The 144,179-nt window shown below is 43.3% G+C and overlaps 1 protein-coding gene and 1 long non-coding RNA gene across 3 annotated transcripts; both read left to right on the top strand.

Annotated features, from left to right (window-relative positions):
• Positions 1-22,229: 22,229 nt before the first annotated feature.
• LOC141134645 (uncharacterized) lies at positions 22,230-29,514 on the top strand. Its single transcript, XR_012243254.1, has 3 exons — positions 22,230-22,483; positions 27,132-27,408; positions 29,073-29,514. It is a non-coding gene; the product is annotated as an uncharacterized lncRNA (long non-coding RNA).
• A 38,273-nt stretch (positions 29,515-67,787) lies between these two features.
• On the top strand, positions 67,788-139,078 carry FAM180A (family with sequence similarity 180 member A). Of its 2 annotated transcripts, XM_073621803.1 has the most exons (4): positions 67,788-68,043; positions 75,090-75,219; positions 117,840-117,940; positions 138,475-139,078. In XM_073621803.1, the coding sequence occupies exons 1-4, from the start codon at positions 68,008-68,010 to the stop codon at positions 138,820-138,822; spliced, it is 615 nt and encodes a 204-aa protein (XP_073477904.1). In that variant the 5' UTR covers positions 67,788-68,007; the 3' UTR covers positions 138,823-139,078. The 2 variants fall into 2 exon arrangements, with proteins under 2 accessions (XP_073477904.1, XP_073477905.1); XM_073621804.1 differs by lacking the exon at positions 75,090-75,219 and having other exon boundaries at positions 67,798-68,043.
• The last annotated feature ends 5,101 nt before the right edge of the window (positions 139,079-144,179 follow it).

Here is a 144,179-nt window from a genome sequence, read left to right as displayed (position 1 = left end):
ACACCAACAATGGTGCACAATTCCTGCAAATTACACCATCAATGGAGCAGCGTTCCACCCAATGACACCAAAGATGGGGCATTGTTTACTGCCACTGACGCTGGGACATTTTCTACTACCAATGGCTACAGTCTGGCCCCCTTAAAGCCTGAAGCACAGCAAAGACCCTTTGTTTAGAAATTTTGGAGGACCCATGCCCTAGAATTAACAAGCAGTTTAGCCCTACAATGCTGGTGCAACCCCACTTTAGTTTGAATTTTCAGATTCCCCAGAGTTGGCTGTTTAAAATAAAACTGACCGGAAACAAGCAAAGCTTCTCTTCAAGGCATGTGTTGCATAAATAAAACAAAAATTTACAGGGTATTCATAGTTAATATGTTGCATAGATACTTAGTGTAGGTGCTGTATAAAAATGCACTCCAATCTCTGTAGTATTTAAAAAAGCATTACATATTTTTGCATATAGCTAACATAACGGTGCAGTGACACCACTATTACCCATAACAGAAGAAGTGGTGTCACCCTCCTGTTTATGCTGTCTGTCAAGAAAAAAAAGTGGCTGTACAGAATTACAAATCCTTTGGCACCATAAGGCAGTTCACAGATGCAGAGTTCACCTGTGTATTTAGTTGTCTGTCCAGAGTTCAGCCTTAAGTTCATTTGAAAATCCTATACACTGTTGTCCTGCCTTTCCAGTATTCTGCTTTTTTTCGCTGTTCAGCAACCAAGGGATTAAGATATTAGTAGCGATCTGAAAATTCTTTGTTATTCCAGTATTGGTAACGATGCGGCTTAGCATCTGTTTCCAGGAAATCCAAGAATGCGAACATTACCCAGAAGTGCTGACATTGCTCGATGCAGACGTACAGAGATATCTGAGGGTACGGTTTACATTGCGTGCCTCAGGAGGACAAGGGGCAATGAGATCCTTCTCTCTATTCCAGGTTATAAATTGTCTGCCAGCGATACAATAACTCTCAGCTTCCTCGCTGAATTGGTCAATTATATTTTATTCCTGTGCTATTCATACTCTGATAATGGTGTCTGGTGAGCAATTTCCTGATTCCAGGATCAGGCAGAAATGTCCAACGTTGTTCCTACAAACATCCTTAATCTTCTATTGTCCCCTTCTGTTCTTGTTTTATGTGAACCATCAGGAGGATTTACACTATTCCAAAAAGAATGTTGTTGCTAAACTAGAAGTTGGCCTGCGAAGAGAGAGGTATTCTAGAGCTCCAGGTTCAACTGCACAAGGCCAATTTAAAGTAGATGCATACCCAATCACTAAAATCTCATACGATCTTAAAAAAAAAGACGATTGGGAATTGAAAAAAACAACCTAGATGGATTAAGCATTGGTCCGATGCTGCGTCTGTCCCTCTCTAGACCGAGAACTGAGCGATCAAAGGTCTCTGATTATTCAGTTCTCGGTCTTCAGTGAGCAGAGAGTCGGTGGCTGTCAGTCACCGGCTCTCTGCTCCTTCAGTACCCAGAGTTGTGCTGGGCCGTGGAGAGGGCAGGAGCGGCTGGCTCAGTCTCCCAGTGGCTCGCTGAGAGGCTGAGCCAGCTGCCAGTTCAGTCATCTGAGTGGATCCTGACATTAAAGTTGGGTTCAAACCAGAGCTTGGACTGGTTGAGTGATGTCAGCCGTTCAGTGAACTTTAGCCTGCTGTCGACTGAAAACAGGTCACAGGAGTGCAGAACTAGACTAGGAAAGACCAAACTAGAGTTTTGGCACCGCATTTACGACATATTACAAGTATCCAAAAGCAAGATCCATCTTTCCCCCTAAGTAGGCATAGTGCTTTAATACATAAAGACATATGCCCAAAAATCAAATTCCTTTGATTTAGATCACATTGGCCCCACCTCACGTGGAGGCGACTACAACAAACTGCTATTGCAGACTGAATTAAAATAAATATTTCACCTGGGGGGCCACTACAGCTCCAGGACTCAATGAGGCCTTCAATTTTAGGCCTTGTCTTCCAGGATTTGTTTTGGACAGGACGCCCTACATTGGCATGTGGACCCTTACAGTGGCCACACCGCTCCAACCTTAAGTGCAGGCGGTGCTACTTGCGCGTCGGTGGCGTGATGATGCCCGACGTAGTCCCGCCCCCCAGTGGGCGGATCTGAGCCGTGTGCCGTCTTGCCGAGGGACTCTGGGGGGACTTGGTTTGACGCAACATGCACTGGCCCAACACTAGTTGGAACGATGCGGTTCCACTAGCTAGAGTCCTCGCAGCAAAGCATGTTATCTGCCCTTCCTTTGGCCCTGAATTCTGCCATGCCTTGGAAATATATGTCCCTGCTACTCATGAGTGATTTGATCATTTTATTCTCTTCAGATGTGCTTTGTCTGAACTGTTTACAATGTAAGTAGTCCATCTTCATGACTGACAATACCTGCTGTGTTAACTTACTGTATAGTGTGATCAAGCAAACAATATTGATTTCAATTGTATATTTTTATCAATTTTCAATAAAGTCCTACTTTTTATACTTCATGTTTTGGTCTGTCTATTAAAGACCCTAAAGGGGTTCTCTCCACCGCGTCCTCGGCACCAGGTGTTTTTGCTAGGAGTGCAGAACAAAGTGCACTCCTGTGACCCACAGGAGAAGAAGGGCCAAAAGAGCTCTGTCCCTATTTCTCCTTTAACATGTTATGGTCATTTAAATAGTGAGTCACATGAAAGAAACATAACAAGTGAATCACAAATAATAATATACTGGTGAGAGAGAAGAACAATCATATAAATAGGCTAAATATAACCTATAATAATGAATTTCAAGTGAGTGTGTAAGGCTGAAAAGGTGTAGCCTCAAAATTAGTTAAAAATAGACCAATAATAGAGTGGAGGACATCCAATTAGAAGTGAGTGACACAATATAGAGCAAACCAGTATAGATATAATTGGAAAACACTCAAATATAATGTGTAACTGTCAAACCCATCTAAAGAAAAAGGGATGCATGACATAATCATGTGACATAAAAACTGAAACGTCCATGTGTAAAATCTATGCTCATTCAGATGTCACTATAATACTGTAGGTGCTCCGAGTCTTCATAGATATTTATACAGGGTTATTGGGGATGTCTCGGCATACAAGATGATATCTTCTCCAAACATAAACTCAGGCAGGTAGAAATATACAATGCCCTTACCAGAAGAGGTGGACTCACGGGCCGTCGGCGGTGAGTCAAACAGGCTTGTACCGTAAACACAGTGAGATGGATCTCTCGTTCCGGTATGTTTAGCTTGGAGAGACGGAAGAACTCAAAGGCTGATGGGTCCATAGAAGGGCTGCGTAGGACCCAAGACGGTCTGTTGAACTGGCTGCAAACATCAGCTGGATTCCACTGGATCACTGATAGTCCTCATGGTGTGATAAAGAAACAGGAAAAAAACTTCCACATAGTGTAAATGATCAGATCTTCCAACTATCCAGCAAATGTCACTTCCCCATGTGTGTTCATCGAATGCGCTGTCAATTATTGATCAATATTTTTTTCCTTAAAGATTAACTTTATTAGTTGCAAACTACACAGCACAGCAATGATCAACTGTTGACATAGGCAATCCTGGAAAGTTGGAGATCTACCTTTTGTTGGGAAGAAATGGCTGCTCCTTTCACCAGACTGATTGCAGACTGCTCCTGACTGGGAGGGGCTCATTCATTATAATCAGCTGGTGCACACCCTTTTTTTCTTTAGATCTATGCTATACGTTATTGACATTTCCAGTGACTCGTCAATCACCAGTATAGCTCCTCCTACATCCTATGAGCGCCCCACTTTGCTGTTCCATATATCTTTACAATTAGTCAGATTGTTGTGTTGGCTGCCTTTTTTATTTTTAATTTTTTTTGGGTTGGCGCAGCATTTTTTATATGTTCATTTAAATAGTATTTTTCAATCATTTTAAATCTGCAGCTTTCATCAAAATAATACCAGATGATCCTGCCATGAAGGTCCTTGTTTAGGCACCTCTTGGCATATGGTAACAATGTTCTGTCACTGTCTCACCAATGTGCTCCTGCATTGTCATCCTTTCACATGGTTTTCCAATAGAGACTACAAGTGGCCCTTTTAACACACAATGTACAGACATGGTCCACTGTTGTTACCATTGAGAAACCTTGAGATATCCTGTGGAGCCTTTGCTGGGGTACATGTAGACAGGACATAGCTGTAAAGTTGATGTAGAAGCTCAGTAGTGCTGAGATGCAACAAAGCTGTTTTATATAAAAAAAGAGTAGCAATTGTTTATGATGGCAAACTAAATGTCATCCAGTTTGGATTTAAATCGAATTGAAGATAAAGCGAAGCCCTCTTTAATGAGTACACTGCTGGAAACCCGAAAAAGAACTAGTCATCAATGAGTATTTGTAGCCATGTACATCTCCACCTTTGAAATATAAGGGTGCAGCCTTACCTTTTAGAGATGACTTGATTTGTTTTATTATTTACTATTGTCCCTCTTGTCAGAGCAAACATGTAAGGCTGTAGGACACCACGTATAGATATATAGTATACAAATCCACTTAAGGTCATAAAAAACCTTCATTTTATTTTCACATATCTGTACATTCTTCCTGAAGGTAAGAGTACAACATCCAATCTGCCATGGTGCAGACTGTCACAAAATTACTCAAAAAAAAAGTGCTCCCAACTCAATTAAATCTGAATAAGTGGCACCATCTTGGCCTCCGGAGAGGTCAGACTTTCTGAAATTTGAACCCAACATACTCTCCATGCATAGCTCTCTCCTCAATTCAACATTCTCCACATACAGCACCTCCCCCTTTGTAGTTTCTGAAGACAACACTCTCCACATACATACCTCTCCTGTATGTGTTTTCTGAACCCAATATACTCCACATGCATACCGCTCTTTTCCACTGTCTCTGAACCCAACATTCTCCACAAATATATCTCTCCTCTGAACTCAACATACTCCACATTAGACATGTGCATTCGTTTTCGTCCGAATGCATTTTCGTCCGAATTTCAGGTATTTTCGTTATCGTTTTAACAGATGATAACGAAAGTGCAGAATCCAAAAAACGAAAGATCCAACATAAACAAATGCTTTATTTTCGTTTTCGTTGCTACAACAGTTCGATATAGATAGGATATTTGACATGATGCTGACAATAACAATCTGTGTCCATCAAATCTGTGGTCGAATGTGCCTAACCTTAACTCTATTAGTCCAAGATTATTCTACATAGAGAGAAAAGATTCGACATAGAGAGAAAAGATTTGACGCAGGGGAGAAAGATTTGACGTAGGGGAGAAAAGATTCGACGTAGGGGAGAAAAGATAAATAAAAATAATGATGATGATGAATGTTATTGGCTGATTGTAACCAAAGAGGAAGAGCAGTAAAATAGCTAGAACTAAGTACACACGTACTTTGGCTTATGGTGTCTGTTGAAAGTTCTAAGAAGATTCGACGGAGCAGGTAAACTATACGGCGTCGTACAGTTTAGCTGCTCCGTCGAATCTTCTTTAAACATTCGACAGACACCATAAGCCTTCAATGACAGATTCAACCTCAATTTGGATTTTCGGACGAATGCAATTTTTAACGAAAAACGTAATAAATAAAAACGAATTTCGGGAGTAACTAAATAAATTTATTTTTCGGACGAAAACGAAATTCCGAAACAAAATATTTCAGTGTGCACATGTCTACTCCACATGCTTACCTCTTCTCTGAACCCAACATACTGCACATGCATACCTATTCCATTACCCAACATACACCAACATATTCCACATGTATACCTCTCCTATTCTTGGTCTCTGAACTCAAAATTCTCTACAATGCATAGCTCTCCCTAGAACCCAACATACTCCACATGCATACCTCTCCTCTCCTAGGCCTCTGAACCCAATATACTCTTCATGCATACCTCTCCTCTCCTTGGTCTCAGAACCCAATATACTCAACATGCATACCTCTCCTCTCCTTTGTCTCTGAACCCAATATACTCCACATGCATACCTCTCTTGTCCATGTTCTTTGCATTCAACATACACCACATGCATACCTTTCCTTACCGTGGTCTCTAAACCCAATATCCTCCACATACATACCTCTCCTCTGAATACAACATACTTCACATGCATACCTCCTCTCTTACCCAATGTACATCAACATATTCCACATGCATACCTGTCCTCTCCTTGGTCTCTGAACCAAACATACTCCACATGCATACTTGTTCTCTTCATGATCTGTGAACCCAACATACTCCACATGCATACTCGTTCTCTACATGATCTTTAAACCCAACATACTCCACATGGATACTTGTTCTCTCCGTGATCTCTGGACCCAACATACTCCACATGCATACCGCTCCTCTCCATGGTCTCTGAAAGTGACCATAATCTAGTTTTGTAATGGCTGCAACATTTGAGTGGAACTGGGTGTCCTGGTGGTGATTTGTTGCCATGACAGTCCCTGAGACACATGTGGAGTGCTTCCACTTGTCAATGAGTGACGAATGAAATATCAGTTTTGCTAGCAGACACTCTTTTTTGACAATTGGGGAGGAACTCACTGCCTCTTTCAACAGTCATGTCCTGGTGTCGCTTTTGCCTTTGTTAACAGTGTAGTGCTCAGCACTTAAAGTCGTTGTAAACCCTGTTACACCACTTGTACCTACAGGTAAGCCTATAATAAGGCTTACAATGTATATGGGAGAAAAACTGTGCTTCCAAAATAAAAGATTAATGAATGAAGATTAAAATAAGATTAAAATAAACAGCAGCAACTCAAAATGTGTGATATCATAAAAAAACAACATAAACTAGAACAGAGTCACGCGGACCAAGCAGGCCCTACAGGTGAGACTAAATGAGCACATTAACAACATTAGGAAGGGCTTTCCGAAACATTCAGTGTCAAAACATTATGCGTTAGTACACAATAAAGATCATAAGAATACCATATTTATGAGCATTGACACATACAGTCCACCATGGAGGGGTGGCTCATTAGTAAGGGGGATCTCACAGCTCAAAATGAAATGGATTTTCAAGGTTGGATGTTTTTTCCCTTTGGGCCACAATGTGAATGTAGATGTCAATGCCTTTGTAGACAATTCATAGTCAATAGACATAGGGAGTTACTTTTAGAATAATACCACCTGTAGATGAAATGTAATATTGACTAAATTTGTCTCATTGTGCAAATGTAATAGAAATATTTCTGACCAGGTTTTGGGACATATATTGTATGTATTATAATGTACAATTTTGAGGTATTATCTAGACCCCAGGAGGGTATTTATCCCACTTCAAGTCAAAAGGAATCAAAAGTTATGTTTCCATTTGCAGATGTGTATAAGTTTGTGGAACATAAAAACTATTTTGTTCATTATTTTATGATTATTTTATTTCATGATGTTTATGGTTTGGACTAAGGTACTTTTATTTTAAAATTTAAAAATTTTATATTTACAAGTATCTCTTGTGTGATTAACCATATCCCTCAGGATGTTTCTAATGTACAACTTTGTGGAGATGTACAATATGCAGTGCTTCCTGTAGAGGTCAGTAGTAGAGGATATTCTGCTTACTTCCAGGTCTAATTATGCAAGATTTTTGGACATTCTGCTCACTTCAGGGTCTAATTATGCAAGATTTTTCTTTAATGTTCGACTTTGGAAGTGAAATAGTTGCTAGAAAATCGTAAGAGAATTTTTTTTTTGGTCTCTTAAATGTTTAATTTTCATTTTTGCTCATATAAATTTAATGATAGGGAATCACATTCGTGGAGAAAATACCATAGGTGTCCAGCTTAACCTCAAAAAGAGGCTTGATATCCAATGAAGTCTATTGAAGTGAAAGTGAGGCTTGATGCCCTAATGAGTTCTCGGGTATCAGAACGAGGCTTGGTTTTGAATTTATGTATAAAAGGCGATGATGCAGTACATCGCCCGTGCCCCAGGACAAGAGCAATCTTTGACGAAACTAGTAGGGCGGACTATGTGCTGATGTCATCGCGACTTACGAGTCCTGGAAGCGCGGGTGCTTGTTTTTATACCGGCTGGTGTTTTTACTATTCTTCCATCTATGGGAAATAACTTTTTTAACCAATAAATCATTGGATTCACACGATGTGGAGCTCTCTTTATTTTCTTTGAGTGGGACATCCTTAGACACCGGAGAAAAGCGGTAAAGAGAAAGTTCGTTCGCAGGACCATAGGTCTCCAGCCGGATAACAACCTAAAGGCCCTGCCAGGGTAATCAGCCACAAGCGCTACTAGCCTTTTAAAGGTCCAGTATATCTGGTAAGCAGGCATTCCTTACTTTCAGTGGTGGTCTTATATGGTGTTCATGACACAGGGGATTGAAGGGGACTGTATTGTGTCTGAGAGTCTACATACGGACTAAAAGCATACGATTCTGACACTCCTTCCTATCACCCTGTTCTTCACATCACCCTTTATTCGACAAGGAGGATGTTTTCAGCACCAAATGTTTTATGTTGTACATTCTTTTACTTTTCTTTTCTACAATAAGAGGACTGTTTACCACCAGATATTTATGCTGCACGTTTTATTAGCATATATTTATATTATGAATATCAGTTGAGCGTGACTCTGTTCTAGCTTATAATAAGGCTTACCTGTAGGTACTGAAAATATCTCCTAAACCTGCACAGTTTAGGAGATATTCACCATATACACTTGCGCTGATGTCATCAGCGCATGCGCATTGAAGAACTGGCTTGATCGTGCCGTTTCTAAAGGGTGGGTGCCTTGAACGGCGGCTCAGGCCAATCACAGCGTCGGAGTCTGCAAACACGGAAATAACTCTGGGAGACATGTTGCCGGTCACAGCGGTGTACGGGGACTGCTGCAACAGCTTAGATCTAAGGTAAGTATTTCATAATGAGCTAGTATACGATGCATATTAGCACATTATGCCTTTGTCTTGCAGGTTGTTTTTTTTTTTGTTTTGTTTTTTATATGGGTTTACAACCACTTTAAGTGATGTGTGCTGACTGTCTGACAGCACCCCACTCACAACACACCTAAGCTTCTATTTATGTTGCCTAGTGCGTAATTCAGCCCTGACTCTAGTTGCAGGGATAGGACCAGCAGCACCAGTCTCTCTTGTGTGCTGCAAAGTGCCTGTGAGTAGGCCAGAGCTGCCCCTTTAGACGCTATTCAGACCTTGGTGTCCTGTTGTGTTATATTAATGCATGTTTTTTGCACATTGATGTGCATTGCTCATTCAAATGAAAGGTTTGGCAATGTACCAAAACATCCAAAAGAAGGAATGTGGACCATTTTTGGCAACACAGCACACCACAATGCACGATAATGCTTTACTGTGCACTGCAAAGCATTTGTGTATGAGCTGCATTGTTTAAGTACGTTAGGATGCCATTCAAAATGAATGGTACCATGATGTGCTAATGGAGATATTTTTCACGATCGCTGCTTGGCTCTCCAACATCCCAGACCATTGCCAAAAAAAAAAAATGTTTATGAAAGTGTTTCTGTAGCCAGTTTTGGAGAGAGTAATCACCGGTTAGAAGGTTTTTTTGCTCTCTGTGTCTGTGTCCCCCCTGGGAAATTCACTGTCTCAATTTGCCCTGGTGACAATTGTCTCTGTGACAGAAATTGATAAAAAGTCCAAATTTTTGTAGTTGTCACCAGGACAGGAATAGAAGGGAAACCTTTTGTGTGGACAGCCATCTAAGAGAGGATTTGCCCTCAATTTTCTCTCACTTCCTGTTGCAGCTCTGGGACAGAAATTAAATACAGTAAATTAGGTACAGTAACTAGTAAGACCCAGACAACAAAAAATGACAAGAGTTTGATGCTTTCTCTCCTTTTCCAAAACTTAAAAAAAAAAAGTTTATATAGTTTAGGCCAAAAATGCGTTTATGGTGGAATGATCAAGTCCGGAGTCTGACTCCCCCCTCCCCCAGAAAAAATTAGAAGACATCAGCAATTTTTGTAGTTTATCCAAGGACAGGACAATGTGATGAACATGACACTGAGCCCACCATAACAGTCCCTAGTCGATGAGCCAAGAACAGCCACCCTTGTAGTACATTAAGAAATGTGCTAAACTCTTGTTCTTCTAACAAACATATGGCAGACAAATCAGGCAGGCAGCAACCAGATGTGTCCAGATGTTACTTCTCTGACAGAACAGGAGATGAAGGGCCATGTCACAGATATAGACGAAAGTATAGGCGCACATCCTACAGGGACGTCATCTGCATCCTGAGTTCTGTTGATTTGATGTTGCAGATACATCATATTACATACTTTTACAGGTTCACTTTGATCTCTGTAAGATTGACTCCCAAGAAAATCCATATTATTTCCCAGCAGTGTGCCAGGTGCGACCCACAGATAATGCAGAATCCTCACTGTGCTGCCCCACCACCAGACCACCTGATTATGCTCTCTACAGTTTTCCTCATTTGCATTGGAGCTGACACTTTGATTCAAGCTCATTCATCATAGCTGATGTCAGAGTCAAACCTCATAAAGTTTAAAGTGACATAAAGCATGACTTTAATTTCAGGCCCATATAAATAAATAAATCAATTACATTCATAGATAACCTGTCAGGAGAAAAACATTTGGTGATGGCTATTGCTATAGAGTATTGAAGCCAGTGGATCAGTACGATGGCAGAAGTTAAAGTGATTTTAGACCCCAAGAACAAGCATTTAATATATTGCAGTTTACCAATCCTTAGATGTTGTGGCTGCATTTTTTTCTTTTTTTTAGTTTTTTTTCACCTGGTGATCCTGCCAGTAACATACTTCCTATACCAGGGTAATAACGCTTAGTCAATGAAAGAAGCAGTGTTGTCACCTTAGGATATAAATAAAGTATACTCCCCATCCTCATCTCCATAACATGAGAACTGAAGTGTTCCATAGTCCACAGTGACAGCTGGGAACAATAATAACTGATAAGAATCAGGCAAAGAGCACATAACGCTTTTAGGCCGGGTTCACACTGGTGCGACAAACGCTCCGACATTGGGAGCTCATGTCGCATGACGTGTGAAAATCAGTGTTTCTCTATGGGAGCCGTCTTAACTGGTCTGACACAAGTTGGTCTGACTTTGAAAATGCTCCCTGTACTACTTTGGTCCGACTTTGATCCTACTTCAGCCCATTGACTATCATTGAAGTCGGATCAAAGTCAGATCGCCGTCTTGCATGATCCGACTTTGGCATGCGACTTGTGCTCTGATAATCTTGAGGGGGAACTCCATACCAAATTTTAAATAAAAAACCGGCATGGGTTCCCCCTCCAAGAGCATGCCAGGGCTTTGGGTCTGGTATGGATTTTAAGGGCGTGGGGGTCCCCCCAGAATCCATACTAGACCCTCATCCGAGTACGCACCCCGGCCGGTCAGGAAAAGGGGTGGGGACGAGCAAGCGCCCCCCCCCCCCCCCCCCCCCCGAACCGTACCAGGCCGCATGCCCTCAACATGGCGGCCCCCCCACCCCAAAGCACCTTGTCCCAATGTTGATGAGGACAAGGGCCTCTTCCCGACAACCCTGGCTGTTGGTTGTCGGGGTCTGCGGGCGCGGGGCTTATGGGAATCAATAAATGGGCCCCCAGATCCCTGACCACCCACCTTATGTGAATGAGTATGGGGTACATTGTACCCCTACCCATTCACCTGGGGAAAAAACTGTCAATAAAAAAAAACACACCAACCAGGTTTTTAAAGTAATTTATTAGGCAGATCCAGGGGTCTTCTGACTTCGGGGGTCTCTTCCGACTTCTCTGTGCTCTCCGGCCTCTTTTCCGCGCTCTCCGGTTCTTCTCCCGCTCTCCGGAATCTTCTGCCAGGCTCCCCCACTATCTACTGCTCTTCTGCCCGCTCTGTTGCTAGCGGTGGCCCGGTCTTCTCTGTCGTCTTCTTTCCTCTTCTCTTCTTCCGATGTTGACACGACACTCTCTACCGCTGTATTGCCATGTGTGCGTTGCGCAACGACTTATATAGGCATGGGGAGTGGTCACCGGTTGATGTCATTCGGTGACCCTGCCCCTTATGACATCACCACCCCATCATGCCCCAGGCGGTGACGTCATAAGGGGCGGGGTCACATCACCCGGTGACCACGCCCCATGTCTATATAAGTCGTTGCGCACTGCGCACACGGCATTACATCGGAAGAGAGCATTGTGTCAACATCGGAAGAAGACCGGAGAGAAGAAGACAATGGTGAAGACAAGAGCAGAAGATACCGGAGAGCGGGAGAAGAACAGAAGAGCGCGGAGAAGAGGCCGGAGAGCGCGGAGAAGTCGGAAGAGACCCCCGAAGTCGGAAGAAGACCCCCAGAGCTGCCTAATACAGTACTTTAAAAACCTGCTTAGTGTGTTATTTTTTATACGATGTACCCATACTCATTCACATAGGGCGGGGGGCCGGGATCTGGGGGACCCCTTATTAAAGGGGGTTCCCGGATTCCAATAAGCCCCCTCGCCCGCAGACCCCGACAACCAACGGCCAGGGTTGTCAGGAAGAGGCCCTTGTCCTCATCAACATGGGGACAAGGTGCCTTGGGGTGGGGGGGGCGCAGTGCGCCCTCCTGCCCCAAAGCACCCACACCCCCATGTTGAGGGCATTCGGCCTGGTACGGTTCAGGAAAGGGAGGGGGGCTCGCTCGTCCCCACCCCCTTTCCTGACTGGCCGGGCTGCATGCTCGGATAAGGGTCTGGTATGGCTTTTGGGGGGACCCCCACGCCGTTTTTTCGGCTTGGGGGGTTCCCCTTAAAATCCATATCAGACTGAAGGGCCTGGTATGCTCTTGGAGGGGCAACCCATGCCGTTTTTTTATTTAAAATTCAGCGCTGAGTTCCCCCTCAAGATCATCAGAGCACAAGTCCCATGCCAAAGTTGGATCATGCAAGACGGCGATCCGACTTCAATGATAGTCAATGGGCTGAAGTAGGATCAAAGTTGGACCAAAGTAGTACAGGGAGCATTTTCAAAGTCGGACCGACTTGTGTTGGACCAGTTAAGACAGCTCCCATAGGGAAACATTGATTTTCACACGTCATGCGACATGTACTCCCAATGTCGGAGCGTTTGTCGCACCAGTGTAAACCCCGCCTCACACACATCATGCGACATATGCTTCCACATTTCTGGATAGATCAACACATATTTTGTGTTCCGCAATTACCTTCCAAGAAAACTTTTTGTCATTGCAAAAATGATGCAGCCACTTATCAAAAAGATATAACAAAACACTTACAACTCTATATTAGGCAGACCAAAAGGGAGCAAATAGGAGAATTTTATTGTTAGAGTTTACATATCCTTTAACCACTTGAGTATCAGCCTGTACTACCCCTTCCGGCCCTGGCCATTTTTCAGTGCTTAGTACTGTGATAGTTTGATGACAATTACTCAGTTACGCAACACTATATCCAAATGAATTTTACAATATTGTTTTGCGACAGATAGAACTTTTTTTTTTGTGGAATTTCATAACCATCGGGTTTTAATATATTACTATATAAAGGAAAAATACTAAACGTTTTGAAAAAATACCCTTACTTTTCGTTATAAAACATATACAAAATGCCAGGATAGAAAAAAACATCCCAATGACACCTTCAAGATAAAACTCATTTTCTGCCACAATTTTTTTTGAAATGAAGAAACATGCTGGCATTAAGATGGCTAATGTGCACTTGGCCCTTGGAAGTGGCCAGCTGAAGCCAAGTCTTCTGTTTCCTGGATGATGGAACTGTATTGCACTGAAATTGCATTATGTGCAATGAAAATATGTCTTGGACAAACCCAAAACAATCCCACAATCTTTGGTGGTCAGTGGCACTTGAAACCTCCCAAACATTGGTGGCCATTGGCACCTTAAACAGCTCAACCCCTTAACCCCCCACCCCCCTCCCTATAACAAATTCCCAATTCTTGGTGGTCAGCAGCACTTTATAACCCACTAACTTGAATGAATAGAAATTTTCCCCATGGTTCTGCCTTTCTTTTCCTATCCTACCTTCCTTACTTTGATCTGCTGCAATGTGAGCGCTAGCCAATCTTTCATTGTGAGAGGAAGGGGAACGCTGCATTTACCTTTTTAATAACTTTGATTGGTCCACAGTGATCACAAGGCACAGAGACATTCTGTGTGCACTGTGCCTCTGATCTACTTTATAAATACAGCACAATTTATAAACAGCATTCCAGAAAAAAGCATCTACCCACTGTTTTTTGTTTTTGTTTTGTTTTTTACAACACAGCTCCAGTAAGGTGGTTGAAGTGTATGTAGCGCACCCTCTAAGGAGCTGCAGTTAAACTGGGATTCCCCACCCTGCACATCCAGGCACACCAAATTTTCACAGGCACTCTTGAGACAGAAAATAATAGGGCTGCAACTAACAATTATTTTTATAATCGGTTAGTTGGCCGACTATTGTTGCAATAAATCGATTAAAAAACCTCAATGTGGTGTATAATTTAGTTATTATGTAAAGTTTAAAAAAAAAGACAATTTATTCTTGAATATCTATATGCAGTGTTAAATATAAATAACCAGCAATATGGTGAGGGAACAAATATATCTAATCTACTCTAATAGACAAAAGAGATATATATACTAACGTTGTACCGATATTGGTATCGGTATTGGTGCCGATTCTCACTCGTGCAAATGCTCCAAAAATTAAACCGATACTTTTTGAGATTCCATTGACTTGCATTAACTTCTGTTAAATGAAGTCGCAAGCGCAATGAAATCGGAGGTCCAAATCGCACTGATCTGTGGCTTTGAATTCACGCGGAAGTAGCACAGTTTCATACTCACAGAAGAACTGTTCTTCATAATTATAAAGAAATTTTTTATTGGTTACGAGATTTAAAATAGATATTGGTAATTGATATCGGGGAGTACTTAAGAAGAAGTATCAGTACTCATACTTCCTCTTCTGGGGTGCCCCGTCGGCGCTTCTTGCTCCTCCTGTCTTCAGAGTGCCCCTATAGAAAGCCACAAAGTATAATATAGAGTTCCCCTTGTTTTGTTTGTGTCTATCTAGCAAGGTTACTCTGTGGTATAAGCAAGGAAGCTGAGATTTCTGCAGTGTGTAAATGTGCTTTTACTATACAAAGATGCTGTACATACAAAACTATTACAATATTAGGAATACAATACAAGACTGACAGATATCTATAACAAGCAAAATGCCTAGCAAACTGAACAGCCTACGGTCTATAATAGTACAAATACACTTAAAGGTTACTTATCTTCTGTTACTGTATGTTTGTGATCTCCATTGGCAACGATTTTTCTGGAGCGTCAGGCACTGTTCTTCTATCATGGGTGGCTTCTGATGTTACAGAATGATGGTGAGTGTGTCCCTACTTACCCTTTTTATGTGTCAGGCTGTTTACCATAGTTATCAAACAACAGAAAACATACCTGTTTACTGTAGCTGTAGAAACAATGGACTATTGCAAACTCTCAATTGAATACAAAAATGGTATCTACGCACCATTGTCTAATCAAGCCAACACCTGACAGTAATCTAACAGTCATTTTTTAAGTTTGAGAGCTAAAAGAACCTCAGACAAGTACATTTCTTACTTGTTTACTGTAGCTATAGAGATAATAGCCTGTTAATTGAACTGTCAATTGAATACAACAATGATATTTACCCCCATTGTATGAAACAGCATTTGTTTGAGAAATCTACTCAAGCCAAAAAACTGACAATATCTCTATGACTTATCTTCTGTTACTGTATGTTCGTGATCTCCATTGGCAACGATTTTTCTGGAACGTCAGGCACTGTTCTTCTATCATGGGTGGCTTCTGATGTTACAGCATGATGGTGTGTGTGTCCCTACTTACCCCTTTTATGTGTCAGGCTGTTTACCATAGTTACCAAACAACAGAAAACATACCTGTTTACTGTAGCTGTAGAAACAATGGACTGTTGCAAACTGTCAATTGAATACAAAAATGGTATCTACACACCATTGTCTAATCAAGCCAACACCTGACAGTAATCTAACAGTCATTCTTTCAGTTTGAGAGCTGAAAGAACCTCAGACAAGTACATTTCTTAATTGTTTACCGTAGCTATAGAGACAATAACCTGTTAATTGAACTGTCAATTGAATACAACAATGATATTTACCCCCATTGTATAAAACAGCATTTGTTTGAGAAATCTACTCAAGCCAAAAAACTGACAATATCTCTATGACCAACCACTATTGTGTAATGTTATGTCCCATGTATCGTAAGTCTGATTAATAAAATTTTTTTTTTTTAAAAATCATATTGTAACAAACGCAACACACCCCTATAGCAAGGTAAAAAAAACTTCTGCCTTTAGAATCACTTTAAATCACTTCCTCACACATGCACAAGCTCTCAGGCACTTACTGACATGTATGGAGGGTGTACTGAGCTGTATGTGTGCTGCACTGTGTATACTGACATATATGGAGGGTGTACTGAGCTGTATCTGTGCTGCACTGTGTATACTGACATGTATGGAGGGTGTACTGAGTTGTAAGTGTGCTGCACTGTGTATACTGACATGTATGGAGGGTGTACTGCACTGTGTGTGTGCTGCATTGTGTATACTGACATGTATGGAGGATGTACTAAGCTGTATGTGTGCTGCACTGTGTATACTGACATGTATGGAGGGTGTACATGTATGGAGGATGTACTAAGCTGTATGTGTGCTGCACTGTGTATACTGACATATATGGAGGGTGTACTGCATTGTATTTTCTGACATGTAAACAAATAATGCATTCTGTATGCAGTTCAAATAATCGCCTGACCAACTAATAGATTATGAAAAGAGTTAACTATTTTTATAATCGATTATGTTGATTGGTTGTTTCAGCCCTAGAAAACCGTTTGTGACTTTGTTTTTGTTATTTATTGAGCGTAATAACTTGGATAGCGATGGGAAGTTATGGAATGCCCACTTAAATTTAGCAGAATTTCAGGGACATTCTTCCTATATACAATCTCTATATACAGCTTCACCCCTTCCTCCAGCACACACTTGCTTGCAGAACCCGGCTGGACCACTGTGTGAAGATCTTACAGTCACTCAGTCAGATTTATTACAATGGCCTATTACAGGCAGGAACCCGAGGCCCTTTGGTTATGTAGCAAAGAGATTACAGTGTTCAGCTTGTACTCTTCCTCCTGTGGTTACTGATCCCAGCACCACCTCTTCAGGCACTGCCAACCCACCCGGCTGCAGCTGCCCCTTTACTGACCCTCTAGGCTAACCTCTCCCCACACACTCCAGACTGACACTCACCACTGACTCTTAGGAGATCACCCAATAGTGCTAGCCTGCTCATGCTGTGGCACCCGTGCCTCCAGGAAGGGCTTCCTGCATGTGTTTTGGCAGGATCCTTCCAGCACCCAAGCCCCGGCCCAAGGTCACCCCCCAGACTAAGGGGCCCCTATGAGGGCCACCAACAGCCTCTCAGCGCTCCATCTCCATCTTCCACCTGACTGCCCCCTGCTGGCATGACTCATGCCTATTTATGAGGTGGCCTGCTACCTGCCAGCCCTTTACTGGGGATTGGCTGAGGCCCTCATAAATATTCCAAGCAGCTCCTCCTAGCGTCCACCCACTAGCTCTAGAACATTCTTCAATTTCCCAGAAAACAGGGAGAGGCACCAGAGAGGCTGCTAAGGATGAGTTATCCAGCCCTGAGCTACTGAACCCTGACCCAGATTCACAGCTCAGGCTTAGCCCTGAGCTGAATACATTTGCCTACACCAACACCCCTACTCTACAAAAAAAACTACCTTACCCCTAGCACACACTAGAGGGTGCTACATGTATGAATGGGAAAAATGAATTAAAAAAAAACAAAAACATATTTAGTACTCAAAATGTATGCAGATTTCTTGTCTCTGTCTGTTGTAGTGACAGAGCAACAGAGTGACAGGAGAGGTAAAAACTCTGTTTCTTCTTTCCAGGTACAGGATTTTTTGAGATGTTTCACTTTTGTGATAGGACTGCTTAAATAGTAAACGTTTATTGAACAATTTCAGTAAAAAACAAACTACAGAAGAAGTACAAAGATATGGAGTGTACTACAGGGTATGATACAACAAATAAACAGCACAGTCACTAAGAGGATACATCATCAACTATGCTAGTGGGTAAGGGCAGGGCTTCAGGAAACCCAGCTCTGTTAGGTGATCAGTGTGCAGGGCATGGGGTTGACTTGGATATGGGTAAGCAAGGTTGAATATCCAAACTAGTGCTGCACGATTCTGGCTAAAATGAGAATCACAATTTTTTTTGCTTAGAATAAAGATCACAATTCCCACATGATTCTTGTGGCTAACTTTACTGTTTAGTTTTTTTTTAATTCATTAAAGTATATTTTTTCCAAAAAAGTGTTTAAAAGACCACTGCGCAAATACAGTGTGAGATAAAATATTGAAACAACCACCATTTTCTTCTTTAGGATCTCTGCTAAAAAAAATATGTTTGGGGGTTCTAAGTAATTTTCTAGCAAAGAATACTGATTTTAACTTGTACGTAAGAAGGGTCAGAAAAAGGTTTAGTCTTTAAGTGGTTAAACTAACCTCATTTACAGACTAAAGTTCATTCCTTTGATCTAATAGAACTATGTTACAATGTTTCTCTTTATCTCCACCTAAGCAATGTTGTGAGAAACTTGGCAGGCTGCCTGTTTTGTTTTGTTTTTTGACAGCTGTCGGCTTGAGCAGAGAACTCTCTGCACTGAATCGAGGAAATGCTCTTTTTGGATCGGGTAGAATCGCGATCTTGATTCTTAACCATTAATCGTGCAGCTCTAATCCAAACTATCCTGCATACCAGAGGATGGAGTAAAGTAGGAATTAAACAGAGAATCATAATAATAAAACAGCAAGTATGTGGAGAAAAGGCAGAGAATGGGGTGTCGGACAAGAAAAGGGAGGGCAGGGTAGAGGAGTAACCTCTAATCTTAGTCCAAGGGGTAGTGATTAGCAATGTTACATAAGATTTCTTAAGCTGTCAGAGCTCATATAAGCCACCCAGATACTCCAGGTGGAGATGTATTTGTCATTTATCATGTAATTAAGCTGTCAGTTCCTCCATTCCCTGCAGGTGAGTGATTTTAGGAATCCATCTCTTGATGAAGGGGGGGGGGGGTTAGACCTCCAGTATTTAGGTATCAAGAGTATGTTGGCCAATTGAGGAAAAGCAGACTAGGTCTTTTTTGGTACTAGAGATTGAGCCCGAAAGTGAGGAAAGGAGAGAATTTCTGATGTCCCTGAGATGCTAAGGCTTGTCATATATTCACCTGTTCATATATTGCATAGATCTGTGTCCAAAAGAGTGAGATCAGAGGGCAGGACCAGCAAATGTGCACTATGGCCCCTCTTTTATTCATGTTGTGCCAGCAGCGGTACAAAGCATCAGGATCCTGAAGTCTTTTCCTGAGCCTAGTTGCAATACTGAGTTTATACGTCAAAATGAATGTTTTATGGAGTTCGTCTCTGGTAAAATGATGGCTCCAGTCTCTTTCCCAAGCATAGATATGATGGGGGAGACAGGTATTCTTGACAAAGACATAGAGCTTTGAAGAGTTTGAGATCTCCATGGATGGTTTCTTCTTTGTTTAGGTGGACAAAATAAGGGGACAAAAATAGCTGATGATCCTTGCATGAATCCAAATAAACTGAACAAGCTGCTATGAATACCCCATTAAAAGATAAAATAGCAAAAATAGCTTTTGCTGCAATATTGAGCTTCAGTCTAGAGTTTTCCCCTGCAGTACTTTTTTTCTAATAAAGATAGAAGTGAAATATCTGATTTTCAGGTGATTCTTTGCATATATCAGCTGCTATGCCTACTTGGCACAGCAGATATAGATATATAACATATAATTTTCGTTTATCGTTTATTTTTATTATTTTATTTTTTTAGTTTTGGGCTTGTGAGTGCTGCACTTATAGCTCACCGGTATTGATTCGAACGGGACCAAGGGACGTCTGTCTCTGATTTAGGCAGTAAACTGCCTAGCCTCACTAATAGGCCTCTCTAATCGGGACACTCGCTATAGTTGTTGGGCAGATCTCACCTAGTCTCCATGATTTGGTGAAATTTCTGCATCTTTTGTATATACTGATGCAATATCCTAGGGCTGAGATATTACCTCTATGGTGTCGCACTTTTTTGACTGCTGACCTGATACTTTAGGATACTATATCCCCCCTTCTTTTTTGGGGTTTGGATCTTGATGTTATCACCCTTTGGCCGTACATCTAGTATATACCAGGTATACTTGTGACAGTGCTCTCCCCCGTAGCGGTATATAACCGTTGATCTATCTGTTCTCCTGCAACAGTAAAGTTTATACCTATATACATACATCGATCCGATATATACACTCATCTGATTCAAGGATCGTTTTGATTGTTTAGTCCCGTGTGGTGTCCCTATACATCTGGATACAGGCCCATCAGCACCTACCCAGTACTACCCTGAGGAAGCTACTATTTAGCGAAACGCATCGATGAGCAAGTGTGGAGGCGATGTTAGATCAGACCCTTTTTATTACATAGTTATAAACGTATTGAGTATTAACTCTTATACCAAAGATTCAACCTCTGTACTTGCGTTATTGGGTATTTGTTGACCGTGTCCATATAGGGTGTTGCTTGTATGTCTCTATGTTTTTTAACCTTTTTGTAATAAAATATATAACTTTTTAATTAAGGTTTCCTCTCATTATGTGCCCACAAAGTCTGCCTGTTTTATGAGTTTTCTCAAATTACCGTATATATATATATTGGATGTTGGCATGGTGGGGGTGCTCCCTTTCTCTATCTAAAACTAAAAGAAAGTTTTGCTTTTAGTCAAAATTTAAATACATTGTAGGTGCATCAAAATAAAAGATGTGCAAAGTGACATAGTTACTCTTCTATACCCTACCCCCTGGTAGCATGCTGCAGAATAAGATCCTTGCTCTTTGTGTGGAAACAGTGGTCTCACTATAGTGGTCCGACATACACCTTGCTGAGTCAAAGCTAGAGCTTTCACATCATGAGGATGTATGAGGTTGCAAGAGGTGCAAATAAGCAACAAAAAAAGGTATACGGAATGGAGAGCTTAGTCATTTTGTTAAGGGGCTCCAATGGAGACTACAAGTGTCCATTTAAAACCCATATTACATAGGGATGGTCCATCATCGTCACATCAGGAAACCCCTCTTGGGAAATGCCATGCAGCTATTGTTGGAGTGCATGTAGACAGGAAGCAGCTGCAAGGGGCTGCAAAAGATCAGCAGCACTGAAATGAAACAAAGAATGAAAAACAAAATCTTATTTTTAAAAAATGTAAACTGTTTATGTGTAGCCACCCTGTTGTTCAGTGGTGTCTAGTAAATTTAGCTCTCCTGGGTAGTAGTTTGCCTGGGATAATTTGTCATTTTTCTCATTTGGTATCCCCGTGTTTAGGATTGCTGCAGTTCCATACTTCCGCCACTGGGTGTCACTGTCACTCAGAGCAATAGTAATAGGGAGGTGACAATCTTGTGCTATTGAGCCTTTCTGTCCTCTCTGGCTACCAATAGGAGGTTCATGCCATTGGTGCATACTGGAGAAAGCTATAAAATCTTGGGGAGTGGCCTTGTGAGCTTTCTTTCCACCGGGCTGCAGGCTGTGGAGGTACATGCAAGTGTTTGTGTTGTGTAGGCCTTGAGCCTGCATGGAGCATACCACAGAATGTTTAAGATTGCCTGCCTGGTCATGGAGGATATGGCTTTTAAGATGGAAGAGCCTGTTGTTGTTGCGGCAATTTGCTCGTAACAAGATACCACTGTGGTTCCAGTGATGTCACAGGCTTCCAGTGAATTGATAAACGAACTGCCTCCCTGTGTATATGTAGCCCCCTGGTCCTAAACTGGGGCTATGATGTAAATTTAGTTTTTGGCTGAGCTGGAAACAGTTCAGACTAATTGTACAGCTTATCTGGTCTTTCCCTAATCTCAATTAAGTTGTGCATTTCTCACTGTCGCCAATAGGTGTCACTGGTACCACAGGCCAGTATAAAAATTACAATAAGGATGAGCTATGAATAATTATTCTTTTTCCAGCCAAACCCAGTAGGAGGTTCGTAGCCGCTGGTGCATTATGGGAAAGGGTATTTATTTGGGCTGGACCATGCGCTCTTTCTCTCTTACCTCGGGCCCTCCTGGCCTTAGGATGTGCTGCTGAGGTGAGCTCTGCAAGTAGGCCCTGAAGTCTGTCTGGGGCCTACTACTCCTGGGGTGGTTCTTCAGGCTGTCTTGCCCAGCGTGGAAGAAGCTGAGCCAAGCTCACTGGAGAGAGCCATGATGAAGGCTGGTCTCTCAGGAGGACCCGGTGACTCGTTTGGAGGATGTGTTTACACCTAAATTGCGCTTACAGTGTTGCCGCGTTGGCTTAAAGGTACTGACACTGTGAAGCTGGATTTTGTTCTACAAATCTAACCCTGTTTGCAGTATTGCCGGGTCGGCTTAAAGGTTCTGGTACTGTCAAGCTGTTTTACAATATAAAATGTGTTAAATAGCTACTGGCTGCTAGGTCTGTGAGAGAGTCCTAAGGTCTGTGTGAGAGGCCTATCCAGGTATTCAAGATCTCAAAGAGAGAAGGCTGTTCTTTTTCTGGATCCAAGGAATCTGTAAGTGATCTGCATCTGGTATCTGACACCCCTAACCCTCTCTCCTATACCTCTTTTCAAGTTCTACATTAAAGCATTGAAAATATCTAAAGTGACTGGCACCCAATTTCTGTTCTAAACTCCCCATTATAGCCATGGACTCGGCCCTGGGGTAAATGCTGGCTCGCCCCCTGCCTCTAGAGGTTTCTACTTGCCCCCAGTAGACCCAAGGGGGCGCTACATATAGATGACAGGTTTCCTTTCCTCTTAAGTTCCCCTTTCCATTTTGAGAGATACATTGCACTCTCTGGTCTTGATATTTCCTCTGCACTCTCTGTCTTCTGTTAGCTGCTTGTCTTTATATTGAGCGCTCTGTCAGCAGACTGGATACAGAACAAAAACCCAGCGTTGATTTGATGTTCAACAGAAATTATGATCCAATTATTCCAGAAAATACATTTCTGTAAATTTCAAGGAATCCTCGATGATGTGGCGGTAATTATTTCTGCCACCCAGCTATTCATTTCAACCAGAGAATGTCACATGGACAGTACTGTTACCAGCTGCAGGCAAACCGCAATGTGTGGCCTATGGGTATCTGTAGCAGCCAACCAGGATTCACCTTTTGCTGAGCTGACAGCAGTAAACTGGAACCTGATTTGCTCCTATAGATTACTGAACTGCGCATCATCGGTGCACTGTGCACCTCCCTAAAGCAAAACCCTCTTATCCTTTTTTTCTAAACTCCTGCGATTTTTTGATCTGCAGTTGCCATGGTGCTGCGCATGTGAACAGTTATGACACCAGCCATTTGATGGCTTGACAGTTTATTTAAAGTGGTGTTCCAGCCTACCCCTCTAAAAATTAAAAGTCAGCAGCTACATATACTGTAGCTGCTGACTTTTAATAATAGGACACTTACCTGTCCTGGAATCCAGCGATGTTGAACAAATGTACAAAAGTTTCACTGCGATTTGCCCATTTTTGCCATTGCTTACTTGTTTTACCCACTTGCCGACTGTGCTATAGCTGAATGATTACTACAGCGTGGTCGTCCAGTTCTGGGAGGCGTCATTTGACGTCTCCTGTGATTGCGCCCACTGCAGAACGTGGACGGCACACTCTGTGATCAACGTGTCCTCCAGACACTGCTGATCACAGATTGAGGTAAAGAGCCAGTCAGCGGCTCTTTACCATGTGATCAGCTGTGTCCAATCTTGACTTGACTTCCTCTCCAACTGCAATGCCACTGCAGACAACAGGGCCGTCTTTAATATTGATTAGACACTGTGCAAAGATTTTCTTGCCCCCCCATTCCATGATTTCGCTCTCCACCTGCTCTGAGACAAACAATAAATAGCAGCTAGACTCAAAATCAGTTTGCTGAATCAGATCAGGCAGCGATTGCGATTGGTTGCCAGAGGTTACAGTGTATCATTACCGCTCACTGACTGGCTGCTAGAGGTTGCAGCACACATTATGGCTCACTGATTATTTGCTAGAGGTTGCAGCACATCACTTGTGCTTGTTGATTGGTTGCTAGAGATTACTGTACATAATTACTGCTCACTGATTGGTTGCTAGAGCTTACTGGACATCCTTGCCACTCATTAATTGGTTGCTAGAGGTTACTGCACATTATTACTGCTCACTGATTGGCTGCTAGAGGTTACTGCATATCCTTACCGCTCAATGATTGATTGCAAGAGGTTAGTGCACATCATTACCGCTCACTGATTGGTTGCTAATGGTTACAGCACATCATCTCCTCACTGCCGGAACACCCTGGACTGGGAAGTGAGGGGACCCATCAATAGACAGAAAACTCCTAGGGATCCTAGGACTCAGGGGATCAGTGGCAATGCTGGTAGAGGGGGGTGTGATCAGTGGCAATTAAGGGGGTTGATGGGATCAGTGGCAGTGGTGGGGAATGGGATTAGTTAGGATGCAGTACACTGTGTCAAATTCTGAATCTTGTAGAGCACAGCTGAAAATCTTTGACAAGTATACAGTGGGGGATTCTACACTGTCTGGCAATGTAATGGGGAATTTACAATGATGACTACCAATGTGAGGGGGGATTTGCACTGACCCCCAATGTGAGGGGGAATTTGCACTGAATATAATATAATATAATATAAAGAGGGATTTCTGCATTGACACAAATGTAATAGGAGCATTTACACCAACCACCAGTGTAAGGGGGAATGTACAGTGACCTCCATGTAAGGGGGAATTTACACTGACAACCATTGTCAAGGAGATTTGTACTGACCAAAAGTGTAAGGTGACACTTCTACACCGACCACCAATATTAGTGGGGATTTACACTGACCACCAATGTAAAGGGGGATTTACACTGACCACCAATGTAAAAGGGGATTTACACTAACCACCAGTATAAGAGCAATTCTGCACTTACCACCAAAGTAAAGGGAAATGTACACTGATCACCAGTGTAATGAAGAATTTGCACTGACCACCAATGTAATGGGGGCGTTTACATTAACAAACAATAAAGGGGGATTTCTACACTGGCCACCAATGTAAGGGAGGATTTACACTCACCACCAATTTAAATGGGGCTTCTACGTGGACCACCAATGTAAGGGAGGATTCGAAACTGACCACAAATGCAAGTTTGGATTTTTTTTGCCGATTGCCAATATAAAGAGGAGTTTCTAAACTGTCCACTAATGTAATTGGGTTTTACACTGACCTCCAATGTAATGGGGATTTACACTGACCACTAATGTAATAGGAGCATTCACAGTGACCACCAAAGTAAGTGGAACCTTCACACTGGCCACTAGTGTGAATGAAAGGATTGTACACCAGCACCAATGTAATGAGAAGATTTACACTGACCACCAATGTAACTGAGACATTTAGCCTGTGTTCACATTTATGTGTGTCAGAAATGCATGCAAAATTGCTTTTCTGACACCACAGAAACATCCTGCCCTTTAGCAGATACACAGCAGTGTGTATTGTTAATGACACCCTCACACATCTGCTGAGATGTGCGTATTCACATGCACCAAAATTCACGGTGCTGTGGCACTGTGTTATTTTGAAAAAGGGTTCCACCTCCAATTTGCTTACCTTTGCAGAAAAAGCTGATGTTGGACTTAATGACTACAGTTACAGGCAGGACTTTCAAGCTACTCCCCAGTGGGCAGCATTCAGCAGAAGTGATGGTGAATTTGACCTCAGGGGGGTATGATATACATATGAATTCCATTGCTATTTACATATCAATGCTAATGATCAGTGGCCAATTTACAAATTAATGCCGCTGCTATTTCCATATCAATGCCGTTTATTTAAATGTAAACACAGGGTCTGCAGGTGAGTCAATAGGGCAGATCTGGGCAGCATTAGTAACAGAACTTCACACTGAGATATTGGGACACAGCAGGGGACTAAAACTTCAAGGGACAAGGGAATTTAAACTGGGATAGTTGGCAAATATGAGACAGCTGCTTTGGGCTCCACAACAATGATGGCGGGGATTTGCTCTGCCTCAGAGACGGCCCTGGCGGACGACTGCCACCTTCAGAACACCTTCAGTGGAGGAAGTAGATTGCACTTGCCTACAAGCTCTCCAATCAGCAGGGAGCAAAAGGTGGGCAGGGACACTCAAATCACCCAGTAGAGCTGCACGATTCTGGCTAAAATGAGAATTCATTAAAGTGTAATTTTTCCAAAAAGAAATTGCGTTTGAAAGACCTCTGCGCTAATACAGTGTGACATAAAATATTGCAACAACCACCATTATATTCTCTAGGGTCTCTGCTAAAAAAAAAAAAAAAAAAAAAAAGGTTTGGAGGTTCTAAGTAATTTTCTAGCAAAAAAATACTGATTTTAACTTGTAAGCAGTAAGTGTCAGTAAAAGGTCTGGAACTGGCGGTTAAAATGACCTCATTTACAGACCGAAGTTCATCCCTTTAATCTAAGGCCCCTCTCACACCAGGGCGGAGACCGCCAGCTCAGCGGGGGATCGCTCCGTTGATCTCCGCTGAGACGGGGGATGACAGGTCCGTCTCTGCTCACTGAGCAGGGAGGGACCTGTCAAAGCCCTGCTGATTTCTATGGGGAGATCGGACGAAAACAGAGAGCATGTCCGTTTTCATCAGATCTCATTTGATCCGCCAGAAGGATGGCCGAACGTTTCACCATACATCTGTCTTGAGCGGATCGGATGACAGGCAGGTGTCAGCAGACATATCTCCGGACAAAAAAACAGACAGGCGGATCCGAGCAGGCGTATCGTGTTAGCCCCCCAGAGAGCATCTATGACACTTTTTATGTCATCTTTAGTATCAATTAGATATGACAGGGTATCTTGGAGTATCTGCTTTTCTGCACTGTGTACCTTCTGCACTTGTAGATTTGGACAATTGTTCTAACTTCTCTCTTTCATTATTTTTACAGGTGGGCTGATGCATAATTTCCCTGCAGTGCAGTTGATGATCTAAGACCAGTGTCATCTCTTACTTGTCCAAAATATAACTCATCCGGCAATCTAATAATAAAACCGCTGAACTGGGCTGGAGTGACTGCATTGTTAACGCAATGATAAAAAACTTTTCTTGGAAAGGGACTGTGGAAATGTTGTCAAGTGCTGCAGTACCACCTACTGTCAGAAATGCTTCAGTGATATTCCACACTGCATTGCAGAGTACCCTGGTTTGGAATATCTCTGCTGCAGGTGAGTATCGCAAGAGGGGGCTGGGCTAGTCTTGTTCACTTACCCCTTATTCCCTATATGCAGTTGGAGTCACTAACCCAAAACAAGCATGTGAACGGTGAAGTCTGAACACCTGATCTGCATATTTGTGCTGGGCCACTGACTTAGAAAGTGACAGGATCTGCATAACAGCCAAGCAACTAGCATTTTCAGGTTCGCAAGATGCCTGGCCATGGCAATTTACATATTGCAGTTTACCCTTAAGGGCACTTTCACACTGAGGTGCTGTGGCTTTGGTAGTAAAGCACCGCTATTTTTAATGGCGCTTTACTGACGTTTTAGCGGTGCTTTTCGGCCGCTAGCAGGGTGCTTTTGAACCCCGCTAGTGGCCGAAAAAGGGTTAAAAGTGTGGCAAAGCGCCACTGCAGGGGCACTTTGGCGGCGATGCCTATTGATTTTAATGGGCAGGGGCGCTTTAGGAGCGGTGTATACACCGCTCTCAAAGCGCCTCAAAGATGCTGCTTGCAGGACGTTCTGTTAGCGTCCTGCCAGCGCACCCATCCAGTGTGAAAGCACTCTGGCTTTCACACTGGAGTGACAGGAACAGGGCTTTGCAGGCGATATTTTTAGCGATATAGCGCCTGTAAAGCGCTTCAGTGTGAAAGTAGCCTAACACACCTAATCCAGTATTTAAAAGGTCAGTACAATCAAACCTGATATTTTAGCTTTTAGCTGATACTCGAGAGATAAAAGGTTAATCCACTGAGAACTCATATTCCAGTGTTTGTTAGATGACAGAGAATTAAACCCATCCAACAATTTTTTCTATCCCAAGGAGACTCTATTTGTGAGATCTCTGTGCTGAGTTCTCAGGTCTGCATACCTGCTATACCCATTATGATGAGCTATCACTGTTCTAGAACTGAGTTTCTGGCTTTGCACACCTCCTGTGCCCATTATGAGGAGAACCCATTGAGCCCGTGCTTAGTTCCAAGGTCTGCACACCTGCTGTGCCCACTAAGGGGGCTCCCACATCACTGTGCTAAGTTCCGGGTCTGCACACCTGCTGTGTTCATTATGAGGGGTTCCAACAATCCTTGCACTGAGTTCCCAGGTCTGCACACTTGCGGTGCCCATTATGAGGGGTTCGCACCACCCATATGCTGCTTGTGTCCCTGCGCACGTGCTGTGCAAATTATGAAGATCTATCTTCATCCCTGTACTGAATTCCAAGATTTGCACACCCACTGTGCCCATTATGAGGGGGTCCCGCCATCCCTGCACTGAGTTCCTGGGTCTGCACACATGCTGTGCCCATTATGAGGGGTTACCACCATCCCTTCTATTTATTTTATATAATGGAGAATGTAACAGGAGGAGCTGAAACACACAAAGGTGGTCAGGAACACCCAGAACTGCCAGGTGAATAGGAACAGAGCATGAGAATCATGGCAGAGACAGCTGACTGTTGGATGTAAAATGCCAGGCGACATATATGACTATGTCTAACCCTATTCTCTGTGATTGTCTATAGTGCATTGATATTATGGGCATATGTCACCTTACCTACTGTACTTAAAATTAAATCTAATGAAAAAGTATTGCCAGGGGCCGTCTCAGCTCACCATTTTCCACCTGTACCTGAAATTTCTATTTTTGTGGACTGACCCATTCTTGTCTTTCAGGGAATCAGATGGTGAGGTTGTTGTGACTGAATTCACAATTGTGGGAAGCACGAGGACATCTGGGATCTCATATTCTCATGCAGAAGTGGGACCCAAGGTCACTATCAAGGTCCACAAGACAAGAAGTCAGTAAGTGGCTGAACCCAACAAGTCTCCATCTAAGACTAAAACATCATAGGTGGAATTGCCTTTTCAGAAAAAAAACTTCAGATCTACAGCTTACAAAACACTGGATCTGATCAGCGATCGCACATGCGCATAGTGTGTGAGTGTGGCGTCCCGACGATCGTTTCATTACATGTGACTTAATCGCAAGCTCTGCGCATGTGCGATCGCTTCCATGGATTTTTAGAATTGTTTTGGCTTGTTTGCACTGGAGCTGTATCTTCAGTTTGAAAACGTATGTATGCAGCACTGCAGCACTTGCCAATAAACCGCTTAAGAGACAATATTACACTATTTTGAGTCTCTTGTCTCTTCACATATTTTACACACACTGTTGCTGAGGCTGTCTGATTCCCTGGTTGCTGATTACTGTCCGGTGCACCTAAAGGCTTTTGGTGAGAGACGCCGGAATACTCCTTTGAATCTTTGAATTCAAACAAGCGCTTTGTGACCCCCCTGAGTAAGGGTGATCGCTGGCTTTCTGCTAAGCCTTTTAATTAATTATGGTGATGGGTAACACGCTGCCAAGCCTCTGATCAACGCTGTCCACCTTTTATGGGATCCACTCCTCCACTGAATATTAATTTACAAAGAACTTTTTTTCCCTCATTGGATCTCCTCCATTTGTATATCTTTTGTTTCTTTTTTATTTATTTGTTCACATTGCTTTTTAATACTGTATGTTTTGAACATATATTGCACGGTTTGTACTTTATAGTATGTTATATGCTATATTAATTTCATTATTAATATTGAATATTGGTTATAGTGACATTGTATCATTGCACGTTTGCACTTTATTCATCACATGCTGGTAGGCATTGTGTAATTTAATATTCACAGTTTAATTTAGCGCTGCACTTTATATTTTGCATTTATCCTTTGTGCCCAATATCTGAAGAAAAAAAGTACCCCCTGGGTGGGACTTTAATAGATCACCAAAGTTTATTGCATAAATATACAACGATAAGACAGGTGAGTATATATGAAATATAAAAAGATGTATAACGTCTAGTAGTGCATACAACAAAGCAAAACACAAACAACAAACACAATGCAAAAGTGACACTGGTACTCTCCCATGGGTAAAATGCCCTAATACCTGACGCATTTCCGTTTTTTTTACACCTTCGTCAAGGGTACAGGATGGAGAATGGTCACATGTATTAACTCAATTGAAGCGATTCCATGTCAGGAGCTTGAAACAATTCAAAATATCAAAAGAGGCGCAGGACGCCGTTCAGAAAAATCTATTCCCACAACGGTGTGATGATGGGTGTGTGATAATAATTAGATTTCAGCTGTAGACAGTGTGTACTCTTTTAGGGCAATAAGACGGAGGCAGACCAGAGCCTTAAATAAGGCTGCTCGGTTAGCATGTACCGGCCAGTGGTCCCAGATTCCCTATGCCCTGTGAAAGCATAATTTGTGTAGAAAAACGTAGCCCCTGTGTGGCTGTGCCTGCAGAAATGTTGTGCCCAATATTTGGGTTATAGTGTTCAGCTGCTGATTATTCTCCACCTGAGCGCAGATATAATTTTTATATATGACTGTGCAATTGTCATTCAAATTGTGACAGCGCTGAAAGCTGAAAATTGGCGTGCACAGGAAGGGGGTAAAAGTGCCCAGTAGGCAAGTGGTTAAACCCTTACCTAAATTCCAGTTTAATCTGGTGCCATGACTGCTACCCTATGTTTCTTGTTTCCAAATTTCTCCTTTCACTTACAGCATCCTATGGAGTTGCCCTTGCATGTAGGGACAAGAGTTGTATTTCCCTACACTGTGTGCATCAATAGAAACACACAGCTCCAGAGCCTAGGATGTCAAGGCACTCCTTCACTCCTCCCTCTCCCCTCGACCCCCCGCCTTCCCCAAATGCACAGGCTAGCTGACGACTATACTGTCTACTATTAAATCGTTCATGTGAAGACTGGAATTTAAAAGAAGCTGTACTGGAAGAGCAGGAGCCAGCAGTATTGAAAGTTGTTATCTGCAAGTGCTGGGGTGAAAATTTTAAAAAAATAGTTTACTGGGAAATGTTTATTATTGTACTAAATGTGTTTCAAATAAAAACGCTAAGGGTTTACTACTACTTTGAAACAAACTGTAAACTAAAATTACTGTATACTGTGACCATAAATTTCCTTTAACTGGAAGATTTTCAAAACCAAGCTTTCCCTGGCTATTTCAACATTCCTTTTTGATAATATTGACATAATCTATTATTTGCTTATAGGAGAAGTATAATCTATTAGTAATGCCACCTCAGATTGAATACATCCTCCTTTTTAATTCATGAATTTAGAAAGTGAGGAACAACACTGTTTAACCCATTCATCAAATATTTTATAAATTTATCCTAGCATGAATTTTTGGTTCCATCTATTAGGCAAATAATATGACTTTTTCTTGTTTTTTTTGCATAACATATGCCTGGCCCTAAAGATATCTCTAAAGAAGGGTGAACTCACAGTTACTTTTAGTCGCAGTGCCTCTGCTTTCCCCCACGGACACTAATGCAGCGTACACACGAGCGGACTTTTCTATCAGACTTGTCCGACGGACTGAGTCCGGCGAACAATCCGATCGTGTGTGGGCTTCATCGGACCTTCAGCAGACTTTTTCTGTCGAAAGTCTGACGGACTTTAGATTTGGAACATGCTTCAAATCTTTACGTCGTAACTCCGCCGGACCCAGAAATCCGACGCTAGGGCAGCTATTGCCTACTGACTATCAACTTCCTTGTTTTAGTCCTTTGTACGTCATTACGTACGAATCCGTCGGACTTTGGTGTGATCGTGTGTAGGCAAGTCCGTTCGTTAAAAAGTCAGTCGGAAAGTCCATCGGACCAAAAGTCCGCCCGTGTGTACGCGGCTTTATGGGTTTTACCCAGAGTGTTGCAGCTACGTCACATGGCTGTTTCTTTTTTTTTAAACTTGAGTGGGATATGCTGTCACTTCTTGAGCAACATGTATATATGCTCCATGAGCTGCTGAAGTTGTTTTGCAGACAAACTTAGCTGTATCCCAGCCTGCTTCTCTGCTACACCTCAGCCTGCATCCCACTGCATCTGCAGCCTTTGCTTCTCCTCAGCTTCATTCACATATTTCACTGCACCTCCTACAGACTCAGCTGCTCCACAGTCTCTGCAGCACCCACAGCCTTACTAGTGCCATCTTCCTTTCCCGCAGTTTCTGCAACCTCCACAGTTTGAGCCTCCACTACACTAACCATCTCTGCACCCACAACTTCCAGTATCACTCCTGCCCCCAGCTGCCCAGTGCCTCATGCCTCTTACTCACTCCAATTCCCCATTACCCAGCACCAACCCTCCTGCAAATACCTGTTGAGTTATATAGGGGTATCTAACAGCTAGGCCCAAGCACCCTGGGGGTCCCTTGCAGAACACCAATAATCCTTCTAGATTCCATTTGCAGGAAAAAAACACAGGGCTGACATTTTGTGACAGAATGCTGGAGCCAAGACTTTTCCGAGGTGCCTCTGTCTTCTTCTAACCCTCTGTAAGTCTTGTCTAGCAAACTGAAATCACATCGGCCTTCAAACCTCCCTGTGGGCTCTGACTACCTTAACCATGTCTTTGCCCCGTGGATGTCCAGGCTCAGCCAAGTCCCTCCTCCTCACCTCTGCGTCTTTTGCCATCTCCTGATTAATCTTGTGATTCTAGCTGCTACAGGGCTTCCTTAAAGCGGTAGTTGACCCCTGAAAGGGAAGGTCCACTTTATGCCCTCCCCCCCTCTACTTCTACTTTTGGAACTTTTTCGGGGAAGGGGGGAGACGGGTACACATTTTTGACAGGTACCCACACCCACTTCTGGTAAGATTGCTTAGGCGAATCAACCAGAAGTTCTTCCCCCAACCCCCCCTGCCTGCAACCTTCTAGGAAATGCCATAGCTTCCAAAAGGCTGCTGGATCATTCACAAAGCACAGCGTAGCTCATGCATGCATAGTGGGAAGACGGCTGTGAAGCCGGAAGGAGTCAAAGTTGGCTTCCCACATGTCATAGCTGGGGACTGAAAACTGGTGAAGAACCAGCCAGGGTGAGGATGGCGCTGGATCCCTAGACAGGTAAGTGTCCTTTTATTAAACGTCAGCAGCTACAGTATTTGTACCTGCTGACTTTTTTTTTCAAACAGTGTGAAGATCCGTTTTAACAAGTGCAGAAACCACTCCAAACTGCAGCTTCTGAATTTCCCCACTTATTGCTCCAAGATAGCCTACATAAACTCCCCCTTATCTGCTGATGCCCTGGTCTGGGCCTCTCTCTTCTTGGAAAGAGATGATCCCCTGGTTTACGGTTTCCAAGCCACCTTTCACCCCATGTTCTGTAAGCCTGAACATGCATCCTCTACTGCTAGTCCCCCCCATCCCTTCACCAAAGAAGCATTAAATGAGCTACTAGACCCTGGAAGCTAAACTGGCCTGGACCAACAACAATGTTCTAGCTGCCACATTTTTGCAAGGACGGTCCAGTCAGCAATCCTCATCTGTTTTCTGCAACTAGGCTGAGTTCAGCTCCTGAACGGTCTGGGAGCACTTAGTTGTAATCCCTTGGGGCTTGCAAGCATCCCTACATTATGGCTTTTCAGAGACGGAATCATCGATCGACAGATTGTTGTTTGAGTCCTTTGAGTACATGCGCCTGTCAATGCCAAAGACTTTGAATGGTATTCGGTCTGTTGTCACCAGTTTGAGGAGATATCTTGCTTGTTCCTTTGAGAGGAGACTTTTATTAACCTATTTATAATTTAGAAATATCCAATTCTGTGGACTCCCATAGAGGAGACGGGACTAAAAGTAATGCAGGCAACTGTAGGAAAATAGGTTGACAAGGAGATGAAGCAGGTTCAGAGAACTTCAGTCTCTAAAAATGAGTAGCAAAGTGAAGGGAACAAACAGTGCTGGTGGTTTCAGTCTCTAAAAATGAGTAGCAAATTGAAGGGAACAAACAGAGCTGGTGGTCTTTGGATCAGAATCATTATTTCCCCCAATGATGCCCTCAAAAAGAATTGGTACAATACATAGTTTTTGCCCAGGATTGGCACAATAGCAAGCCTAATGCCGTGTACACGCAGGCGGACTTTTTGGCATCAAAGGTCCGACGGTCTTTCCGACGGACTTTCGACGGACTTCCAACGGACTTTCAAACGAACAGACTTGCCTACACACGATCACACCAAAGTCCGTCAGATTCGTACGTGATGACATACGACCAGACTAAAATAAGGAAGTTCATAGCCAGTAGCCAATAGCTGCCCTAGTGTCGGTTTTCGTCCGTCGGACTAGCATACAGACGAACGGATTTTTCGACCAGACTCGAATCCGTCGTAAAGATTTGAAACATGTTTTAAATCTAAAGTCCGTCTGATTTTCGACCGAAAAAGTCCGCTGCAGGTCCGATGAAGCCCACACACGGTCAGATTGTCAGACGGATTTGTTCCGTCAGATCAGTCTGGTTGAAAAGTCCGCCCGTGTGTACACGGCATAACTCCTTGTGAAGTTCTAACTGAAGTGCGGACCTGGGATGTGAGGTACCTGTCTACTGCAATACTTTTTTGTTTTGTAAAGATCTTGCTCTGCCTTTTCTAGAAAAAAAGAAAACTCTCCTTGGTGAATTTCAACCCGTCAAGAGAGCCCTAGGTATGAGCTACAACTTACATTTAGATATTACATATAGCAAATAAAACAGTTATAAAATAAAAGTATTAAAATACTTACTAAAAAACTGAAAGGAAAACTGAATCTAAAAGTTTCCCTTTTAGAAAAAGGGCTTCAGGTGTTTTATGTCTTCTGTTTAATGAACTATCTAGCTAAAGTGTGGATTGTGGCACTGGTGAGATACATTTCTTTGATTTAGCTGCAGAGACATGTTGATGGTTTCATAGGAATGGGAGATCAATCAGAAATGCCAAAAACTGAATAACTAGAAAGATACCAGGAGTGAAAATAATCTGCTGTAAGGCTAACAGTATAGTTAAACCAGTACTGGCAAGAAACAAATTACATTACACAGCTAGATGTCTGGTCTCTTGATTTATGATTTGGGTTGGTTTATAAGCTGTTTCAGTTATCTGATGTGCAACGTGTTTGTTACAAAAGTTTAGTTGGCAACCAAGGTCATATAAGATTGTCAATATGAGATACATGGAAACCAATGCTTATAGGCAGTATAATCTTAGGGGAGTGGTAGATGCGTGAGTCCATTCCAGACAGGAACTATATTTAAGGACATGGTAGCCCACTTTATAATTGGTCTTCGCTCACCCACCCCCCCGCCATTTGCCCCCCCCAGCCAGGCGCATGGATTAGGGGGGCTGCGCTCCTCCGCCTCATATGGACGGGCCACTGCTGGTTGTTCCACTGAGATTCTCTGGTTCTATGCAACCTCTCAGTCCTGCGCCACCATATTGATTATCAAGAGGCCCGTCGGCTCTTCCTGGTTCAGCCAGTACGTCTCCTGATGATGCAGCGGTGGCCCGCCCCCCTCCACCTTTGTGAATGAAGTGTTTTGCCTACTGGGATATGTGACATGCATATCCCAATAGACAAAGGGAGAACAGTGCATGTCATTCACCTAGACTATTGATGTGTAGAGGGGGCACACTTTTTTATTTGCATTAAAAAAAACAGCCCTAGTCAGATAGCAGAGGATAGGAGGGTTGGATAAGATGGAAGTCCTTCTTAAGGAGAACATCTGCTTTAATTCAATGAAATTAAAGCAAAGTTCATAAACATGGATTTCCCACGCAGGGGTCTTCTCCAACAAACAATAACAATAATGCTAGCCCACCTCGCTACATTTCAGTTGCTATGCTCTTTTTAGCTGTCTTCCTTACTGCATGCTCCCATAGCCTTAGTTGCAGCACCTTACTGCTCAGGCCCCACTTGGCTTGACAGGGTTTTCCTAGCACCTCAAGCTTGTTCCCTCCAGAGACTTCTGAATTCCCTCCAGCTTCCTGGACCCGCTAGCCACCTCTGCTTTTTCAGCCCCCCAGACCTGTGTAGCTGTCCCAATCCTTGGGCAAGGAATTCCCCTATAGGCAGATGCAGTCTGCTTTCTCCACTGCAGGTTGCACTCCACTGCACTGGCATTGGAGAGGGAGAGAAAGTCGAGAGGAACATGGTTGTTCTATGGGTAACTGGGGCAGCTATCCTAATGGATGCTGGAGGCCCATGTGACGCTGGTGGCCATCTTGGGCCAGCCACAATCTCTTTAAGAACCTGATTCCCAGGCTTGGGTAGAGCAGGGACAGGTCACCCATCTGTCAGGGACAGTGTTTACCGGCAGGGAGAGGTTCCAGATGAGTAGGGACAGGCCATCCTTCCTGGAAGCCTCCCTGCTTGGGCAAGGACTGGCCAGGACACATTCCGGCCCTCTAGACATATGCTGTCACCACACCTGTGAGTGCGCCCAGTCAGGGTGTTTTCCCTCCAGGGTTGTTGTGTATTGGTGGACTTCAATTTCAATACAGTTCTGTTTACTGCAATTGGACTTTGAGTGTTTACTGCCACTGCACTACACTGCACCTCCCCACAGCCTTCACAAGGGTTAAGCCTCATAAACACCGCTGAAAACTGACTGCTCAGGTCTGACCCACTGTACTAACAATCCAAAATTAGTACAGCAAACACCCCTGCTGTGCTATTGTGTCAGCCGGTGTCTATTGAACCGGCCAACATTCAGCCTGTGTGTACTAGACTTTACAGCCTCTAACAGGAACTCCCAGCTCTCCTGACAGGACTCCATATAGCTGTCAGATCTGTCTGAAAATGAATATGTGTACCTGGACAAACACACAACCTGCAGAATCAGAAAACAGGACTGAAGGCTCCATCCAGAATCTTCAAGCTCCTGGCCCTGATCTAGAACTATCAAATCCAGAGAAAACTTAAGACACAGTTTTCTCTGCTCACAGAACATCCATCTCTGCTGGCACTTCTCAAACTGACTCTTCAAGAGTCACGTGTCCTTTTTACATAGTGGCAGTGATTCTCACTGTTACAGAAGATATTTTTTTTGTATTTAAAACAGTCTTTGTTTTACAAATAAACATTTCAAAAATACATGACAAAGGATTTCCAAAGCATATACCATAACAAGACAGCATAGGTGCAGTTTGTGGCTCCATTCATCTGACTGAAACTTGTCAAGACTGCGGTACTTCTCCAATCACTGTGGTTGCAATTATGTGATAATCATGGCAACCTATTATAGTAATCACATGCATGCTAAAGGTATGCCTATGATTGCCTATGGATATGCACTATATGGTCAAAAAATTTGAGGACACCTAACCATTACTCATGAGCTTATTAAATTAAAAAAAACTATGAGCACTAAAATGTTCCCCTTGTGACTATAACAGCCTTTGCTCTTTTGAGAAGGTTTTCATATGATTTTGGAGTGTGTCTGTTGGGATTTGTGCCCATGCAGCTAAAAGAGTATTGTGAGGTCAGGTACTGATTTGGATGAGAAGATCTGGCTTGCAATCTATGTTTCAATTCAACCCAAAGATGGTCAGTAGGGTTGAGGTTAGGGCCTCTGGCAACTCAAGTTTCTTCACAACAATCTGGTCAAACAATGTGTTTGTGAAACTGGCTTTGTGCACAGAGATGCAGTGGTCCTAGAACAGAAAAGAACAGAAAAGACCCTTGCCCAAACTTTTACCCAAAAGTTTGATAGTGCATAATTGTCTAATGGGTCCTTGTATGCTGTAGCATTACCATTATCCTTCACTGGCAACACATGAACTCAACAATTGGAGGGGTATTCACTTGGACATATCGTATAACTGTGCTTCTTCCTGTGTGCACTGATTGTGCACAAAGTAAAAAGTACAGTATTAAACTATCAGAATACAATAATTTAAAAAAGTTAGAAACATATGTGTACAATAACCAGAAGCGCATTTGTTTCTCATTTTCGATCATTTGTAAAATGTATAATAAAAAACAATTATTATAAAAACATGAGCAGGGTATTTTTTTAAATCATTATACTAAATCAAAGCCTTATATGTCTTTACAAAAAATGTAAAACATATTTGGCACGCACAGAGCCATTGTGCTAGATGTGCTAGATGTGAACACAAGAACAAACGGAGCACTGGATTTGGATTTTCTAAGGGTCACTAAAAGTGTCACTGGGCCCACTGGTTCAGCAGCACTCAGCTAAGCAGGGACCACCCTCAGAAAAACAGGAAAAGACTTGAGAATCCACAAACACAAAATCCAAGGAGAGTACCCGACAAATTTCCAGCATCCAACTAATTGCATGGTAAAATTCATTCATAGAAAATAGTAAAAACCTTCGCGCCAATGGTGTCGATAGCAGATAATATATATGAATTACATATACTGGTGATACATCTAGTAAAAAAACATTCCCAACAATAAAGAAAATTTGTGGAAATATATAAACAATCAGTGTAAGCTGCTCCCCAATTTTTGAATAATCAAAAAAATAGATAATCAAAAAAAAGGAATGTAAGGAAGATAGGGGGCGCTAGATACCATATTATTCAAGTGCTCTAAATAAATAAATAAATCTCCTGCATTACCAAAAAAATGGAAATGTAAGAAAGCTAGGGGGCGCTAGATACCATACTATTCAAGTGCTTTAAATAAATAAATATCCTGCATTACCAAAAAAATGAAAAACATAATAATGACAAATCATAATTAGATTACACATTGGAGTGCCCACAATAGTGAAACAAGTATATAGTGATTGATTGTCCACATAAAAAAGTGTTTTGAAGTGGTTGAAATGATATCTTTCAATAATATCCCAATCTTGTTGCTGTAAACGAAAGGTTTTCCATCACCAAAGGAAAATAAGAAAAAGGAAAACACCTCGAAGTAGTAGATATCTGCTTACCAGATACCAATGACTCCTTTAGTTAAAAAGAGAGTCACTAGCGCTTGTGCAGGGTTGTGCCTGCTCACATGGATGGCCGGACTGTGGTTGGTATTATAGGCATGGATCGTTCCCGTCAAGCTCATTCAAGATAGGATAAGGATACATAGGAAACAAAAACAGTCTCCATAGCGTAAAACCATTTATTAAAAAAGTAAACAAATTAAAAAGCCAAATGGCCGCTTACATTGGTGGGTGCCTACCCGGCACTGGGGCTGCTTGCATGTTACATTGGTGGGTGCCTACCCGGCACTGGGGCTGCTTGCATGTACATTGGTGGGTGCCTACCCGGCACTGGGGCTGCTTGCATGTACATTGGTGGGTGCCTACCCGGCACTGGGGCTGCTTGCATGTACATTGGTGGGTGCCTACCCGGCACTGGGGCTGCTTGCATGTACATTGGTGGGTGCCTACCCGGCACTGGGGCTGCTTGCATGTACATTGGTGGGTGCCTACCCGGCACTGGGGCTGCTTGCATGTACATTGGTGGGTGCCTACCCGGCACTGGGGCTGCTTGCATGTACATTGGTGGGTGTACGCTTCCCTGAAGACGTTCACTACGAAACGTACGTCGGAGCGGTACGTGGTCACATGTCCTATCACCCAACAACATCCGGATCCTTTGGCTGCCCCCCTGTGTAAGCTGGAACGCACGCCAGCGTGGAGGAGACATGAAAGGCTTTTTCTGACTGTGAAGTCACCCTGACATGCAAGCAGCCCCAGTGCCGGGTAGGCACCCACCAATGTAAGCGGCCATTTGGCTTTTTAATTTGTTTACTTTTTTAATAAATGGTTTTACGCTATGGAGACTGTTTTTGTTTCCTATGTATCCTTATCCTATCTTGAATGAGCTTGACGGGAACGATCCATGCCTATAATACCAACCACAGTCCGGCCATCCATGTGAGCAGGCACAACCCTGCACAAGCGCTAGTGACTCTCTTTTTAACTAAAGGAGTCATTGGTATCTGGTAAGCAGATATCTACTACTTCGAGGTGTTTTCCTTTTTCTTATTTTCCTTTGGTGATGGAAAACCTTTCGTTTACAGCAACAAGATTGGGATATTATTGAAAGATATCATTTCAACCACTTCAAAACACTTTTTTATGTGGACAATCAATCACTATATACTTGTTTCACTATTGTGGGCACTCCAATGTGTAATCTAATTATGATTTGTCATTATTATGTTTTTCATTTTTTTGGTAATGCAGGATATTTATTTATTTAAAGCACTTGAATAGTATGGTATCTAGCGCCCCCTAGCTTTCTTACATTTCCATTTTTTTGGTAATGCAGGAGATTTATTTATTTATTTAGAGCACTTGAATAATATGGTATCTAGCGCCCCCTATCTTCCTTAAAATTCATTCATAGCAGAATAGAGCCAATGTGTTTTGGGGGACAAACACACTCCCCCTTTCTGGGCTTAAGAATTCTCACTGTACTTAAATGGACTCACTGTGATTTACTGATTAAAAAGTTTCAGGAGGGCTGGTCTCGCCAGTGTTAGTGAATGCGGCAAAAGGCTTTTGGACATTCATTGGGTGCTCTCATTTGGATTGTATGTATGCATGGGCGGCCGCATGGGGGGGCAAGGCCCCCCCAGAGCGATCAGCCAGGAGCCAGAAGCGATCAGCCGACAGCCAGTTTACTGTAATGAGGATCGGGCAGCCGGATGACACAGAGCGGGGATCTTCCACAGAGACGCGGCTTGTTTATGAATAGCCACCACTGTCAAACAAAGTCCCACCTCTTGGACCGGCATGGGACCAGTGTGCTGTCTATTAGAGTAGCCAGTCTAGGACACATCTGCACATATGGGGAATTATAGGCTGCATTGATGGATACTGATATGCTGCACTGATGGCCAAGTATGAGCAATGATAGATTGCACTGATGGGCAATGATATGCTGCACTAATGGGCAATGATACGCTGCACTGATGGGCACTGATACGCTGCACTGATGGGTAAGGATACACTGCACTGATGGGCAATGATACACTGCACCGATCGTCACTGATACACTGCACTGATGGGCAATAATATGCTGCACTGATGGTCAATGATACACTGCACTGGTGGGCACTTATGGGCTGCACTGGTGGGCACTGATAGGCTGCACTGGTGGGCACTGATAGGCTGCACTGATAGGCAATTATTTGCTGCACTGATGGGCAATCATACGCTTCACTAATGGGCAATATAATGCTGTACTGATGGGCACTGATACGGTGCAATGATAAGCTATGGTGGGCTGCACTTATGGGCACTTGTAGGCTGCACTGATGGGACTGTACTGATGGGTACTGATAGGCTGCACTGATGGGCCTGTACTGATGGGCGCTGCTCGGCTGCACTGATGGGCACTGATGAGGCTACACTGATGGGGACTAATAGGCTGCACTGATGGGCACTGATATGCTTTATGTTAATATTGTTAAAGTTGTTGTTAATATTTATTTTGGAACTTAATTCTGCATAAAACATTAACAGTGTAATTTTTATGAGATAATTTACGAGGGCATGTTTAGGGGTGGGACAGGGTTGGGGTTAAAAACAGATTAGAAATTGCTAATCAGACAATGGCAGCTTGAGCCTTCTATTAAGCTTTTGCATCAGGTTTCTCAAACCTTTGCATGCCTGCGGTTTACATGATGACTAAGCTCCTCCCCTTCATGACATTGTCAAAAAGGGTCTGAGCATGGGTGACCTTAAAATTATGCCATCCCCGCCCCCTGAAAAAAGTTCTGCGGACACCCATGTATGGATGTGCTAGATTTGGTCTGGGCATTTAGGCTTCAATGATTTCTGGTCATGAATAGGTTAAACTAGATGGAAACTGATTTTTTTTCCCTCTTTTTTTTTCTGGTTGATGAATATTTGCCAAGAGGAGGTGCACCACACCACACCACTGTGCATTAATATGTTTCTGGTTTGTGACAACTAGTGCATATTGCTTTTCACAATGAACCCTTCAGGAGCTGCTGGGTTTTAAAACGGGTCCTCTTAGCCTTCCTGCCCTGGAACTGCCCCTAGACAGTAACCAATCCACTAGCGGTGACTGACAGATGACAGAATTTAAGGCCTTCAGTCTTCTTTTGCAAAATGAATTGGCTAAAACATCAAGGGAGAGAGGGTTAGGGGTACAGGAAACCCAAAAAAAAAGAAAAAATTCCTGCTGCTTAACAGTATCCTCTAGTATCTTGTTGCCTCTCTCACAGGCTAATATTGATTTGGTAGGCCAGACTGACAGCTACCTTTAAGGAGGAAGTAAACCCTGATGGGTTTTACTTCCTCTTTTTCCCCTGCAAAGTAAAAGCATAATGGGCTAGTACTAGCTCATTATGTGCCACTTACGTGAAAACGAAGCCCGCGATGCCAGCAATGTCCCCACTGGTGGCTGCATCCATCTTCACCCCTCTTCCTTTCCGGGGGCCATGGACTCCGGCTCTGTGACAGGCCCGAGTCGCGTGACGTCACTCCCGGCATGCGCCCGGGAGCCACCAGTCACGGCACGAGCCCCTTAGAAATGGCACACTCGTGCCCTTTCTTCAGTGCATATGTGCTGATGACGTTGGTGAAACCGTATATGGTAAATATCTCCTAAACTGTGCAGGTTTAGGAGATATTTCCAGTACCTACAGGTAAGCCTTATTATAGGCTTACCTGTTTGTAAACAAACCAGAAAGAATACCCTCTAGTGGTACTTTAAAGGGCAGTGACTCCGAAAAGAGCGTATATAGATTAATTTAAAAAGTATTGTTTTTATTAATACAAACATCTACAAGACACAGCATAAGTTGTGTCAAACAAGATACAAAAATAGATAGAAAATGTATAGCATATTGTTCATCATGAAATTAAAACCACTAATTTAATTCACTTCTGTACTAGTGTATAGAGTGATAACCAACGCGTTTCAAGGTCAGGCATTTGTTCCTCTTCCTCAGGAGCAAGTGGTGAAAGTATTTATGATATCTGCACTTTATGAAGCAGAAAAAAGAAAAATGAACAACAGATCTCTACATGCAACTAATTGTACAAAAATAGAAAGATATATGAGAATAGATATATATAACAAACAGTCATTGTATAGGGTAAATCTAGCATCTACTAACTATGTGGAAGCAGGTGTCTTGATGTGTATCATCAAGACTTTGAAAACAAAGAACGTCCCGCAATGCCCAGAAGGCTGGAGATGAGAGCGGCCACCCCAAATGACAACAAAAAAGGGGGGGCAAAGAGATGGAAACTCGAACCGGTAGGTGAACCCACACCACAGGTCAAGATACCAGGGATCTGGCAATAAACATAAAATACAAATACGTATGTTGATAGAGATCATTAAAACAAATTATTTAGCTCTAAATCTATTAATTATGTTAATTTGTTTAACCCTATCAGTGAGTGTACAAGGTCAGTCAGTGCTCAGTCCCTGGGCACAATAAGGAAAGAGGGAGACCATAAATTAACCTCTCACATAGTGCTCCTCACCAGGCGAGATGGTCTGGACTTATATCCTCACTATGCAAAACCTGGGAGGCAAAGACCCTTCTAGAAGGTCCCCTCAAGCACTTCCTCAGCTCTCTTCACTTGAATAAACTTCAGTGATTAACCAAGGCAGAATAAATATTCATAACTGCCATACATTGTAACTACTAGAGAATACTCATCAGCTAGCAGGTAAAAGCAATCAATGTTCTGAGATTAGGGAAACCAAACAAGTTTAGAAAATGTCAACAAAACTCAGGGTGGCTACAGCCTAGCTGCAAACATTACATGTAGAGAGGGATACTCCACCTTAAGGCAGGGTCCCTACTTTTTTTTTTATTGTCAATCAGGTGACATAATAATAATAAAGGCATGCCATTTTGACCAATTCAGCTCTCAGTTTTGAAGAAAAACTAAAATAAATGGTGGAAAGGCCAAGTTTTACTTGTTTGGCCAAGGTGGAATCAGCCAGCTGGTCACATTTTGGCTTGCCTCTAACATCATGACAGTGTGAAGACACCAAATATTTTGAAAATACAAATTAATTTAAAATACAATTATTTATCTCTGAAAGTGGGGACAATGCAGGATTCAGAAGAACACACGGCCACAACATCTTGGTTTACACTAAAGCCATTCAGTTTTCAGGTCTCTCTGTCCATGTCATCTTGTTTGTGTTGCAGATTTTGGTCCAAATAATTGCTGTTGTTTAGTATTATTAATCAACAGAATAAATTAAAGATAAATCTATTCTTTTGACACAAGCTTAAAAGCATATTGGTAGAATAAATGGCATTGGGCAGACACAGTTTACTTCTTGTCACACCTAGGCTTTACATGGTCATTTATTTTGCAATATGCAATTTAACCACTTGCTTGCTGGGCACTTAAACCCCCCTCCTGCCCAGACCAATTTTCCGCTTTCAGCGCTGTCACACTTCGAATGACAATTGCGCGGTCATGCTGCACTGTACTCAAACTAAATTTTTATCATTTTTTCACACAAATGGAGCTTTCTTTTGGTGGTATTTAATCACCACTGGGGTTTTTATTTTTTGCTAAACAAACAAAAAAAGACAAAAATTTTTGAAGAAAAAAACCCATGATTAATAGTTTGTTATAAAATTTTGCAAACGGGTAATTTTTCTCCTTCATTGATGTTCGCTGATGAGGCTGCACTGATGGGCAATGATGGGCTGCACTGATGGGCACAGATAAGGCGACACTGATAGGCACAGAAAAGACAACACTGATGGGCACTGATAAGATGGCAATGATTGGCACTAATAAGACGGCACTGATAGGCACAGTTAAGACGACACTGATGGACACTGATAAGGCACTGTGTGGCACTGGTGGGTGGCACTGATGGGTGGCACTGATGTCACTAATGGGCACAGATAGGTGGCACTAATGGGCACTTGTATGTGGCACTGATGGGCACTGGTAGGTGTCACTGATGGGCACTAGTAGGTGGCACTGATGGGCACTGGTAGGTGGCACTGGTAGGTGATATTGATAGGCAGCACTAGTGATGACACACTGTGGGCACTGATGGGTGGCACTGTGGGCACTGATAAGTGGCACTGTGGGCACTGATGGGTGGCACTGTGGGCATTGGTAGGTGGCGCTGGTGGGCACTAGTAGGTGGAGCTGGTGGTCCTGTCATAGGGTGACAACGCTCACTCATATTTTATCTATGGAGGAGCAGCATTGTCACCCTAGGACAGGAAATTATGACTACAAAACGCATGCCCTTCTTTTCTCTATAGCATGTATTGAAGTGTCCTCTAGTTCATGGAGGTGAGTTGGGCTGGACTGATAAGACTTGAGATAACACTGCAGAGTACACAGGACACAGGATAGCACTGGATTTCTGGCAAAAACAAAAAGTATTGTTTCACTTATTTTACAGATATAACAAAATGCTTTCAATGAGATAACAGACCAAAAGGAAGACATTTAGAGATGTTCGTGGTTAGGGTTTATACGCACTTTAAACTTTACTTCATCTGTTTATCAGTAGAACGATATTCATTACAGGATGGGTTTAGATATAAAAAGAACATTGTATCAAAAAGTAATGAAATATAAAAAGGAAAAGATAAAAAGGAGTCGCACCTATTTGTCTACATATTGAAAAGGGGAGACATCATTAATTTCCACCCTTCTTAATAGGCTGTTTTTTGTCACCATAGATGTGCTAAAAAATAATTTTGCAGTGTTCTTTAGTACTTTTCATGGTCTCCTATTTTTTTCCACGAGAGGGAGCAGTCATCTAAAACTCAGCTGAAAGACCCATGCATTTTCCATCATTGCCAATTACGGAGTGATAATATATCTATGCAAGCCTTGGGATGTCAGCCTGAGAAGGGAAGAACAGACAATGAAGTGGATTTTCTCTGCCTTTGGAAACTTTTTTGTTCCACACTTGTCACGCTGGTTGGGTCTCTTCCCAGAACAAAAAAAAAAAGTTTTAATGATTCTTCTATAGCCATTTCTTATCCACAGCCTAAGACAGAGGATGTTTGCAATTCTCACTTTCTGAACTTTTCCTGACAACATCCAATTTTCATTTGTCTGTGATCCATTCTCTGTACTCTACCTTGTATAAAAAGAAGTATGGGATTTTTTGGGGGGGAATCATACTTACTTAGGTAGCTATAAGACTGAAAAACGAGCGACCAAACACTGCTGATCGCTCGGTTCTCAGAGCTCCATGAGCAGAGAGCCAGTGACTGTCAGTCATCAACTCTCTGCTCTGCCCCCCCCCCGCTCACTGGAACGTTGGACTGTGGGGGGGGGGGGCGGGAGCAGCTGGCTCAGGCTCTCAAAGGCTCATTGAGAGGCTGAGCCAGGTGCCAGTCCAGGCATGTGGGCCGATCCTGACCATATGGTCCTGATCTTTCCTGAGCCTGGACCAGCTCTGTGACGTCAACCAGCTTCAGCCCACTGTCTACCAAAAACAGGTCACAGGAGTACAAAACGAACTGCACTCCTGTGATGCACAGAGGAAGTACAGCCTTACGAGCTTTGGCTGCACTTCTCCTTTAACAGTCAACAAATTTTTCGGGTTGGTCCTCCCATAACTAGTCTGCACACCTGCTGTTCCCATTAGGAGGCACTGACCCTGTTGGAGTTTTATTTATTTTATATTATGGAGAATACTTCAGGTGATTATAGCTGTATATTATGGAGAATGTAACAGAAGGAGCTGAAACACATTCAGATAGTGGGAATACCAAAAACTTCCAGGGGTATAGGAACACAGACAATAATGGCAGGGCGCTCTCACTGTTGGAGATTTATAAGAACTTGTCCATTATTTCTGATGTATATAACAAACCAGCTGGCAGTTAAGTGAAATTTTTAACAAATTGAGGATTTTTTCCCCTAAAAGTACCTAAAGAAATAGTATGAGGGTGGGACCACATTACTGTCATATGATCAGTCTTTGGAGCAATCATTAAAAAAGAGAAGAGCAGAAAAGAGTATGTTTCTATCCTGAGCAGACAGCTGTGGTTGGTGGCCTAATTTCTGGGAAACAGTAAAAATAATCTCTGGAAATCAATCCCAGGTGATCAGATTTTTGTGGCATCAGTCAGCTAAGGGAACTTTTAAATGGCTTGGATGATGATCATCTTATCTCTATGTGATTTCCTAAATCTAGAGTATAAAGTTACACCTTTAATAGATTAAATGTTAAATGTGAAAATAACTTTCTGCGTTATCCTTATATATATAAAACACCTATTAGGCCCCTTTCACACGGGACGGATCCGTGTTGATCCGCCCCGTGAACATCCGCTGCTCAGCGGGGATCGCTCCGTTTTTCCCCAGCTGAGCAGGCAGATGACAGGGCGGGACCCGCACACTGTGCAGGGACCACCCTGTCAGATCTCCGCTCTCTCCTATGGGGGATCGGAGGAACACGGACCGTCTGTCCGTGTTCATCCGATCCGCTCTGTAGACGGATAGAAAAATAGGATTTTCTTCCGTCTGCAGAATCGGACGAGAGCGGAGCCGGACGACATCGGGTGTTTGCGGATGTACATCCGCTGACACCCGCTATCCCATAGGGATGCATGTATGTCCGTATTTCATCCGAAAACGGATGGATGAAATACGGACATACGGTCCGCATGTGTGAAAGGGGCCTTACTCAACTCTACATACTATAGGAAGCAGCTAGCATCACTATGCATCGAACCACCTGTTCAAAATGCAATAAATATATAGTCACAAAAAAGTGCAATGCTCTCCTTCAATAAAGTGCATTTAAATTATAGTGCATAAATAAATATATGAAAACAGAGTAAAATAAATTTATGTGAGTCCATATTTTCTTTTAAATACATATACAGTCCATCAATAAATTATTCAATGTCCATGAAAAAAAGTGCAGTCCCATACACCAACAGCTCTTCGGTAATTGATCACCACAGTGCCCTTCACCCCACCTATGGGTGTCTTCTCACCTGCTTGAATGGACCTCACTAATTAAAGGAGGTCTATATGTGCTTTGTAGTGTTATAAGTGGTACTGCTCCCACTGGCTGTACACTCCAAATCCGTGGCTCTCAGCAGCATTCATCGTGGCGTCAATCATATAGGAGGAAGGAGGAAAGAACCATACTGCAAATCGCTAATAAAAAGTATTTATTTCCATATAAAAATCCACTCACATTTCAGAAGTAAAAAACAAGCACAATACAATCCTCAGCATACACAGCTCCACCTAGTCCCAGCATGATTATGTCACCTCCCACCTCAAGCGTAGCGCCCAATAGGCTTTTTCTAACGTTCAGGCTGGGTTCAGGCAGGGAGCTCAGCTCCATAGAAGGCATTGAGAAAGGAAAAGAAGTTCCAGGAGTCACACATCACACAAAATTATCATGCAAAGAGTGGAAGCAGCCTCAGCCTAGACTTCGTCCAGGCCACACAACCAACATGTTTCAAGTAAGGGCGGGGCAAAACATATCAGGGTGTGACCCGGACGGAGTCTAGGCTGAGGCTTCTTCCCCTCTTTACATGATGGTTTTGTGTGATGTGTGGCTCCTGGAACTTCTTTTTCTTCCTCATTGACCTTTAATAGAATTTCCTTGGATAACGCAATCTAGTGGGGGTAAGGTTATCTTATACTAGAGATGAGTAAAAAATAGAAAATTTGGCCAGCGGAACAGTGATCGACTGTTTTGCTTACGTATATCTAGCAAGGTTACTTTGTGGTATAAGCAAGCAAGCTGAGACCTCTGCAGTGTGTAAATGTGCTATTACTATACAAAGATGCTGTAAATACAAAACTATTACAATATTAGGAATACAATACAAGACTAACAGATATCTATAACAAGTAAAATGCCTAGCAAATAAACAGCCTATGGTCTATAACAGTAGAAATACACTTAATACAGTACAAGACTGACAGATATTTATAACAAGCAAAATGCCTAGCAAATAAACAGCCTATGGTTTGTAACAGTAGAAATACATCTAAAAGTTACTTAGCTCCAGTTACTGTGTTCATGATCTCTGCTGCTCCTGGGGAACAGGCACCTGCTTATTCACTGATTACAGATTCAAGTGTCCTTTGGTGTTAATCCATGTTGAGTGGGTTTCACTATCAGTCTCTACTGCTCCTTTTATTTGGGCTTTTGTTTACCAGTTTGTTGACAATCGTTACAAAACAACCAACTTCCAACTGTCAACAGTTCCCATTGTTACCAAGGCATTCGTTTGAGAAACATCCTCAGACAAACCTGATCTCTGTTAGACTAGCAATCAGACTAGTTTTTTTTATCACAGTCTTATAGAAAAATCATATATTTTATATCAAACACAACACATTCCGTCCTTGATTTTTCTCTCAGTCTAGACACAAAAAATCTCTTCATTACTAACAACTCATTCTACACATTAATTTCCTTGAATGCAACCCCCTCCCATATTTATGTCACTGAGAAGGTGTTTCAGTCTTTGGCTAAATGTTCATTAGAAAGTCCATTCTAAAGTTCTTTAGAAACAAGTCCAGGCTTGTAATACACCAAAGGCCTTGCTCTCCAAAGCTCTTGTGGTCTTCTGTCATTCTTTCCATCATGTAATCACTTTTCTGTAGTCTTCCTTTGGATCAAATCGGAGACGGCCTGTGGAGTGGAAAACAAAGTGGATTATCTGTTCATTCTAATAATACATAAACAGTAGATCCTGGCTCTTCAGCTACAATCTCTCCTCTAAATGGCTTCTTGCCTGGATATCTGACCAATACTTTGCCACCTGCCTGTATGCACTTCTGACCCTCCCAAAGAACATCAATAGGGAGGAGAGGAAATATACTGATATTTCCCAGAAGATCACTGCTGTTTATTTTGGAAGGTTTGATGTAATGTATCCTCACTTTCCACTCTTGATGAGAAGTATCCACTAACCAGCCACTGTCTTGAAGCTAATCTGCCAATGCAAATATAACTTCAAACCTTCTTGCCAGATTCCCTCTCATTCCTAGATATGTTTCAGCTTCAGATACGTCGATCTTGGTTTCTATGTCATGGGAAGCAGTAACATGGTATCTGTTAAGCCCTGTTCTTTCAGAAACCTTACATAAATACTGAACTCTGCACTCTAGCTGTGGTATCTGTGCCCCAGTCCCTACCATCCTCTCATATGGTGTGCTTTTGGCTATTGGCCTAGAATTTAACAACATGACTGCCTGTATGAGGACCCAATCCCACCCCCTTAGTGTATGTGTGGGTGTAAGTTTGCATATCTGGTCCTTCAATAGCCCTTTCTTTCAATCAAACCAGCTGCCTGTGGATGGTATGGGATGTGGCACAACCAGTACACTCCAGAATCTTTGGGCCACTGACGTACTGTTGATCCAGTGAAGTGTGAGCGTTTATCACTTTGGACTTGTTTGGGACAACTATAAGCAATGACAAGTTTCTGGAGCAGTTGAAGAGTTGCGGCTTGATCTGCACATTTGCAGGGATGAACAAGCATAAGTCCTGAATAGGTGTCCACTGCAGTGCAACAATATTTCAGTCCATTGTGTCCCCGGGGCAGGGGACTGATGAAGTCAATCTGCCAGATCTCTGCAGGCCTCTCACCCCTCTTAATCGACCCGGTGGAGTACTTTTGCAATGGTCATTGTCGCACTTCTCCACAAATTGTACAATTCCCTATTACAGTCTTTATCATGTCCATGGATATAGGCAATCCTCTCTGCTGTGCCCATTCATATGTTGCTTTCTGCCCCAAATATCCAGATTGCTTGCAGGCCCAGTTGACCAAGTTCATCAAGACAGGATCAATTGGCACAACTGCATTCACTTTGGCAATTTCATCTGCCACTCTGTTATAGTTCTCAAAGTCTGGGACTAGGGGCACATGTGCATCAACATGCCCCACTTTTATGGTGCGGGAGTGAGCTTCCTTCCAGATGTAGTCCCAGACTTCCTTGCCTCCCCCACACCACCTTTCCATGAATCATCCATTCAATGGACTTCCATGTGGGCATCCAAGTTGTCAGTCCTTTAAAAACTGCCCAGCTGTCAGTGTAGATAGTGACATGGAAAGAAGGATCCTCCTGAAGAGTCATCACTACAGCTTTCAACTCTGCATACTGACTGGACCCTCTGATTCCGGTCTCCTGCAGGACTGTGTCTGTACTTGGGTTGTAGGCAGCTTCTGTCCATTTATGTCCAGACTAGGCGACTATGGCTGAACCATCAGTGAACCACGCTGACTCTTTCATGTCTTCCGACAGAGACTCAAAGGGTGGAGCCTCTTGAATGAGGCATGACTGCAGCACAGGAATTTCTTCTTCTGGCTGGGTGCTGGTAAAAGTAACTAGCCCTGCCAACTGTTTTGAAATGTCTCTGACTTCCATTTCATCAATGTCTGGTCCTGGGCTACAGCTGCCCTAGTGGTCAGTCCATTATCTCTCACTCATCCTGCTATTGGTAATGCAGTATTTATGGTGTACTTTCCTGTAATGGTCTCTACATGTTGAAGTGCTGTGTAGGCCCCAAACAGGTACTTCTCTAGGGGCGTGTATCTCTTCTGTGCTCCCATCAGTTGTTTGGACCAAAATCCAATGGGTATTGCTCTCAGTCCTTTCTTTTCATTTGGCTGCCATAGACTCCAAGATATGGTACCATTCTGCTCCACTACATCCAGCTGAAATGGTACTTCTTGTCTCACGGGTCCTAATCTCTGATGCTGCAAAATAGCTTCTTTAGCAACCAGGAATGCGGTCCACTGCTCTGATCCCCAGGAGAACTCAGTCTTTTTTCTGGCGATATTATATATAGGCCTCAGAATCAGTCCAAGATGTGGGATGAATGATCTCCAGAACCCCACAACTCCAATGAACTTCTTTGCCTCCTCTTTGGTAGCAGGGGGCGATAGTGCCTGGATAGTTTGCACAACTGTCTCTGAAATTTTCCTCTGCAGCCCAGTCCACATCATTCCCAGGAATTTCACTTCTGTGGCAGGTCCTTGAACTTTGTCTTTGTTGATAGCCCACCCTCTTTTCTCCATGTGCTGCATCAGCAGGTGCAGTGCTTCAGTTACATCTTCTTTTGTTCCAGAGATCATGATGTCATCAATGTAGTGAAACACAGCGACTTTCAAACTCAGGATACTTAAATCTCGGGCAATCAGTTCATGACAAATTGTTGGAGAATGAACACAGTCTTCAGGAAGTAAGGTGAAAGTGTACTGGCAGTCGTCCCACACCATAGCAAACTAGATTTGACACCATGGGTCTATCAAAATCGAAAAGAAAGCATTAGCCAGGTCTATCACAGCATGATATTCTCCTGCCTCTTTAGCAATTTTCTCAACAATTGAGATCATATCAGGTACAGCTCACTTCAATGGAGGAGCCACTTTGTTTAGACCTCTGTAATCCACAGTCATTCTATATGTCCCATCAGGATTCTTTACTGGGAACATCGGAGACGAGAAAGGACTTAAGGATCCCTACTCTCGACAGTTCTTGAATAGTCTCCCCAATTTCTTTGTGGCCTCTAGGCATGTGCAATTCGTTTCGTTCCGAATTCGTTTTTTAACGAATTTCGACAAATTCGTTAATTCGGGAATATCCGAATTAACGAAAACCCATTTAACGAATGTTTTCCGAATATTTGTAAATTCGATAAAGTTGGACATTCGTAAATTCGGGCATTCGTACATTCGTACATTCGCAATTTACAAATGTACATTCGTACATTTGTACATTAGTAAATTAGTGAATTTGTAAATTTGTAAATTCAGAAATCTGAAATAATAGTTAACTAATAATAACTTAACTATTAGTAATTACTAGTAATTTTTAAATTATAGGTATTGTAATTTCCTTTCAAATTTGGCTGTTAGTGAACGTAACACATACAAATTTATCCAAAGTTATGAATGATCCGAAAAAACGGAATGGAACGTAATGAATTAATAATAATAAATAACAATAATAATAATAACGTTTTATTATTATTTATTATTAATTTGTTCCGTTCCATTTGTTTAGATGCAGCATTTGTTTTGGATAATTTGTAACTTCGGATAAATTCGTATTTATTACGTTCACTGACAGTCAAATTTGAAAGGAAATTACAATACCTATAATTTATTAGTTAGTTACTATTTCAGATTTTAGAATTTTCGGGTTTTTGGATTTTCAAACTTAGAATTTACAAATTTCCGAATTTTCTAATTTACAAATGTACGATTTTACGAATGTATGAATTTACGAATGTACAAATGTAAAATGTACGAATGTACGAATGAACGAATGTACGAATGAACGAATGTTCGAATTTACGAATGTATGAATGAACGCATTTACGAATTTACGAATGAACGAGTTTACGAATCGTGATCATAACGAATGACCCGAAAAACGAAAAAAATAATAAACTAATGAAACGAAAACGAAAATGAATGAATTTTTTGGCTGTGCACATGTCTAGTGGCCTCCAGGAAATCTGTATTGCTTGAGACAGACTGGCTACTCTGGTGGAGGAATGTAGATAGGGGTCCATTTCACATGACCGCTGACCACAGCCTTCACCACCCTATCCAGATACGCTTTATCAGAATACTTGAATCTGAATGTACCCCTTTCAGTCTGAATTCACTGACCTTGAAGTACATCCATCCCAAGAATATTTTCGGTAACTCTGATACCAAAACATTTGTCATAAACCCTATTCCCTTGCCAATAGCCAATTTCACCCGTATCCTAACTACTGGTGTGGTTTGCCCTCCCAAACATTCTACATAAATCAATTCTCCTTTGTGATGGGAAGGATTTCCTTGGAAAAGTGTAACTTCAGCTCTAGTATCAACTAAAGCCATCAGATGTTTAGGAGAAGAAGACTTCCCCCACCATACAGTGACAGGTGCATATGGGCGTCTGTCTCCAGCTGTCACTGCCCTCACTGCTATTACAGCAGACTCACCTTCCCTTCATAAAGGATAAGGAACCTCCCAATCCCCTTTTCTGATTTTCTCTAACTCCTTCTCAGGATAAAGGGATTTGGGTTTGGGTTCATATTCAGTTTTGGGAATTGGTTTGGGGCTAACAGGACTGGTCTGTTCTGTTTTCTCTAAATCTAGGTTGATGTTATCTTCACTAGAAGTAGTGTTTCTAACCCTGACAGTTTTCCCTACTAAATGGTTCCACCTCTTCAGCATTTCTGCAGTAGAAATCCCATCTAACTCATCTTTAGGTACTCCTGCCTCCCACATTTCTTTCCTAGAAATAACTAGCCTGGTTTTCTCTTCACTTCCTGTCTTCTCTACCCCATTCCCTTTCTTCACTGTTCTTTTCTGCTTGTAGTCTTCCTATATAACCTTGACCTTATCTACTGCCCTGACAGGTTTTGTTTTAGTCTCCTCTAGCTTCCCCAACTGGCTTAAGAGGGTAGTGGTTTCATGAATCTTGCTGTTTAATCCCAGGCCTCCCAACAAGGACAATAATGGAGCCCTGAGGTTAAATGGCGCAGACTTCATCACCTTAGAGCGCAGAGCAGACGTAAAGGGTTCCATATCTGGACCCAGCCATTCTGGAAATGTATCTAATCCTGTTATACAACCAATCTCGCATAATCTGGAAATACCTTCTTCTATTGATTTCCAGGAGTAGGTATTTTCCAGGTCAGTAGAACTAGCGTATACTTGGACTATGCCACCTCTCACAAGGTCTAACAGTGAAAAATTCACACTAAACTATCTGGCTTTTCACATTGCCTGACAAAATTGTGGATCATGGGTTAACACTCCCAAAGCCGCTGCTTCCTTACCTGACAAAACAACACTGTCCACCCCTTCATCTCACAAGCGTAGGAGCCAACTAAATAGGTGCTCGCCTGACCTTTCTTTGTATTGTTTTGCCAGCTCGTGAGGTTCAGTTTGTGTAAATTCCCGTACTTCTTCAAATTCAACATATCTGGGGTTGCGATAATGCAACTCCCCATCTGCCATATCCTATCTATCATGTTGCCTTTTCCTATACTTAGTAATGAGAGGTCTGGCACACTTTTTCTTTCCCATTGGATAATCATCAGCAGAAACATCAAACTCTATCTCCTCATCCTCACTATCCTTGAGGAGAGCACATCCTCACAATCCCAGTTTTGGGATGTGACAATGGCACGTACCCTGGCTTTACTAACAGGTTCATGGCACTTCCTTTTCCTTAAGGCATTAATTGATTTGGTCAGGAGGGCTGCACCCCACTATTTCAAATCAAGCAGCAAGCAACTGCTAGCTGATCACCCCAAATCAGCTTCAAAGTAGAAGCATACTTTACAAATTATTTAGCAAGAGGCTCCCACTCATTGTCTCTGGCCCAGATAGATAAGTTGTACACTTCCCTCTAGCCACCAGAACCCTCTGCAGCCTTGTTTTTCCTAAACAGCTTATGCAGCATTTTACCTAGCACAAGCTACACAACACACCACAGAAAAACAGGTCTGCTTCAGTTGAATTATAGCACAGATCGTGGCACAGGCCCCCAAATTGTTTTCCTTGCGTCTATCTAGCAAGGTTACTTTGTGGTATAATGTGCTTTTACTATACAAAGATGCTGTACACTCAAAACTATTACAATAGCAATAACCTAGCAAATAAACAGCCTATGGTCTATAACAGTAAAAATACACTTAATACAGCACAAGACTGACAGATATCTATAACAAGCAAAATGCCTAGGAAATAAACAGCCTATGGTCTGTAACAGTAGAAATACACTTAAAAGTTACTTAGCTCCAGTTACTGTGTTCATGATCTCTGTTGTTCATGGAGAACAGGCACCTTCTTGTTGGCTGATTACAGATTCGAGTGTCCTTCAGTGTTAATCCATGTTGAGTGGGCTTCACTATCAGTCTCTACTGCTCCTTTTATTTGGGCTTTTGTTTACCAGTTTGTTGACAATGGTTACAAAACAACCAAACTTCCAACTGTCAAAAGTTCACATTGTTACCAAGGCATTCGTTTGAGAAACATCCTCAGACAAACCTTATCTCTATTAGAATAGCAGTCAGACTAGTTTTTATCACAGTCTTAGAGCCCTTGCACACTGGGGCGGGGGGCGGCGTCGGCGGTAAAACGCCGCTATTATTAGCGGCGTTTTACCGTCGGTATGCGGCCGCTAGCGGGGCGGTTTTACCCCCCGCTAGCGGCCGAGAAAGGGTTAAATACCACCGCAAAGCGCCTCTGCAGAGGCGCATTGCCGGCGGTATAGCCGCGCCGTCCCATTGATTTCAATGGGCAGGAGCGGTAAAGGAGCGGTATACACACCGCTCCTTCACCGCTCCGAAAATGCTGCTGGCAGGACTTTTTTTACCGTCCTGCCAGCGCATCGCTCCAGTGTGCAAGCCCTCGGGGCTTTCACACTGGATACACAGCAGCGGCACTTTCGGGGCGGTTTGCAGGCGCTATTATTAGCGCAATAGCGCCTGCAAACCGCCCCAGTGTGCAAGGGCTCTTATAGAATCTTATATCAAACGCAACACATCGACAAAGGATATCCTCTATTTAATAGAGAGCATACAGTCATCCCACAAACAAGAAGCCCACATCTCAAGTAATCTCCAAATAGTATTCTGCAATTACTTCCAAAGGGGGTTCTGTCTGAAACACAGGCTTCCTGCTCACTCTGCAAGCTAGGCGTGGGTCGTTGGACTACTTTACCAGTTCACAAACCTAATTTAACCAGGTGATTTAGTGTTGAGGGTTGGGTGGTATGATTGGCAGACCATAGGTGGGGTCAGAAGAATTTTTATTTGGTCAGTTTTAAAGGGCATTGCATTTCTAGTAGAAGAAAACATGTACTAATCATCATCTTATATGTTTTTTTGGTTAAGGGTCTCAGGTGCATCTCTAAAGGAAAACAAGTTAAACATGGTCATTCTGTCATGTTCCAGGAGGATTAGTGCTCTATGTGGTTTGTTTGGAATTGTTTGGAACTCCCTTTAAGATATCTACAAACATCAATGTACATTTTTCTGGTTGTACCCCAACAGATCAAGTTTTCAGGATCTCCTGCACTTTACACAAGTGCTTGGTTTAGTATTTATGACAGCTGTTTTATCTAAGGGAAACATTGCCTGTTGGGAGTATTTGAAGACTGAGGTTTGGAACAACTGGTGTAGGGGTAGGGGTTTAGAGGGATAGTTGAAAGCCCATGGCAATATGGCCTGCACTAGACAGAAAACTACAGGCTGGACAAAAGTGTACCTTATCTACTCTAACCTACATTCCCCATGTTACAAGCCCTTTTCTTTGAATACACCATGCATTACATCACATAAGTAGAAACTTCAGACCTGGCAATAAATGGGTAATGGTACCTTTACTGAAGGTAGGCATTACACAAGAACCTTTCTTATCAAGCAGCTTCTCACATGAATTCTTGTACAAGGAACTTTAAGGCCCATAATGTAATCATACCTGAACAACAGCAGGGCGTCCTCAGTGTCAATTATTGGCACATAATCCACAAGATGTAGCACAAAGTCTATATAGTCCATGTTTGGCAAAGATCCTTAACACCCTATTCACACTGAATGCGACTTTGAAATCACACTACTTCAGCGCATTTTTAAAAACGTGGTCAGTGTGATTTCATGTGCGGCTTGCCGACATCTGTGCAACTTCATGCACAGATGTCTATGCAAGTCACACATGAAATCGCAACAGTGCAGGAACCTTTTTCAAATTGGTGCAAGTCAAAGTCACACCCCTTGGAAGGGTCCTATAGGCACAAATAGGGTATGACTTGTCATGCGATTTTAAACTCAAAGTGCATGACATGTCGCACCAGTGTGAATGGGGGCTTAAGGCAGTAAGTCCAAGATTGGAAGTGAAGAATCCTCAGGCTCCCAGTCCCTCAGGGAGCCCCGAGGCTCACCCCAGATGGTGGTGCTGTCTGGCAGCATAACAGCCTACATCTTGACAGTATTTCCAGCAACTTTCTTCTGGGGCACTGAAAAACCCTTTTTTTGTGGATCTGTAGAAAATTGGGGGAAAATCTAGCCAATCAACTCTTCAGATCTACCACACATCAACACTGTAACAATTTCACAGGAAAGGCAGCAGACTTGACCCAGATAACGGAAGAGCATGAGTCAGCACAGAGAAAATAATTAACCCTTCTGTAGTCACCTGCCTACAAGGAGACCTCTCAAGGTTACACCCAGAGGGCACTTGGTTTCATATGGGACATTCATTACACATATGGTTCATCATAACTCTAACATAAGCTCCACTTTGACAGTTCTTTCTCATATCTCGAAGACCACTCCGGTACTTAGGTAACCAGTGTTAACCAAAGTCCCAGTGTTTCATGCATAGTTGCCAGCAGTTCCGAAATGCCCAAGACAATCCCGAAATTCTAACAGATGTCCCACTCAGAGCTTGTCCCAGGCAGAATCTCGAAAATTGAGCTCTGCCACAGACAACTGAGACTCTAGGGTGATGAAAGAGAGATCTCTCAACCCTACCTCCTCACAGGGGGGCTAGGATGAAACAGCACAGGGGGGCCAGGAGGAAACAGTATACCATAGGCGGGGGGGCCAGGAGAGAACAGGATAGGGGGACCAGGAGAGAACAGTATAGCACAGGAGGAGAGCCAGGAGGAAATTGGAGGTTGACTTGGATGGGCTATGTAACCCACCTGATTCCCACCTGCCTTCCTCTCTCGTTCCTCACGAGTGATGTCTCACACAGGCACCTGGGGAGGACAGGAGGGGGCGGCTGGGATCTGCACACAACAGTGATGCAAGTTATTTATCTCTGTGCTCTGCAGCCAGGCAGCTATGAGAGGATGCAATTTACCATTTGTCTGCTTGCAATGAGCAGGTAGTTCGAGGCAGAACCCCTGGGGACCTCTCGCAGAACCCTGTTTGAGAAATACTGATGTAAGTCATCTCAAACTCTATTTAACCACACCCCCTTTAAGCCACCCCCCCCCCCCCCCGCTTCGCACGCCGCATTTTTATTTCTCTTCCTTCTTATAGAACCACACCTATAATAAAAGAAAGCCCCACCCTTGAAGTAATGCTTCTCCTACAGTAGCTTTCTGGACACAAAAAAAAGGGTGTCCCTAAAAACGTTTTTTGAAATGTTGGCAACTAGGTTTTATGCAGTGCTGAATGTTTGGGATTGTGCCAGATAGTGTGTGAAATCGAATTCGGAGGAAATGAAGGAGCATGTGAAAAGTACTGGCTATAAGTGTTTGTGAGAAGGTGACTAGCGTGGAAGGGAGAAAAAGGTCATTAGCACAGCAGAGGCTGCTTTTGGGATGGAATTTGAAAAATAGCAAGGAAATGTGTTGTAGCAAACATTCACACCTCAGCCTTTTGTAGCTTGAAGCTCCAAAACGCTGGAGGAGAAAAAATCAATTATTCTCTATGGAGATGGTTCACATCTCCACTCCAAGTTGCCTAAAGCCAAACGCCTGAATCTCAAAAAAGTTTTGTAGCTTTTTTTGTAGCTTGAATCGGGCAGATTTGAGCGTTTTTGGTGTGTTTGTATTCCCATAGAAATAAATAGAAACGCGCCATGCATGCGTTTTTTGTGCCTTTTGTCACGCGTTTGTGCGTGATTGTTTGCTCAAATTAAAAATCATAAAACATAAAATAGAAACAATATATGAATAAATAAATGTAAACTACATTCACAAATACCTAAAAGTCATCATAAATAAATAAAATAGATGAATAATATGTAATAATACATAAATAAATTATAATTAACCCATAACCTTAAAAAAATATTAAATAAATTATTATAAATTGTATATTAATAATAATAATAATAATAAATAAACACCCAAACCCGAACAAAAAAAAATTATTAATATTATTAATAATAATAACAATAGTAATTTATTTATTTTGTGCTAGGGTTTATAAAAACATGCAAAAATCGTGCACATAAAAACGCACGAAAAAACACTGGAAAAACGCTCAAAGACGCTACTTTCAGGTGTGAATGCAGCCGTAGAGGGCTTTGTAGTTTGGAGGTATAGGTCAAAATCAAAATCTGGAAGCAACAGGCAGCCGGAGGATGGACTGTCACAGAGGAGCAGCATTTGTGGAGCTAAATCATTTAAAACATGGGGTGGGTGCTGCTTCACCGTGGATGGCTTAGCTTGGATTGCTGCATGATACAAAAGCTAAATAATTGTCCATCGTTTCCTCTAAAAAATTACTTTTTTAATATGATGTTTATACATTTAAAAGTACATTATTTTGAACAGGAAGTAAAAATATATTCACAGGAAAAAATTATAAAGACCTGAGTTTAAATGTCTTGACAAGCAGGATAAACAGATGCTATAATGTATACAAAGTATAGTTTAATGATATATGTGCTAAACATATGACCCCGCTGCATCAAAATTGGCTCTTGTATTGTATATACACAGAGCTTCTGTTGTTGCAGATTTCAGCAAGTCATCACAGCATATAATCCAGCGCCATAAACAGTCAGAGAAAGTGCTAAACACATTTTTATAAGCTTACATATACATAGATAGGTGGGGGTATGTGTGTTGAGGACCTTAAAAGAAAAGTATAGTGTATTTCAGGGCGCACATTCATTGAGTCATGTGACTTTCACATTTTTACTCTTCCATAATGCTGTTCTTGTATTAAATATTGCAGTTTGCAGGTTAACTACTAGAAAGAGCAAACGCTCATGGGTTGATTTACTAAAAGCAAATTGACTGCACTCTGCAAGTGCAGTTGCTCCAGAGCTTAGTAAATGAGGTAAAGTTTCACTTTGTAAAGAATACCCAATCACACCCAAGAAAAACAGCATTGTTGCTTGCACATGATTGGATGATGGAAATTAGCAGAGCTTCTGCTTATTTACTAAGCTCTGGAGCAGCTGCACAGCTGAACAATTGAGTATAAAAACTTGAAGCATATATGTCATTTTTGTTTTTTTACATTTGAACCACTTTAAAAGATCAATAGGAAGCCTTGGGAGAAAGGAATAGTTGCCAACATTGCAAAAAAAATATGTGGGACACTTTTTTGGCTGCAGGCGGAGCCGTATAATAATTAGGGGGCGGGGCATGCGTTTGTAGGCATGGCTTAGCAATAAAAACCCTGCGTTGCAGCGAAAAATGGGCGTGGTTTATGTGAAATAGTGGGCGTAGCTCAAAGGGGTGTGGTTAGAGTCTGAGATGAATAAGGGATGGAGAGGGAAAGGCGGAGAGAGGAATGAAGGGACAGCAGCCCCAGATCCTACACAACAATAGAAATATGTGTATTCTAGAAAGTTTAACAATCAGCAGATAAAGATACTCTAAACACTTGGTGTTAGCGCTTCAATCATCCCGGCACCATGATTGTTATGGTGTCAGGATGACTGAAGCGCATTATTTCTATTATTACATTGTAATATAAAATTAAATCATTCAACTAACCATAATGCCGAATCAGTGGGATCCCTGAGCGTGTCACCTGCCACATCGCCTGCCACCAGCAGAGTCCATCCTTGCATCAGGTGCCCCCAGCAGAGTCCATCCTTGCATCAGGTGCCCCCAGCAGAGTCCGTCCTTGCATCAGGTGCCCCCAGCAGAGTTTGTCCTTGCATCAGGTGTCCCCAGCAGAGTCTGTACTTGCATCAGGTGTCCCCAGCAGAGTCTGTCCTCGTATCAGGTGCCCCCGGCAGAGTCCCTCCTTGCATCAGGTGCCCCCAGCAGAGTCCGTCCTTGCATCAGGTGCCCCCAGCAGAGTCAGTGCAGACCCCCTCGATCAGTGCAGACCCCCTCAGTGCAGACCCCCTCAGTGCAGACCCCCCTCCATCAGTGCAGACCCCCTCAGTGCAGACCCCCTCCATCAGTGCAGACCCCCCTCCATTAATGCAGACCCCCCTCCATCAATGCAGACCCCCCTCAGTGCAGACCCCCTCAGAGCAGACCCCCCTCCATCAGTGCAGACCCCCCTCCATCAGTGCAGACCCCCTCCATCAGTGCAGACCCCCTCAGAGCAGACCCCCTCCATCAGTGCAGACCCCCTCAGAGCAGACCCCCCTCCATCAGTGCAGACCCCCTCAGAACAGACCCCCCTCCATCAGTGCAGACCCCCTCAGCAGACCCCCCTCCATCAGTGCAGACCCCCTCAGAGCAGACCTCACTCCATCAGTGCAGACCCCCTCAGAGCAGACCCCCCTCCATCAGTGCAGACCCCCTCAGAGCAGACCCCCCTCCATCAGTGCAGACCCCCCTCCATCAGTGCAGACCCCCCTCCATCAGTGCAGACCCCCTCCATCAGTGCAGACCCCCTCAGAGCAGACCCCCTCCATCAGTGCAGACCCCCCTCCATCAGTGCAGACCCCCTCAGAGCAGATCCCCCTCCATCAGTGCAGACCCCCTCAGAGCAAACCCCCCTCCATCAGTGTAGACGCCCTCAGCAGACCCCCCTCCATCAGTGCAGACCCCCTCTGAGCAGACCCCCCTCAGTGCAGACCCCCCTCCATCAGTGCAGACCCCCTCAGAGCAGACCCCCCTCAGTGCAGACCCCCCTCAGTGCAGACCCCCTCAGCAGACCCCCCTCCATCAGTGGAGACCCCCTCATAGCAGACCCCCCTCAGTGCAGACCCCTCTCAGTGCAGACTCCCTCAGCAGACCTCCCTCCATCAGTGCAGACCCTCCCCTCCCATAACACCCCCCAGGCCCCAGCAGTGAGCACATACAGCGGCCGCCGGCGCCATGTGTTCAGTGGAGAGGGGAGGGGCCGATCCATGCAAGAGGAGAAGCCGATTCATTGGCTGCACGGATCGAGCCCCCTTCCCCTCTCTACTGAACACAAGGGGGAGCGATCTAGCGGCGGCGGCACCGACGGCCATTTTCCTGAAGCTAGCTTCCAAAAAATGTAAATTGCAAACATTCCCGATTTTCCCAGGGCAAATCCCGATTCGGGACAGCCTCCGATCGGAACAAGGGTCCCAAAATCAGGATTGTCCCGGGAAAATCGGGACTGTTGGCAACTATGGAAAGGCCAAATTCCGTTTTGTACTGGAAAAGTCAATATTTGCATATACTGTAACTTCATCTCCCTATTTTCAGGATCTACTGGTCATTTTGCCATTCGGATTTTAAAGCAGGTAACCTCTGATAAGGCATTTTTTCATTACATGTTCTGTTTGAATTAACCAAGTTCGCTTTAAAGCAATAAAGGGGAAAGACAGAAATTGTTAGTGTGAATCTTAGCTTGACAAGCGACTTCTGCAAAATGTATTTTTCCAGTTACAAGTGGATCCCGGGTGTTCGGATGGAGAGGACATTCCACGTCCATGTTCTGTAAGAGGACATTTTGCTTCCATCAGCAGAAACCCTTGTGTGGTTATTGTTAAGTCTCCTACATCCCATAATGCACTTCTCTGAAGCCTATCTCATGGCACAGTGACAAGACTACTGCAGTTAGCACTGAGCAGGGGTCATCGTGACTGATGGAAAGCATTCTGCAGATATTCAGCCTCCAGTTTTTGGAATTCCGCAGAAGCAGTGGCTCCAAACAGCAGCCAGATAAACCAGCAAAACTTTCCGGGAAAGAAACCTTCTTAAGCAATGAAGTTATGGGAAGAATTTCCTGCATTCTCTAAGCTCATTTCAAGTCTTTCTTCCATCCAATTCAAAATAAAATACAGCAAACTGTGTTTTATGTCTTGGAGACAGTCAAGCTTATATAATGAAGTTGACAGCAGAGCGCTTACTCATTGTGTCCAATTGGCGATCACTTTTATTGCCCTGTCTGACAGGCAATACATACAAAAGTGTCCTTTGCACAGCTTTTTAACAGTTTTGCTGGAATGGATGAATACAAAACAACAGAAGGCCTGAAACAGGACTGGGACAAGGGGTGGGCAGTAGGAGCAGCTGCCCAGGGCGTGGTGGGGATTTTGGGGGTTGTAGTAGAATGAGGGATTTGTACTAGGTGAGTGGATGTATGCTAGGAAGGGGGATTGAGGGGGGGGGATTTGTGCTAGTAGGAGTGATTGAAGGGATTTGTGCTTGGAGGGGTAAGGAAATTTTTGGGGGAGGATAAGTGCTAGGAGAGAGGATTTGGGGAGATTTGTGCTGGGGGGGGGGGAGTTTATACTCAGAGGGGAAATTTGAGGGGTAAAGGATTAGTGCTAAGAGGGGGGAGTTGGGGAGGGAGAGGATTTGAGCTGGGAGGGGTGATTTATATTGGAAGAGGGGGAATTATTTTTTTTGGGGGGGTGGAATTTTGGCTTACAACTTGAATTTATGCTTAGGGGGTAAGTGGGAAGTGTTCCCTGTATATCAGACTGGATTATGGCCAGATATGGGATACTGGAGCAAGTGGGGATAAGGCCACGGCAAACAAAAGAAAATATGTTGCCAGCGCATACCAATCTTCTTGTACTAAAACCGCTTATATTTGCATATGTTTTGCATGTTTAAAATCAGATTAAAAGATTACGAACCCCCAGGGGTCCAGTCATCACTCCATTACTTTGTCTGATGGAGAGACCCATGTCGGTTCTGAAACATTGCACTCTGTTTGCCGACATGCTGAATATATGCAAATATAAGCAGTTTTACTGCAAGATTGAGGAATGATACAGAAAATGTCACTCTCCGCATGCACCCGGGAGGAGGTACATTATTCCAGCACCTTAGAGACGCTGTGGAATGGTGTGGTACTCTATAAAAAACTTGCAAGGGCACAGAAGAAAGGGTTTAAGATACATTCAAAATATCTTCTGTTACAAAAAAAACAACAAGACAAGTTTTGTATTTCATAACCGCCCAGCCTCACATTAGCCTCCTAAATACACTAAAGTGCACCACGCACCGCCTTCTACAGGTGCCTACTTACCTCCTCCAAAGCTAAACATCTCCTGCGTTGTCTTCAGGGTGACCATTAAACATCTAAAGCTGGGCTGATAGCAATTGCATACTAAGGTCCTAGACTTGAATTGGCTATACCCGTACTGAAGGAGCAACGTCCAGTTCTAGGCTATGAGATATTGGTGCGCTGGCAGCCCGAGCACCAATTTTTTACTGGCCAGACTGTGAAAAATGAGAGGCCACTACCTTTTGAAGATGTTTGGCTTATTTACACCAGATGCAGTTATGCAGTATGAACCCCAATGCAAGAAAAATGAATGCGTTTCAATGAGTTTGGTTAACACCATTGCAGTGCTTTCATGTGTGTTTAAAAAAAAGACAGCATGCTGGATTTTTTTCACACAGAAAACATACCTGCATTTAAACACGCACGAGGGGATCCCGCCCCATTTTGATGCCAGCGACTGAGCATGCCCCTGGCCGACAGCGTCACAAGGGGGCAGGATCACCAGAAACTGTCTAGTGTCTTTTTTTCCACTACACCTTTATTTTGGTAAATGAGTAGGGGTACTATGTACCCCTACTCATTCACATGGGGGGGGCAGGATCTAGTAGCCCCCTTGTTAAAGGGAGCTTCCAGATTTCAAAAAGGCATCAACATGGGGACAAGGTGCATTCAGGAGCCCCCCTGCCCCAAAGCCCCCCCGCATGTTGAGGGCATGTGGCCAGGTATGGTTCAGAAGGGGGGGGGTGCCCGCTCATCCCCACCCTTTTCTGACCTGCCAGGCTGTATGCTCGGATAAGGGTCTGGTATGGATATTGTGGGGGGACCAATAGAAAAAAATGGGGCCTAAGTTCCCTTCAAATTCCAAAGGGCCTGGTATGGATTGGGGGGACTCCACGCGTTTTCTTTTCTGATTTTTTAATTGCTGATAATCTTTTTTTTACTTTCAGCTGTCAGCGGGGAACCCCGCTGACAGCTGATGACTCATCGGTTGTTAAGGACGCGGCGGCCGCCTGCTCATTAACCATAAGGTTGTTTACTGGTTGTTCAGGATACCGGTTCCTTGAATACAGCATGCCGGAACCACTACTTATTTATCGCATGCAAGTTATTTTTTTTGTGAATTGACTTATACTCCTGTTTTATGCGGTATTTACCCAACGTTTTTGCTTTATGCGGTAAATACCCCCAAAAGCAGTAGTGAATTGACATTTTCAGGATCTCATGCGGTATTTGGCAAAACACCTAAATGCCGCATGCAATCTGGTTCTGTGAATGGAGCCCATTGTCTTTAATGTCACTGTTGTGAATTTAAAGATGCATTTCTCCATAATGTCTATACCTACAAAGGTCAGTGAAGGTTGTTCTATTATTGCTTGTTTAGAATATGTACATAACCTATTGTTATTGTCATTAGCATGATGATGGGGAAGAGTAGGAACCAGGGAAGGCAAAATATAAGCAGATTAAACTTAAGCTTTATGTTATGGAGAGTATGAAATATTAGAAGTTTTGTCACTTTGGCAATTTTTATGTCCTTTTTTATCCCTTGGACTGAAATGCCCTGTACACACGATAGGATTTTCTGATGGAAAATGTGTGATAGGACCGTGTTGTCGGAAATTCCGACCGTGTGTAGGCTCCATCACACATTTTCCATAGGGATTTCCGACACACAAAGTTTGAGAGCAGGCTATAAAATTTTCCGACAACAAAATCCGTTGTCGGAAATTCCGATCGTGTGTACACAAATCCGACGCACAAAGTGCCACGCATGCTCAGAATAAATTAAGAGACGAAAGCAATTGGCTACTGCCCCGTTTATAGTCCCGACGTACGTGTTTTACCTCACTGCGCTCAGAATGATCGGATTTTCCGGCAACTTTGTGCGACCGTGTGTATGCTAGACAAGTTTGAGCAAACATCCATCGGAAAAAATCCATGGATTTTGTTGTCGGAATGTCCGATCAATGTCCGACCGTGTGTACAGGGCATAAGGCTTCATGTTACACTAGCCTACACAGGCAGCTCCTAAACTTGAGTTAAGGAGCCTTTGGCGTTTTTCGCCAAAGCTCCTAAACGCAATTGCATAAAGGCCTATGTGTCTATGTACACATAGGCTTTTAGCAGAAATTAGGAGCTGCCACATTTAGGTGAGCTTCGACCTCCCTTTCCTGAACACGGAAGAATCGGCACATTACCATAGACTTGAATGGAAGAAGTTGACAAGCCTCAACTCCTCCCAGACTCGACATGTAGATCATTTATACTGCACATCTACGCAAAGTGACACAAACGTTATGTTTTTCAAATGTGAATAGCTCTGTCCATTATCCATATTATCCATTGCAGACTACTTTACTAGACTTTCGAGGAGCGGCAAAAACGCACCTCAAATGCCTGTTTCTAATGCCAGTGTGAATTGCTTCTGTTTTCTCAGTGGAGAGGTTTACTATCACTTTGGGATTAATTGACTAAAGAGGTAGCAATTGTTCTCTTAGGAAAGTGAATGTTCACTGAGCTTAGTGAATAAGATGAAGCTGCGTTTACTTCAATCAACCAATCATTTGCAAAGAAAAAGAATATCTTCTGGACTGTTTGACCTTTTCTGTAATCCCATGTAAGGAATGACCCTGGACTTCAAACGAGTTTCATATCAGGTAATAACATATGAAGCCCACAGGACCGATTACAGCACAGACAGCAACATAGAGAATGGGATAATGTTTGGGTTCTTCAGGCGGTCGAGCTCTCACGTGCCACATTCCTGACTCTTTCCAGATGTGTAAGACTGGAAAAAAAATCAGCCAGCCATAAGTCAATGTACTAGAGGTTTCAGAGAGCACAGAAGCAACTACTGGGAGGATCAGCAGCTGTAGCCAGGAGAACAGGTCCTTCTGAATACAACCACACATCCCTCTGAAGAAGATCGCACAACCTACAGGGGCCACAGAGACCATGTATCTTCTACCCTGCCTACTACTGCTCTTCTACAACTATGTGGAAGCCAACTTCACCAGCAAGTGGCAACGAGGTAAAAATATAATATATATAGATTTTTTTTTCATGTGTGTATATATATATATATATATATATATATATATATATATATATTTTTTTTTTTTTTTTTTTTTTTCATTTGTGTCTTTGTATGTGTTATATAGTGTGTGTGTGTGTGTGTGTGTGTAGTGTGTGTATGCTTGTCATAGTGTCCATTTTACACTTTTATTTGTTTTTGTATATAAAATGACTCTTTCACTAAAAGAAGAAGAAAAATCAGCCTATAGCAATACATTAGTAATATTTATCAATCCTGCCCTCACACCTGGAAGAATTGGAAATTCCACCTGTGCATGTAGCTCTGATCTGAGTCACGCATGGCGGGCTTGATAAGTATTGTTATCTGTGGTTTTTTTAAGATGTTAATTTTTTTAAATTTTTTTTATTTTTTATTTATTTTTAGGGGCAGGCTTGCATTAAAAATGTTATAAAATCGAAAGTTAAGAGAAAAAATATATACCATACTTATTTATTCAATTTCTTGTTAAAAAAAAAATCTATACCATACTTACCGGTATTTATTCAAACATTGCAATATGTGCATACAGAGATGTCAAGTAATATGGAGCGATGCTTGTAGGTACAGAAAACTTTTATGTGCACTGTTTTTAATCCCTTGAAATACAGAAGCACAAAGAGACTGTACAGTAAAAAACGTTCCAAAAAAGAAATTCCACTTCCACATATTGATTTTTCTGGTGACGTCGGTCTGTTGGTGATGGAGGCTTTATTTCAATTTAAGTTTCATGGGGGTTTTTTTTTTTTTATTTCGTTTTTAGTTTTTTTTTTTTTTTTCTTAAGAGGAGCAAATGATCAGCTGGAAATTAAATAGTTCTGAAAGGAAATGTGAGGATAGGAATATGAGAGAACCATGGTTGGCTTGTTTATAAAGGTATGGGCTCCAGTTCTATAATCTCGATGCTGGCTCTAGTCCTACATAGCCACTGATTAAAAGCAAAAATGCAAGCCAAATGTTAACACAGTAATAAACCCAAAACATTTATTATATTGCAGCTTACCAATTCTTAGATGTGATGGCTGCATTCATTTTCTTTTTTAGGCTTTCTCTTCTATTTTTGATCTGGTGATCCAGACAGTAAGTCTGTTGTTTTTCAAATGATTAAGCTCTCTTGCAGTTACAGGGATGAGACAAACCATTTACCACTGACAGGGGTGCTTAGAATAATCAGCTGTTATTTATGAATGGAGCACCTTTATTTGTAACTGCTTATAAAGTGTTAGCTGGAGTTTGGCTTCAATTTGGTAGTGTATCTAAAGGTGGCCATACATGGATCGCAATTTGGCCTGTTCAGCAGGGACTGGACAAATTTAGATCCATGTATGGGCACCCTGGTTGTACAGAAGTCAATTGGTAAACAAGCCTTTCAGGTTTTTCCCGATTGATCAGTGTCGCTGGCTATAACTAGCAGCATTGATCATTGTATTCTGACTGTGGGGAAGGCTTCTCACTGTAAGAATGAAATAGCACAGTGAGAGGATTCCTCCATCCCACACATTCAATCAGATCAAATGGGGGAAATCTCTAATAAATAAGAAGAATTCCTTTTTTTAGACAGCTGTCACTGGAAAAGGTGTCCACAGTGCAGTGGTACTGAAATGTATAGTTATTCCTGCGCTACCATGTAAACGAAGGGCAATGAACGTTGAACTGCTGCAAGCACCGAATATAGGTCAAACTCAGCCCATACAGCAATAGAAATAGAGTATGTAAAAACTGGTGCTGCGCTGTTCTTTTTAAAAAAAAAACAAAAAAACAAACAAAACAAAACTATGCTGCTAGAGGTAGTAGTACAAAGGTAAATAAACATGTAAAATGATATAAATATATAAAAAAACAGAAACAATCAATATAGCGCACTTCTATACCCAGTAGGTGCAGTGTGATATTCCACAATAATCGATACTTATCACATCTGGCCTTAAGTCTTTATTGAATGATTTTCTTGTACTTTGCACTTTGCTATTACCACCGATTATTGTGGACTATCACACTGCACCTATTGGGTATAGAAGTGCTCTATATTGATTGTACTTATTCTTATATTGTTTCTGGTTTTTTATATATTTATATAATTTTACGTGTTCATTTACCTTTGTACTACTACCTCTAGCAGCATAGTTTTTTTTTTTCTTTTTAAAGAACAGCGCAGCACCAATGTTCACAGTGCAGTGGTGGCCCGTCCATTAGGGGAGACCGGGTGCTGCCCCCTCTATACTCGCCATCACCTGTCTGATTAAAGGATAGATTTATGCATAGCATAGGGGGTGACCGCTGCGGCCACCCCCTATTCAGGCATACGGCCCCTTTCAGGGTGCCTGAATTACAGCGGCGGGGGTATTTTCAAAATAGGCTTCAAAATAGGGTGGCTTGTGGCGCAGAGCATTGCCCCATGAACCCACCCAGGTGTTACAACAGCGAATGAATATTCGCTGTTTTAACACTGATTCTCAATCCGGCCAATCAGAAGCGGGTGTGAGACCTGTTTTCTGATTGGCCAAAAAGAGAAGACTCCAGATTGGCCGCTGAGAAGGAGGGAGGAAACGGAAGCCGCCGTTGCCCTGGAGAGCTGGGGAACAGGAGGCCACAATGGGGTAAGTGCGACGGAAAATGCCCCCATATCTCCTGTTCCGGTCTCAGCTGTAAAATGTTGAATTTCCCATCACTTTTTATGTCACTGACAATGGTCACAGGATAACTAGAGGTGGTGAATCTCCCCAGAGAGGACACAAACAGCACAAAATAAACAGAGATTTTAACTTTTACTTTATTCAAAACTAAAAAAATTGGGGTTTATAGTCCCTTTGACTGATTTATTTATTTTATTACAGTATATAGCGCCATTAATTTACATATGTATTATACATTCACATCAGTCCCTGCCCTCATGGAGCTCATAATCTAAAGCCCCTAACTCACATTCATACACATACTAGGAGCCAATTAACCTACCAGCATGTCTGTGGAGTGTGGGAGGAAATCAGAGTACCCGCAGGAAACCCATGCAAGCACAGGGAGAACATGCAAACTCCATGAACCGATGACCCCAGTGTTGCCAGGTGGAAGTGCTAACCACTCAGCCACTGTGCAGCCCAACCTAGAGCTGAAGTTTATTCTGCTTACATTTTACCTGGTTGACCTGGTTTCTCCTAATCAATGCGATAATGACATTTTAAAATAAAACCTTCCTGTTTTCATTTCATAATGTATTTCTTACCCAGTGGGATCATCACTGGGTCTCTGTGCTCCTCTATGCATTGCAAGCAGAACATGGCTAATGGGAGGTGCATCAGTACTCCTCTCAAGAGCCCTTAGCCCTGATGCAAGCTGTGAGCTGGCTCTTGAGAGAAGTTATTCAAATATTAAAGTGTCTTGATGAGTGGATGTTAGTCTGGAGTCATGGGCTTTCTTAGACAGGTGTATTTGCTTTCAGCCTGTCCTAGGTAATGTCCACATATGATGCTGAGATAATGAAAGGGGTGGCCCAAGGACAGTCAGACTGGGGTAAAAAGAAATGAGCTCTATCTGACTTGCTGCAGCTTCTAATGCACATTGTGAGAAGCTCACAGTGTGCAGTGAAAGCAGAGTAAGCAATTTCAGTACAGGAGAGGGGCCTGGAGTTCAGCTTTTAGGAATAGTCACAAGTTTATAGATTGTATTATTCTTATATCAATAAGTTTTTATTGAGTATTTCAAGAAATGGGTACAGAAAGGAAAAAGAAAAATGGGGAAATGGAGGGAAAAGGGTTGTACAACATAAATAAAAAAAAAAAGGGTAGTAAGTGATATACATCTCATAGTGATATACAATCAGAAGATACAATTGTACAAAAGGATAAATAGGTACAGTACTGGACCTACTGGTTCTGTTAATACGGTATAATCACCTCGAGTATCATTTAATTCATAGCTTATAAGGCCATATAGACCAGGATTTGTCAAAAGTCACAAGATTGTATTATTCTAAACTGATATTATGTTTCTTATAAATAGATACAGTTATAATTTAAACTCAATCTTTAATACATCACTTTACAATCCCTTCAGACAAATGCATTAGGTAATTAATGCAGCTTTTCTCTAAGCCTCTCTTGGCTTAGAACACATGATAGATAGAATGATAGAACACACGAGGGACGCCATGCATTCACTTCTTAGTTTTGGATCGTATCGGAACGATGACTGAACAGTCAGACCCATACAGGTCACATGGTTTAATCCTCTCCTCCTTGTCCAGCTGGCAGCTCCACGCGGCTTCCTTTGACCATAGCTTCCTAGACGTTCAATCCACTCAGTATCATATGACAGTATTCACGGGACTTGGACTCCTGAAATGTGTTTAATGGCAGAACATCCTTAGAATTTGGACAGAACTGCTGATTACAATCACGTTTTAACAAGACAGAGTAGGGAGCTAACCCATAAGTCAAAGCAATTGAGAAGCATTTTCAACAGGGGTGGGAAAAAGACCAGGGGCTTCAGCCCGAAGGTAAATTTGATAACCCCTCCCACATTTTACAGTAAGTCCAGCCCAAGCTCCAACCATCGACCACCCTCACCCCTATCCAATGTGGGCTGGGCTGTGGCCTGTTCCAGTGCTGTCATCACACTGAGTGACATCACACTGAGTCTGGGCTGAGGGCTCACTTGAGCTGGCTGTGGAGTGTGTGCTGCTGCTGTGGCCTGTTGCTGTGCTGTCCTGCGGGCGGCGGACCGCAGCCCAGCAGATGCGGAGGAGGGGGCTTTAACACAGACCCGGAAGGGGGGCGTGACCGGAAGCCGACCTAGATGGCTGCCTGATCTCCTTGCTCTCCAAGCCCACAGCATGAAAGGCACTTCTGGGGACGATCCACTACAGCCTTATGGGCAAACCGAGAACCACTCATTCCTCTAAGCCCAGGGGCGCTTCACAGCCTCCTCCGGGAGCTTCCATGGACCTCCGTGCCTTCTTCCTCCAGCCTCAGAGCGGAGAGGACAATATGGCGCCGGACACTTCCGCGCCCTGTCGCCGGAGCTCCGCACAGAGCCCACCGCCTGCTCCTGCCCAGCACCAGACCTCCACAGGCCCCCGCTGGAAGCTACGGTCCCCATGGAATCAGCCCTGCTTACCCGGAGCGGTGAGTCCCTCTATTTGCCCGGACTCTCCACACACACAGCCACGTGGGCCGCAGTCCGCCATGCTGCCCATCACCACACAGCACTACACACAGTGCTCCGCAGCGTTCCCACGATTGCTGCAGACGGCCTCGGATCCCTCTATACTGGGGTCGGATCCTGCATCCCTGGCATTATCGGATCTCTCCCAGGACTACCCGGCCTTGCCAGGGCCTGCACATCCTCCCGATGGAGTACATCAAGAGGCTGGGAATGATCATGTTAGCTCCTGGGCCATGGTGGTCGCTTCTCCCCCTCCCAAGGCACAGAGACTGTCCCGATCCAGGGACCCCAGTGCTTCCAGGCAACATCCAGCCGTAACAACCTCTTATGCACAGAAGGCCTGTACCCCGGCCCATCCCCCCGCAGAGACATGCACTGTGAGGCCTCCCACCACTACAACCACTACAGGCCTTGATGTGGTCTGACCCCTGGGACCCCCCAACAACCGGATCACACCTTCTATCTGAGCAGGTATTTTAAGCCCACACACTCCACCGCCTGGCCCATCATCACCCCGTCAGGAGTATGATCCCGTACAGGTACCCCCTTTGCCCCCTCAATGGCACACATATCTGCAAGCCATGCCCACTAAAGAGGACTTTCGGCAGTTAATAGAGGATGTGAAATCCACCTGTCGCACAGAAATTCAAGTGCTCCAGACTGGCCTTAAACACCTGGCAGATAGAGTGGAAATGGCTGAGGAAGAAATCCAGGAAACCAAATTGGCCGTTTACAGAACCCAACTCCAGGGGGCAGATCACCGTTCACTGCTTAGAGATATGCAAAGGCACGTAGAAGATCTGGACAATAGGGGGCGCCGAAACAACATTCGCGTGAGAGGTATTCCAGAACTAGAAGGCACCGAGGACTTGCAATCAACTCTGCAAACCGCCTTCGATAATCTACTTGGTGAGCCACCCACAAAACATATAGAAATGGATAGAGCCCATCGAGCTCTGCAACCTAAAGGAGCCACCTCAAAACCGAGAGATGTCATCTGCAGAATTAGCTCCTACCCCCTTAAAGAAGAAATTATGAGGCAGGCTCGCCTTGCACGCAAAGTGACTTTTGATGGAGTACAGATACAAATATATCCTGACCTTTCTTGGATCACCCTGCAAAAACGCAGACTCCTCCAACCCTCCAACCTCTGCTACAAATATTGCAGGCAGATGCAATCCCCTACCGTTGGGGCTTCCCTTTCAGCCTCACCGCAAAACACCAAGGCAAATCTGCCATACTGAGATACCCAGAGGATCTCCGCACTTTCTGCGACATCTTGGAAATTCAAATCCCACAACTGCCGGACTGGGATATATTGGCCAAAACACCAACACCACCCACAATCTGGCAGAAAGTGCCCACCGCCAATCAACCCCGGTACCCAGATGCATCCCGCAAGCCCGCCAAGCATAAGAGCCACTGAGCCGCATCTGCATCTACAAATCACCACAGGACTTGAGCATTTAGGCTCAGCAGTTATACCAGCCTAGGACAATTTTGACTATTATAATTCTAGCTTAGAGTCCCCCAAGTTGCCCCTACGTCAACTTCTAGTTAATCAATAAGGGCATGTTTCGGATGAGCTCTGAGAGTGTTGGCATTTAATCCATCACCTGCCACCCCCTCTTATTTTATAGTTTAGAGCTATGTATAGTTTATTTGTTTTCTTTAACCAGCTGCGGGCTCCCTGGTGCCCTTTCTCGGCCAGCCCACTTGGGGTGGTGGTGGAGGGGCATTTGGTAGTCCGTTTTAACCTAGGCTTGTTGGCCTTTCAAGGTTTAATGATGATGTATGTTTTTCATTGTCACCTTGTGCTAACTGCATCCTTCTCTCTTTTCCAGCCCTTTTTCTTTCTCTTTCCCCCTTGTCATCATCAAGTATGCACAGTACTATGCATAGAATACCCTGGTCTCCTCTCAGAGAGGGCCTGCTCCTGGTCCTTAGCCTCAGAACCCAGTACGTCTCCATCAGGTAAGCACACATTCCCACACCCATACTTAACATTATGGCCAAGATCCTATCCTTAAATGTACATGGCCTAAACTCCAATAAAAAAAGACATTTGGTGCTAAGGGAATTCAGACAGTCAGGAGCTGATATTGTAATGGTCCAAGAGACCCACTTTGATAAAGGGAGCTAAATACTTTCCCCAGATCTTTTTCTCATCAGGTACCCATAAAAAAGCTGGAGTGGCTATACTTATTAAGCGGGGATCCCCCTTCACTTGCTTGACCCAGCATTGTGATCCTCATGGCCACTTTATTATATTACAGGGACTATGGCAAACACAAGAGATTACACTTTATATGCACCAAATGCTAAACAACACAACTTTTTATCCAGGGTATATGCCCGTATTTTTAGATCAAACCCTAGGGTTCTGGTGGTGGGGGGAGATTTCAATCTCACTCAATCAGCATCTGCGGATCATCATGTGGTGGGCCCCCGGGCGTCTTCACCTCGGGTCCTTAGGGACTCGAGACTATTCCGACAAATCTCTAGACGATATGCGCTCTTTGATGCGTGGAGGGCTCTCCACCCAGGCGATCGGCAGTACACATTCTATTCCACCCCTCACTGTACACACTCCCATATTGACTACTTTTTTTGTTAATAACCATACACTCAGACTAACGCGCACAGCTCAAATATTTCCTATTTCCTGGTCAGACCATGCCTCTATCTTACTTACGCTAGAATTAGGCACCCCCATCCGTAGGCCCTATAATTGGAGACTAAACACATTCCTTCTCCAACACCAACCTGCTCAAATAGAATTAAACTCCACCCTCAAACACTACTTTATAGAGAACACCGCCCCAGAAGTCTCTCTCCCAACGCTCGGGGAAGCCCATAAGGCAGTCCTTCGGGGTAAATGTATGGCACTGTCCTCAGCACTGAAGAAAGACGCACTAGCTGCGGAAGCAAATGTGGAACAAGAACTTAGGGTGCTTGAACGCAAGCTCCAAATTACCCCCACAATACCCCTCCTCAAAAAGATAATCAATCTACGTACAACCCTCAAGGACCTCGCTCTAGGCCGCATAGAAAAGGCATTGACCAGACTGAAACAAATGTTCTACGACAAAGGAAATAAAGCACATTTCCTTCTAGCTAATAAGTTACACGAACACTCCCACATTCAAACGCCACATCAGATTAAAGACAAATCGGGCCGTTTGCTATCCCATCCTACGGAGATTGCCCATACCTTTGCAGACTTCTATAAAGACCTTTGCAACAACCCGGACATAACCAGCAACCCCCCTCTTTGGACTTATCCCAAAGTATGCGACAATACTTGGAACAAAGTGGAATCCCTCATCTCCAACCATCTGACCTGTTGTCACTTAATGCGCAGATCACTGATGAGGAAATAGAATTGACTATTAAATCTCTACCGTCTCACAAAGCCACGGGCCCAGATGGATTTCCCTATGAATACTATAAAACATTTCTTCCACTACTGCTCCCACATATACGCAAACTATTTAACGCCTTTCTTCGGGATACCCCCATCCCTCCAGACATGCAGCGCTCCTTTATCACTCCTTTATAATTCCTAAGCCGGACAAGGGTCCTTCCCTATGCGCTAATTATAGACCCATCGCCTTACTAAATTCTGACCTTAAAATTTTCACTAAACTACTCTCCAGTCATCTGAACATGATTCTTCCCTCTCTAGTCCATAAAGACCAAGTGGGTTTTGTCCCACTTCGGCAAGCAGGCGACAACACCAGAAAGGTGATAGACTTAGTGGGGGTGGCGAACAGAGAAAACTCGGCATCCTTGCTACTTAGCCTGGACGCTGAGAAAGCTTTTGATCGCTTGGGGTGGCTTTTTCTGTTCGCCACGCTACGCCATATGGGATTCCGGGGACCATTTCTGCAGGCGATCAGACATCTCTACTCCAGTCCCTCCTCTCAAGTTAGGACCCCCTTTGCACTCTCCACATCTTTTTCTGTGACAAATGGCACCAGACAGGGGTGCCCACTTTCACCCCAGTTATTCGTGCTCTGTGTCGAACCCCTAGCCGCCTCTATCCGCAACAACCCAGATATACGAGGAATTTTGGTTAGAGGTAAGGAGTTTAAAATCCCCCTTTTTGCCGATGACATTATTCTTACACTGACCCGGCCCCATATTACCCTTCTGATCCTACATGCAGAACTAGACCGTTTCCGTGCCCTCTCGGGATATAAAATCAATGCGTCAAAGTCAGAAGCATTGCCTATTAATATCCCCGAAGCAGAGGTCTCACTTTTAAAAATCAACTTTCCCTACAAATGGAAAACGACCGCCCTGAAGTATTTGGGAACCCACATCACCTCAAAATTTACCACTTTGTACCAAGAAAACTTCCCCCCACTTTTTTGCTCAATTAAATCCTTATTGCGCAAATGGAAAAAAAAACATATCTCCCTTCTAGGACGAATCGCTTCAATTAAAATGACCATCCTCCCGAAACTCCTATATCCCTTTCAAACGTTGCCCATCCCAGTCCCATACAAACACCTGAAAAAGCTTCAATCAGATTTATTCCAATATATCTGGAACTACAAAAGGCATAGGATACCGAGACCGGTGTTGATGGCGTTGCGTTATGAGGGGGGCCACGTATTCCCTAATATTATCAAGTACTATGAAGCAGCACAACTGCGAGCAGTTGCCTCGTGGTTCACCCACAAATCATACAGTAAGTGGACAGAAATTGAAAAATTATGGATAGCCCCAATACACCCAAATAATCTACTGTGGAGTGCGAATGCGGAAGTAGCCCTGACCGTCTGCTGGGCTCCATGTCCCAACTGAGGCGGATATGGCGTACACTAGCTCAATCTCATGGGTTGTCCTCAGAAAAATCACTACTGACCTCTTTTATCTGTAATCCCAACGTGCCAGATAGCCTCACACACTGGTTGTCACATCCCTGGACATCTCGGAACCTATTTCATTTTGGGAACCTAGTGAACCCCAGGACACGTAAACTATTATCATTTTCTGACCTACAGACCAAATTTGAACTACCAAGACAGGCATTCTACGGGTACTTGAAAATCCGACACTACGCACTCACTATAGCTCCTAACCTGCAATTTTCTCCCCCATCCCCATTTGAAACTATAATCCTAGCAGGTAATGCACAGAAGGGCCTCATATTGGGTATATATAAGATTCTAAATGCTATTTCCCTAGAAGAGCAGGGCAAACATTCCTATATGATAAAATGGTAGAAGGTCCTCAATGAAGAAATCCCTATAATACAATGGCAGGCGATATGGTCCCAGGTAGCAAAGAGTTCAATGTGCACACTATATAAAGAAAATTCCTATAAAATCCTCCTATTTTGGTACATGACCCCGGACGTGCTCCACGCTATTTTCCCTGCTAGTTCAGATAGGTGCTGAAGATGCCAGGGAGCGAGGGGCACCTTCCTACACATTTATTGGAGTTGCCCATTACTCGCCCCAAACTGGACCATGGTTCAGCAGTCACTAACCCACCTCCTGGAGATGCAAGTCCAGGCAACCCCAAAATTCTTTCTGTTAGACTTATCACCACTAAAATTCCCTACTCCGTATAAGAAATTAGTGTGTCATGTACTCGAAGCAGCACGCTGCCTTAAAGCCCTACACTGGAAACGTTGCACTCCACCTTCTCTTGAAGATCTTTACTCTAGAATTAAAGATGTTGAACTGATGGAGAAAATGACGGCTAGAATGCAGGACAGGTTGGAGGCACATAACAGTGTCTGGGAGCTTTGGCGTCTCCGGGTAGACCCACCATGATCAGGTAATAATCTCACCCAGATGACTTCTTTACCCTCTTTACCCCTTTCTCTTCTTATTACCCCCCTCTATATCTTTATATTACATACTCTTGTGACTCTTATAGTCACGGACAATAAGTTACAGTTTAACAATTGAATCAACGATGCATACCTGCCAAAAGGATTGCTAAAAGTTAGATGTTACAACACTTTTGGTACTTAGCATTATCTCAGTATTTATTTTTTTGTTTACAAACTTTTTTTATTTGGTACAAAGAAATAGTACAAAAAGCTTATTGACTTATGCCGTAAAATTTACAATCAAAGTAATTTCTACAAAACGAATAACAAAATATATTGAGTGGTTCTTGAATGGAGTATATATTCATATATAAATATAAATATTCCTATTATACCTTAAACTCTATATGAATATAATACTCTTCAGTGAACTTCAGTATTTAGTAGAATTATTCAGGGTTAAAGAAGAGATTAGCATGGTTAAACCATGGGTCCCATTTTTTTGTGTATAGCTGGTTAGTATTTTGTAGTGTGTGGAATATTTTTTCCATTAGATTAATATTGTTAATTCTGGTTTTCAAATGTGAAAGAGGAACTGTGGGGGATTTCCAATAGTATGCTATCAACCAGTGTATAGCAACACATATTGTGTGGATCAATCTCGTATTATGTATGGAAAGACCGATGATAGGGGAAAAAAGGAGACAGTTATAGATTGTGAGGTTTATATTACTATTTGAAATTTTGGAGGCAAATTTTTCCAGTTGTTTCCATATCTGAGTAACTCTATCACATTCCCAGAAGATATGAGAAAAGGATCCTGTTGAATTGCAACCTCTGAAACATGTATGAGGGGTGTCAGGGAAAAAAGTATGAATTTTAATTGGAGTATAATACCACCTTGTAAAAAGTTTGATTGCAGTTTCTTTGATCGTGATTGATCTTGTGCATTTGTGTAAGTTCATGATACATTTGTCCCAATTTTCCATTGTAAATGAGAAATCACATTCTTGTTCCCACTTAAGCATGTAGGGAAGTTTGGATTGTTCTGTGTTATTGACTAGATTAGAGTAGATTTCAGATATCAGACCTGTTCTCCTAGGTGTTTTTAGACAAATGTTTTCAAAAAATGATGGTGGGAGTGAGTTTACTGTTTGGAAATATGTACTAAAAAAATGTCTAATTTGGAGAAATGTATTAAACTCTGTATTGGGGATCTGATGTCTAGATTTCAATGATGAGAATGAAGTGAAGTTGTTGTTTTCTAAAAAATTAAAGAGGGATATTAGGTTATTATTTGTCCACCATGAAAAGTCTCCTCTTTCATTTGAGGTAAGGGGGAATTTTGGGTCACTGATAAAAGATGCAAGTGGAGGTGTGTTAGAGGTTAAGTTATATTTTTTGCTATGTAGTTTCCATAATTGATATGAATGTGAGACTAATTGATTAAGGTTGTCTAGGATGTGAGTTGATACTTTATTACCCCATAATATACTTGAGATAGAATATGGTTGGATGGAGTCTTTTTCAAATCTAACCCAAGGAACTTTGGGGTTGGGAATGTGCCATTGTGCTATTTGTGACCATCTGGCGGCTAGGTAGTAAAGCCAGAAGTCTGGGAGACCTAGACCACCGTTTTTCTGTGGATTGTGTAATACTGATCTAGATAGACGTGGACGGGAGTCTGACCAGATAAATGTATTGATTTCTGTTTGGAATTTAGTAATAGTTACTTTATTTAATCTGATTGGGAGAGCTCTAAATAGGTATATTATTTTTGGTAAGATTGTCATCTTAATTGCTGTGATTCATCCCAGAAAAGATATTTTAAAAGATTTCCATAATTTGAGCATCAATTTCATTTTTTGTATTAATGGGGTGTAGTTTTTTAAGGAGAGGTCATTAATATTTGGTGTAAGAAATATACCAAGATAAGGGAGAGAATCCATTGACCATGAAAAGTTGAATGAGGAACGTAAGGAGTCTAAGTGGGATGATGGGATGTTAATTGGCATACCTATAGATTTGGTGACATTCACTGTTAGGCCAGATAGTAAGGCGAAAGTTTTGAGAGTATGTAGTAAATTTAGTTAAGCAATATTGGGTTGTGTGAGGAATAATACCATATCATCCGCATACATACTCACTTTATAGGTATTATTGTTAGAATTATAACCTTTTATGTCTGGGTTGTGAAGTATTGCTGTAGCTAAGGGTTCTAGCGCTAATGCGAATAATAAGGGAGATAGGGGACAACCCTGTCTTGTTCCTCTGCCTAGTCTGAAAAAGTCTGAATTACAGCCTGGTAATCTAATCCTAGTGGATGGGTTATGATTATCTCAGTATTTCTGAGTAAATGTTTGACAACAGAAATGTATATGACAATTTATACTTGTGATTTTTTTTCTGCTTCTTTATACTGTATCGCAAACACGAATAATAATGATAAAATGTTATTTGAAAAAAAAAAAAAACCCAAACCCGGAAGCCGGAACCGGAACAGGATGGAGGCCACATTAAAGCTGCTGTAACCGGCCCCCCTCCCCCCCAATAAATTATTCTTTTGGTTTCTGCCATTCTCGTTCTGGGAACTGCCTGGTGAGTGAGCAGTGATGTGTGCAAACTGCATACTATAGCCCCAGGGCCAGACTGGGAATAAAAAACAGCCCTGGAAATAATTTAATGAAATGCATTATGCATTATTTATTATTATTATTAAACAGGATTTATATAGCGGCAACAGTTTACGTAGCGCTTTACAACATGAGGGCAGACAGTACACTTACAATACAAATCAATACAGGAGGAATCAGAGGGCCCTGCTCGTTAGAGTTTACAATCTAGAAGGGATTATTATACCAGCCCAACAGCATAACCCCATTATTTTCTTGTTCATAAAAGGGAAAAAGCTTTTTCACCTCCCTTCCTGCCCAGGCCAATTTTGAATTTTCAGCGCTGTAACATTTTGAATGACAGTTACGCGGTCATGTAACACTGTACCCAAATTAATTTTTTCCCCACAAATAGAGCTTTCTTTTGGTGGTATTTGATCACCTCTGTGGTTTTTATTTTTTGCACTATAAACAAAAGAAAAGCGACAAGTTTGAAAAAAACACAATATTTTTTACTTTTTGCTATAATAAATATCCAAATTTTTTTTTTAAACTGATTTTTTCCTCAGTTTAGGCCGATATGTATTCTTCTACATTATTTTGGTAAAAAAAAAAACGCAAAAAGCGGATATTGATTGGTTTGCACAAAAGTTATAGCGCCTACAAAATAGGGGATAGATTTATGGCATTTTTATTATTATTATTCTTTTTTACTAGTAATGGCGGCGATCTGTGATTTTTATCATGACTGTGACATTGCGGCGGACATATCGGACACTTTTGACACTATTGTGGGACCATTCACATTTATACAGCGATCAGTGCTATAAAAATGTCATTGGCAGGGAAGGAGTTAACACTAGGAGGCGATCAAGGGGTTGAATGTGTTACCTAGGGAGTGATTCTAACTGTAGGGGGATGGGACTGACTTGGGGAGGAGACCGATCGGTGTTCCTATATACTAGGAAAACACGATCTGTCTCCTCTCCCCTGACAAGATGTGGATCTGTGTGTTTACACACACAGATCCACGGTCCTGCTCTGGAACGAGCGATCACGAGTGCCCAGCGGACATCGCGGCCGCCGGGCACACTCATTAGCTCCTTGGTGACACGGCGACGCGCGCTCGCCCCCTATACCACCGGGAAGTCGAGGATGTCATATGACCGGAGATCCCATCTGCGGATGTCATATGACAATGGGCAGGTAGGGAAGTGGTTAAAGCACATTTAAATCGTGTATTATACTCACCAGTGCCCATCAGCGCAACCTCACCAGTAGGTGTATGGGGTAAATCCGCGCAATGAATTGAATGTTTTAGTTATGGATATGGCTGCTGCCTCTACACATACAATACCACCTAAGTGGAAAGTATTAAAAAATGGTAAAAAAACAGGAGTAGTATGGCGCTGCCCTTATGGAGACAAAATTTTTTTTTTTTTTTCTTTCTTTGTAGTGAATGTATTGCTTAGTATCCTTATAGAATTGCTTCTAAAACCTGTATATGTTCAAAAATTGAATAAAACTGACTGGTGGTGAATATTTCTATTCAAAATGAAAATACAACAACTGGTGCTCCAATTGTTCAACAAAGGTGCATTGTGCCCTTTAAGTTAAGTAATAAAGTAGTTGTGGATATAGATGTAATATCATCTAGGTGGAAAGTGTTAAAAAAAAAAAAAAAAAAAAAAAAAAAAAAGGAAAACAGGAATAGTATGGCGCTGCCCTTATGGAGACAAAAAAAAAAAACAAACCTCTCTTTAAAATGACTTTATAATTCCTAAAATGTGTGTGCCAAAAATGAATAAATATGTGACTGGTGCCAAGTCCTTACTGTTAAAGGTACAATTGCAACATAAGGTGCTTCAATTATTCAACAAAAGTGCATAGTGCAGCATCACTAAAGTGACCAGTGTTAAATCATACAAATCCATACAACATTGTGCAAAATATCCATCATAAATAGTGACTCTTGTGCTGTGACCTGTATTGGTTGGATAGGAAAAGTTCCGTTTATGAAAAAAACAAGTTCTTTTTGGAGTATTTTGTAGTGTTCAATCTTTGAGGGTCAAATATCTGTAGGAAAGCTTCTTATCCAGGTGCTGGTTTCTTTAATTAGTGCCTTGTCTGCATGCTCTGACAATGCTTGCACTCACCGGATTCTCCTTTCCCCTGCAGGGATATGCGCGGTCACAGTGTCTGCCACTGTGCAGCAATCAAGTATATCCCCCAAACTTTACTTGCGTATTGTGGTGTAGTAATTACATGTAAAGGAAAGAAGGTATGCCCATCGCGTAAAACCATAGGAGAACTTTTATTAAAACTTAATAGACAAATGTACTCACATTTCAAATGAACAAATCAAGCATGCCAAAAGTTAGCGAATTCCCTTTGTTAGAGGTGCTGCAAGACGTTCGTAACCCGCCCTACGCACGTTTCGTCGTCAGACTTCTACTGGGGCCCCGTTTTTTTCATAAACGGAACTTTTCCTATCCAACCAATACTGGTCACAGCACAAGAGTCACTATTTATGATGGATATTTTGCACAATGTTGTATTGATTGTATTGTTGTATTTGTATGATTTAACACTGGTCACTTTAGTGATGCTGCACTATGCACTTTTGTTGAATAATTGAAGCACCTTATGTTGCAATTGTACCTTTAACAGTAAGGACTTGGCACCAGTCACATATTTATTCATTTTTGGCACACACACTTTAGGAATTATAAAGTCATTTTAAAGAGAGGTTTGTTTTGGTTTTTTTTGGTTTTTTTTGTTTGTTTTTTTTTGTCTCCATAAGGGCAGCGCCATACTATTCCTGTTTTCCTTTTTTTTTTTTTTTTTTAACACTTTCCACCTAGATGATATTACATCTATATCCACAACTACTTTATTACTTAACTTAAAGGGCACAATGCACCTTTGTTGAACAATTGGAGCACCAGTTGTTGTATTTTCATTTTGAATAGAAATATTCACCACCAGTCAGTTTTATTCAATTTTTGAACATATACAGGTTTTAGAAGCAATTCTATAAGGATACTAGGCAATACATTCACTACAAAGAAAGAAAAAAAAAAATTTTTGTCTCCATAAGGGCAGCGCCATACTACTCCTGCAACCTCACCAGTGCCCATCAGCGCAGCCTCATCAGTGACTATCAGTGCAGCCTCACCAGTGCCCATCAATGCAGCCTCACCAGTACCCATCAATGCAGCCTCACCAGTACCCATCAGCTCAGCCTTATCAGTGCCCATCAGTGCAGCCTCATTAGTGCCCATTAATGCAGCCTCACCAGTGCCCATCAGCTCAGCCTCATCAGTGCCCATCAGTGGAGCCTTATCAGTACCCATCAATGCAACCTGATCAGTGCCCATCAAAACAGCCTCACCAGTGCCTATCAGTGCAGTCTCATCAGTGCCCATCAATGCAGCCCGATCAGTGCCCATCAATGCAGCATCACCAGTACAGCCTGATCAGTGCCCATCAGTGCAGCCTGATCAGTGCCCATCAGTGCAGCCTCACCAGTGCCCATCAATGCAGCCTGATCAGTGCCCATCAATACAGCCAGATCAATCCCCATCAATGCAGCCTCACCAGCGCCCATCAGTGCAGCCTCATCAGTACCCATCAATGCAGCCTCATCAGTGCCCATCAATGCAGCCCGATCAGTGCCCATCAATGCAGCCTCACCAGTGCCCATCAATGCAGCCTCACCAGTGCCCATCAATGCAGCCTGATCAGTGCCCATCAATACAACCGGATAAATGCCCATCAATGCAGCCTCACCAGTGCCCATCAGTGCAGCCTTATCAGTGCCCATCAATGCAGTCTGATCAGTGTCCATCAATGCAGCGTCACAGTACCCAACAGTGTAGCCTGATCAGTGCCTATCAATGCAGCCTCACCAGTGCCCATCAGTGCAGCCTCACCAGTGCCCATCAATGCACCCTCACCAGTGCCCATCAATGCAGCCTGATCAGTGCCCATCAATGCAGCCTCACCAATACCCATCAATACAGCCTCACCACTGCCTATCAATTCAGCCTCACCACTGCCCATCAACGCAGCCTCAACAGTGCCCATCAATGCAGCCTGATCAGTGCTCATCCTATCAGCTCAGCTTTCAGTGCCCATCAACGCAGCCTTGCCAGTGCTCATCAACACAGCCTTGCCAGTGCATGGGGAGAGAGGAAATCCCCTGGTTTACACAGAGCGGGGATCTCCCGCTTACCCAGCATGACCGTTGTCACACTAAGTCCCGCCTCCTGGCCCGGCTCCTATGATGGACGTCACACTTCCTGGCATTGGACCAGTGTGACATCCATCATGGGAGCTGGTCCAGGAGGCAGGACTTCATATGTCACTTGGCCGCGCCGGGTAAGCGGGAGATGGAGGAGATCCCAGCTTTGTGTAAACCGGTGGCGCTTGCCCCCCCTTCCTTCAGACTCGGAGCCTGGCGTGCACCACCCGCCCAGGATCGGCCCTGCAAAGCGGCCCCAGGGCAGGCAGCCAATAACCCGGAGTTGCTGGACAACCCCAGGCCTTGGGATTCGGGGCTAATAATTATCATTGGCAAGACAAGACCTGGGGTTTTTTGGGGACCTACTCGGGGCTATAGCCCAGGTCAGCTCCCTCCCAATGCCACTGATCTTCAAGCTGAACGCTGGGAAAACTAAAGTCCTCCCTTGCAGTGAGGCTGTGCCCATACTACAAGAGTAAGCTTTCCATTTATGACTACTGGGACCAGGTACAGCAGTGTTAGCCCCCTGTCACACAGGGGTACCAATTGGGTCTGCTTATCAGCTTTTTAGGCATACCCGATCGGACCATCCATTGCCCTCTATGGAGCCGCAGGTGTCAACGGACATGTGTCTGTTGACACCTGCTGATATCCAATCCGATCCAGTGCGCCAAAAACAAAAGGATGGGAGATTCATTCCCCATCCATCTGGCGGAACAGAACAGATGACAGTCGGGTGTAAATGAACAGGTGGTCCGTTTACATACGAGTGCCCATAGAGGATAGCGGTCTGTGTCTGTGTCCGCTCTGCATAAGCGGAGTGAATATGACAAGTCATCCGCCTGCCTAATGGGGATCAGTGGAAAGATTCCCCGCTAAGGAGGCAGACTTCTGGCGGAGTCCACCCCATGTGAAAAGGGCCTTACTCGTGATCCTCCGCTCCCGCAGGCATCCTGCACTTCAGTGGGCTAAGGTTCTCTGGCATCATCAAGACAAATGCAGGAACTATAACCCTACATTGGATGTGAGGACACTGAAAGACAGTCCACCACCAGCGCAGAGGGAAGCACCTTCTGTGGAGGGAGCTGAGGATCAGAAGAATAAAGCTTTTTCCCCAGAAAGAGAAGTTAATCCTTGCTGTGGAGCTGCAGACCTTTTATTTTTCCGGAGTGTGACTTTAAAGTGGAGCTACGGTCAAAATAAAAAATTACAAATATGATGCAGTCTGCATTAATAATGCAGTTTTTATTTTCAGAGTCCCTTCTATAAAATAGTTTTATTACTTGTTGATCCTGCCAGTAGAACTATTGATTTTCCATTTGTTTTACCAAGGTGACAGCACAGTATGTTCTGCAGTGAATTTGCACAGCAGTGTTGTCACCCTGTGGACAGGGTAGTCTAAGATGGACATGCAGTTTTAAATGGGCTTTCAGTATGGAAGAGTGAGATTAAATTTAAATGAATCAAGAGTAGTACTTTTGATAGATGCTAAAGAATTAAACCACCTGACGGTCTCTTCTATCTCTCGGGGACTCTAGTGGTGAGATCTCTGCACGGGGTTCCTGGGTCTGCATACCTGTTGTTCTCATGATGGGGCACCCACCACCCCTGTGATGATTTCCTGGGTCTGCACACCGCTATGCTCATTACAAGGGGTTCCCAGGTCTGTACATATGCTGTGTCTATCATGAGGGGCTTCCGGCATCCCTAAGATCTCAACACTGAAGTTCCCAAGAAAAATAAGGAGCTGGCTTGGTTTTAGACAACTGAGCTATATCTAAAATAGCAGAATCAATTTTGGGTGGACTTCCCAAAGCAGCTGGCCAGTCTGTTTTCATCTGCATTAGTAGAAATGTAAAATTTTAGGCAGAAACTGCAAACATATTTTCCTAATACAATACATTCCTTTATATAATAATGAAAGTATGTCCTGGCCAGAAGCCTGCTTGATTATTACCCAAAGGAAGTTTTGTAAAGAATCAAGAAACTTCCACAAATTTCTGGGCTTGGAGCAGGACACGGCAAAGGCACCAAATTCCTCCTCATGTACATTATGCTTTGTCTAGTTTCATCCTGGGACATACACTATATGGCCAAAGATTTTTGGACACCTCTCTGAATTATTGTACAACAGTATACAAAGACATTTTAGACAATTGTACTCTTCCAACCTTCTAAGAACAATTTGGGGAAGGCCTTTTCGGTTCCAGCATTACTGTGCCCCATAAACAAAGCCGCCAACTACATAAAGACATGGTTTGATGAGTTTGGAGTGGAGGAACTCAAGTGTCCTGCACAGAGCCATGAACTCAACCCCACTGAACCCTCTTAGGAGGAACTGGAATGCCGATTTTGAATCAGGTCTTTTCATCCAACATCAGTACCCATAGCTCCCAACTGTCACTTATTTGAGACTGTCACTCTTCTGAGACCAAATCCCTCTGTCCCTCATTCAGCCTCAGTTGTCCCTTATTTTGTACATCTCTATACAAAATGTACTATTTTCCAAAAGTGTTATGCTGTACTAATTTATTTTCTTCAACCTCTATATTACTGCATTTGTTATTTTGAAAAGCCAATATAAAGGAACATATAAAAAACAGAGGTCAGAAAAATACTTGTATGGTTCAGCCAATCTTAGATTTTTGTGGTCTGTGGTCGTGACAGGAACGTGTCCTTTGCATACTGTATTCTGAAAGGTGTTCCTCTTTATCATTTCAGAAAGTTGGGACTATGCAGTACCTGACCTAGCTGGCAAGTCCCTGCAGTAGTAGAGCTATTGCAACTACTTCTCTAACAGCCCAGGGATCAAGGGAATATCCAATAGCCTCTTGGGGATCAGGAAGGGTTTTTTCCCCTGCTGGAGCAAATTGGATCATGCTTTGCTGGGGTTTTTGCCTTCCTCTGGATCAACTGTGGATATAGGATTGTGTATATGGGATTGTATGATTGATATATATATATATGTGTTTTTTTGTTTTGTTTTTTTTTCATTTTATGAGTTGGACTGGATGGACTTTTTTCAACCTGACTACCTAAGTAACTGTAACTATGTAGCCCGTATCACCTGCCTTCCCTTCATTTATCCCTGCAGCTTCTGTCACATTCTTCCAGAAATGTCAGATGCCTGTGTCCCCCACAACCTGCTGTGGCACTGCCCTCTGACCCTATCCTATTGCTATAAATTTTAGTGACATAGGAGTTGGTGGATAAAACAACAGCACGTAGCAGGAGAAAGCAGGCATCTGTCAATCCCGGACATGTCAAATGCTGACCATTCTAAGATTTCAGAGCTGGAAAGGAGAGAGGGTCTTCTTTTGCATGGACTCACCAGTTTCCTTTTTTTAAGCGGCTTGTAGGGCGGGTTGCCTACGGTTCAGATTCAGAATACTTTATTACTCCCAAAGGGAAATACTCAAAACTTACTTTATTAATTAGACAGTGGCTGGCCTAGGTTGGGGCAGGGGTTAATGTTGTACACTGCTGTTCCTGGGCTTTTTGGGTCCAGCCTATCAGCCCTGTATTACAAAAAGGGGGAAAGCCAGCTTCCGAGAGTCCTGCTGAAGGAGAAATGCTGTGAACACTGCAAAGACCAGAGGAGGACTGCAGTAACTTGCAGGTCTGGAGATCTACCAGCTTTGGAGCAAACCAAGCATGGACTGCTACATTGTGGAGTTATATCTGGGCTGCCTAATAGAGATAGAGAAGTTTGTTTGCAAATCCTCATGTTTAACTGTATCGCCAAAGTGTTTGAGTAAAGTTGTATCAACTGTTCTAAGCCTATTCTGAAATAATTTAAAGTGGTGCATGATGGTTCCTGGTGTATGAAAGAACTAGGGTCAGTAAAGTACACATGGGATATGAAACAAAGCCGCTATAAAAGGTCTACTCAGCAAACAGGAGGAGTGAAGCAGTTGCTACGAGCAACCATGAACTAGTGCAAGGTACATTGCAGCCAGTCATGAAGTGTAGTACTTGATGCAGGTGACAGGTCCTCCAGTAGCGAGGGGATCAGTGATCTGGCTCCCTTCCCAGCGGTTGGTTTCTCAAAGCAACCAGGATTGGACTCGTGTTAAGGAGACCCATAGCCTGGCCATATGGTATGGGAAGAAAGGTGTTAAAAAGTGCACGTATGAGGTCTAAGCTAAGTGCACTGTGGAACCCTGTCCCTGGGAGTGAGGGGATAGAGGTATGCTGGACTGGAGGAGAGGGCACGGGCTCTGCGGTGTCTCTCCAAAATGTATTATCTACTGTACTAAGCTAAAGTGTGTAGTGACACGGAACAGTATTTTTACAGAGAAACTCTGTGTAACTGATGTCGGCACACTGTACAAGGTTCATCTCTAAGCCGGGGAACCGCCATAATGTTTGGCTTTCATATGAACGCGGTCCCCACCTGGCCCCAGGCTTTGATGAGTGCGCTCCGCGTGAAAGGTACCCCCACGTGCAGGGTGAGTTGGCCCCACCCACAGGCTGACAGGGTCACTTTAGAAGAAAGGCACTGATGTAATTCATCTATGTACTCTGTAAAGTGCAGTAAATATTTCAGCACTAGATCATTAGGGGAATAAATTAATAAACTCCCTCAGCTCATATCTTCTGTTTGCTACCAGATATACAAAGCTTAAAAACAAAGTCAAAGTTGTTTAAAATTTGTCGGCCCTTTTAACACACATGGGACTAAATTCTTACAGGTGCCCATGTGGATCGTATCCCTTTCATGTTCCCTGATCAAAGCCTTGCAGCATCAGGAAAAGGTTTTAAAAAGCCGTCATGAGTTACTAGGTCTAACCTATAATCCTGTGTGCCGCATACATCTGCTGACCAGTCCAGCACAGACGTAGTTAAATTATGTTTGACTGGGCATCTGAAAAGTTCTTGGCCATACATATGTGGTAATAATTAGAGCTATCGCTCTCTCTTTCTCTCTCTGTATCTCTCTCTGTATCTCTCTCTCTCTCTCTCTCTGTATCTCTCTCTCTCTCTATATATTTATTCTATATATGTGTAGAACATCACAACTTGATATTAGAAAGTTCTAACTTTCAGTGCAGATCTATGATACATGTAGTAACAATTACTTTAACACATTTCCAGGATAACTTGGCTTCCATAGAGATGAGTAGATGTGTGCAAGTTTTTATTACACAACATTGCTTTTTAAAAGTTACATTTTTTATAACACTATATTGTGATTTGTTAAACTTTATGCTATGTGGACAAAAATACTTTTTCACAGCATTGTATGTCAGCCAGTCAATGAAGTCTGTGTCCTTCGTCAGGCACTTCGCAGCGAAGACAGACCAGAGCCTCCAGCCGAGGCAGCAGAAGCCCTTGGGTTGTCTGGTACAAGGAAGAGATTGCCATTCTGGGGAAGGATGCCACCACCAAAAGAAAATTTTCAGCCATTGAAAAGGCACAAAAAAGACAAAAGGAATGGGAGACTGTAAAAAAACAAGCTACCACCCCTGTGCCTCTCCCTGCAGTATGGGAGACAAAAAGAATTTACAGGAAGGACTTTAAGCCCTACCAAAACAATACGGGGGATGTGGATGGGTTCTTTCAGGACTTTGAACATCAATGTGAACTACTGGGGGTCTCGCCCGCAGACTGGACCCGCCTTGTACTAGGACTGCTGGAGGGGGGGGCGCTGAGGCTTATCGAATGATGGACCCTCTCAAGAAACGTAGCTATGGGGACCTAAAACGGGCAGTACTGGACTATTGCACTGTATCGCCAGAGGCGTATCGGGCCCAGTTCCGGACTACCCCTCGGGTCCCCGAGACCTTCTTCAAAATGTTTGTGCACAGGCTGTCCGTAGAATGCCGCCGATGGCTGAAAGGGGAGAAAGCTACCTCTCCTGAGGGGATCATACAGGCTGTCCTGAAGGAACAATTCTTTTTCAAGTGCCCCCTGAGCTCCAACAGTGGGTGCGGGTGCAAAAACCTGCCACCCTAGAGGAAGCTGCAGCCTTAGCGGATGAGGCCCTCTTGTTCAACACACAATGGCGGAAGCCCCCCGCCGAGGAACCCCGAGATCCCAGGGTGTCCAGCCCCACCTCTGAGCCCTACATGCCTCCCCATCATCGGATGAACCCCCATGCAGCACCAACCTCTCGGGTCCCGCTACCACACCACCCGATCCCCCCACAGCGGACCGCAAGACCCACCTTGGAAAGGCGCTGTTTTGGCTGTGGGCAGCCTGGTCACTATCAGGCCAGCTGCCTTGCCAGAACCAAGAATCTCGGACCTAGCCCTGGAAAACGGATTATTATACCGAATTGTAGAAATTCGGACCCCAGACCATTACCAAGCAGCTGATAGTGCCCCAGTAGTTCCGGGCCCAACTGCTACCCCTGGCCCACGACATTCCCATGGCGGGGCATCAAGGGACGTTATGGACAGAAAAACAGTTATCCCAGGCCTTCTATTGGCCCGGGATGTCCCAAGCGGTAGCCCACTATTGCCCCCCTGCAACCCTTGCCAATCATTGAGGAGCCATTCCAGCGGATAGCTATCGACATCCTGGGACCCTTGGCTCGCCCCAGAAAAACTGGAAAGTGGTACATCCTGACCATGGTGGACCATGCTACCCATTATACCGAAGCAGTGGCCCTCTCCAACATTACAGTTTCCAAAGTCGCAGTAGCCCTAGTTACGGCCCTAACTGGGCTTTCCAGCCGAAACTCTGTCAGACCAAGGTACACAGTTTATATCCGATTTGATTCAGTCCTGTGGAGACCTGTGGAGTGAGGGCCATCCGGACCACCCCCTATCACCCCCAAACCAACGGACTGTGTGAGCGTTTCAACAGGACCCTGAAGGCCATGCTACGTGCCTTTATCAACCATTAACCAGGCTGGGAACGGTACCCCCCCCACCTTCTCTTCGCCTACCGGGAGGTCCCGCAGGAATCTACTGGGTTTTCCCTGTTTGAGCTGCTGTATGGGAGGAATGTCCTAGGCCCCCTGACCCTGCTGAAAGAATACTGGGAGGGCCAATTACAGGATACGGGGGTTCCTGTGGTCACCTACATCCTAAAACAGCTTGAACAAATGGGCCAACGTGCTGGGCTCATGGCGGACCATCTCAAGGCTGCCCAAACTCACCAAAAGACGTGGTATGACTGCAAAGCTCGAACCCGCGAATTTGCCGAGAGCCAACAGGTCCTCATGATAGTTCCAAATCCCCAAAACAAATTACAATCTACATGGGAGGGACCCTTTCGAATCATCAAGAAGTTAAATGAGACCAACTATGTTCTCATGCTGGATGATCGGGGAAGTGGCAAAAGACCATGCACATCAACATGATCAAGGAATACCATGACAGAAACCTTCCGTCCTGGTGGTATGCCACCTACCCTCTGAGGAAGATGACAAAGTCGTGCTTGATCTCCTGGAGGTAGCACGCCACTCAGCTGATGTACACCAGGTACCCTTGGGCCCCCAGCTCAGCCAGGAACAGAAGGTCGGCCTGGAAGGACGACCCTCACCACTCATCATGTGTAAAACCTTCCAAACCCGACCCATCCAACAAGCCCCTTACCGAGTTCCAGAAGCCGTCCGGAACACCATAAAACAAGAACTGAACGAAATGTTGGACCTGGGAATTATCCAACCCTCCCAGAGCCCCTGGGCCTCACCTGTTGTTCTTGTACCCAAGAAAGATGGCACCATTTAATTTTTTGTAGACTACCGACACCATTAGTGATGCCTACCCGATGCCCCGTATAGATGACCTGCTGGACCATCTGGCTGGGGCCCGCTATGTCACTACGCTGGACTTGAGCAAGGGTTACTGGCAAATCCCCTTAACCAGGGAAGGGAGGGAACGTTCCGTCTGCATCACCCCCTCCTTTGGGACGAAAAAACAAACACTCATGCAGCGAAAGGCAGCAAGGTGTAAACAAGGAGGGTGGGACTTTATATGAGGCTCGTGGTGACAAAATGAACAATATGGTGGGAAATAAAAATAGTTTAATATTGCATGAGAACATGTTTGACATACATAGAATTGCACATACATGAAGATGCACCCATAGCTAGGCGCCACAATCCCCACCGGCAAAAGCTAGTAATAACATGTTTACAATCATGTACATTAATGGTAAACTTAAAGGGTCCACCAGTGTTCATAAGTTGTATGGACGTTAAAAAGATAACAACTGCACGGTCAATAGTTCTTGAGTCCTTATGAGGTAGAAAAATCAATACTTTCATATCATGATAGATATATAACTTGTTCACAACATCAATTAGCTCGACGCGTTTCTCGGCTTCAAACCGCTTTTCATGTGAATTATCTGCAATAAAAATGATATGCGTAGGTACTCTATATCAAGGGTGGGGGAATATTGGTAAAATTCCCCCCAAGAAACCTGGGTAGGACATAAAAACTTACGAAAGTATGTGCACCGAACACATGATGTCCAGGCCAGCAGGCCAGCCGAAAGATCAGTAACGGGACCTGAGAGGGCGCGTCCAAAAACAGCAACCACCACAGGCAGCGGTCCCGGCAGACCAGTGCTCCCCGGGCTCACCTGATGTGAAAGTAAAAATTGTGATAAGTGACCTCAAACTATGTAGGGGAGGAATACATATGAATGAATTATAAAATAATGTGGTGAAAAACATAAATATGCGAGTGAGGGTGGACTGGAGGGGAAAGTGAAGAGTAATAGGGTAAAGGGATAAATGGTGGTCAACCGGGGGTGAGGATGAAGGACCATGGTAAAAGGTCATCACCAAGACGCCCGATGTAAGGGAGGAAAGATGAGGTTAAGGGAAAGGCTGTGAAGTGTACCTAAGTGGGGGGGGGGAAGATGAACCAGTCCGGCCAAGGGTGTGGAGCCTATCTGACAGAAAGCCCAAAGAGTCCCGGAGCACACCGAGACGGCTGCCGGTAAATACGCGCCGTCACGGACCCACCCCCTGCGCCACACCACACGAGTGCAGAGGGGAGGGGCATCCGGACCTCGGCGCCCGGGCAGGGGAGGGGAGGGGCTGTTGACGTGGGTGGCCTGCCAGACCGCCCTTGACCAGCTGGAAGAGGCCCTCTCCCACGACCTCGTCCTGGTAGCTCCAAACTACAAGCGAAGGTTCATTGTACAGAGGGATACCTCCACATATGGGCTGGGGGTTGTCCTCAGCCAGGTAAATGAGGAGGGGGAGGAGCTTGTAGTTTGGAGCTACCAGGAGGAGGTTGTGGGAGAGGGCCTCTTTCAGCTGGTCAAGGGCAGTCTGGCAGGCCAGGGTCCACGTCACCACCCTGGACATAGTCTTCTTGGTCAGGTCCATCAGTGGCTTGTTAATTGTTGTTAATTGTTGCCCAGCAGCCGGCGCCGAAACAGCCCCTCCCACCACTCACACAGATGGACAGCAAGCCGCCGGAGGGACCGCGTCAAAGGACGCCGCACATCTGGCGTGCATGTGTGACGTCGATGCGCAGTGGCGGCGTAGCCACCCCCAGGCGTCGATGACGGGCGGGGGGGAGAAGGGCCCCAGTGTGCCTCGTGACTCCCGCACCGAGAAATCACGGGCAGCCATGGAGCCAGGACCATCTAGTGGCCAGTGCATCTTGTAGTAATAATCATGGTATAAATAATACCAAACACACTGAAACGTAATCCAGGGTATAAAGCATGAAAGGTTAAACAATTATGCAGATTAATAAAGGGAAAATAACTATTGAGCCAGTAAGGCTGATTGCAGAATGAGGTTACAACAATATAAAGGTAGATGTCACCATGAGCTTCCATCCCTAATGCATATGAAAAAGAAGGGGGGAATTTGGGAGATTGGGACTTTAAATGAGGACACGGCTGGGTAAAGCCATGTGCCTCCATCTTCTTTGAGATGAAGAATGGCCCTGCCACCTTCCAGCGCACGGTGGATCAGTTGCTGTAGGGCTGCCAAGACTTTGCCTGTGCCTACCTTGATGACATTGCCATCTTCAGTGAAACATGGGAAGACCACCTCCAGCATGTGGGCACCGTCCTAGACCTAATTACAGGGGCCAACCTCATTATCCGGCCTGATAAGTGCCAGATGTGACTGGCCGAGGTTCAATACTTGGGACACCGGGTGGGGAGTGGCAGACTGTGCCCCGAACAAGCTAAAATCAAAGCCATTAGGGACTGGCCCACTCCTTAGAATAAAAAACAGGTTATAGCCCTCTTAGGCACTGATAACTATTATCGCAAATTCTTCCCCATTTCAGTACAATTGACAAGCCACTGACGGACCTGACCAAGAAGACTATGTCCAGGGTGGTGACGTGGACCCTGGCCTGCCAGACCGCCCTTGACCAGCTGGAAGAGGCCCTCTCCCACGACCTCGTCCTGGTAGCTCCAAACTACAAGCGAAGGCTCATTGTACAGAGGGATACCTCCACATATGGGCTGGGGGTTGTCCTCAGCCAGGTAAATGAGGAGGGGGAGGAGCTTGTAGTTTGGAGCTACCAGGACGAGGTTGTGGGAGAGGGCCTCTTTCAGCTGGTCAAGGGCAGTCTGGCAGGCCAGGGTCCACGTCACCACCCTGGACATAGTCTTCCTGGTCAGGTCCATCAGTGGCTTGTTAATTGTCTTCCTTAGCAAAAGTTGCTGGACAGGGAGGTGGCCTATGCCACCATAAAAAAGGAGTGCCTGGCTATAGTATGGGCCTTGAAAAAACTGCAACCCTATTTGTATGGCAGGGAGTTCACCATTCTCACAAACTACAACCCCCTCATCTGGCTGAATCGGGGGTCAGGGGATAACGGCCACCTGCTAAGGTGGAGTTTGGCCTTACAACCGTACAACTTCACTATTCAGTACCGAAGGGGGAGCCAACACCAAAATGCAGATGGGCTCTCGTGTCAACAAGATTCCCAGTAAAGCCCAGCAACCCACAAGTGCCTCTAGGGTAGCCTGTTGGGGTTCCCCTTTTGGCACTTGTAAAGTGGAGGGGAGAGGGGTTGTCACAGGGACCCTTCTTCCCCTGATTACCCCAGCACCAGTCCCTCCCTGCTGATAAGACTGTTTACTGATGAGAAGTTTGAATACACCTGACCTGTGTGTCTATTGATATTGGACAGTTTACCCCACCCTGAATCCAAGGGTGGGGGGGAGTGTCCCTTAGTTGTAAATCTGTGGATACAAGTGTTTGAATAAAGAGTCTGATGTTTTTCACCCTACACTGAGTTATGGCTAATGACTAGGTGGGCTAATGGGTCTTGGATCGTGTGATACCGGACAGAGGAAGCATTTACAGCGGACATTGTCCTGTTACAGACACCCTAGAGATACCAGACCAGGGATCTGGCAGTACAGCGCGCATGCTGTGACCTGAAGTAAACCTTATTAAGTTGACTGGGCAGAATGTACTTAGATCTTTTGAATAAAAGAGAGACTGTCGATCTTGAGTTCCAGAACACATTATCGTTCATTTCTCAAAGGAAAACTACAATGTAATTTCAGTAAGTATGTATGTTGAAGTAGTTTGCTTTTTAAAGCCCAATTCTCAGGTCACCACATCTGCTGTTCCTATTATACGTTTCCACCATCCCTGTGCTGAGTTCCTGGGTCTGTACACCTGCTGTTCCCATTTTGAGGGGTTACAACCATTCCTTTGCTGAGCCCCTGAGTCTGACCTGACTACCGTGCCTATTATGAGGAATTCCCACCATTCATGTGCTGAGCTCCTGGGTCTGCAACCCTGCTGTGCCCATTATGAGGAACTCCCACCATCCCTGTCATGGGTTCCCGGATGGGCTCAGACCACCCCTGCGCTAAGTTTCCGAGTCTGAACACCAGCTGAGCCCATTATGAGAGGCTCTGACCATCCTTGCACTGAGCTTCTTGGTCTGCGCACCTTCTGTGCCCAATATGTGGGATTTCCACCATCCCTGTGCTGAATTCCCAGGTCTGCACATGTGCTGGGTCCATTAGATATTTCTATATGGGGTTGACTTAGCCCACTAGACTCCACCTATAACGAAAAAAATCACTTTGGGGTGACATGACCCTTTCACCTTTATGCCTCTGGATTAAGCCAGCAGACATAGAACACATTGTCAACAAAAATCAAGCCATGCATTGCCTGCAAAGAATATCTTCATTTGTGGAAAGTAAGACTTCGGACAGGTAAGGGTTATTGACTATAGTATTGGGTAAACTGGTACTAAAATGCAGTGCGGAGCTAAGCCTGGCACACAGCACACAATGACCCCTTTCAGCCTGTTCCCCTCCACCCACTAGCACACTGACCAGCTTCTGTTCAGTGCCCAAGACACACCTAGCCCTGTGCCAGCTGTGTGTGGAGGTATTTTTAACACACTGGCAGTGATGAGGGCTCCCAGGGAGACGTATGGAAAACTGACATCTGCCAGTTTCTTTTTTAGAAATACCCATTTCAATTCCTCTGAGCAACGAGTAATAAATTCCAATAGGGTAATGATTCTGCAACTTTTCCCGAGAGCTTGGGCTATGATTAAACCAAAAGTGAGCCTAAAATAAAAATTGTTTAGTGTCAGAGGATCTTCAATATTCCTGTCTATAAATAAGTGACAAAATCTGCACTGTGCTTAAAAATAATAAAAGTAAGAGGCGGCTAGCACCAAAGGCAGTATAGTGGGCATTAAATAAGCTTATGTATCAAGTGCAGCGCCAGCAAATTTAAAGTGACAATTTAATCACAGTCCCACAAAGTCCAATATACATCTGTGCATAAACAAGAACAAGCTAGTGTAACCACTCCAATAAGTTCAGGTGCAGTATTCAAAACCGTATCCAAGTAACAGTCTACCACCTTCAGATAAAAATAAGGAACTCACCAGAAGTAATGGCTACCGTTACAGCAGCATGTGCGCCAGGGACGTGAGGTTAGTGGCTGGTGAGGCGATGGCTAGTATCAGAGCCAGATACACACAGGTTACATATTCACAAGTTACATATTCAATTCTCATTATGTAGGCGATTGCAGTTCTATTAGTTATACTCTTTTAACAAACAAATGTGAACGTTAGAGTGAGAGCAATAATTCTAGCACTAGACCTCCTCTGTAACCCTAAACATGTAACCTGTAAAAATAAAATTTAGCCCGTCGCCTATAGAGATTTTTAAGTACTGAAGTTTGGCGCCATTCCACAAGTGTGAGCAATTTTAAAGTGTGACATGTTGCGTATCTATTTACTCGGAATAACATCATCTTTCACATCATACTAAAAAATCGGTGCTAGTGTTTTTTTAATTTTTTATTCATGAAACAGTTTTAATCCAAAAACACGTTTAAAAAAATTGCTGCGCAAATACCATGTGACATAAAAAGTTGCAATGACCATCATTTTATTCCCTAGGGTGTCTGCTGGAAAATATATATAATGTTTGGGGGTTTTGAGTAATTTTCTAGCAAAAAAATTATGATTTTTACATGTAGGAGAGAAGTGTCAGAATTGGCTTGGGTGGCAAGTGGTTAATTACCATATGTCAGTAATATACAAATAAATATTATATATTGTTTTTAAGGTAATTTACTATATTTTAAAAATCTGTACTCAAGCAGGTGGCTTAACGGACAAATTACTGAAGTTTGTAACTATAAACCAGTAATTTCACAGTAAATAGATAAATAATAAATTATTATGTTTTAAAATATAGAATAATGATATATTATTTAGCGTGATTAAAAAAGTACCTTTTCAGCAGCAGATTCTCCCTCTTAACTGTATGATAAAAACATGGGATAATGGGTAAACCTTATACCCATAAACCCGTGTTTTTTCCTTGCAGTTAAGAGGGCTGGGCTGGAAGGGAGCATGTGTCTTTTAGACACATGCCCCCTTCTATGACACTGCAGAGAGAGGAGAGCCTCCACAGCAGCATTTTTATTGGACAGTTTGGACCAATGGTGCTTTACCAATGGTCCAAGGCTCCAAGCTGTCCACTGAGCTCAGTGCCTCTGACAACAAGTCAGAGGCAATGTGAGCTCATCCACTCAGTCTGCTGCAAACACTGTGTGCCAGCTTGTATTTTAACTAGCCGCTCTGTATGTAGCTTCTGACAGGCTGCGCAAGTAGCCTCACATATCTGGAACCATAGGTGCTAAGAGCCCCACATTTGACCAGTGGTGGGGTAGGACTTTGGCTACCTACCCCCTCCCAAATTTGGGGTCTCTGTGACCCCAGGTCGCCGAGCTATGACCCTTGAAGCTCGATCTTTTTTTTTTATGTTCATGGCATCCCCTGACTGCATGTCCCTGATGTGTGCCTTTAAACATACATAGAAATCCTCCTGTAACCATGGCAACATTGCATCTCCACTGGTACCTTGAAGCGGACTCCCACTAAGGATAAATAAAGATCACCAGGAGCCCAGATGGATTTTCCATAGTGTAGTATGTTTAATTTCAAGTAATATCCACATAAAGCAATAAAAGCACAAATAAAAAAACTCACATAGGTAGCCGTTGGCGACCCTGAATCGCTCAGCAGGGAGACGTCAGCACCAAATATCCCACGGGCGTTACTTTACTTTGCGGTAGCCATTACTTCTGGTGAGTTTGCATTTTATCTAAAGGTGGTTGACTGTTACTTGGACACAGTTTTGCACCTGTACTTATTGGAGAGGTTACACCAGCTTATTCTTATTTATGCACAGATTTATCTTGGACTTTGTGGGACTTTGTTTTTGAATTATCAATACAGTACTGTGATTTATTTGTCATATTCCTGTCTACAATTAATTCAATCTTAAAGAGGACCTGCCATTAATTTACAAGTCTTCATTATTTAATATTTGACAGGATTTTAAAAAGCCAACCGTTTGTGTGGCACTTTACAAAATAAAGGTAGACAGTACAGTTATAATACAATTCAATACAGAAGGGTTGGGAGGGCCTATGGGAGCTTACAATCATTAAAGTGGTGTTCCGGCCGAAATTATACTTTTTAAATAAAAATACCCCTATAATACACAAGCTTAATGTATTCTAGTAAAGTTAGTCTGTAAACTAAGGTCTGTTTTGTTAGTTTATAGCAGTAGTTTGTTATTTTATAAACTTACAGCAGGCTGTGGCCATCTTAAGTGTGGGCATCTGAAGCCAGACTGTATTTCTTCCTGCATCTCATCCTTGCAGATCTTGCACATGCTCAGTGCAGCACAAGCAGTGTAATAGGTTTCAGGTCAGGTTTCCATAGCAACGGCAGTGTCAGAGGAAGTTGCCGCCCCTTCCCAGAAGGCATTGCAAACAGGAAATGATGCGATGGGCCACGGCCAGAGAGGAGGAAGTGAAAAATGAATACAGCAGATATACAGTAGGTGCTGAGAAAAAAATTAAAAAATATCCAATTTGTTTACAGTGCACAGTTTAGTGAGGGATGCTGAAGAGTTGTAAAAGTGGGTGGAACTACTCATATTTTCTGACATCACAGCAACAGTATCCTTTTTTGTTAAATGCTCCACCTTTTACCAATAGAAATCCATCCTTGGACTCCAATGACTTTGCCTAGGCTAAGATGATGTCATCAGTCTGCTGCAGGCAGGAGGAAGCTTTTCTCCAGCCTCCTTACTCCATAGATCAGACTGCAACATTGTAACATTTTACCCCAAGCCACCTAGCCATGCAGTGAGGAACCCCCCCCCCCTTTTTTTCCTACCAGCTCTGCACTCCGAGTTCCCTTCAGCCTCCACCAATGAGAGCTGAGGATTGGGGCACCAATAGAAGACGTTACCTGCACTAAAAAAAAGGGTATCTATGGACAGAGTAGAGGTGTGTAAAAAAAGATAAAACCAAGGGCTGCACAGGGGTAAGTTTTAAGGCAAAATTTACACTTGCTTGGAGATGGCTTTTAGGGCTCATTTACACTTGTGTCGCCCTCTAAAGGGCAATCTGCTTATGGAGGCGTTTGATAGGTGTTTAAAATGAAATACGTTGCCTCTTCACTGCCTCTTTTAATCCTACAAAGAGCGTACATGATTGCAGGGCATTGCAGCTCAGTTCTATTTACTCGAATGGGTCACCCTTGGCGGCGGTACTGCCAGCCGAATATGACAAAGAGTATCATTTTCTATTATCTATCTATAATGCCGTTATTCCACCACTTGCCCAAGGTCCATAAGGGGTTAAATCCCCTTACAGGACAACCTATTGTCGTCGGCATAGGTTCACTCAATGAGCGCTTGGGCGAATGGGTGGACTCTCAGCTGCAGCCTTTAACCATAAGCCTGCCAGGTTACCTAAGGAATACAAAGCAACTTCTTGATAAACTTCAGGACTTCCAATGGAAAGACAATTATAGGTGGGTTAGTTGTGATGTAACTAGTTTATATTCCAGTATCCCACACCACCTAGGTCTCCAAGCAGTTGCCTGGTTTCTAAAAAGGTCAGGTAGGTTCTCTTTGTTACTCCAGGAATTTATTTTACAAGCCCTAGAGTACTTGTTAACACACAATTTTTTCATGTTTGACGGGGGCTATTATCTCTAGCGATGCGGGGCCTCCATGGGGGTGAAATTTTTGCCCTCATTAGCCAACCTATTCAGTGGTTGGTGGGAGAGGTCTTGCATCTTTGGACACGATAGCCCCTGCCGCTTGGATACAGTGTTTTTCTGTCGCTTTATTGACGACCTCCTGTTCAACACATCTGATGAGAATGCTGATCTTAACACCTGGCTCTCATACTTTAACGACAATACTTTAAATCTGAGATTTACGGGTCAAGACTATAGAATTCCTGGACGTGAGATTAACAGGAATGGGGGGTCAGTGAGCACCAGCCTTTACAGAAAACCCACTGCGGGTAATGCCTTAGAGCTGATTCTGCACACCCCAGTCACACCATCAGGGGTGTACCATATGGACAATTCCTCAGGTTAAAACGTTTATGCAGTACACCAGAAAATTTCCAAATAGAAGCCAATGATATGGCCCAAAGGTTCAAAGATCGAGGATATTCAGACACATTAGTCAATAGAGCACTGACTACTGCCAGTGCTATTCCTAGACATTTACTCTTAAAAGATAAACCTGACAAAAAGAATAAACGCAAATTAACTATATCTCCAAGTAACAGTCCAGTTTTCTCAACGCCATACAGTTCAGAATTTACCAAAATAAAGGGTATAGTCACTCAATACCTTCCAGTTCTATTCAATGACCCTGTTTATAGCAAAATTCTTTCTGGAGGGATCAAGGTGGTCTCCCGCAGAGCACCCACCTTGGGTGGCTTTCTTTCACCCAGTCTATTTTTGACTGGTCAGTCAAGGTCGAATTGGTTAAGCTTCAAAGGGAACTTCAAATGTGGTAAAAGAGGATGTAATTATTGTTGCCATATTAAAAAAGGCAAACATATTCAGTCTTGTGCTAATGGCAGAATCATCTCCTCTTTTATCAACTGTAATACCCAATTTTTGGTACGTATGATTACCTGTGAAACCTGTCAGATCCAATACGTAGGTCGCACTAAACGCCGTCTTAGGGATCGGCTGTATGACCATTTACATGACATTGAGAAGGATAGGCTAACTAACGTAACCAAGCATTGGATTTTTGTACATCATAAAGACGTATCAAGCCTCTCCATTCAGGGTATCGAAAGGATTGTTACTCCTGTTAGAGGAGGAGATAGGTTCCAGTTACTATGTAAATGTGAAGTACACTGGATATTCTCTTTGAACACTAGAGTTCCGTCATGCCTGAATTTTGAATGGGATGTTTCCCACTATTATGACTAACCTGTGCTTGTCGCATTTCTTTGTTTTTTGGAATATATACATCTCCCCACCGCTATTTTGCTCATCTCCTTATTCAACCTAGTGTTCATACCTGTTTGGTTCCACGGACCATCTTTTCACTTCCTCTCTCAGCATTGGCACTTCCAAGCTATCATTAGTTTCACTAGACCAATTGCTCAGGTAGACACAACATTCTTTCGATTTAAATATCGCTGTGTCTATGGACACAGCTTGTTAGACGTTGTCTATTAGGTTGCTTGTTAATTGTTACCGTCCATGTTCATACATATTTACACATAGGCTAGTTGCACAGCTTATTACAATTTCATACATTCTTGGGCAGTCTCCAGTTTTTCCTTTACTCTATATATACAGCAATTCATGAGAGTTCTAGTTATGGGGCACGGGTGGGTATGATCACCAAACATGCTCTCCGCACACCCATTTCCCCTTATTTAATTTGGTTTAGGACAGTTATTCCCCATACACTTCAAATTATTAACCTTTTAACAACATATTTGTAACAGTATTTTGGGTTTTGCAGTCTATAACTGCCCTATAAGCACAGTTCTGATCCTTGTGCAAAATGCTTCTATATGTTGACTTGCCAATTTTTAAAACATTTTCTTATTTCACTGTATTATTTTTTACATGTCAGATCATTAATATCCTGCATTGAATGCTTGCTTATTTTGACACATTTGTTTTTTCCTTAGACTATGGGCCATATTGTTGCGGATAATTGGGATCAGGTGCTACATACTAGGACCATCCTTTCTTATCTTTCCCTATTTTTCCATACAGATATATATGTTTATCTCCTTTCGGCCACTGATATCTCGGTACTTGTTGTTTAGTTTACTCTGCCCCCTCTTCACTAATGCATATTAATATACAAATAATAGTTATTTTAATTTAACTAAATATCGGGGTAGCCATACATTTTATATATTTTATTACTATCATAGGACTCTCCTTTTCTTTTTCGATGGCCTTACACACATAGACCGATATCATCTCGCCATTCTGTACATGCTTTTGGGCCCAATTTCTACGGTGATGCACGCATTCATGCAGGTCGATCTTACATTACGGACATATCTTTCATGACATATATCCATTTCCATTGTTATTATACTTTACACTTCGCACTTACTTTTTTATTCACCTTTTTCTCTCCCCCTCTTTTTCTTGGGGTTGAGGTCTCCTATTTTCACGTATCGTTATTATATTATTATTGTCTCTGGGCTCATTGGGCCCTTAGGACATCACATTTTCTACTTTTGTTTCTACACAAAACCATTTTACAATTTCCGGTTTCTATACATGCGTATATTTTATATATTTTTTATATATTTTGGTCATTATCATTCATTTATCATTATATTATTTGTACTTTTTCACTCCAGTTTTTCTATTAGACTCAAATAATATACACAGAGATGTCCCCTTTTGCATAAGGGTCTCATTCAACTCTAGTCGTGGTTTTTTACTTCACTTGCTTCATATTAGTTTATCTTACAATATTAATCTAATTCACATCTAATTTTGACTAAAGTCTTTCATTTCAGTTTATTTCATCCATTTTTTATTTACTTTTTTCTTTTTATCTTGTTGCTTATACACCACACAACCATGGGAGTTCCCACTTTAATACCTATTACTTAGCAACACGTGCGGAGATCTAATATGGTTGGTTCTCAGCTGTTTTGAGTTCTTGTATTATCACACGGTCACATGTTTACAACATAGAGTATATATGTGGTTCTCATTTCCATGGTTGTTAGCTATGAATAAGCACGTAGTGTAAGTGTGAAACGCGTCAGCTGTTGTCCTGTACCACTCTGCCGTGGTGTCTTGTGTACTTCATGATCCTGATTCACGATTAAAGGCATTTGAAATTTCTTTCGGAGTGCGGCTGTCCAGACTTCTTCGTCCATTTCTATCTGCACAGGCATTAGCCAACACCTGGGGCTCTTTCTTCTCTGGAGGCAAAGGATTCATTTATTTCGGTTTGGATCTACCTGAGCGGTGGAGTCTTTTTTGTCTTATCATCATTTTAGTTGTGGCCTCACATCAAAGCATCTTAGCCAGAGCCCGAGTACATCCCTCTCCGAATGTGTCTCAACTGTCAGTTTTTACTGACCCCCCCCCCCCCCCCCCACCACAGTTGTAAACTAGGTTTAAGCTTAAACATTACAATAATATTACAGTTCCCCTTACTTACCTATTGTACAGAGGAGCCTTCTGGTATATGTATTAGCAATTTTAAGCTCAAAGGAAAAGTAAAGTTAAAATAGTAGCAACAATAAAAATGAAAAAATCCACTATTAGCATTCACAAATTATATATTAAATTATATATAATTATATTAACTAGGATTTGCTCTGTAGTCAGTATATATAGTTACATAGTTATATACTGTAGTGAGTCTGGTTGAAAAAAGTCCATCCAGTTCAACCAATAGAAGGGGGAAAAATGTATACAATTCTATATACACAATCCTATTGGATCCAGTTGGTCCAGAGGAAGGCAAAAACACCAATAAAGCTTGATCCAATTTGCTCCAGCAGGGGGAAAAATCCTTCCTGATCCCCAAAAGGCAATTAGATATTCCCTTGATCAACTTTACCTATAAATATTAGTATCCAGTTATATTATGTGCATTTAGGAGAAAATCCAAACAATCTACTGAGCTAGCCAGAACCAGCTCTTGAGGGAGTCTATTCCACATTTTCACAGCTCTTACTGTAAAGAAGCCTTTTGGTTATTTGGAGATTAAATCTCTTTTCATCCAGACGTAAAGAGTGCCCCCATATGTTTAAAAGTTCCCATATAATACAATGCATTTTGTCCTTAGCGGTTTAGTCAAAGTTTTCTTTTAAAAATGCTCTTGCTATGGGCACAAGATGAGAATACAATTCATATTTTCCTGGATTTCCATATCCAGGATTTTTTTTTACCTCCAATAATTCATCATTGGCTTTTGGAGGGAACGCCCTGCACGTCCTCTGGTCTCGTGCTAGATTGCTTAAACAAAGCATTATATACACAGCCCGTCATCACCTACACTAATACACAGCGCCAACATACACAATCTGAAATCCGCTGGAATGTTTCATGCAGATGTAGACATACATTCCATGACGCAAGTCAGAATCTTTTTATAAAGACATCTATATTGGCATATAATGTGCATTTTATTCTCTCTTAAATATCTTGGCTTTGAAAATCATTCCTAAGCTTCAGAAGGTTGATCCACATAAAGAGAAGAATGAAACTTAGTGCTATAATAGTGATATGGAGTTCACTGTACTGCAAATCTCTGGCTTTAACCATGGCGGAAGCTAAAACCATATTTATTTATATAAAAGGTAATATTTTTTAATAAATTAAATCAGTACTAAATGTTCAGCAGCTGTGCCTGCATAGTTCTTCTCCCATCTAATGATGAGGCTTTGATCAAGTGACGTGAGAAGGGTACCCACAGAACTTTTTTTTAAAGCACAGGTATAAGTCTTGTTTAAAGCTGCGATCCAGACAGGTATAAAAGACACAAATTAATGCAGCTCCGTATTTAATAATATATCATTTCTTTTTAAGCAAGCATTGTAAATACCTGAAGTTGATGTCGGCACCAGCGAGGGGCAGAGGTTATGTAAGTTAGGTTCCACTTTGTTTTGTTTGCTTTATCAGCTGCCACTTGGTACTGAGTGGTGCTGCTAAGCTCGTCATGGAAGTGTATGTAAATCCTAATTACCTACTCTTATTTACTCCCCTTTGGTCTGTTTAATGAACATTTGAAAACGATTTTTATATCTGTTCAAGAAGTGCAAAAAGAAAAAAATACCCGATGATCCTGACAGAAATCTTTCCAGCTGACAACTTCCAGTACACTCTGTCAATGCTGCGCTCGTATCAGTTACATTGTTCCAGCCATCTCTATTGGCTATACTAGACCATGTTATGTAAAAGGGGAGAGAGGGAGAAGTTCTGTAGTCCTGTTCTAATGTGTCAACGCTGCTCCCAGGGCTGTGTTTTGGCCTAGGCCAACAAGGCCTAGGCCTAGGGCGGCACTTTGCGGGGGGCGGCGAAAAGGGCCGCCCCCCCGCATGAGAGGAAGCCCCCCCACCCGTCTTGCCGATTCCCGGCTCCCGCTGTCGCCTCCCGCACACATGCAGCCCAAGGCAGCCGGCTTTCTGTAGCGGCGCCGCGGTGTATGGGCGTGCTTGGCAGAGGGTGGGGGCGTGTACCTCACGCCCCCCCACTCTCTGCCAAGCACGCCCATACACCGCGGCGCCGCTACAGAAAGCCGGCCGCCGTGGGCTGCATGTGTGCGGGAGGCGGCATCCGGGAATCGGCAAGACAGGTGGGGGGGGGGGTGTTTCTCATGCGGGGGGGGCGGCGTGTGTCACTCGCTCCTCTATAATCAGCAGGTGACAGGTGGAGCCTTAAGCTCCGCCTACCCTCCCCTGCAGTGAATCTTCTCCTCGGCCCTGGGGCGGGATCTGGCTGTGACGTCAGATAGAGGAGAGAGAGGAGCACGAGGGAAACCCCCAGGACAGCAGGTATAATGATTAAATAAATTATATCAGTGTTATGGGCACTGGCAGTGGCAGCATTTGATGGGCACAGTGTTAGCATTTGATGGGCACAGTGGCTACGTTTGATGGGCACAGTGTTAGCATTTGATGGGCACAGTGGCTACGTTTGATGGGCACAGTGTTAGCATTTGATGGGCACAGTGTTAGCATTTGATGGGCACAGTGGCTACGTTTGATGGGCACAGTGGCTGCAATTGATGGGCACAGTGGCTACATTTGATGGGCACAGTGGCATTTGATGGGCACAGTGTTAGCATTTGATGGGCACAGTGTTAGCATTTGATGGGCACAGTGGCTACGTTTGATGGGCACAATGGCTGCGTTTGATGACACAATGGCTACATTTGATGGCACAGTGGATGCGTTTGATGGGCACAGTGGATGCGTTTGATGGGCACAATGGCTGCGTTTGATGACACAATGGCTACATTTGATGGCACAGTGGATGCGTTTGATGGGCACAGTGGATGCGTTTGATGGGCACAGTGGCTGCGTTTGATGGGCACAGTGGCTGCAATTGATGGGCACAGTGTTAGCATTTGATGGGCACAGTGTTAGCATTTGATGGGCACAGTGTTAGCATTTGATGGGCACAGTGGCTACGTTTCATGGGCACAGTGGCTACGTTTGATGGGCACAGTGGCTGCGTTTGATGGCACAATGGCTGCGTTTGATGGCACAATGGCTACATTTGATGGCACAGTGGATGCGTTTGATGGGCACAGTGGATGCGTTTGATGGGCACAGTGGCTGCGTTTGGGCACAGTGGCTGCGTTTGATGGGGCACAGTGGCTGCAATTGATGGGCACAGTGGCTGCAATTGATGGGCACAGTGGCTGCAATTGATGGGCACAGTGGCTGCATTTGGCACAGTGGCTGCGTTTGATAGCACAGTGGCAGCATTTGATGGGTACAGTGGCTGCGTTTGAGGGCACAGTGGCTGCGTTTGATGGGCACAGTGGCTGCGTTTGATGGGCACAGTGGCTGCGTTTGATGGGCACAGTGGCTGCATTTGATGGGGCACAGTGGCTGCATTTGATGGCACAGTGGCTGCATTTGATGGGGCACAGTGAGGCTGCAATTGATGGGCACAGTGAGACCCCCCCCCCCCCCCCCCCATGATAGCAATAAAACTCAGCAGCTACAAATACTGTAGCTGCTGACTTTTAATATTAGGACACTTACCTGTCCCAGGGTCCAGCGATGTCGACACCTCAGCCGATTTTCGGATTGGCTCTCGGGTTTTACCACTATCATTCATGGTAAGGGAAACCGACCGGTTCCCTACTGCACATGTGCGAAGCGCGTTGCACTTTCTGAATGGCCCAGTGGAGGAAGGAGGAGGGGGGGCAAACTTCAGAGGGGACAGCACAGGCTCCCGGAAGTGGGGAAGGGTACCTGTCAGAAACAGGTACCCGTTCCCCCCTGAAAGGTGCCAAATAAGCCTAAAGAGGAAGGGGCTTGGTTTACAGATGATAGGGTGGGTCTTAAACAGGAAGGGGTGTGGCCTCGACAGGATGGGGTGGGTCGTATTTAAATTAGGGGGGTGCATGCGTTTAGTCAGGCCTAGGGCAGCACAAAACCTAAATACACCACTGGCTGCTCCTCCATAGATATAGTAGGATGAGTGAGTGTAGTCACCCTAAGACAGGAAGTGTGTTACTGGCAGGATCACCAGCTGAAATTAAAGGGACAAAAAGTCTGTAGAAGGACAACTACTTGAGCCATCACATCCAAGAACTGGTAAACTGCAATATATAACATTTGTGGCCTTGAATTTAGGAGAGGGGGGTTATCAGGTGCACTGAACAGAAAACAGTCCAAGTTGTATTAGGGCCCGAGGCACATGAAAAATGTCTGTAAAGTCCAGTTGTGTGAAAATGCAGGACTCTGTGGCTGTTGCTCTTAGATTTAGTAATGCTTGAACATGTATTCCAAACTCTGTCTCCTGCTATGTTTTTTTACAACTGTATTCCCTTTAATGTATAGAAACCAATGGTATTTCAATGGTTTAGGTACATAACTTTCTATTTTTGTACAGTTAGGCAACCCTTTTTTTTTATAGAGTGGATAACAGTGGCGACCCCTCCATACAGGGCGCAGGGCCCCCCCTGTTCCCCTATTCCATGCGTCTGGCCTCCCAATCTACATGTGGGGTGCCGAACGCATGGATTCCAATGTTTTTTTTTTCTAGACACATGAGATTAGAGCCAGAGGCTCTAATAGGCATCAAAAAAGGGTGGGCTCGGGAGCAGTGCCCACCCAGTTGTGTAACAATCGCAAATTAATATTCGCTATTGTCTTCCTGATTCTCCTTCCGGCCAGTCACGAAGTGATTGTCCTGAGGCCCATCCCCTGATTGGCTGAGAGGAGAAAGGATCCTATTGGCCGCCGAGGAGGAGGAGGGAGGAGACGCGGGGAAGCCACCATGAAGCACCAGGAGGAGGAGACGCAGGGTGAAGCCACTGCCCGCCGTCCAGAGAAAGCAATGCCCGCGAACTAGGTAGGGTAAGTGCAGGGCTGGTGACTGACTGACCGGTCGCTGGTGACCGCCCCCCCCCCAAAAAAAATATACCACCAGACACCACTGGTGGGTATTAAATATCCTGCAGATTTATTTTTATTTTTTCGCTTGTCCGTTAACCATTGTGAGTTGTATGAAATTCTAGATTGTGTGGTTGTCACTGGAACAAGAATAGAGGGTAAATCTTCTAAGGGAGACAACTGTTTTAGTGACTATTGTCTATTATTATTATTCAGAATTTATATTGTGTGCAGAGGTAATAGAAAAAAAGGTCAAGGGTGTTGTCATCCGTGTGAGTAGAAGCAAGTATCCATTCCTTCTGGACAAAAGGAGGTTGGACGGATAAGTTTAAAAGTAGCAGGAGTGTTAATATTAACTGGGATGTTGAACTCAATGAGAATGATTGTGGGGATTTCAGAAGAGAGAAAGTAGGGTAGCCAAGCAAAGAAGTCATTAGGGCAGGTTAATATCACTCCAGGGGGGCGGTAAATCGCAGCAATTGTTAAAGTGATTGTAAAGAAAAAAAAATGATTAAAAAAAAAATAACAAACATGTTATACTTACCTGCTCTGTGCAGTGGTTTTGTACAGAGCAGCCCCAATCCCCCTCTTCTCGGGTCCTCCGCCAGTGCTCAGCCCTGCCCCCCCGCTGGCTGTGAATGATTGCAGCGGGAGCCAATGGCTCCTGCTGCTGCATCTCAGCCAATTACTAGGAAGAGACCTGGGAGGGCCTCGTGTACATTGCTGGATCGAGATCGGGCTTAGGTAAGTATTAGGGGGGCTGAGGGGAGAGCTGCACACTGAAGGTTTTTTACCTTCATGCATAGAATGCATGAAGGTAAAAAAACTTCAGTCTTTACAACCAATTAAGAAGCTGGAGCAAATAGACATATACAATGAGCCTCAAATGATGAGAGTGACAGAGAGGGAGGTGGGTGAAGTACCTGAAAGGTGCTATGTGGGGATGGAAGGATTCCCACTCCACCTTCCTTCCATCCACTGGGTCTGAGGAGTGTGTCCAGAGGAGGCCACAATGGGAGAGGGAAGCAGGAGCAGTGTCGGATTCATGAAGCTAGGTTTCAGTAACAGCAAGTAGATTAAAGGAGTTAGTGATATAGAGTCTGTGGACAGAGGTGAGTTTGTTACAGACAGAGCGGGCATTCCAAAGGGTATAAGAGAAGGGGAGGCTGGTTTTGGGAAGAAGAGGGATAGAAACTAAATTGTGTGGATTGCAGGTGCTACCAGAAGGCATGGGATGATGGGAGTGTTGAGCAAAGTTAAATGATAGAGGCCCAGGGTTTAGGGATATAGCTTCAGAGGTTAGGAGAAGCAGAATGGTGAGGGAGGTAATATGGTAGTGTGATTTATATGAAGGGACGTGCTCCAGTGTCCTGGAGGTTTTATTAGCATCTGGATTTAGAATTAGCAGGAGTTGGTGAGTGCAGTAATAAGGAGAGGGCAGAAGTAAGGGTGAGATATATATATATATAGATATAGATATAGATCTATATCTATATATATATATATAGATATAGATCTATATCTATATCTATATCTATCTATATATGTAGATATAGATATATAGATATATATATATGTATATATATATATATATATATATATATATATCTATATATAAATAAAAGCTGTGGGGTGGAGAAGAGGGATTACAGGTCTAAGAGGAGAATTCCCCCACTTTGAAAATATTTTCCCTCACTTCCAGTTGTGTCTCTAGAACAGGAAATGAATGATATTTTCAACAACAGGACACAACCATAAACATAATGGAGTTTAAATATTCCTTATATTATTTAAATTTAAAAAAGTATAATTAGATATGCTTTAAAGTGGATGTAAACCCTTTTTTTTTTTTAAATTAAGGTTTGCGTCTTGTACAGTATAGGATTTCATGTCATCTGTGCCACAAAGAGTTAATCCAGCTCTGAGCAGTCCTCTTATCTTTTTTTCAGTGAGATAAAAACTGACACATAGAGAAATAGGAGTAATTTCTTCCCCCTTGCTGTGAGTGACAGGTAATTTACATATCTCATGCAGGAGCCTAAGGCTCCATTCACACTAGCGCGTTTTTTGATGCATTTTGCATTTTGCAGAAATGCACGGGAATTTTTTAACATGGGTTCCTATGGAACATGTTCACATCAATGCCTTTTTGTTTCTCTGCATTTTTGGAAAGGGTCAGGGACTTTTTTTCATGCAAAATGCAGCGTTTTGCATGTAATAGAATTCAATGGACAAGCATCAAAAACGCAAGTGCAGCGTTTTTGCAGCGTTTTTGCAGCGTTTTTGATGCGTTTTTGCCGTTTTTTTTTTTTTATTTATTTTAAATTTTTTTTTTAGACTGTAAAAAAAAACTGTAAAAAAAAAAAAAAAAAAAAAAAAAAAGCAAAACGCAAATCGCGGCAAAAACGCCGCAAAAACGCCGCAAAAACGCTGCTCAAAAACGTGGCAAGCATGAAAAAAAAACCTCCAAAAACGCTCAAAAGCAACATGCATAGGTGTGAATCGAGCCTTAGAGAGGCATTCTGTGTACTTCAGATCCCCTCCTCTCTTCTCCAGCTCTCCCAGGATTGGCTGCTCCACACCTCAGCATGATTGGGCATGCTGAAGTCATGTGGTCACTTTTCTGGGTTTTGACTGGATGTTAGTGATCATAGCAGAAGTTCAGTGTAAGAAATACACAGGAGAAAATGCATGTTGACAAGGGGAGTGTAGAGGTGGGCGGGGAGCCTACTGACATCATGACCCCACCCACGAGCTCCGAGCTGCAGTTTTTCGGATCTTATAAGAGACAGAGGGGAGACATTTGACAGTTGAGGATACATGCAGGAGGCATGTATATCCTTATAGATAACCACTATGGCAGTGGTTTGGAAAGGATGAGAGCGGCTTTACAATCACTTCAAATTTAATTTGCTGTTTAACATTGCCCATTTCTCATGATCTTTCCAAAAAAATTGTCCTGCCGTGTTGTCATAATTCTATGTAATTCTGTTTCATCAGCATAAAGCAATGTTTTGTCCAATGTTTTGTCCACAGTTCGGATAATTCATTAACTGTTAAAAAAGGGGACACCCTACAGTTCAGCTGGCCTTGTGTATATATTACATAAACAATATTATATACACAGGCCATCGTCACTTCCTTATATCTCATCAACTGCACCAAAAAAAAAAAAACACAATCGCAAATGCACTTGCATGGTGCTGTTTCACATGTGTGCAGATGTAACATACTGAAGACACACATTCCATAAAAGGAGCCAGGATTTTTTGTACAGACTTGTACAGTATGTTGGAATACGCTCCCTCCATTCCACACACATGCTTTTTATTCTTCCAAGTTTCAGAGGATTTTTGTAGATAAAGAGAAGAATGGAACTCAATCCGCTAATAATAATCATTGTCATGCAGATCTCTGACTTTACCCATGACTATATTGAGAATTTGTTCTTTAAAAGCCAATTATTATTATTATTGAATTAAAGGAACAATGAGCATATTTCACAAACTGGCTATATCAATTTAATATTTTTCAAGTATATATATGTAAATGCTCCAAATGAACAGAAATGGGTAGGTATAAAATAAAATTGGGAAAATGGTGTAAGATAAAACTCACTTCTTTTTTGCCAGTAATAGGATAGAAGTCATCACTTTTTAGTCTGTTAATTTTCAGCTAACAATTTATATTGTACAGGAAAGTCATTACCATTATCATGATATGTTATATTGTACAGTAGCTTAATCATTACTCTCTACATTTAAAGCCCAACTCTGGGTTGCTTTAAAACCTACCCATGCTGTGAAGTCACCCCCCTGCGCTGCATGGATTAATGCTTATTTGGCTGGGGGGGAGGGGGGGGGGAATTTCTCTCTCCTCAGCTGACTGGTCTCATGTAAACCCTAACTGAGTTAACTAACTAAAGTACTGTGCATTGTAAACAATTGCAGAACAGTGAATTAGTGGTTAGCACTTCTGTCTTGCAGCACTGGAGTCTTTGGTTTGAATCCTGGTTTAGAACACTATCTGCACAGCATTTGCATTTCCCTCTGTGCCTTCATGGGTTTCCTCACATTTTCCAAAGACGTGCTGGTAGGTTAACTGGCTGCTGTCTCAAATTAGTCCTAGTATGTGCTGTATGTACAGTTGTGCTCATAAGTTTACATACTCTGGCAGAATTTATGATTTCTTGCCCATTTTTTAGAGAATATGAATGATAACACAAAAACTTTTCTTTCACTCATGGTTAGTGTTTGGCTGAAGCCATTTATTATCAATCAACTGTGTTTACTCTTTTTAAATCATAATGGCAAAGAAACTACCCAAATGACCCTGATCAAAAGTTTACATACCCTGGTGACTTTGGCTTGATAACATGCACACAAGTTTACACAAAGAGGTTGGAATGGCTATTAAAGGTAACCATCCTCACCTGTGATCTGTTTGCTTGTTGTAATTAGTGTGTGTATAAAAGGTCATCGAGTTTCTGGACTCCTGACAGACCTTTGCATCTTTCATCCAGTGCTCCACTGACGTTTCTGGATTCTGAGTCATGGGGTAAGGCAAAAGAATTGTCAACGGATCTGCGGGAAAAGGTAGTTGAATTGTATAAAACAGGAAACGATTTTTAAAAAGATATCCAAGGAATTGAAAATGCCAATCAGCAGTGTTCAAACTCTAATCAAGAAGTGGAAAATGAGGGGTTCTGTTGAAAACAAACCACGGTCAGGTAGACCAACTAAAATTTCAGCCACAACTGTCAGGAAAATTGTTTGGAATACAACGAAAAACCCACAAATAACTTCTGGTGAAATACAGGACTCTCTGAAAACGTGTGGTGTGGCTGTTTCAAGATGCACAATAAGGAGGCACTTGAAGAAAGATGGGCTGCATGATCGAGTCGCCAGAAGAAAGCCATTACTACGCAAATGCCACAAAGTATCCCACTTACAATACGCCAAACAGCACAGAGACAAGCCTCAAACCTTCTGGCGCATAGTCATTTGGAGTGATGAGACCAAAATTGGCCACAACTATAAACGCTACATTTGGAGAGGAGTCAACAAGGCCCATGAAGAAAGGTACACCATTCCTACTGTGAAACACAGAGGTGGATCAATTATGTTTGGGGGCTGTGTGAGCTACAAAGGCACAGAAAATTTGGTCAAAATTGATGGCAAGATGAATGCAGTATGTTAACAAAAAATACTCGAGGAACATTTGCATTCATCAGCCAGGAAGCTGCGCATGGGACGTACTTGGACATTCCAACATGACAATGATCCAAAACACAAGGCCAAGTTGACCTGTCATTGGCTACAGCAGAATAAAGTGAAGGTTCTGGAGTGGTCATCTCAGTCTCCTGACCTCAATATCATTGAGCCACTCTGGGGAGATCTCAAATGTGCAGTTCATGCAAGACAGCCCAAGAATTTACAGGAACTTGAGGCTTTTTGCCAAGAGGAATGGGGAGCTTTACCATCTGAGAAGATAAAGAGCCTCATCCACAAATACCACAAAAGACTTCAAGCTGTCATTGATGTTAAAGGGGGTAAGAACTGGAGTATGTAAACTTTTGATCAGGGTTATTTGGCTAGTTTGTTGCCATTATGATTTAAAAAGAGTAAACATAATTGATTGATAATAAATGACTTCAGCCAAACACTAACCATGAGTGAAAGAAAAGTTTTTCAGTTTTTATGCAGCCATAGCACAGTGTTACTGCATCCAGAGGTGCATATTCGGTCATGTGAATGTAGTCTTATATTACAATATATTACATGTTACCAATAATGAGGTGTGGTGAATACATTTGTTTTCTTTTTAGGATTTTTCCCTCTGCATTCATCTGGTGATCTGGCCAGTAACACACTTCCTGTATTAGAGATCCCCACACTGGATGAAGGAGAACAGGGGTCTTTGGACAGCAGCATTGTCAGTCTGGGGGAGAACCAAAGTGAAAGATGGACTAGCAGATTTAGATACACTAACAAATTAAAGCCAAACTCCAGCTCACAATTTAATTTCAGTAACATTTTTCTTCTTTTGGGATAAAAGTTTTTACATGAATAAATAAAATCTGATCATTGTAAGCACCCCTCCCAGTGGTAAATGGTTTGTCTCAACCCTCTAACTGCTACATTTGTAGTAGAGTTTGTTTTGTAGAAAAACAACAGACTTACTGTCTAGATGTAAATAAGGGGCAGAAAGCCTAAAGGGTAACTCCACTTTTGTGGGGGAAAACAATAGCAAATAAAGAAAAATAATATAGCGCATATAATTGTGAAACTAATCATATTGCAATTGAATGTTATTAGAAATTACCTTTCCTTTACACTCTGCAGCCACTGTATTTTCTGAGAATGCAATGCAATATGGCTACATGGAGTTGTTCTGCACAGAGTGTGTACTGACCACTTCCCAGAAACATAATTTCCTGTTTGTGTGATTGGTTCACCAATTTTCTAGAAGTTTGCCTAAGATATAAGCCAGATTTCAGGCATCCCCTGCAACAAAAATGGCATTTTTGGAGAGATACTTTCAATATGAGCACGTCTAAAGGGATACAGGCCCAGCAGATTTCCTCATTAGTGCCCTGCAGCTGCACACCTGACAGTTAATTATGAAACCACTCCCATTAGACCCACTCAGTACAGAGGCACAGACCAACACACAGGGATATCTTCAGAATAACAAAAGGTAGGAATCTGCAACAAAGGTTGTTATAATCCTTGCAATGTACATAGAGCACCCAGAAAGGGATTTTTTTTTCTCAACAAAAGTGGAGTTACGCTTTAAACAAGAAAACAAATGCAGCCATCACATCTAAGAATTGGTAAGCTGCAATATAAAAAGTGCTTTTGGGTTTAATGCCATTTTAAGCTCTTTGAGGACTGGTGGACTTTGATGGACTGATGTGAAAGAACAGTATAAAGGAAGTTCTAATTTTTTCCAACTCTATCCAATATAGAAAAAAACATTTTGGCTTGACATAACGTTCTTTTCTCTTTACATTTGGCTTTCAATCGTGTTACTTATGAAGTGTGTACTATATTCACCCCACTACCTGCTCTCTTGTATTTTTAGTGGTGTTTTTTCCATCCGCCCATCGGGTGCGGCGCTCCTCGCCTGAATTCCTGGACCCGGTTCTTCAGAAATCTGTGCCTGAGGTGGAGTTGCTTTATGAGGTCAGTGGAAAATGTATACATCATTTCCAGGATGAACCAAGACAAGAGACTTGTTCTTATATACAGAGCTGAAATTGTGCTAATTAAGATTTACATTCTTTTCTCCAAAACACTTACAGCCATTTCATCTTTTGCTACTAAAATACTATAAATACATATTTAACAAGTGGGCTGATGTTAAAGCTCAAATCTACTTTACATTTTTTATTTTTAAATAAGTTACTCAGTGATTCCAAAAAATAAAAAAATGCAACTCTGTCTGCAATGCTCACCTCCTCTCCAGCACTGCCCTACACAGACTCACCCGCTCTGTGATTCAGCACTGGCCCTCTTTACTCACCTCCTCTTCAACATTGCCCCCCATAGACTCACCCGCTCTGTGATCCAGTACTGTTCCTCTTTACTCACCTCCTCTCCAGCACTGCTCCCCACAGACTCACCCGCTCTGTGTTCCAGCACTGGTGCTCTTTACTCACCTCCTCTCCAGGATTGCCCTCCACAGACTCACCCGCTCTGTAATCCAGCACTGGTCCTCTTTACTCACCTCTTCTCCAGCACTGCTCCCCACAGACTCACCCGCTCTGTGATCCAGCACTGGTCCTCTTTACTCACCTCCTCTCCAGCACTGCTCCCCACAGACTCACCCACTCTGTGATCCAGCATGGGTGCTCTTTACTCACCTCCTCTCCAGGATTGCCCTCCACAGACTCACCCGCTCTGTGTTCCAGCACTGGTGCTCTTTACTCACCTCCTCTCCAGCATTGCCCTCCACAAACTCACCCGCTCTATGTTCCAGCACGGGTGCTCTTTACTCACCTCCTCTTCATCACTGCCCCCCACAGACTCACCCGCTCTATGATCCAGCACTGGTGCTCTTTACTCACCTCCTCTGCAGCACTGCTCCCCACAGACTCACCTGCTCTGTGATCCAGCACTGGTGCTCTTTACTCACCTCCTCTTCAGCACTGTCCCCCACAGACTCACCCACTCTATGATCTAGCATTGGTGCTCTTTACTCACCTCCTCTCCAGCACTACTGCCCAGACTCACAGACTCACCTGATCTGTTATCCAGCACTGGTGCTCTTTACTCAATTCCTCTTCAGCACTGCCCCCCACAGACTCACCCGCTCTATGATCCAGCATTGGTGCTATTTACTCACCTCCTCTCCAGCACTACCGCCCACAGACACTCTGTGATCCAGCACGGGTCTTCTTTTTCACCTCCTCTCCAGCACTGCCCCCCACGGACTCACCCGCTTTGTGATCCAGTGGTGCTCTTTACTCACCTCCTCTCCAGCACTGCCCTCCACAGACACACCACTGTGATCCAGCATTGGTCCTCTTCCAGGTTAAATGAGGCCCAACATCAGAGTTATGAACAACCTGAAACACATGAATGACTTCAGCTCAGCGCACATGAGCCACTGATTGAGCACCACTCAACGAAAGACTTCAGATGGCTATCAACATTTAAAACACATACTTTCCATCCAAAAAAGTCCAGTGCTGCCTCCCTTGCCCCCAAAGTCTCTGCAGCTTTTTTTCCTGCACCGCCATCTTGGATTCCAAAGTTGCCTTTCATTTCTTGATCACTTACAGATGCCACCATTGCTGAAGTGATGCTCTGCATATGTGAGTGTTCAGGAAGACTGTCCAGAAGCCTCCCAGTGGGTACATCATCCTCGCCTAAGTGAGAAGTGAGAAAGTGGAAGCCAGCAACCAGCAAAAGAAAGCTACTACTGTTTTGGGTTTTTTTTTTTTTTTGCTTTTTTTTATATGCGAAGGTCCGCTTGAAGCAGAAATTGTTGTAGAAAGCTGTAGCTGTATAATGATTTTTGCAGTGTTTTTGCAATAATGTTTTTCAGCGTTTTTATCAGTTAGAGCGTTTTAAAAACTCCTCTTAAAACCCAGTAGCTCTGGGGGATTTTTTCCAGCCAGAAAACGCCCCTGCCAAAAAAGGCTGATAACAGTCTATGTGTACATATACACATAGGATAACATGCTGGGGAGTTTACAGGCTGTAGAAAAAAACAGCTGAAAGCAAAAACAGCAGCTGTAAAAACATCCATTGTGCATGAGGCCTTATACTGACCATACAAGTAAGAAATTATATTCAGTTTGATTGTTTTTTTATAAAATTATTCATTACTTATCAATACTGCCTTTACTTTTTTCTATGCAATCCCTTTAGGCTCCATGCACAATAGTGTTTTTTAAGCTCCTAGAAGCTATTAGGAGCAGTTTATCTCTGCTTCTAGAAGCTAATAGTGTTATCCTATGTGTCCATGCACACTATATTAAGCTGGAAGCGTTTTTCAAGCTTCGGTGTTTAGGAGCAGAAAAAAAATCGTTTTTGTAGAGTTTGTTGGAGCATTTTTCCAGCGGAAAAAATGCTAAATGCTACTAAACGCTACAGCTTTTTTCAAGCGTTTTTCTTTTCTTCATGTACTGTAAAAACTGCTAAAAAAAACGCAAATTCCCCTAAAGCTTCTAAAAACTACTAAAATGCTACTACAAGCCGGCACAAAAAAATGCTATTAGCATTTTTTATCCAGCATTTTTACTAGCGTTTTTTGAGCTTATAAAAAACACTAGTGTGCATGGAGCCTGTCACAACAACCCCGTTGCACCCCGCTTGAGTGCTCCCATCAGCATACAGCCTCCTCCAGTTTGAACATCAGATATCAGATGTTACATATATTGTAGCTAAGAACCAGGCGGGACTAGCTCAGTTACACAGCTTGAACATGGAATGATTTATTGGACAAGTATGCAGCCTTTATACACTTAAAAAGTATGTCATTCCCCACAGACAGAGGTGCATGAAGAGCTGAAACAAGGGTTTCCCAACCTCTCTAGGGGGTTCTGGGTTCCATGGGCCCCCCACCCAAAGTGACTCCCATCACATCTCTCCCCTTTTGGCAGCAGACTAACAAAGGAGGAGACCCCAGATGGGTTGACTCTGAAGTTAGTCCATAGTTTCAGTCACCCAATGCCTGTACCCACAACAAATTGTTCCAAAAAGAGCATTACTCACTCAGTCAACCTCTGCCTCTCTTGTAGAACATACCCGCTGCTGGGAGGAAATGTGGACTCCTCTGGAGTCCCTTTAGCCACTGGAGAGAAGACAGGGTGGCTGGGCTCACTCCATCATGCTGTTGGGGATCTGGGCCAACTGCCCAGCATCCCTGGGATATACAAGTGGAGACTGAAGTCCCATCCACTTTCACAGGAAATCCATCCTCTGTTAGTTGAGGGCAGAGGCCAGCAGCACTCTGCCCTGTTGCCAGCCCTTCTGCTGGGGACCCCACATCATCTGCTCCAGCTAACTGTTGGGGAGGGAGGCCAACTGCCCCAGCTTTCTGGAACTCTGCAGTTGTTGCTGGTGCTGGGCAGAGGTTGGTAGCATGCCTTGTTGCCAGCACTTCTGATGGGTTTCTGTTAGTGGAGACCACAGGGCCATCCACCAACACCAGATAAAGCTGCAGTTGTGAGGTGCTGATTGCATTCTCTCCTTGGATCCTGATTTGCTGCTCTGGATTGACCGCCACCTCCTCACCCTGAGCCTCCATAACTGCCGCAGGTATGGGGCAGAGGTCTTGGACCCTCTGTCCGGTTGCCAGCGCTTCAGCTGGGTTGATTTCATCATTTTGGGGAGTTGTCTGCTGCTGGAACTCCCTTTCTATGGTATTGTCTCCCAGGTGCACGAATCCTTGTTGGGGAGGGGGAATGGCTGTTTCCCCTCCCTGCATCTCTGAAATCCACCGGGGAAGAGGAACCACCACCTTCTCACCTTGGGCCCCTGAAACTGCCATGGGTGTGGAGCAGGGGTCCGCAGTACACTGTCCTGCTGCCAGCACTTCCGCTGGGGGTTCACTAAGTGGCTCCTGCTCTACAGAAAAGTCTATTAAATCCCCAGTTTCTGGAATTGCCGAAAGTCGAGGTCATGGGCTGGTGGCCCTTGGGCCCAGTGCCAACACTTTGGCAGGTGACTCATCATCTATAACATCCTCTGATGAAAAGTCAAGTAAATCCATGCTTTCTGTGATCCATGTCTGGAGAATGAGGACAGCTTCCTCTTCTCCCAAGTCCTTGGACTGCCGTTGGACAGACGCATTTCTCCATCCAAGCTCATCCTGTGCAGAAACAGGTTCGTCAAGGTCAGTAAACACTTGCTTCATCTGCCATAAGACCTCCACTTCCATAGCTGCAGGCGGAGATGAGCAAAGCACACTGTTACTTTGCCCCATTGCTGACACTTCAGCCAAGAGTTTGAGACTGTTGTCTGGTACTTCTGGATAGTCCCAGGCAAAAGGAGCCCAACTGTGCAGAGTCTAGCAGCCATCTGTAGGCGATCTCCAGCTCCCATTCCTGCAACAGCCAGAAACTCTATATCTTCCAGTGCACTTTCCGAGACATTCACTATCTCTTCTCTGAAATCCATGATTTCGTCCAAACGCCACTCCAAATTGCTCCCAAAGTTAGAGTCCCCTCACAGCTTCACGTACAACAGTCCCAGGCTGCCATAGCTAAAGCCTTCCATTGAGCTGTCATCCGCTATCCAAGGGCATGCTTGCGATACATGCCATCGGAGGGCTCTGTAGCTCTCATCCAACCGCATCTCTGCCCAGACCAGCCTGCTTAACTTAGCTGTCTGCTCCTTGTGCGTTTTTTCTCCCAAAACAGCACTCGCAATCCATACTGCGACCAGTACCTTTCCTGGATGAAGGGGATAATTTTACCCTGGTGGCACTGCTCACAGGCTAGTGTTTCCTGCCAGAGTTTGCAGCGGATAGAATTATACCATCCCAGCAGGACCTGCTCTGATACTGGTCCCCTGTGCTGTATCTGCATCTCTCACAACCTCCTTCCAAATGACTCCTCCATAGTGGCTGGTATCTGTATCTCTCCTCTTCTGCTATCTGGACCTTGGATCTCGGGGGAGGTTTGGATGTCCCAGACTGCAGGAAGCATCCCACTGCTTACCACCACTGTCATGGAACCCCGTCGCACCCTGCTTGAGTGCTTCCGTCAGCATACAGCCTCCTCCAGTCTCAACATCAGATATCAGATATTACAAACAGAGTATTGGTAACTGTAAGCGCAAACACACAAGTCCATATATAACGGGAGATAATAAAGGGCTAAGCAACTTAGTCCATAGGGGACAGGCTAGAAGTTCAAGGGTTAAGTGGTAACCGGTAATGTAATGGTTAAAGTAGGCTGGTAGGCTAGGCGGCTGCTGTTTCCTCAGAGAGCTGGCTTTGTGATGGATGAGAGAGGGGTAGAGAAGGAAGCGCCACCTGAGTGTAGTATTAACAAATGATGTTTAATGACACCAGGTAAAAACACACTTACAGGATAAAAACATATAAAAGGCTCATCTGTATAGGTATGTGGTCCTCGGTGTTCCCCAGGGATGCTGGGCTGCAGAAGGTGGATTACCAGCCGGGAGCTCCTTGCTCCTTCTGTGGCCATCAGGAAGAGACTAGGGGCCGGCGTGGAGCGCACGTGAAGCGTGCATGACGTCACAGGTCGTCCGTCTGCTTCCCGGTTCGGTCCAGGGATCGTCCAGGGAAGAGGGCTAGCAGAGAGGTTGAGAGAAGGCTACGCGCTCGGAGCCACTGCTCCTTCAATTGAAGCGTGCATGACGTCACAGGTCGTCCGTCTGCTTCCGGGTTCGGTATCCAGGGGAGGGATCTTCCAGGGAGGAGGGCTAGCAGAGAGGTTGAGAGAAGGCTACGCGCTCGGAGCCACTGCTCCTTCGCAGTGGCTCCAAGCGCGTAGCCTTCTCTCAACCTCTCTGCTAGCCCTCCTCCCTGGACGATCCCTCCCCTGGATACCGAACCCGGAAGCAGATGGACGACCTGTGACGTCATGCACGCTTCACGCTTCAATTGTAGGAGCAGTGGCTCCGAGCGCGTAGCCTTCTCTCAACCTCTCTGCTAGCCCTCCTCCCTGGACGATCCCTCCCCTGGATACCGAACCCGGAAGCAGACGGACGACCTGTGACGTCATGCACGCTTCACGCTTCAATTGTAGGAGCAGTGGCTCCGAGCGCGTAGCCTTCTCTCAACCTCTCTGCTAGCCCTCCTCCCTGGACGATCCCTCCCCTGGATACCGAACCCGGAAGCAGACGGACGACCTGTGACGTCATGCACGCTTCACGTGCGCTCCACTCTGGCCCCTAGTCTCTTCCTGATGGCCACAGAAGGAGCTCCCGGCTGGTAATCCACCTTCTGCAGCCCAGCATCCCTGCAGCGTCACCACCACAGGATCAGAGGGAACACCGAGGACCACATACCTATACAGATGAGCCTTTTATATGTTTTTATCCTGTAAGTGTGTTTTTACCTGGTGTCATTAAACATCATTTGTTAATACTACACTCAGGTGGTACTTCCTTCTCTACCCCTCTATCAGATATTACAGCCCATTTATTGTAACTAAGAACCAGGTTAGACTAGCTCAGTTACACAGCTTGAACATAGAATGATTTATTGGACAAGTATACAGCCTTTTTATACACTTCAAAAGTATGTCAGTCCCCACATACACAATAACCCAAATATTTATCCAAAACATCACACAATGGTTTAGCTTAGCTCAGGTAGGGCTGACCCATAGCTAATCCCATCACAGAGGATATATAATTCCACCTGGGTGACTTAGATGTCACATTGCAGACCAGCCTTGCCGACTTCAAGCTAACTACAGACAATACACATTATCATAAGTATAAACAGCAAACCTTCAAACAATAGCAGAAGACCGAATTACAATGAACAATACAAGCAGTGATCCCCCCCCCTCCTCAGCCTAGTAGGCAACAGACTATAGCAGGAGTAGACTGTTCGGCACCTACACAGTTCTAGAGGCCTGTGACCACCTCTTTCAATTAACACGTCGAGTTCAGAATCAAACAAACCAGGAATAGTCATAATATATCCTGGGAGATATTGTAGATAAATATTACTGTTCCATTTTAAGTAACCATCTTCTCATTGTCCATTAACCAGTTGCTGATGTACGTCAGCAGAATCGTACGGGCAGGGATATGGGCGTACTTGTATGTCCCTGCCTCCCTGCAGCCGGGGGGCCGGTGGTCCCCCCCCCCCGGTGCCTATCTGGTCGAAATCGTTACAGGAGCGATCCTGATGAATGAAAAGCTTCCTCTGCTTCTGTAATGTAAACAGAAGCAGAGGAAGTGATGTCATCTCTCCTCGTGTCGGTCTTTTCGTTCCAGCGCCGAGGAGAGAAGACATCAAGTAAGTGTGCACCAACACTACACTAACAGTAGAACACATAGGCACACAAATCACCCCCCAATCACCCTCGATCATCCCCTGTCACAGTGACACCAATAGCAGTTTTTTTTTTTTTTTACTGATTACTGCATTGGTGTCATTTGTGACTGTTATAAGTGGTAGGGCAGTTAGTGTTAGGCCCCTTTAGGTCTAGGGTACCCCCCTAACCCCCCCAATAAAGGTTTAACCCCTTGATCACCCCCAAGTTAACCCCTTCTTCACTTGTCTCCAGTGTCACTAAGCAATCTTTTTTCTGATTGCCGTATTAGTGTCACAGGTGACGCTAGTTAGCCAGGTAAGTATATAGGTTCACCGTCAGCTTTTTATAGCGTCAGGTACCCCCATATACTACCTAATAAAAGTTTTAACCCCCTGATTGCCCCCTAATTAACCCTTTCACCAGTAATCACCGTATAACTGTTACGGGTGACGTTGGTTAGTTAGTTTGTTTTTTATACCCACCGTTTATTACCCAATAAAGGTTTATCCCCTGATCGCCCGGCGGGTGATATAAGTTTAGTGTCAGATAGGGTCTGCGTCACCCCAGGTAGCGTCAGATTAGTGCCAGTACCGCTAACACCCACGCACGCAGCATACACCTCCCTTAGTGGTATAGTATCTGAACAGATCGATATCTGATCTGATCAGATCTATACTAGCGTCCCTAGCAGTTTAGGGTTGCCAAAAATGCAGTGTTAGCGGGATCAGCCCAGATACCTGCTAGCACCTGCGTTTTGCCCCTCTGCCCAGCCCAGCCCAGCCCACCCAAGTGCAGTATCAACTGATCACTGTCACTTACAAAACACTAAACACACATAACTGCAGTGTTCGCAGAGTCAGGCCTGATCCCTGCGATAGCTAACAGTTTTTTTGCCATTTTTTTGATTCCCGTCTTAGGCTGGGGGAGAGAGCCTGCTTGAAGTGTAATAATTTGCTCGCTATGAAGTGGAGGGATAATAAGAATGTTTTCGTTCTTAACTCCCTTCATGCAGACACGACAGTCCAAATTACTACGGCGACTGGTGTTGTGGAGAAACCCCTCTGTGTCCACGAATATAACCAAAATATGGGAGGGGTGGACCTCAACGACCGAACGTTGTTAGCGCCAAACCTAGTTGCCCGTAAGGCCAGACGCTGGTATAAAAAAGTGTCTGTATACTTATTTCAATTGGCTTTGCTGAACGTTCTTGTGCTATACAGTGCTTCAGGACGGACTGGATCCTTCCTTAAATTCCAGGAAGAGATTGTCAGAGCCCTTCTGTTTCCAGATGGTGTTCCACCTCACCTTCCCAATCCAAATGCAGTAAGCCGGCTGCATGAAAGGCATTTTCCGTATGCCCTCCCGAGTACCCCTACCCAACGAGCCCCCCAAAGAAAATGTTGTGTCTGTAGAAAGTGCGGCTATAGGGGTGACACCCGCTATTTTTGTCCCTCCTGTCCTGACAATCCTGGTCTTTGCCTTGGTGAATGTTTTGAACGCTACCATACACTAGTTGAGTATTAGCGTAGGGTACAGCATTGCACAGACTAGGACACACTTTCACAGGGTCTCCCAAGATGCCATTGCATTTTGAGAGACCCGAACCACTACAGTTACAGTTACAAATAAAAGTGTAAAAAAAGAAAGTACAAAATAAAAAAAAACAAAAAAAATATAAAATAAAAAAAACAAAAATAGTTGTCCTTTTTTTGTTCTCTCTCTCTCTTCTCTCTCTATTGTTCTGCTCTTTTTTACTGTATTCTATTCTGCAATGTTTTATTGTGTTTTATTGTTAACCATTTTTTTGTTTTCAGGTACGCCATTCAGCTGCAGCGCGGATTTATTTATTTTGACAGCAACAGCGTTTGCTCCCATGATACATAAAGCTGTGACTCCAGCGCTGTCGGAGGTGATTTCACCACCACAGTTAAAAAAAGAGCATATATGCCGAAGCATGGGGGCAGCATGAGTGGAGGAGCGATTTGGTCCTAACTTTTGGGGCGGATGCCCCCATGTTTCGCCATATATATATTTTAGGCACAGGTTGGGTTAAAAAATGTTTTATTTTTTACTATGTATTTTTTGTATTTGCTTTGCAGGTATGGTAAGTCTTACTGTTATACTGTAATGTTACTTTGTTTTATTGTTAACCATCATTTGCTTAGCAGGTACACTATTCGGCTGTGGCGCGGATTTATTTATCTTGACAGCAACAGCGTTTGCTCCCACGATACATAAAGCCGCAACTCCAGTGCTGTAGGAGGTGATTCACCACCACAATTAAAAACAAAATGGTGCATGTATGCCCATCATTAGAAGTGGGTGGATGAAGAGAGGTATTCTAATGGTGGGCATACCCACCGATCAATCTCTTTTTTTCGTTCAGCCCACAGGCTGCATGAAAAAAAAGATTACAATATATGCCCAACAAGGACCAGCAACGTACTGGTATGTTGCTGGACTTTGAGTGGTTATACCAGAATGATGCCTGTGGGTATTCTTTTCAGCCAGCGGTCGGCTTTCATGTAAAAGCAATCCTAGCGGCTAATTAGCCTCTAGATTGCTTTTACAAGCAGTGGGAGGGAATGCCCCCCACCGTCTTCCATTGTTTTCTCTGGCTCTCCTGTCCCAACAGGGAACCTGAGAATGCAGCCGGTGGTTCCGCCAGCTGACCATAGAGCTGATCAGAGACCAGAATGGCTCCAATCATCTCTATGGCCTAAGAAACCGGAAGCTACGAGGATTTCATGACTTAGATTTTGCCAGATATAAACAGGGAAATTGGGAAAGCATTTTTTCACACCGATCTTGGTGTGGTCAGATGCTTTGAGAGCAGAGGAGAGATCTAGGGTCTAATAGACCCCAATTTTTTCAAAAAGGAGTACCTGTCACTACCTATTGCTATCATAGGGATATTTACATTCCCTGAGATAACAATAAAAATGATTAAAAAAATCTAAATGAAAGGAACAGTTTAATATTAAAATAAAAAAGCAAAATAAATAATTAAAAAAAAAAAAAAGCACCCCTGTCCCCCCCTGCTCTCGCGCAAAGGCGAACGCAAGTGTCGGTCTGGTGTCATATCTAAACAGCAATTGCACCATGCATGTGAGGTATCACCTTGAAGGTCAGATCGAGGGCAGTAATTTTAGTAGTAGACCTCCTCCGTAAATCTAAAGTGGTAACCTGTAAAGGCGTTTAAAGGCTTTAAAAATGTATGTAGTTTGACGCCGCTGTACGTTTGTGCGCAATTTTAAAGCATGTTGTGTTTGGTATCCATGTACTCGGCCTAAGATAACCTTTTTTATTTCATCAAACATTTGGGCAATATAGTGTGTTTTAGTGCATTAAAATTAAAAAAAGGGTGTTTTTTCCAAAAAAAAAAAAAATGTGTTTGAAAAATCGCTGCGCAAATACTGTGTGAAAAAAAAATGAAACACCCACCATTTTAATCTGTAGGGCCTTTGCTTTAAAAAAATATATAATGTTTGGAGGCTCAAAGTAATTTTCTTGCAAAAAAAAAAATGTTTTGTAAACAAAAAATGTCAGAAAGGGCTTTGTCTTCAAGTGGTTAGAAGAGTGGGTGATGTGTGACATAAGCTTCTAAATGTTGTGCATAAAATGCCAGGACAGTTCAACCCCCCCTCAATGACCCCATTTTGGAAAGTAGACACCCCAAGCTATTTGCTGAGAGGCATGTCCAGTCCATGGAATATTTTATATTTTGACACAAGTTGAGGGAAAAAGACTTTTTTTTTTTTTTTTTTTGCACAAAGTTGTCACTAAATGATATATTGCTCAAACATGCCATGGGAATATGTGAAAGTACACCCCAAAATACATTCTGTTGCTTCTCCTGAGTATGCGGATACTTTTTGGGAGCCTAGCCGCGTACGGGACCCTGAAAACCAAGCATCACCTTCAGGCTTTCTAAGGGTGTAAATTTTTTATTTCATTCCTCACTGCCTATCACAGTTTCGGAGGCCATGGAATGCCCAGATGGCACAACCCCCCCCCCCCCCCCCAAATAACCCCATTTTGCAAAGTAGACACCCCAAGCTATTTGCTGAGAGGTATGGTGAGTATTTTGCAGATATCGCTTTTTGTCACAAAGTTTTGAAAATTGAAAAAAGAAAAAAAATACATTTTTCTTTTCTTTCTTCATTTTCAAAAACAAATGAGAGCTGCAAAATACTCACAATGCCTCTCAGCAAATAACTTGGGGTGTCTACTTTCCAAAATGGGGTCATTTGGGGGGGTTTTGTGCTATCTGGGCATTTTATGGTCTTCAAAACTGTGATAGGTAGTGAGGAGGGAAATCAAAAATTTATGCCCTTAGAAATCCTGAAGGCGGTGCTTGGTTTTCGGGGCTCAGTACGCGGCTAGGCTCCCAAAAAGTCCCACACATGTGGTATCCCCGTACTCAGGAGAATTAACAGAATGTATTTTGAGGTGTAATTCCACATATAAACCATGGCATGTGTGAGCAATATATCATTTAGTGACAACTTTTTGTAAAAGATTTTTTTTATTTTTTTTTTGTCATTATTATTATCAATCACTTGGGACAAAAAAATAAAATATTCAATGGGCTCAACATGCCTCTTAGCAATTTCCTTAGGGTGTCTACTTGCCAAAATGGGGTCATTTGGGGGGGGGGGGGTTGTACTGCCCTTCCATTTTAGCACTTCAAGAAATGAGAGGTCAGTCATAAACTAAAAGCTGCGTAAATTCTAGAAAATGTACCCTAGTTTGTAGACGCTATAACTTTTGCGCAAACCAATAAATATATGCTTATTGACATTTTTTTACCAAAGACATGTGGCTGTATACATTTTGGCCTAAATGTAGGACTAAAATTGAGTTTATTGGATTTTTCTTATAAAAAAAAGTAGAAAATATCATTTTTTTTCAAAATTTTCTGTCTTTTTCAGTTTATATCGCAAAAAATAAAAATCGCAGAGGCAATCAAATCCCATCAAAAGAAAGTTCTATTTGTGGGGAAAAAAAAGACGCAGATTTCGTTTGGGTACAACATTGCATGACTGCGCAATTACCAGTTAAAGCAGCGCAGTGCAAAATTGTGAAAAGTCCTCTGGTCTTTGACCAGCCAAATGGTCCGGGGCTGAAGTGGTTAAACAGCTGTCCATCATTTTTCTGTCACCCTGTGTCTCTAATAGACACAGGGTGACTTAGACAAAGGAGGTGCATGAGGAGCTGAAACAAGGGTTTCCCAACCTCTCCAAGGGATTCTGGGTTTCATGGCCCCCCCGACCAAAGTGACTCCCGTCACAGAGCCTTAAACAATGATTGACCCACTTACATTTAAAGTAAAATCATTAGAGCTTGTATACATGGGTTACTGTCAAGCGCTGGCTTTTACCTTCAAACACAGTGAAACAACACTTGCATACTTTCCCACAATGAAAATGCATCTCCAATAGGACTTGCTTGGTTCAGAGACTTCAAGGCAACACAAAGCAGGCCACATGCAGCCTCAGAACTGTCATCAACCCCAGTGGTCACCAACCAGTAGTCTGTGGACCACTGATGGTCCATGAGTGTAGAATATGTATGTGTTGTATTTACATAGCTGTATGAGGACCTGGGGGGTGGGAACAGGAAGTAGGAAGAAATAGGTTTTACATGTGTCTCTCTGCTGGCTGGAATAAACAAGCTCTTCACAAGATTCATCTGAGTATTCATCATTGCTTCTACAAAATCTACATGGTAACAGAAGTGGAATTGCTGAAACATCCTGGCTCAGAACGTGGCATAAAACCCCTAATCTTTGATAATGACATTGCTAACAACTGGCATTGTGTATATAAGGCATGCTAGTGGTCTGCAGGATTAAAAATTGTGAGTTTAGTGGTCCATGAGGTCCAAAAGGTTGGCAACCACTGATCTACACTGTATTATTGAAGTGAATGGGAATGTACTGATGCTAGTTTCAAATTAATGTCAATTAATGCTAGTGAAAACAAGCCCTTAAGTTGACCATAGATGACTCTTTTTGATAAACCAGCCAACAGGCTGATTGAAATTGTATTGTGACAGTGGGACTCCTCCTCTTGGACTTCTACCCGCAGGCTCCGACTTTTTTTTAATTGGATAGAGATCTGAGAATCTTCTACTGTGGCAGTTCATAGATCTCAATAGAGTATAAGTGTAGTTATGTTATCATACTTGTAGTTCACTGATAATTCTTCCAGTCTTCTAATCGAAGGTCCAAACCTCTGTACAGACCTGCAGCTGGAGGAATAGTCCACAGTAGGCTGTGCATTGTACCAACAAATCTCTGACTGGTGTTGTAATACATTGCAGGCTGCAATGCAAAAAGAAATACATAAATGAACATTAAAATTTTTTTAACAATGTAAGTGCATTTATTATTTTTTTGCAAAAAAAAAGTACAATACAGAAGAGGTTAAAAGCCTGAGTTTTCAGGTACAGAAATTACTTTGTAGTAGACATTCATATATGTAGCCTAAGTGCACCACCCGTTGGTAAGTAAATGAATAACAGCAACTAGAACTAATTTTTTTTTTAATTGTAGCATTCTACTGCAGCCATGTGAACACTATAGTCATCCAATTGTATAGATAATATAGGGAAGCTTGCCTGCTGGTCTCTGTATTTTCAAAAAAGAGTAGGCAGAGGTCAAGTGACCAAAACGCCATCCACCTTTATTTTGTTTTCATCTTATTTATGTTTTTTTTATATTGTATGGTTACCTCACCTTGCTCATCAGACCTATTCATTGTAAATTCTTATTAAAGCCCAGTTAAAACCTCACACACATTTTTTCTCTTTATAGTTCTCCCCATGTATGCATCTCAGCCCAACTTTGGGCTGCCATTGTTTTTTTTTCTGTTTTTTGTTTTTTTATTTAGGTCCCCAAGAGAAGCAGCAGAATGTAAAAATTTTTTGTTTCATTACTCATGTTAGTGTGAACTGTACTTCTGTTGTTTTTTGCAACAAGATGTCCTCAGTCCTCCAGGTTAAATGATGCATAGTCCTGAACCTGAAAGACTGACAACATGTGAGTGCAGGGTGTCATGGACCCACCCCCTCAGGGAGTGTCCCCATGGTGCCTTGAACTCAAGAGCATCATTGAGGACCACCCAGCAAAGATCCATAGAGGAATAGAAGTAAGTATAGTGGAAAAAAGCATAAAATAAACAAGCGAGGCATAAGGATGTTTGGGGGGGGGGCAAAACACAGGTTTTGAAATTCCTTTACCCTTAGCGGAAATGCTGGTTTCCGCCCTCCAACTCTTTGCTCATTGCAGGCAGAGCTGAGTACCAGCCGCGCCCCTTAGCACACCCCTTAGCATAAGTGTTCTAACATAGAGCTGTAATGCAGAGAAATAGGAGAGGCGTGTCTGACCAGGTCTGTTAGATTACAGAGTGCACTGCACAGCAAGGTCAAACACTGGTCCCTACTGAACTGTGAAGTCATATTTATACACTCAGCACAATGGTTTTACAGGAAAGTGGATGTAAATCAGTGGCGGCCTGTCCATTAGGGACGCACAGGTGCTGCCCCCTCTATCCATGCATCCGGCCCCCTGATCTACATACAGGGTGCCGGACCATGGATTCCAATAGGGAAGTGTTTCTTTCTTTTAAGCACGTGATTAGAGCCAGAGTCTCTAATAGGCTTCAAAAAAGGTTGGGCTCGGGATGCAGAGCATTGCACTCCGAGCCCACCCAGTTGTGTGAGAATAGCAGCCGCCGGTCGCCGGGGAGGGGTTGTTTTCCGCCACCCCCAACCCCCCACGCAAAAAAAAAAAAAAAAAAAAAAAAAAGCCGCCACTGATGTCAATTATAGAAATCAATGTTGTATTTCTGTATCTGTGGATTGAATTTAGCCTTTAAGGAACAACTGTATTAAACAATAAACTTACAATGGTGGTGGACAGGGAGGTAGACTAGACAATGAAACTGGCTATCCTTTAGTACAGGTGCATCTCAAAAAATTTAAATATCATCATACAGTTAATTTATTTCAGTAATTCAATTCAAAAAGTGAAACTCATATATTATTTAGATTCATTACACACAGAGTGATATATTTCAAGCATTACTTTCTTTTAATTTTTATGATTATGGCTTACAGCTAGTGAAAACCCAAAATATTGTATCAGAAAATTTGAATATTGTGAAAAAGTTCAGTATCGTAGACTCATGGTGTCACACTCTAAGCAGCTATATAATCTAAAACACCTGTAAAGGTTTCCTGAGTCTTTAAATAGTCCCTCAGTCTGGTTCAGTAGGTTACACAATCATGGGGAAGACTGTTGACTTGACAGTTGTCCAAAAGCCAGTCATTGACACCCTCTACAAGGAGGGTAAGTCACAAAAGGTCATTGCTAAGGAAGCTGGCTGTTCACAGAGTAATGTATTTAAGCATATTAATGGACAGTTGAGCGAAAGGAAAAGGCGTGGTAGAAAAAAGTGCACAAGCAACAAGGATAACAGCAGCCTTGAGAGGATTGTGAAGCAAAGGCTATTCAAGAATTTTTGGGAGATTCACAGGGAGTGGACTACGGCTGGTGTCAGTGCTTCAAGAGCCACACACAGACGTATCCAGGACATGTGCTACAACTATCGTATTCCTTGTGTCAAGCCACTTCTGAATCAGAGACAACGTCAGAAGCGTCAGAAAAAGGACTGGACTGTTGCTCAGTGGTTCAAAGTCCTCTTTGCATTTTATTTGGAAAGGAAAGTCCCAGAGTCTGGAGGAAGAGTGGAGAGGCACAAAATCCAAGTTGCATTAGGTCCAGTGTGAAGTTTCCATAGTCCGTTATGATTTGGGGAGCCATGTCATCTGCTGGTGTTGGGCCACTGTGTTTTATCAAGTCCAAAGTCAGCGCAGCCCTCTACCAGGAAATTCTAGAGCACTTCATGCTTCCCTCTGCTGACCAGCTTTATGGAGATGCTGATTTAATTTTCCAGCAGGACTTGGCATCTGCCCACACTGCCAAAAGTACCACTACCTGGTTTAATGATCATGGTATCACTGTGCTTGATTGGCCAGCAAACTCACCTGATCTAAACCCCATAGAGAATCTGTGGGGTATTGTCAAGAGGAAGATGAGAGACACCAGACCCAACAATGCAGACAAGCTGAAGCTGAATTAAAGCAACCTGGGCTTCCATAACACCTCAGCAGTGACAGGCTGATCGTCTCCATGCCACGCCGCATTGATGCTATAATTCATGCAAAAAGAGCCCCGACCAAGTGCATACAATACTGTACATGTACATACTTTTCAGTAAGCCAACATTTCTGTATTAAAAATCCTTTTTTTATTAGTCTTTTGTAATAATCTAATTTTCTGAGATACTGAATTTTGGGTTTTCACTAGCTGTAAGCCGTATTCATTAAAATTAAAAGAAAGAAATGCTTGAAATATATCACTCTGTGTGTAACACATCTATATAATATATGAGTTTCACTTTTTGAATTGAATTACTGAAATAAATTAACACAGTGTCAGAGCCCGCAAACCCGGAAGTAGCTCCGGGAAAGATGTGGGCCGTGTCAGCGGCCATGCAGGGCATCGTTCTAAGGTGCAGTTGCTCCAGAGCTTAGTAAATGAGGTAATGCTTCACTTTACAAAGAAAACCCAATCATGTGCAAGGAAAGTTAAAAAAATAGCATTTTTGCTTGCACATGATTGGATGATGGCAGTCAGCATAGTTTCTGCTCATTTACTAAGCAATGGAGCAACTGCTCTTGCAAAGTCTTTTTGCCTTTAGTAAACTCTTTATCATATTAAATCATTGCCTCTGCATTGATTATTACTGGTTTTAGCACTAACCTAAATTATTAAGTGAGAGCATAGGTATAAGCAGCCTGTTGAATTAGTGTGTGCACCCTAAAGCTCAAACACATGTGTGTGTCTACATATATATGACCCCGGCACATCGATCTCCATGCCAGAAAGTGCGGAAGCACTTCTCTTATGACAGAGCCAGTAAGAGGGAGATCTTTCCCATCTTCCTGCTGACACACGGAGCGATAATGAGCAATAATGCTAATGTGCATGGGGTGATTAGGGTGTGCCCAGGCACATCTTGCACACCCTGTGCACATGCCTATGAGTGAGAGAGAGAGAGCAGAGTTCAGGAGTAAGCGACATAAAAAGAGCAGAGTTCAGAAGTACGCTAGGTAGAGAGTGCAGAGTTCAGAGGTGTGCTGTTTACAGAGTGCAGAGTTCAGGGGTGTGCTGTGTACAGTGTGCAGGGCTGAGGAGTGCACTATGCACAATGTGCAGCACAAGCTGTCCAGACTTCACTTTCACTTCTCCTTCTTGACTCTGCACCACTTTCCCCCATCCCCTATTTCTGCACACATCTCCCTCCTCAGCCCTCATCTTTCTTCCCCCTACAAACTTCCTCGCATCTCACCTACCTGGCCTGCCTCTGCTTTGCCTTGCAGAGAGATCTTTGGTCAACCTTTCGATCCTGCCGTGCCCTGTTGTGAGTGCATGCAGGGATCTGCGAGTGCCACAAATCGCAGAGAGCAACGGTGTCCTTGTAAATGCGGAAGGCTTCTGTCTTTACCAATGATAGCCGGGAGCGGAGGGAGAGGGTCACATGACATGGCCTGCATACCTCCCAACTTTCTGAGATGGAAATAAGGGACACCTGTTACCAAACGTATGTAGGCATAGGACACGCCCACTGCCACGCCTCCCTTAATAGAGAGTTGTAAAAAAAAAAAAAAAAAAGATTGGTTGAACCCAGAAGTGTTTTTTTACCACTGCTATTCCTTTATATAGGCTTTTGAAATGCATTAATGCAGCAAATTAGAAATTGGATAAAAGGTTTAGCACTGTAAAACACTTTTATTAGATAAATAGTGCTTTTTCTGTACAATTATATAGATCAGACCAAAATGAGGGACAAATGAGGAGGAAAGAGGGACAGAGGGACTTTGTTCCAAATCAGGGACAGTCCCTCGAAATTAGGGACAGTTGGGAGCTATTGGCCTGGCTGGCCACATGCGGCCCATGGGCATTTTGTTTGACATATATGAATTAGATAATCTCTGCTCTCTCGTCCTATTACCATGCCCCTCATTAGTACATCAGCTCTACATTACAACAGATTGGCTATTTGTGCCGTTTCTCCCTGTCACAGTCTTAGTTTTGCTGTACAGTGGAACGCAGAAGACTGACAAAAAGTCAAATTCAGGTACTTACACTGTTTGTATTTAAAAAAAGAAATGCAATGATGTATTACAAACTGCAATGATTTGTTTATTTCATACAGTGCCTTAAAAATGTATTCACACCCCTTGAAATTTTCTACATTTTGTCATGTTACACCCAAAAACGTAAATGTATTTTATTGGGATTTTATGTGATAGACCAACACAAAATGGCACATAATTGTGAAGTGGAAGGAAAATGATAAATGTTTTTTAAATTTGTTTACAAATAAATATTTGAAAAGTGTGGCGTGAATTTATGTTCAGCTCCTCTGAGACAATATTTTGTAGAACCACCTTTTGCTGCAATTACAGCTACAAGTCTTTTTGGGGATGTCTCTACCAGCTTTGTACAACTAGAGAGTGAAATTTTTGCTCATTCTTTTTTGCAAAATTGCTCAAGCTCTGTCAGATTGGATGGAGAGCATCTGTGAACAGCAATTTTCAAGTCTTGCCACAGATTCTCAATTTGATTTAGGTCTGGACTTTGACTGGGCCATTCTAACACTTGAATATGCTTTGATCGAAACCATTCCATTGTAGCTCTGGCTGTATGTTTAGGGTCGTTGTCCTGCTGGAAGGTGAACCTCCGCCCCAGTCTCAAGTCTTTTGCAGACTCTAACAGGTTTTCTTCTAAGATTGCCCTGTATTTGGCTCCATCCATCTTCCCATCAACTCTAACCAGCTTCCCTGTCCCTGCTGAGGAAAAGAATCCCCACAACATGATGCTGCCACCACTATTTTTTACAGTGGGAATGGTGTGTTCAGGGTGATGTGTAGTCTTAGTTTTCCGTCACACATAGCGTTTTGCTTTTAGGCCAAAAAGTTCAATTTTGGTCTCATCTGACCAGAGCACCTTCTTCCACATGTTTGCTGTGTTCCCCACATGGCTTCTCGCAAACTGCAAACGGGAATTCTTATGGTTTTCTTTCAATAATAGCTTTCTTCTTGCCACTTTTCTATAAAGGCCTGATTTGTGGAGTGCACGACTAATAGTTGTCAGGTGGACAGATTCTCCCACCTGAGCTGTGGCTCTCTGTAGCTTCTCCAGAGTCACTATGGGCCTCTTGGTTGCTTCTCTGATTAATGCTATCCTTGCCCAGCCTGTCAGTTTAGGTAAACGCCCATGTCTTAGTAGGTTTGCAGTGGTGCCATACTCTTTCCATTTTCAAATGATGGATTGGACAGTGCTCCGTGAGATGTTCAAAGCTTGGGATATTTTTTTATAACCTAACCTTGCTTTAAACTTCTCCACAACTTTATCCCTGACCTATCTGGTGTGTTCCTTGGCCTTCATGATGCTGTTTGTTCACTAAGGTTCTCTAAAAAACCTCTGAGGGCTTCTCAGAACAGCTGCATTTATACTGAGATTAAATTACACACAGATGAACTCTAATTAGGTGACTTCTGAAAGCAATTGGTTCCACTAGATTTTTGTTCGGGGGTTGAATACAAATGCACACCACGCATAAAGGGGGCTGAATACAAATGCATGCCACCTTTTTTAGATATTTATTTGTAAAAAATGTTGAAAGCCATTTATAATTTTCCTTCCACTTCACAATTATGTGCCACTTTGTGTTGGTCTATCACATAAAATCATAATAAAATACATTTATGTTGTTGATTGTAACATGACAAAATGTGGAAAATTTCAAGGGGTATGAATACTTTTTCAAGGCCCTGTATCTGACTAAACTTTAAAGTTTTTTACTTAAAAGGTGTGTGTAAACCCTAAAAATGTATGTTTTTACTTTCCCCTTTTGCTATGTTAAATACACCAAAAAAGCATTATGTTATATCTGTTCAATTTCTTCAGAAACAGTGTTTCTGCTGCTTCTGGATCATCAAAAAGTGATAATTTTTTATTATTATTCCACAAATTTCCATTTTTTTGGGGGGGGGGGGGAACAAGGGGAAAAAAAGTTTTTCCAGAAATGTTACACCTCTATTTAAGACACCCACTTACAATTACAAAACAGCAAACGTATATCTTTTTTTTTCTCTTCATTCATTCAGTTCCTGTCCACTGGAGTTCAGATTGATCCGGACAGCAGACTGACCCTCCGTGACCCAGAGCTGTCTTCTATGCGAAAAGCCGCCACCTTCGATGTTTTGTGCAATGATGTCATCCCCAAGGCCATCTCAGATATCCGGAGGTTGGGAGACCAGTTGTCCAGAGTCCCTGGGCCATTGAAGAAGGAGGACTTTGAGAGGACAGCGTTAACCATGGCTTACACAGCCTTAAAAACTTCAAAGTTGGAGAACGAGAACCAGAGGAGAGTATGGATGGAAACCCTTACCAAGCTCTTTGTGGCACTAAGAAGAGACTTGATGGCCCTGTACCAAAAAGATGGTCGACAATGACCAATGGCCTTGCCAAACTCTCTACAATCCCTGCATGTGATACCCTGCCAATATAACCGTGAATATAATTTATTTACTTACTGAAACTCTAGAAATTAAAGGGGTTGTCTATCTCAGGAGGCTTTAAACAATCCCTCCATTCTCCGACTTTCAACTTATCTATCTGCTGGATACCCTTTCTTTGTGTAATAAAGGAGTTTGGGTGTGTTAAAAGTGCACTTACCTAAATAAAAAAATAAAAAATACTTTAATTTAACTGGATAAATTCTATGTTTCAAAAGTAATTTGAAAAAAAATGTGTAAACCCTAAGCAGAGATATTTGGGAGGAAGAAATAAGGAAACAAAGACTTGTTTTCCAGTGAAGAATTGGTGCAAAGTGCAACAAAGACAAATATAAGTAACAAATAGCATCCATACAGACGTCAGTCTACTGAAGTCACATTACAGTTTGCAGTTTGCATTACTGTGTTAAAAAGTCCATCAATACCCACTGTACATGGAGGGGGGCAGCTTTGTAGCTACACAGACTATCTGAGACAATTGTTACATAATTGCAGCAGAAATGCCTTTATTCTTTAGGCCCGGGTGTCCAACCTGCAGCCTAGCAGCCATAGGTGGCCCTCTGTTACTTATCGTGCAGCACTCTGTGCTCCTGCAGACAGTAGTCCGTGTTACTTAAGTGCTTAGTCAAGCCTGTGAAATATTCTTCAGTCTGGCTTCTAGTAGTTAAATAATTTGGATTATTTCTTTCTAGGGGTGCAACGGATCGTCATTGATCCGTGATCCGTACGGATCAACCTCCGCGGATCGGGACACCCGCGATCCGCGGAGCGCTCTGTGGCCTCGGCCATAGGAAAGGCAGCGGCTTCGGCCTAGCTCCGGAGCGGCGGCCATCTTGGTACACCCGGCGGCCGTTTACCACGCGATCGCTCCGTCAAACGGACGGAGCGATCACTTGTAACAAACCAGCGTCATGTCATGACGCCGGTTCCTCTCTCCCCTCTGTGTACTGATCTGTACAGTGGAGGGGAAAGTTCGGATGTACTCTGCAATGCCCTGCCAATACTCTGCAATACCCTGCCAATACTCTGCAATACCCTGCCAATACTCTGCAATGACCTGCAATACTCTGCCATACCCTGCCACTACTCTGCAATGCCCTGCCAATACTCTGCAATGCCCTGACATTACTCTGCAATGCCCTGCAATACTCTGCCATACCCTGACAATACTCTGCAATGCCCAGCAATACTCTGCAATGCCCTGCCAATACTCTGCAATACCCTGACAATACTCTTCCATGCCCTGACAATACACTGCAATGCCCTGACAATACTCTTCCATACCCTGCCAATACTCTGCAATGCCCTGACAATACTCTTCCATACCCTGCCAATACTCTGCAATGCCCTGACAATACTCTGCAATGCCCTGACAATACTCTTCCATACCCTGCCAATACTCTGCAATGCCCTGACAATACTCTTCCATACCCTGCCAATACTCTGCAATACTCTGCCAATACTCTGCCATACCCTGCCAATACTCTTCCATACCCTGCCATACCCTACCATACCCTGCCAATACTCTGCCATACCCTGCCAATACTCTGCCATACCCTGCCAATACTCTGCCAATACTCTGCCAATACTCTGCCAATATAACCACCAATACCCTGCAATACTCTGCCATACCCTGCTAATATATTATTACAGTGGGGGAGATTGTGGATATTACAGTGGGGGAGATTTTTTTTTGTTGATCCGAAAATGATCCGAACCGTGACTCCTGATCCGAGGAACGATCCGAACCGTGAGTTTTTTGATCCGTTGCACCCCTATTTCTTTCACACCTTTTCTTTGCTGTCCATCCTTTTTTGTTTTAATTTTTAATTTTTTTTGTCTGATCTTTTATGGATCTTGCTGAGAGGAATATAAAATATGCCACAAGTAATTTGTAAGAGGGCTGTAGGGAACACAAATATGGAAGTATTGATTTGTAAAGGGGTTGTTGTAATAGCAATGATTTGTAGCAGTCTTATGTAAAGTGCCTGAAGCATGTCCACCATCTCCAACAACTCCTATTGCTTGTCCATAGTCTGTTACCATCTCCTGTTGGATGTCTGCAGTCCTTGACAGCTTTCTGTAGCATTAAATTCACTGAATATTGTGTGCAACCCTTTGGTTATATCAGGGGCTGAACATGAGGCCCCTGTATCAAGTAACCACCACTGGTTTAGGCCTTAGTGTTTTTAAGAAGTAGATTTAGGATGTCCGCAGTGCTAAAATTACCATTGTTCAATCCAGACAGTTATAAATAAATGTAAGTGTAATGTATGTAAAACCAATTAAAACATACTGTATGTTTAGCCAAAATGTTTTATTTTATAGTTTATGCTAAAGTAGGAAAAGGGTAAAATACCATCAAGTTATTTTCTGTTCTCTGTGCCCAGTTGGAGAAATTGCCTATTAATTTAAGGCATCTATTACTGGAACAAGATTTCCTCATTGTGAGATTTTCCCCTCTATTTCTGTTTCTGTTCTATGGACAATGCAAAATTATGATTTTTTTTTCTCATTCTCAGTTATGAGGACAATGGTAACCAGGACAAATACAGATGGCGAATCTACACAAGGGGATACCATAAATATTTGTCAGGGGTTCTGATCCTCTCCTACTCTATCCAAAATGACAAAAAGTGGTGCCCATAAATGCACTTTAATAATAATGCAACTGGAACTCAATTGGGAAGTAGCAAAGTTAATAGCTATCCATGACCCAAACTATGGCATGAAACTTTTGGCCTGCCATACTGCAATGCCCAACTTGATAACTGCCAGTATGAGCCCTTTGGCCCAACCCATACTCTTTTATTTGTTTGTGTGGAATCTGGCTAGAGTCACAACCACCTTTTAAAGCAGGGGTCCACCTATCTATCGTTTTTTTTTTTTGGAGTTCATTCACAAACTTTTCTTCTCATGATTATCTACTCACATGTTCTGTGTAATAAGTCCGCCTGTGTCCGATTTCGTTGTAAAGAATAACTTATAAAATTCACTGAAGGCGGTTTCCATCTTCATTGTGGGCATTTGAAGCCCACAAGCATGTATTTCCTGGATGCGGTGAATACTGTGCTCCCAGCATTCACCGAGATGTTGTGATGATGCTGTTGCACAATGCATGCTGGGAAGCCTGAGACTAGCTCCCAGGGGACTGTGGGAGGTCTGGGAGAGGCTAGAAACACGCCTACTCCCATGGGAGGAAAACCAGGAAGTGCTAAGAAGATTAGAAAAAAAAAAGGTAATTATGGCGATTTAAATATTTTTACACAGCATGTCAGCATCTAGGCAAGGAAGAGAATGCATAGAGATAATGTTCAAAATTTGGGTGGAACCCCGCTTTAAATGCCCCTTTCAGCTGCAGTGTGAACAAGCCATTAAAACAACAGACATTTGAATAATAAATAATAAATCACCAGATTCTCAGAAGTGCATTTAAACGGTTCAGTGCTCTAATCTTCTGTCATCGCAAAAAAAGAATAATCGAGTGGTACATTCAAAAAATGTCTTCCCAACATCCCAATAGCCATAATACAAAAAACAAAAATCCCAAGGAGACTTTAACAGCAAAATCATAAGTATTATTTTAAAAGGTGAATGCCAGTCTTTATTACAAGTATAATAAAATGAATCCACAATCTCAAGAAATATAAGAGTTCAACATAATACAATGCATAATCAGGGATACTCTTCTTGTTTGAGATACACCAAAAAAAACTGCCAACAACCATTTAACTTGGTCAAGTTGGGTATGATAATCGGGACGAGACCCGACGCATATTGGAAAAGAGTTCCTTCTTCAAGGGAAGAAAGGGGTATACCAGATGTATAATGCAATCATAGCGGTAAGTGCATTATATATAGTATGAAAAATACATAACAGGTTTGTTAACATGATAAACTAATCCAGAGTCATAATCTACAAGATAAAAAAGGATCAAATAAAACCAAAGATCAGTCAACCTGACTGGTGTTTGCTGGCCCAACAAGCCGTTCACAGGGGAGGGCCATCCCATGGTCGACCACGCACACACAGGGGCTGAGCATGTGACAGCAGTATACTAAGATAACACAAAAAAAGTTTTAAAAAAAAGGAATTGGGACCCCAATACAGGCAGTCCCTGGGTTACAAGCAAGATAGGGTCTGTAGGTTTGTTCTTAAGTCAAATTTGTTTGTAAGTTGGAACAGATACATTTTTTAAGTGTAGCTCCAGCCAAAACAATAATTTTTAAGTTTTTTGGATAGCATAGGGAAGGGTTAACACCCCTGTAACATTTGTTTTGCTGTCTGTGCCCCTGTTTCACCTCACTTTCTGTCATTATGACACTCTGTCACTTTGACAATTGGATTTTGAAAATTTTGGGTTGTTGTGGAAACAAGGATTGGTGATAAAGCTTCAGTGGAGATACCTTTTTCCCATAATAACTCTTACAGGAGTGAATTTCTCTTCCTAGAGGTAAATTTCTTCTCACTTCCTGTTATCTCCCTCCGTTTGTAAGTAGGAGTCGTTTGTAAGTCAAATGTTTGTAACCCAAGTGTGACGAACGCGGGTGTCAGATCCCTGCCCTCCTCGCTAACTCGCGACAAAGGACCGGCCAACCTCACACCACGCTGTCACTTACGTAACAATGCCACTCTCAGCTGCGCCCAGCACAAAGATTTTCCAGCTTGCGGGACCACAATCTAGGTGCGAGCAGCCTAAGAGTGATTGTCACTGGGCTAATTACACAATTAACCCTTTAACTGCCACCACCCCCGTTTTAAAAGACCGAGCCGGGGGAGACTCGTAATTTAGCCATACCAATTATAATTTTAGAATAAGCGTCTGCCACACACACTGCCGCCACAGACAGGTCTGCTCAGAGTCTTACTCTACAACAGTAGCGCCCTTCAAGAGGCAGGTTCGTTTATAGCTTGCATTAAGAGCTTTAGAGACAAGGTTAACACTTTTCAACATAAGGGTTTATTATGAAAAGGTCAAAGTTGATGCAAATAAAATGTTTACAGAAAAAAGATGTTTCAAAAAATAAAGACAATATACAGCCACAAAGCAATAAGGTAGAATTGGGAAGAGAGAATACTTGCAATTAATGTCCGAGGGTTGATCAGAGTTCGATCGATGAGCTAGGTGATCGGTTCTCGACTTGGCAGATGTTTCTTCTTGGATGGTAAAAGGAGAACTGCCCATTGTCTTGGCATCTCCTCTTTTCTGTCAAATCAAAGGGGGTGTTGACAGCGACCAGTAACCAATCATCTGGTCATCCTGTTTTAGGGGTTGGTTGCTGGGAGGTGTCTA

This window comes from Aquarana catesbeiana, linkage group LG03 (genome assembly GCF_042186555.1).
Source record: "Aquarana catesbeiana isolate 2022-GZ linkage group LG03, ASM4218655v1, whole genome shotgun sequence".
Taxonomy (NCBI): Eukaryota; Metazoa; Chordata; class Amphibia; order Anura; family Ranidae; genus Aquarana; species Aquarana catesbeiana.
Note: the sequence above shows the minus strand (reverse complement) of the source record. Positions and strands in the feature narration are given on the sequence as shown.

Excerpts from the sequence above, each read along its gene's own strand:
- FAM180A (XM_073621803.1), top strand. The coding sequence starts at position 68,008 with ATGTGGAAGCCAACTTCACCAGCAAGTGGCAACGAG. Across the intron at positions 68,044-75,089 it reads CACCAGCAAGTGGCAACGAG|CCCTTTTTCTTTCTCTTTCC; the intron begins GTAAAAATATAA and ends TCTCTTTTCCAG. Across the intron at positions 75,220-117,839 it reads ACCCAGTACGTCTCCATCAG|TGGTGTTTTTTCCATCCGCC; the intron begins GTAAGCACACAT and ends TTGTATTTTTAG.